This window comes from Cupressus sempervirens, chromosome 4 (assembly GCF_028749045.1).
Source record: "Cupressus sempervirens isolate cs-2001-9-10 chromosome 4, ASM2874904v1, whole genome shotgun sequence".
Classification (NCBI taxonomy): domain Eukaryota; kingdom Viridiplantae; phylum Streptophyta; class Pinopsida; order Cupressales; family Cupressaceae; genus Cupressus; species Cupressus sempervirens.
This window is the reverse complement of record NC_143121.1, coordinates 226,797,182-226,941,360: the sequence shown is the minus strand read 5'-3', so window position 1 is coordinate 226,941,360 and position 144,179 is coordinate 226,797,182. Positions and strand designations below refer to the sequence as shown.

The following is a 144,179-nucleotide window of genomic DNA, read 5'->3' as shown; positions in this document are numbered from 1 at the left end:
GTAAGTATCTTGATGCTGAATTAAAAACTCCTACTAAAACATTATCAGTTGAAGATATTTCCGAAAAGAAAAATCATAACATCATGATGATTGATGTTGCATGTACTTTTAGTTATGCTAAATCTGATGAAGTAAAAGACTACAAAACAGCTCACACAATGTGGACCAAACTAAAAGATATCTATGGAGGAGATGACAATGTAAGAAGAGCCAAAGAAGAAAGTCTCAAAGGACAATTTGATCAAATGAAAATGAGAGAAGATAAAAAACATTGCAAAATATGTGGAAAGAATCAAAGCAAGTGTGATTGCATTCAAAGCATCTTGAGGACACATTGATGACAAAATAATTGTAAGCAAGGTACTTAGAACTCTTCTTCTTATTTATGCAATTAGTGTATTAGATATTCAAGAAATGAGATGTGATCCAAATGAAAAAATAAATTTGGATGTTTTAGTTGAAAGGTTAACATCCTTTGATTTGGATAACTATGATAACTATATTCCTAGTTCCAAAAGTATTGAGTATGCATTTGAAGCCAAACTCTTAATTAGGGAAAAGAGCAAGAAATCAAAGACAAATCAATTAGGAACTGAAGAAGAAACTAAAGATAGTTCTAACAATGATCAGTAAAGTTGTTGAAGCCCTACTTGCAAACAAATATTCCAAAGGTAGAGGAAAGTACAAAGGTGAGATTCCTCTAATCTATTTCTCTTGTGAAGAAGTTGGTCGTATTGCTTCTAGGTGCCCAAATAGAGAAAACAAGGATGAAAAGTAAAGTAAAAGGTACAAAGGCAAGAAGAAATTCAAGAACTATAAGGACCACAAGGGTAAAGGTAAGAAATATTGTTTTATGGCTAAAGATTCTAATAATAGTGGAGATGAAATGGTATATATTGTTGTAAAAGATAAATCTAATGATGAAAGAGAAGAGATGACACTTATCTCTCATGTTAGAAAAAATGATACATGAACTATTGATAGTGGCTGCTCACATCATATTACTAGAGACAAAATAAAGTTTGAACACATGGAATATTATGATGGTGGTAGTGTAATATTTGGAAATAATGAACCTTGTTGCATAAAAGGAAAAGGATGTATTTCTTTGACCAATGAACTTGTATGTGAAAATGCTTATTGGGTTGAAGTACTAAAACATAATTTACTGAGTGTGGCACAGTTGAATAACATTGGATTCAAGGTATAATTTATGAATGGGAAGAACATATTACTAGATGGAAAAGGAAATCTAGATGGATCTAGCAAACAAACAAAAGGTAATCTATTCTATCTAGATCTTCGTGAAAGTTCATTTTTTATTTCTCAAGTAGAAGAAAGTTAGTTGTCGCACAAGAGATTATGTCATGTAAACTATGATAATTTGGTTAAGATAAGAAAACAAAAAAGATTAAGAGGTATTCCTAGTTTGAGGAAACTTAATGTGGGTCTATGCAAAAATTGCCAGATTGGTAAGATAGGAAAGACTAGTTTCAAAAGAAAAAACTATCATTCTAAAGAAGTCTTAGAGCTTGTGTGTATAGACTTATGTGGAGCTATTGCAATAAAAATTTATGGTGGAGAATTTTTTTTCATTCTTTTTGTTGATGATTATTCTAGAATGATGACTGTGATGTATTTGAGATAAAAATCAAAAGCTTTTCAAAAATTCAAGTGGTATCTAGCAAGAGTAGAAAAAGAAACTAGAAAGAAGTTGAAATGTTTGAGATTTGATAGAGTTGGTGAATTCATCTCCAATGAATTCTAAATTGAAAAAGGTATTAAAATACAATTATTAGCCCCTAGTACACGAACAAAATGAAATAACTGAAAGAAGAAACAGATCCATCATGGATTGTGCAAGAACATTGATGATAGAAAAGAATGTTGCAATCAAATACTAGAAGGAAGCTATCAAAACTATAGTTCATAGTTCATACCTTGAACATAGTATAGCTAAAGAAAGACTCAAACCAAACTCCGTATGAACTATGGTATGGCTAAAAACCTAATGTAAGTTACTTGAAAGTATTTGGTAGCAAATGTTATGTCTTCAAAGAATCTAGAAAAGGAAAATTTGATGTCAAAGGTGATGAATGCATATTTCTAGGAGACTCTTGTAGAAGTAAAGCATACAAATGTTTGAAATTATGTACTCATAAAATCATAGAAAGTGCACATGTGAGAATTGATGAGTTTGCAGAAAAGAGTGAAGAAGATAGCAGAAAAGAGCCTGAATATTACAAAAGATTCATTTACTATGAACCTAATACACTGCCAAATTTATCTAAGAGAAAGGAGGATTCACCTCCCAAGTCCCCAAAATCTCCAATAGCTACCGAGTTGTAGACAGTGCAACCTAAGTCACAGTCTGAAGGAGTCGAGACATAGTCAGAAGCTATTAAGCTACTTCAAGAGCAAATTGAGTCTGATGGACCTGAGTCATAGATAATGGGAGCCAAGATTGATATAGAAATTCATAATAAAATCAATGAAACTCATTCTAAATCCAAAGAACCCGTGTTAGCAAGATATGTCAGAAGGTATCATGCACTTGATTAGATCATTAGAGACAAGTCAGATGGAACAATGACAAGAAGAAAATTAAAAGGTACATGTTTTCTTGTTGAATTTGAACCTATACATGTTAAAGATTCTTTAGAAAATGAAATTTAGATTGAAGCAATGAATGAAGAAATAGAACAAATAAAGAAGAACAAAACTTGGACTCTTGTTCCTAGAACCAAGGATAAAAATGTAATTGGCACAAAGTGCATGCTCAAGAATAAGCTAAATGAAGATGGAAAAATTTATAGAAACAAAAAAAGATTAGTATGTAAAGGCTATTCTCAAGAAGAAGGTATTGATTATGGTGAAACTATTGCTCCTATTGCAAGATTAGAAGGTGTTAGGACTTTACTAGCATATGCAGCTCACAGAGATTTTAAAGTTTATCATATGGATGTAAAATCTACATTATTGAATGGTATTCTTCATGAGGAAGTCTACATTGAACAACTTGAAGGGTTTGCAAATCCTAGCAATAGAGACATAGTTTTCAAATTACACAAGGAATTATATAGTGTCAAGCAAGCTTCCAGAGCTTGGTATGAAGAACTTCATAACTATTTGGTATAGATTGGTTTTCAAAGAAAAAATGATAATAGTAGTCTACATATCAAAGAAGGACTAGGTAAGAAGATTATGTTGGTGGAAATATTTTTTGATGACACTTTATTCATAGGAAATGATGACTTGTACAAGGCTTTTTCAAAAGAAATGGGTAAAGAATTTGAAATATCTATGTTTAGAGAGATGAAATTCTTTGTTGGATTATAGATTCAATAGAAGAAAGATGGTATCTACATTACTCAATCTAAATATATCAAGGAGATACTAAAGAAATTTGGAATGGAAGACTCAAGACCAGTTGGAACCCCTATGTCTACTAGACACAAGATTTCTAAAAATGATGATTCCAAGGTAGTAGATCAAACCACATATAGATCAATGATTGGAAAATTGTAGTGTGTAGTACATACAAGGTCTGATATTGCATTAGCAACAGGTATGGTGGCAAGATTCTTAGCAAATCCCAAAGAAAATTACATGATAACAGTAAAAAGAATAATGAGATATTTGAAAGGTAGTAAAGAATATGGTTTATGGTATAAATTAGGAGGCAATTTGGACTTAAAAGTATTTACTAATGTTGATTGGGTAGAAAGTATTGATGTTAGAAAAAACACTAGTGGTGGAGCATTCTTTCTTGGTAAAAGAATAGTGTCTTGGACAAGAAAGAAACAAAATTGTATCTCTTAGTCCACAAAAAAACAAGAATATGTGGTAGCAGTAGTAAATTATTCTAATACTATTTGGTTCAAACAACTATTGATAGGTATGAAGATACAGATCAAGGATCTAATAGTCATATACTTTGATAACACAAGTACACTCAATATATCAAAGAATCTAGTAATGCATACAAAAAAAAAGCACATTTCTATAAAATATCATTTTTAAAGAAAATTGGTGCAAGATAAAGAAGTTAGATTGGAATATGTTAATAAAAAAGAATAAATTGTTGGCATATTCACCAAGCCATTACCTAAGGATGCATTTTTGTATCTAAGTGGTAAGATAGGGGTCATTCCCCTATTTGAAGCTCACTAAATGAAGTTTAGTGATGCATTAATTAGAGTATGTTAAAGATCAATCAGTTGGTGCAATATTGACAAGGGCATATTGAAAATGAATTAGTACATGAGGTACAATTATATTCAGTAAATATTGTCTTTGGCATATGATGTCAAAGAGGGAGAAGTTTACTGTCATATCTCATAGAATTTTTTTTGAAAAGAGGGAGAAGTTTTCTATCATAGAAAGAATTGTTAAAGAGGGAGAATGAACTTGGCAGAACTTCTAGCAAACAAAAAACTTTTGACAAATGGAAAAAATGAAGGCAGAAAGAGTTCACACTAATAGAGGGAGCTCTCATGGATGAGAATTAGAATGAAACTAAGGATATGTTCCTTACCTTATTCCAAAATTTCATTACATTATGACATGTTGTGTTTCTATCAATGTCAAGGAGGGAGATTATTGGAGCAATTGATTAATTTTGTATTATCTTTGAAGTTAGACAAAATGTCATATCATTTCTAGTCAGTGCATGTTGAGCTCACTTAAGCATTGAAGATAGTTTTCTATGTCTACCGAGCATTCTAGAGTTTGTCTAGTTTAGAAGACAATGTCTATTGAGTTCACTTGGGAGACAAAGGAAAGTTTGTAGAAGATGAGTGTTAATGGAGCTCACTTAATTAATGAAGGAAATGTTGGATGGAACCAGTGCTAACCAAGCTCACTTAGTTACCAAAGGAACTTAGCAAGTATGCAGTGTTAACCGAGTTCACTTGGTTAAAACAAGAAAATTATTTCTGAGTTAGTGTCTACCAAGTTTGGTTTGCTAATGAAGGATTTTCTTGTTTTTGTATATTGAGCTCAATTGAATTATTTATTGGTTCTAGCCGACTAAGAAGATGAGTATTAATTTTTCTAAGTTCTATTCAAGCTGACTTGACAATATGAAATATATAAGTATAAGGTCAAGTTGAGGCTTAGAGTGTGAGAATTGAAGTGTAAGGATATGGAAGATAATTGAAGATTTAATGATGCAAAGAGGAGAAAATTAGAAGGATAAGTAGAATATCCTTATCGAGCTAAAAAGTACATTTGATCAAGAAGGATCAAGTATACAAATTAGAATTGAGATCTATAATCAGCAATTTAGTTGCATCAGAAATCAGGTCATCTCATTGTTACTCTCTAACCATTGTAGTAGTGATCTAAATCTCTTAATAGAGTTGGCTTAATAGCTATTTGTAAATCCTCTAACAAGGTGATAGTTATATTAAATTATCTAGATACCTCTAACAAGACCACTCCTAATAGAGTGATTAAATCCTCTAATAGAGTCACACCTAATAGTGTGGTTTGTAATGTTTAATAGGGTTGGCTCCTAATAGGGCTCACTTCGGAAGAGTGAAAATTAGTAACTAGTTGCAATTGGTGGTTTTTTGCAAATTGGGTTTCCACATTAAATCTTGGTGTCAAATGCATGTTCATGCTATTTTTTTATGTGCTTGCAACTAAGTTAAAGTAATAAGTAATCTTAGATAACATCTTAAGATTTGCATGTTGAGTGTTTGCTGAGCAATTTTAGTGTTTACCAAGTTACAACATTTTTCTATTTGTTTTTTGAGCATTAGTAGAGTTTAGTTTTCAAAATTTATTTTTTACTGACATCTAAGGGATCTAAGATTTATTTTTGTGGTAATTAATTCACCTCTCCCCTCTCCGTTACTCCTCTTATATTTCCAAAAGATCTACCTTGTGAACGGTCTACCCTGTTAAAGGCTTACAAATATTGTAAGGTCTCACCTTGTTAAGGATTTCGACACCCTACTAAAAGTGTGCCTAGTTAAAGGACTTCAACTTACAATAAAGTAAGCACCCTGTTAAAGGATTTACAAAAGCTTGCTAGGACTACTCGATTAAGATATTATTACTGATTCACCTATTAGAATGTTTTAGCCTTGATCTTTCAGTTCGCACCTCTCTACTAGATATCATATCTACTTTTTCTGATGTATACTTGATCCTCCTTATTAGATGTATCAATTTTGTCATTTCTCTACTTTCCTTTGTTCTCTCTAACTATTTCTACAATTCAATTCTTTCACATGTCCTTAGTCACCATGAATACTCTGTTTGTGCATGCAAACCCATCTTTTCACTCATGAAATCTTTTAGTGTTTACCCTCTTTAAGAAGACTTAGGTGACCTAAGGTTAGGTAGGAATCAAAAACTATGATTAACCCATTTTTTTGCTTAATTCATCCCTTTATCTAATTGGTTGCATGTATTGCATAAAGATTCTCAATGTAGATCCATTCTTATCTTCTAGAATCATAAAACAATCCTTAAGTCAGCCCAAAAATGGTTTATATAGGAGTTTGTTCCATTACAAACAACTATGTCAAAAATTGTTTACTCAACACTTGAAACCTCTTATGCTTGGCATCCACTATGTCTTCAATGTTGTAAACTTGTCCTCTAAATGACTCAACATCCATTGCTCACTTGGAATCTATTAGCTTTCTCATCATTGGAGTGACTCAACACTTACTATCTTCTTGGCACATACTAGTACTTGACACATACTGACCTACTCAACACATACTATAGATTTTTCTTGATATGCATAATCTGACATCTTATGCTTGGTATACACTACTTTCTTGGCATGCACTAAGTAGTTTGAAGTAATGACTTAGGTGTATTATCACTCATATGTCAAAACCAAAATGAGATCAACAATCTTCCCCCTTAACATGAGTGGTAAAAACACTTTTTCATGCATATATAACCTTATCTTTTGAGCATAACTTAGATAATCTACATCCTTTACTTAGCTCGCATAAAAAATTTTAATATGTCAAAATTTTGCAAAAACTAATGACTTATCAGTTATAACTCAAACTTCATAACTCCCCCTAAGTTTATTATTCTTTGCTGTATCTAAATCTGATACTCATGTTGAGTAAATTTGTCGAATTGTTGTCTTCTTCTATTTTTTCATTGACTCCCCCTTTGCGTATTCTCTCTCTTTTTTTGGTTTCCATCCCCTCTTTTTCAATATTCCCCTTTTTTGACACTTATGTCATGGGTGGTACACTAATACTGTGTTTGTCCAAAAATATTTTATGGACCTCCATTATAATCTTGAGTGTTGTATCCGAATTATTGCAAGCTATCTCTAGAGATTGAAATTGAACATCTAGCTTGATAGCAAGGTCTACTAAGCCATCATTAGTGGAAAGATGATAATCTTTCTTCATCAATATTTCAGTGAAGGCTAGTTCCTTCTGCAACACCTCAAAGTGTGGGGTCAATGTCCTGGATTGAATACTTAACAAGGTAGCTTGAATATTTTTATCTTGTGAATGTAATGCAACTAGATGACCTTGAGTGGATAACACTCTTTGAAAATGAGCTTGGCTCTGACTAGGAGACAACTTAAGAATGTTACTCATTGTTTGTAGGTCTTCTTGCAACTAGTTAGTGGCCCTCTAAACTCCTTGTGTGGATAAATTCACATCACAATGTTTTTTGAACGAAGAAATATATTCTCTAACACCTTTAAATTCTTCATCTTTGTTGCGAAGTCAACCTATCATAGTTCAATGGCATTAGAAATCTTTTCATTGACCTTTGTTCAAAACATTTTCTCAAAACATTCTAGAAGTTTAGTATTTGTATCTAGGTTTGCATCACTGATCTTAATCAACTATATTCACCAGTTGCTCAAGAATAGGTTTTTCCTCATTAGGTGCTGGGAGGTCAAATGCATCAAGAAATATTTCTTTGATGTCATGTAGAACTTGTCTTTTCTTATGCTATCTTCTGAGTAACTCTTGGTGTTTCTTTCTTGTTAGAGCTTCCTATAATATGCTCATTTATTCTATGGTGATTGTTATAAGATCAAAATTTGGAAGTTCTTGAATGGTGAACCCACAATAATGGGTTACAATTTTTTGTCTAAATTAACATTGAACTATGAATTTTCAAGAAAACTTTCACTTTCAGATGCAAATTGTCATTTAACGGTTAGGAATTTGAAGATGAAGTAAATTAGAGTCTTTTAGGATTTTTTGTGTAGAATCAAAATATGTTTTTAAATTATTATTTTTAATTTATTTGATTGAATTATTTTTTCTCCCAAAAAATTTGTTATGTTATCAAAAACCTAATTTTTAAAAAGTGACATTCTTCTTGACACACATAACTTTTGTTCTACAATAGCTATCAATGCGATTCTTTGGAATTTAGTTTATTAACATTCATACCAAAACCATGGAGGTGATCTGATGTCTTTATCCTTGGTATTTCATATTTTATCAGAGTTTAAAGTTAACCTAACACAAATTTGGACATACATGGCTTTTGACACATGTAACTTATTACATGTTTACCAAATTTCAAATTTATTTATTTTTATTGAAAGAGGACCCAGATACAAAGACCGTAGCTATTTTTCATTTTTTTTTTTCTCTTAGTTACTATTTTTCCTTTAGTGTCCAATATATAGGTTTGTTTTTTATAAAAAACCTCTATTCAATTCACATGCAAAAATGTATATCTAAAAATTTCAAAATGTAGCAAATTCATAGTCATTAGAAAGTTCATTCAAAGTACTTCAATCATGAAAAAGGACATGAATTTAGTTCTCCATCTAAACTTGGTAATGGAGCCTAGAAGCCATGAAAACATAGCAAATCTTCTCCCACTTGGAAACTAGGAAACCTAACCCATGCAGTTAAATGGGTTGACTCTAGTTTCGATTGAAACTAGTGTTGACCTTTAGGGATTTTTTTTTTCAAATAAAAATTGTCATATAAATAATATTTTTTTTTCCAATTATAACATTCAAATCCAATCAAATAATTCACACTTCAATTAGGAGGGAGAAAATATTTTGCAACTTCTATGGTTTCAAATTTTGCAAAAATAATTTGCAACATGGGCAATAAAGGTAAAAGAGAAAGTAAATATTCACAAAGAAGAATTGATGAACAAGAAGAAGAATATTGTCAAAAAACTTTAGAAGGATATTATAGGAGGCAATGTATATACATGTCCAATATATTTTTTCAATGCATATTTCATTCATATAGTGTGCAATCGTATTGTAGACCTTTTGTATGTATATAGTTAGGATTAGGGTTTATCCAATTATGAATATGGTAAATATAAACTTAGGGTTACTATTAACTTAATATTAAGGGTTTATTAAATTATGAATATTTAGCATTAGGTTTTATTAAATTATGAGTATTTAGTCCTATTAGGGTTTATTACATTATGGTTTTTAAATTATGGTGTATTAAATTATGAATATATTTAGGACATTGTGAAATAGGACAACCTACTGAGGTTGGAGAAGGTTCATCCCAAGTTCAAACATGTATGTATGCACACATCTCTCACATGTATAATCTATTTCTAGATTTCTAACCATGTAGAGGCAAACTTTATATCTTTGATTTTTAATTTTAGAAACCAATCCCCAAGTACAAACTTGCTTGATTTTATTTGTTATATCATGCATGTATAATAGTAGATGATGAAAATGTTAGACATGAGGAAATTCAAGATGAAGCAATGAATATCGAAGAAGGACCATTTGAAGGTTAGATAAAATTGTATTTAATAGTTTATTTGTTATGTATATACACATATGTGGACACTAAAGAAATGTTTTATCTTAAGTCTTTATTTTAATTTTTCTTGTAGGCTGAGATCAAACAACAAATGAGAATGTTAATCTAGCTCAAAGTTTCAAGAGAAAAATTAATCATAGAAAAATAGATCATTTAATTGAAATGGATGTGGAAAAATTGAGAGAATATGCTAGTCAACCTACACATACTATGAACAAGAAATTGAATAAAAAGTCTAAATAAATAATTGCACAATTTGAGAATCTTAATATAGTGGAGAAAACTCAACTATTATCAATTTCACTTCTTAAAGATGAATTAAAAGAGCCATTGAAAGTATTGGGTGTAGATACAAGTGTAAAAAAGAGGAAGACTTCTAAACTACAAAAAGATATTGTCAAAAGTATTAAGAAAGGGTTACACTCCATTGGGAAAAAATCTAGATTTGATGATAAATCCATTGCACAAAGAGTGATACTAACATCTATTTTAAATAAGAAATTATGGGAAAAAAGACAAATCTCTTCACTATCATCTCATATTAGGTATAGTCGAAAGAAAATATTAAATTATCTAAAAAGGAGAAACAATTTGGATGATATCACATTAGAAGGAAACTAGGTGCTAATGTGTAGAGTTCCTTGATTTGATAGGATTGTGGAAATAATTAAAAACTTAGTCAATCAATTTTGGATTGATAATACTCATCCTTCACCAAATAGACGAGATATCATTGAGAAAAGGATTGGGCCTAAGGAGTATCTTAAACACACAAAACATTGGTTGGATGTGACACAACATGAATTGTATCTCTCATTCCGTAATTTAAATCTTGATATAGAGATTGGACAAATAATGTTTGAAAGATTGAAACCCTTATTTGTTAAGATAAATAGATCTTTTGAAACATGAGGTTGTTGATATCATGTTGAATTTGATTTTTACTATCAAGGGTTTAGAAAGATGATAGAAGAAAGTTGTGGTTCTAAAAAAAAAGTCATAAATGATCAAGCCAATTTATAACATCAATCTTATGTGACAAACCAAATGATCATGTAATAGGTGAAATAGATTTCATAAGAGCAACTTGTGAAAGATGTGGTAACTTGAACAAATTTCCTTTGAGAGATGAAGATATTGATATGATGAGGATAGTAAAATGTAAGAGATATAAGTACATAAAGTTAGAAACACAAGTTGGAAAAGAATCAACAAGGTTGGAATACGTTAAAGATGACATACCTATTGGAGAATTTATGTCAATTTTTGTAAATTTGATTCAATAATATATATATATATATCATGCTTCTTTTGCTAAGTGGCAACCATAACAATTTCAAAGACTAAGAGAACATTCCCACTTGGGAAAATTTTATCTGTTGTTAACTTTGCAAAGAATTACTCATTTCTCAAAAATAACTTCAATTGGAATACTACTATTGTAATGCCCTACTTGGAGATCCTTGGAGCAGGGATGAAATAAAAGCCAAGATATATATATGTATGTATGTATGTATGTATGATTATGAGTGCATATGACAACATCGTATATGGATCACAAAGATCGCAATGGAAGACTTAACCACCAAACCGATAACCAACAAACCTCTTGATGCGACTACCTAAATTGACACAACACTACAAGAATAGAAACCCAAAAATCAACAATAGTACAAGAAATATAAGATATAGCCAACCAAGGTAAATTAAGGAAACCCCATGGGTACTAGAAATACCAAAAATAGATCCCTAAAAATAGATGGAGACACCTCCTATTTTTCGCTAAGGACCTACCTCTGACAAAATTTCATGCAAATTTCATGCAACATGCCATGCGAAGGAATACCTTTCCACATGAAGATGTGCACAATGGCACGAGGAATTTTTTGGCCATATGACCAAAACACCCAAACCTAGTGTAGCATTTTGCATGAGAAAGTGTCAAGCCACACGAAGAAACCCAAAGCACCATGCAAGATCTTGCATCCTCCCATGAGATCTCAAGTCAGCATGCTACAACCAAAACTAGTAAAAAGATAGAAAAACTAAGCTACAAAGTTCCTCCACACTAGGAAGTACTAGATATACACTTCAAGGCATAAACACTCGAACACACTACTGACAAACGAAGACCATGCTTGTCCTTCTAGCAAGTATACACAATAGTGAAAGGAAAGTATAGAAGGAAACATCATAGAGTAGTGAAATAAGATCACAATAAATGAAAATAACATCACAATGAATAGTACAACCAAATTAAGTATGTAGTTCCTCCCAACCATAATAGCATCATAAGATCATTGTGGGCCCTAGCCATCCGAGCTACTGAGAAATCATTAGTACTATCATAATAGGGACATCACTACTAAAACATGTTACAACATAAGCATAAGGAAATCTAACATGCTAGAAGTAAAGCATAAGATAATCCTACAAAGAAGATAACGTCATCTATCATATGGTAATCATCATAATAAGGAAATAAAATAGTAACTAACATCACCTAAACATGATATACAAGCATTCCAATGAAAGCATAAATTAAAAGAAAGCATACTCTAGAACCCGAAGTGCCAAGTGAAAACATCTAGCAATGGTCGTACTAGGACAATAGATTGTCTCTGTACACTGGTCCCTAGCAGTGGTGAAGGTAGTTATGCCTGCCAACCATGTGGAACTAACAAGCCCACTCCCACCATGTTGATGGAGATAATGATCCAACCATAAACACACATAAAACACAACATCCATGGCTAACACTCATGCTAGACAGTATGATGATTGAAACCAAGACAATAGACAATGCAAAACTATAGGTCCTAGTCAAACACTCAATGGGCTACTAAGTAGGGGCTAACATCATGGAGAGTCACTTAGCATCAACAAGCCCAAGCTTGAATCATGTGTTTTCTTTAGTTATCACTTAATTAAAACTTCTTCATGCCAACCCTCAGGAAATACACACCAAGTTGCAGAGATAGAAGCCCCCTCCATATGCTACCCTACAATACCCATGCTAATCCAACGATGAGTGCCTATAGGCATGCAAATTCCCAATGCAACCCCAATGATCATAACTTCTAAAAGTACCATAGAATATAAGGCTTCACAAGTCACCTAACAAATGTACGTGTGCATACTTGTGTGCAGTGTGCCACTATCATGAAGATCATAACACAAGGACTCGATGAGAACATAAAGTAGAAAGTCACTCAACCAAAAATAGACTTAGGAGGATGGATGTGGCACACATCCCAATGCAATATAAAAATAAAAAATTGGTTTGATTGACATCCAAATGGATCGTCTAGGTCCACAATCAAGCTCATGCCAAGAAAACTTGAGAAAATCAGGTGACATGCAAAATGAGGTGAAAACTCCAAAAATTAGAAAAGTTTGAAATTAAAACCCATTTGGCCTTTGGGTGAAAAAACCCCAAAAATCCAATAATATTTGAGTTCAAACACTATATGCAAAAATAGCTAGCATAACAATGTGAAACATTGCAAACCCCTGTCCCAAAAATAGGTAAAATGCTCATACACGACCAATCGGGTAGAACCAGCAAATAGAAACATAGGGGAACACTAGTTCTCATCTTCCTAACAAATGACTACGAAAAATAGGAGCTAAAATGGAGTAGAAAAAATAAAATGAGAAGGCCCTACCTGACAACAAAAGGGGTAGAAATCAAAACCCACACAATAAAATAAATAATCCGCCGAAACTGCTGAAAGTGATGGTAAAGCAAGGTCTCCCCAAGCCAGATCTAACGAGACTGATCTCACAAAAGTCCCCTACTCATAGATCATAGAATGAACAAAATTATAATCCTTCAAGAAGAGGATTCCATAAAAAACTGTGCAAAATTTCTAATTTCCAAATCAAAAAGTGAAAATAGAATTCCCTTTTTCAATACTTATTCACTTTTCAAGTGAATAGCCGATTAGAGAACCCAGCCAGTTAGACTAGCTAGGCTTCAAATTGACCCAAATTAAAATAGGTTATTCTTTGTAATGGGAATTCACCTAAGGAAAAGCTACCAGAAATTAAATCTGAAAAGATTTAAAGCCCAAAAACTAAAAATCGTACAAAATCACTTAACACTTTCGTGTCAACACAAACTTCCAAATGCACAGACATACTCAGTAGTCTAATCACATGATGTAGATGAGTTAAAATTTATTAATCACTAAAATTTTTATTTTAAAATATTAAAATAAGGATACATCGACCATACAGGGTTGACATTGGTAAAATATGTATAGCTGAATCACTAACTCCATAGACAACTGCCAGGGATATAAATCTTGCACACTAAAACACATGATCAAGTATAATTGCATAATAATATCATAGCTGAAGTAATTAATGAATTAAATACCTAATTAATCCATTTACATCACTCATGTTCACATAAAGCATAAAGATACAAGAATGAAGTAAATAACCATAGCATAAAATTCATCACATAATAGAATCAGAACATGTCCAAATTCTAGATAATCAGATATCATCATAGATCTACTATCATCTCAAAATAGCATCAACATGCAAATATGATAAACTAAACAACATAGCAATAAGATATCCATGGTACTAAAATCCAAGTATAACATTTGACCCTCAAGTCATCTCAAGGTACAAATAATAAGAGTATCAAGTATCTCTCCAATCAAAATAGAAAAGGTACAGACTGCAAACACGAGAGGCACTACAACTATATAGAGTAGGTTACTATTATGGTTCAAGTGTTTTATCGACATGCACAAATTGATTTGGATGGTGTACAAATTATAGATCAAGCATGAGTCATTAACAAAGAGTATCACTTTTAGATTAGTGATGAAAAAGAACACAACACACATTTTGTGGAACATTGTTTTAAGACATTTTTTGATTATTTGAAAAATAAAGGCATAAAAATGAAAAATTATTTTGTATTTTCGAATGGATGTGCAACACAATTTAAATTAGGTAGACCATTTTATGCATTTTGTAGATATCATCAGTACGTTAATATACCACACATTTGGAGTTTTTTTTGAGAGTGGGCATGGAAAGGGTGAGCATGATAGTGTAAGAGCTTGCATCAAATGTTATTTAAGAAAGTATCAAATAGACTATAGAGATATCACATTAATAATGCTCATGATGTAGTTGAGTGGTGCAAAATACATTTTACGGTGCCAACAAATACATATAACATGTCATCACAAACAAAGTGAGTCATACTCTTCAGACTATTTTGTGAGGTATCAGGTATAAATTAATTTTCAAATATTATAATTGAATAAATTTTATATTTAATATGTTATTTCATAACTAAATTATGGTACACACATGTTTAAAACTCCTTTTTTATTTGTGTGTATAAACCTTACATTCAGGTGTCAATAGAACATCAATGCATGCATGCAAGAGGGTAGAGAAGACACAATCATTACATTCAATTATGAGTATATATAGTAATGTGTGGTCATTGTACACAAGAGAATACTCATGTTTTCTTCCTAATTGCATTGATGAAAACTATGATGGTTGCATTAATCAAGAATGTGGATATGTGGGTGAATGGACTTTGGTGCCACTAGATGTTATCAATATGAATGAGTTTAAGGACAAAAATTATGATGATATTCCATTGATTTCTAGTGATTATGACCATATTTAAGAATTGATTAGAGTTGGTATGTATTTCATAATTTTCATTAATTTATTATATATATATATATATATACACACACTTATGTACATGACACATGGAATTTATATACATATACTTTGTGTAGGCAATGTTTTGTAGTCATGGCAGAATCTAAAAACGTAGGTGTTAACTATTATTTATTACTTTGCACCATTCAAAGAGAGAATCTGACAAAGACTAAAATAAGTGATGGAATTATGTTTCCCACTAGTTAGTATATAGTTCAGTCATGTATGTGTATGTACATCTATATTTTTTTATGAATTCAAATTTATTGACTTATTTGATTGACCTGTATGTAGGTTCTATTGTTGTACAGGGAACATATTTGAAGCAAAATAAAGTACTTAAGAATAGGATTCATTTCACTAATTGTCAACCTAACAATAAGGTATATTAGTATAGTAACCGTGTTATTGCTATTGGCCTAACTCTTCATCTAGTCAAAGGACCTGAAATACATAAGTGGAGGCTCAATATTGATGATCACAAGAAAATATTAAATGTTATCCAGCAAGGAGCCGACCCACTTGATTTGAGATAGAAACAACTTGTTGAACTATTTTAAATCTAAAATTTGGTAGGACTATTTAAAATCTAAAATTTGGCTGAATTATTTGAAATATGAACTTTGGTTCAACAATTTGAAATTTGGTTGATCTTTAACTTGTGAAGTTTAAATTGTGATTCATAACTAATTATAGTTCAATTAGGAACTTGTATGCAACTAATTAGGACATGTGCCTTGAGGGAAATAAATTCAAACACTTGTCTTCAGGGGATCAAATTAGGACTTGTGTCTTAAGGAGGTGGAATTAGGACTTGCAACTAATTATATATATTACTTATACTCTTTCATTTAACTTGTGAAGTTTAAATTCGTAAATGATTATAGTTCAATTAGAAACTTGTATGAAACTAATTAGGACATGTTCCTCAAGGGGAAGAAATTCAAACACTTGTCTTAAGGGGATCAAATTAGGACTTGTGTCTTAAGGGGATGAAATTAGGACTTATAACTAATTATATATTACTTTTAGTCATTCATTTAACTGGTGAAGTTTTAATTGTGATTCATAACTAATCATAGTGCAATTAGGAATGTGTATGAAACTAATTAGGACATGTTCCTCAAGGGGAAGAAATTCAAAAACTTGCCTTAAGGGGATCAAATTAGGACTTGTGTCTTAAGGGGATGAAATTAGGACTTGTAACTAATTATATAGTACTTTTACTATTTCATTTAACTTGTGAAGTTTAAATTGTGATTTGTAACTAATTATAGTTCAATTAGGAACTTGTATGCAACTGATTAGGACATGTACCTCGAGGGTATGAAATTGGAACACTTGTCTTAAGGGGACCAAATTAGGACTTGAGTCTTAAGGGGATGAAATGGGACTTGTAACTAATTATATATTACTTTTACTCTTTCAATTAACTTGTGAAGTTTAAATTATGATTTGTAACTAATTATAGTTCAATTAGGAACTTGTATGTAACTAATTAGGACATGTGCCTCAAGGGGAAGAAATTCAAACACTCGTCTTAAGGCAATGAAATTAGGACTTGTAACTAATTATACATTACTTTTACTCTTTCATTTAATTTGTGAAGTTTAAATTTTGATTCATAACTAGTTATAGTTCAATTAGGAACTTGTATGCAACTAATTAGGGCATCTGCCTAGAGGGGAAGAAATTTGAACACTTGTCTTAAGGGGATCAAATTAGGACTTGTTTCTTAATAGGATGAAATTAAAACTTGCAGCTAATTATATATTACTTTTACTCTTTCATTTAACTTGTGAAGTTTAAATTGTGATTTGTTAATTAGGAATTGTGTAACTAATCAGGAATTATGTAAATTTAATTACCTAACATAATTATATTCTAACATAATCCAACATAATCTATCATAATCTAACATAATTTCCAAGATAATACAACATTATCCTTGACATAATCTAACATGTCAAAGAACATAATCTAACATAATTTCCAACATAACTAGACCATTATCCAACATAATATAACATTATCCAACATAATCTAACATGTAAAATAACATAGTAGATAACATAATGCAACATAATGTAACATTTAATCTAACATAATATTCAACATAATAGAACATTGTCCAACATAATCTAACATGTAAAAGCACGTAGTCTAACATAGTCCAACATAATGTAACATATAAGAACATAACTATATATGTATGTCAAGCATCAAACATGTAAAAAATAGATGAAAGTCTACATCAAATAACAAAAAACAAAAAAATGTATGATATGGATGAAAGTCTAGATCAAATAATCTCTTTGGATGAAAGTCTACTTCAAATAATCTATAATATTAAAAAAACTATGGATCATCAAGTGTAGGACTATTGTCATGATGTCTCCTCACAATGCAGTCTAAAGACTGACTATAAAGATGCTCACTAGGATGTGTTGACCCCTATATATATTAAAGAGAAAGTGAAATCAATGTACATAATTTCATATTTAATTAAATCTCTTTAAACTTTACAAATTGTATGCAATTTAAATATTACATTTAAAAATCACGTGTGTCTAATTCAAAAAAAATTAAAACTCACCTGTCCACAACTAACATCATCAAATGAGTTTTGATGACATTAGCATCAAAGATGGAGTAAAAAGAGGAATGTCCTCCTACAATACATACATACATGTGTGCAACAAATTATATTAAAACATGTACGTGCATAAATTATTAGTTGAACAAATGTTTAAAATTGAAATTTCAACATGAATGTAAAAAAATAATAGAGTTACCTATGTAGATGCTGGCATCTAATAATACTTAGACTACCTAGCATTGATCGTGTCCACCAATATATCTACATTTTTTTGGGCCTCATCTAAATCCATCGCTACATCAATGCCAACATGACTGGTGGCTGGCAGACATCCTAATAATGACGATCCAAGTGGATTGACTAGATGAGATGGAATAGAAGTAGAATCATCACATGTCAAAAATTCCATCCATCCTATGGTCAACAAGCTAAAGTCAACATCATCAAGGCCCACATCTAAACTCTAACCATGTCCTGCACCGGCTTAAGATTTTGTACTACTGTGTATATGTCCTTCTGCAACAAAAGAGTGGTCAATAAGTGGATCATGGTGTTTACTACCACCATGACCACTACTTAATTGATGAGGGGAATGTGGCTGAGGATGTGTCCCAATACCACCATGGACACAATATTAAACATTTGATATGGGTATGTCAAGATGCTTTGATACGAATCTATATGTATATAATAGATCCTCAACAAGACTACTTATAGTATCTCATGGCAATACTCCAGTGAGACCCTCTAATCTTGTCAATGAAGGGATGCCTACTGCACTGTACAAGTCTCCTAAAGATGAAGCACCAAGCGATGATCTAGAATGCTGACGTGACATCAAATACTGGCTAACCTCATCACTAGAAATAGATCTAACAACTACAAAAATTTCTCCAACTCCCTCAAACACCCCCCACAACTGCATGCTACACATGGCCTCATAAGTTGATAGACCTAATATAGGGGAAATAATAGGTGCCCTATCTCTGACAATCAACCTATGTGTTAGTGGTGGATGACTCGACTACTTATCAGCTAGTCTACCATGCCCCTATCCTAAATGTGATGGTAAATCAATTTAGTTCACCACCTTGCATAAACAAACCTCAACATAAAGGTGTCATGCAAAATAGATTTGATTTTGGTCATTATTTCGATAATGACCATGAGCAACAAGGAAGTGTGGGTATATAAGTAAAGCTATTTGTGGATCTATACACTTAAGGGGAGAATAACCCTTCACATACTTTAGTGGAAGATAATGAGGGAGAAATTCCCTCTTTAGTGTCTATTTGGACCCTAAGCCTTGTATGTACTGCAGTGAGAGCCCTAAAGAGACCTCTCGTCTCTTACTATCAAGGAAAATCTATATAGAAATATGGAGCAACACCATGAATCTCATCACTAATATATGTGAGACTCTATAAGATGCTCTTATGTGTATTACTATACAAACTAGAGCATGTGCCACTAGCCAAGGATTAGGATTCATGAAGTCTGTGAATCTCTTGCTTAGTGTGATCATAGAGCATGGCCGAGTGGGATAGGCTATTGATATGTGGGAATAGCACACTACTGTGGGGGACAAGCTACTACTCAAGGGGGGATAGGAGGTTTCTGTTGCTTGGGGGGGATAGGAGGCTACTATTTCTCAGAGGGGATAGGAGGTTGCTCCTTGGGGGGGATTCATGAAGTCAATGTATGTCTAGTATGCCTGCATGTATATACTATGGAACCCTAAAATTAAAATTAAAATATGACATTTTTAATAAACTTGAAAGTTTTTAAGTACAATGATATTTAAGAAACTAATATAATACATATAAACATGAAATGAACATAACATTTGTATAGTTCTACATGTGTGAACATGTACATCCTAAATTAAAATATATGACATTTAATAAACTAGGATTTCGTAAACACATGAAATTAAATAATACGTGTGTTTAAAATTAAAACATTACCAAGTTAGGTTAAATTAATTTGATTAGGGTTGAAATTCTTGAGGTTAATGTTTTATCATGATTATGAAACTTATATTATGGTTCTAGGGTCAATTTTAGGGTTACTTGATAAATTTTCATTAAGTTAGGGTTGGGAAAATATTTAGGGCTAGGGTTAAAGTTTGAGTGTGTTCAGAATAGTGTCCTATATCAAGAGTAATCTATTATGGTTAGAGCTAGGGTTAGTGTTATAAAATTGTAAATTTACTAAATAAGTATAGATCATTACTATTTTTCTAGTCAGTGTGAGACTTATGTTAGTGTTATAGGTAGAATTATTATTAGGTTTAAACCTGATTTAGTGTTAAATGTTGAGTATGTTAATATAATTATCTTGTTACCTAGTTTAGTATTACCTCTAGGATTTTAAAAGGTAAATGTGTTATGGTTAAACACTATAGTTAATGGTTACATAGTTATATCATTAGAGTAATGAGATCAATGTTAGGGATTTAGCTAATATAATGTTTATGGATATTTAGGATTAAATGTTTAGGGTTAGCTGTACAAATCTAGATTAATTTTTTTAGTTAGAATTCATAAATTAGCCCATTTTTTAGAGTTAAGAAACCTATGAGGATCATGCTTTAAAATTTTATTTAGGGAAATAAGTAGGAAGTATAGCTAGAACTTTATCTAGTTAGTGTTAAGAACTTAGAGTTAATTTTAGGGTTATCCTTAAAGTTAAAATGTTACCCAGTTAGATTAAATTAATATGAATAGGGTTGAAATTCTTGAGGATAATGTTTTATCATGATTATAAATGGAACTTATATATTATGGAACCTAGGGTTAATTTTAGGGTTACCTGGTTTAGTATTAAGATTGAGATTAGGGGACTATTATTCTAAGGTTTAATCATGGTAAATTTTCATTAAGTTAGCCCGTTAGGAAAATATTTACTTGGTTAGGGTTAAAGGAGTGTATATTCAGAATAGTGTTCTATGTTGATGTAGAGTAAGCTATTATGGTTAGAGTTACCTAGGGTTAACTAGTGTTATAAAATTGTACATAGCTTATATAGTAAGATCATTAGTGTTTAATATTAGTGTGAGACTTACATTAGCATTACAAGTAGAATTATGATTCTAGGTAAATACCTAATTTAGTAACATTAAATTTTGAGTAAGTTAATATAATTAGCCCATTACCTTGTTTAGTATTAGCTAGGATTGAAAGGTAAATATGTTATGGTTCATTGTAGTTGTACATGGTTACATAGAGCTTATATATTGTTATAATCATGATTGAAATGTTACTTGGAAAGTTAATATAATGTTTAGGGGTCTTTAGGATCATTAATTGTTTAGGGTTAGTTTACAAATCTGTAGACTAAAGTTTTTAGTTAGGAATTTCATAAATTAGCCTAGCTTTTAGGGTTAAGAAGTGAGGATCATGTTGTAAAAATTTAAATTCAGAAAATGTATATTCATGGTTAGGTTTAGTGATAAATTTTTGGTTAAAATGATATAACTTTAGGTTTAAAGGTTTATGTTTCTAGGGTAACTTTGATTTTATGGTTACATGGTTAGAATCAACCTGTCTTGATTCTAGGGTAAATATATAACATAAACTTATAGTTAATATTAGGATTAAATTTACATGAGGGTTAGCATTGTATTAGATGGTATTTCTAGGGTTAGGATTGCATGATTATATTTATTTAAATTAGATTAGGTTAAATCTAGTCAAAGTTTAATTAGACTTTCAATAATAGGGTGAGGATGGCAAGGTGAAGTTTATATTAAGGTTCATGTGTGTGTGTGTGTGTGTGATAGATAACATGTTGGAACTAATGTTAAAGGGTTAATTCATTGAAATTAAATTATTGGAGGTAAGGTGAAGATTTAAATACACAAACACACACACATACATGTACATATATGAACTTAAATTTTAATATATTACATTGTTTGAATGTGTGTACATTAAAAATTTAAATGTATGTGTACATAACCACAACATGTTACATGTGTGTGTGTGTGTGTGTGTGTACATGATATGTATATATATCATTACATATATGCATACATATCATATATATGCACATATATATACATGATATATATATGAATATATACATGATATATATATGCATATATACATGACATATATGCATATATAAATTATATATATGTACATGATATATATATGTATGTATGTATGTATGTATGACATATATGCACATATACATGATATATATGTACATATATATAGAAAAATATATAAATTGAAGCAAAAAAAATATAAAATGTAACTAAAATCATACAAAAATAAACTAAAAATGTATAAAATAGGTTTAAAAAGGAGAAAATCATACCTTTTTCGAATGTTGGTAAATTTGGATGCCCTTTTTCTTCCTTGTGCTTTTGATCAAAAGTACTCACCATAGTAAAAAATGACATGTGGGGTTGGGTGCACCTATTTCAATATATTCTTATTTTTTAGTTCCAATCAAAACATGAGAGCTCGACCATGGGTTTAATAAACCATAGTTGGGCTTCTAAGTTCTAATCAAAACTACTTTAAAATTTTTTATTGGAAGTACATGACATTAAAAGTTTCTATCAAAACTTTTATTTTTGTTTGTTTTGATAGAAACTAATTAGCTTCTATCAAATTTTTTTTCTTTTGTTTCAATAGAGAATAAATAGTTTCTATCAAAACTTTTTTTTTAAGTTTCTATCAAAACTATGTTGTGAAATTTTTGTGGTTGAACAATTTTGGATGATTTTCTCCTTCCAAAAAAGTGTAACCTACTATTGTGGGTTCACCCTCAATCACCTCATCTAAGTTGACATCTCCATAAGATGTTCCTTCTCCAATCTTAGATGTATTAGGACTAGACCTTGTTGATTTTAATGGTGTAGCATCTATACTCAACATATGAAGAGTTTGACTAGAATAGGGGATGCAGAGATTGGTAGGGTAACCAATGTCTAAATTGCTATATGTTTGTCTAGTTTTGTAGTTGAAGCTGACTCTTTAGTACTATTAGCTTCCTCATCTTCTGTCAAAACTTCACCTTGTGCCTATAAGATAGGTATAGGACTAACTTCCTAACCTATATGGACTTGTGTCCCATCCTGCTCAACTGTCAAAACTACTTGCATTGAAGTATTCATCACTAATATGTTGACATTGATGTCATTGTGTTCCTCACTTGATATACTACAATGAGCATTGAAACATGTATGTTAGTAGTGACACCTTATAGCCCTTTGATACCTTTTGTCTTTGTAGATGTAGGGGAAAGCTAGATGTGTCAATTTTTTTCCCTTATTGATTCTTTGTCAATCTCAGTTGTGCATACTAATACAAGATTAGTGCATAAATTTTGTAGCTAAAGTAGAATATTGTAATATCTTTTTCAAGTATTCCTTTATCAAAGGATTGATTTTCTAAACTATGTTATCATAAAAATCCTTTAACTTTATTGTATCATGTTGACTTGTTTGGTCCATGTGAGGGGGACTGACATTTGGCATATGTACCATAGGTACATTTTGTTCATCATGTTTCTCAAATTTAGTTGTAGCCTCTTCATCTGCTACCTTCTCTATGCCTCCCTCGTGTCTATCCTTGATAGATACATCCTTAGTAGTCTCTACTACCTCTTGATCATCTTTTTCTTCACCAATCTCCTTAGGTGCTTGTTCAGTTGCATTTTTTGTTCTCAACCCATAGATGACTTTCCATATTTGGGTGCTTTTTTTGACAACCTCCTCAATATTATTCCATAAAATATTGAAACCTCTTTATTTTGGAGAAAATCTCCGATTATATTTATTTATGGCCTTAGTCATTTTTGACTTATCCAAATCAGGCATTGTTCTTGCTAGAGTGGTCTCCCTTATTTGTCTTTTAGTTGCTAAATTGTATTGCCACTTCTACTCAAGTCTATCATATAGACTTCTGGGTAATAAGTTGGAAATCTCAATAGGAGTGGTCTTAAATATGGTCATCCTCTCATATAAAGACTTGTCCACCTTATCCATGACTAACTTTCCAAGTTTATCAAACTCAACATGTGTGAACCCTGATAAATCTACATTATTCTTGATGTTGTCATAGAAGTTGTGTAAATCAAAAGAGGGATTGTGGCTTACCACTTGGAATTGACTATTGTCATCTGATTTTTCCCTCTCCTTGTCTGACTTTGCTAGAGCAACATAATTTCTCCTCTATCTCTTCTCGGGCTCATCCTCCTTTGTAGAAGAAATAGCAATTTTTCCTTTAGGCTTCTCAACTTCTTGTGTCTTCTTTGTAGTTACCCTTGTGCTAGACTTGGTAATAGGTATTGTTCGCTTCTATTGTGTATGTTTTACAACATTCTTTGGTTTACTCAGTACTGGCTCCTTAGCTTTCCTCTTCTTCTTTTTTGCTAGTTTGGGTGCTTCCTTGGCACCTTCATAATGTTCTACTTCTTCTTGGTCCTCTCCTTGACCTTGTCTAAGTGCAACTAGGGATTGGGCTAGTTGATCTTCTTCATGGTCCTCATCTTCTTCTTCTTCTTATTCTCCCTGTTCAACAAGTCATTCCTTTAGCTTCTTCACAATTTTTTTCTTTTCTGTTACCATAGAAGTTGACTTTAATTCTATTGTGATTCTTGACTCTGCTTCCTCATAATTTCCAAATAAGATTGTACTCTTGTCTATTTCTTTAGCTAGTAAAGTTGTGATGGCTACAAATGCCTCATCCACATTGATTTCATAAGGCAATGGCCTAAGCCATCTGACCCTTGGAACAATTTCTTGTACATATGTATGATCAACCTCAACTACAAAGAAAACATCATTATAATATTTCTTGACTAGTGATACTAGAATCCTCACTCTTTGTTTCATAGACTTCTTAAAGTGTTCAAAATAACTTGTCATTACTAACTCAAAGTTATCCCCAAGCTACTCTTTGAATTATCCAATATGAAATACAATAGACTTGTTTTTCTTCGAAGCAACTTTTCCAAATGAAGGAAATCTATTTTGCACATAAAAGAATATACAAACTACTAGTGAACCAAATTTGCATTGTGCACTCTTTGTCTTTCTTATGGCCTCAAAGTTTTCTAATAATTATTGGAGTTGCAACTTGGCAAGGTCATTAGTGTGCTCATTCTTCACCATCTTGTAGCCTAAATCCACTACCATACAAGACACACTCTTTAATTTTCTAGATTGAAAGAACTTGTGAGAAATTATTCTCATTGCAAATGCAACTAAGGGATCAACAATTTTGTCTATAGTCATCCCTCTTTTTTTCTATACTACCCTTGTATTCTTCTCTATTATCTCCTTACCATCACTCTATATGGTCTTGGGTCTGTCTAGGGTAGGATACCCTATTACTCGACGAATGATCCTTTTTGTGATCCTGATAGGGAGAATTTAAAACCATATAGATTGATCATTTATTCTACTAAGAAATATCTTAATTCATTCCATTTTGGGGCACGAGTTAACCCTTTTTTCTCTATGATTTTTTTTCCCTCCTTCAATACTCCATCTACACACAATTTTCTATATAAATCACTAATTTCCATGTCTCAAATACTTCCAACTTTACATATGTAATAAAATCTAACACATTGTATCATCAAAACTATGGTGGTATCATCAATAACGAATCAGAAGGATCTCCCTTATATGATATCTCAGGAATAGCTCGAATCGGTGGTTGCTTGATCTCATTACTTATTAATTTAACATTCAAAACTTCTTTTCCTTCCTTCCTAACATTTGTAGAAGAGCTAGACACCATTTTTAAACAACTAGTGTTTGGGATAATTTGGATACCGTAGCTTGGCACACAATAAATACCTTATATGAATCTAATGATTGGTGATGAGTAGCTACTAAATCTAATTCATAAATGCTTGAATCTTTTTGCTTAGTTTTCTTTATGCTCTTCATGATCTCTTTGATCTTTAAAGAATGAAAATGAGTCAAAAACCAATTATTTAACCCTTAAAACTTCGCAATAAATGCTTAGTTCTTACACAATTGTAAGCTTGATTACCATAGAGATTTCAAATAACTTGGCTTAAGCATAATTTCTACTATGCTCAGCAACCCTAGTGAGCTCAGACAATAATATCACCCTTAATATTTTGGCATCAACTGAAATTTCATTTTCACTCGGTAGGAATATGAGACTTTTCATGCCTGGAAACAAGATGAAAACTAAAAGTACTTACAGATTTCTTCCAGGTTATAACCAATACATTGCATCTTAATTCTTGCATATATAATCTTTCTAGAAATTATATTCTTGGAACTAATGTAAAATATATCATTGAGATATCAATCCCACATACCTTTTGATTGCCTAGTTGGTGGTGATGTGATCACTTGATCCATTGCATGAAGTTGCCTCATCTAAACTTGACGTTCTCCAATATTCCTTTGTCTTCCATGTTTTGTTCATGTGCACCTTGACTTTCTCAACAACAACCTTCTCTTTGCCTTTGTTCAATTCACCGCTAGGTTCCTTTGATCTTGTTGGACAGTTTATGTTGATGTGACCACTCTTGAAATAGCTAAAACATGTAGTTCGACTCAACCATCTACTATAATCACTTCTAAAATGTGTTCTAATGAAATTCTTAGGAACATGTCCATACTCTTGACAACAGTGACAAATATACCTTGTATTATAATCCCAATTGTAGGATTTTCCATTGTGTTGTACCTTTTTTTGCTTGTTAGATGTCCACTTGGCATTAGATCTACTTTCATATTCTTTATGTCCATACTATTAGAAATAATAGTCCACCAAGATAACTGAGAGGTGGAGAAAGGGGGGTGAATCAGTTATCCAATTAGAAAATTTATCAACCTTAATTTAAATTAACCATTCAATCAAAGTAAACAAGAACCATAACAAGATGTACATACACAATTACACCAGATTTGTTAACTAGGGAAATCCTTGATCATAGGAAAAACCCTGGTGGGAATGATGCCCACAAAGATCTACTGATATATATACTTCTTGTTAGAGGATGGACCTTGTTAGGAGTCTATAAAAACATTCAGTACATAAGATTCTATGTTAGGAGATTTTGAATCCCTCTTAGGAGTTGTAGAAGGTAGAAGGACCCACTATCCAAACACCTTTTGAAGAAAGACCATTGAACTTCACTATCCAACTAATCTCTCAACTATTCCTTGCTGAATAATTGTTTGTATTATGCTTTATCTACTTTCCTATGTCCTGTCAACTAGACCAATCATTGTTAGGCCTTGTATACTAGGTCACAAACCTTAGATCCAAATTTCAAACCTTAGATCTTCAAATAAAACCTCAATAATGAAGTCTTCTCCAACTTCGCTCTAATCTACTTATCCTTGCATATCAACTTATTTCTGTTCTATTCTAGTCTTCATTCTTCATGCAATTGTACATCCATAATAGAGGAAAATATGCTTCCCTTATACCAAATCCATAAAACAATTCTCTGAATCAGCTAATACACCTTCTCAATTAATTCTTATAGGACCTCATTAAGAACATGTTATACTTAGCGATAACATTGATTTATCACCTTGTATCTTGAATAAATTTCTATGCATGAAATATTATGATGAGTGAGTTTAACCAAATAATCTCCAACATGTCTTCTACATGCATTTAATCTTGCTTCTCAGAATAACAAATTTGCTGGGAAATATAACAAGTTTACCATAACATGCTTCTATAAACTCTATCTTAGAATAGTCTTCACCAAAACATACATAACTTCTTCCAGACTTAATATCTTTTGCTCCTAAAGTTAGCTGCATATAGTAAGCACTTATTAGTATCTCCCATTAGCCTTACTAGTGAAAATACTCAATGATCTATCCATGCCAACTTGATCTTTACTGTTGTTCTTCTGTCAAATACCACAGAAAACTACTATGTTGGCATCAATGACAAACATAGTCATGAATGTAACATATCATCATGATAATAATCTAATCATGATTCCATAATACTCCCTCATAGGAATATAATTAGCATTCATTCTTTCAACAATCTCCCCCTTTGGCATTGATGGCAACATAGATGAAAAACATCTAGTTCCAAGAATACCAACTATCAAATATTGTTATGCTTTCTTTTCAAATCCTCTTCATCAATCATTCTCCCTAATTGATATACCTCAACGTGCTTTGTAACTTTTCCATGTATCAAATTTTTTTTCATGTTGTAATCTCTCCCCTATTAACATCAATGTCAAAGGTTTCAACAACCATCTACCACTGCAACAATTGTCTCTGACCTACTCAAGTATCCAAAGACATTGTTCAAAACAACATCTATTAAGAGTCCTAGATGACTCTATCCATCATAGATACTCCCCTATATAGGAGGCATTAGCATATAGTCTAGACAAACAATAATGATCTTTATCACTGAACTGATGCACTCTTGCATCATCTATTCTGATGTAGGTAGGCACATAACCCCTAGCATATCTCACAAATACTCAAAAGTCTCTTTGGGAAGAGGCTTGGTGAAAATATCTACACTATGTTCTTTGGTGCTTACATACTCCAATATGATTTCCTTTTCTACAATTTTCTCTCTCAACATGTGATATTTGATAGAAATGTGCTTAGTCTTAGATTGCAACATTGGATTCTTAGACATATTCATTGTTCTTGTGTTATCACAATGTATGACAATAGGTTCACTAAATTCTATCCCTATATCCTTTATCATCTTCTTCATCCAAATAACTTGATTATAATTGTTTGTTGCTACAACATGTTTTTCCTCTGTTGTACTATGTGAGATATAGTCCGACTACTTGCTTAACAAAGAAATGAATCTTCCTCTAAGAAAGAATGTTCCACCACTAGTGCTCTTTCTATCATCCATACTACCTACCCAACCAACATCGATATAAGCATATAAAGTGAAATCATTAGATCTATCATAACACAATCCAAACTTTATTATTCACTTAAGATATCTAAATATCCTTTTAACTACTACATAATGTTCTTCTCTGGGATCAACTTGAAATCTTGCAAAAATTCCAACTACATTTTCTATATCTAGGCTTGTGTGAGTCAAATATTGCAATCCTCCAATCATAGATCTATATTTCTTTTTCTCAATAGTAGGTGTCTCATCTTTTGTAGATAATGTGTGTCTAATTACCATAGGTGTTCCAACTAGTTTACATGTTTCCAAGCCAAACCTTTTCAATAAATCTTTCAAATACTTAGTCTAAGAAATAAAGATTCCTTTTTTATCCTGCACAATTTGTAATCCTAGGAAGTATTTCATTTCTCATATCATACTCATTTCAAATTCCTTCTTCATTTCTTCTTCAAACTTTTCACTTTTATCATCATCACCTCCAAATATGATATCATCAACAAATATTACCAAAATCATCAATCCATCATCTATTTATTTCTAGTATAGATTATAGTCTATCGTACCTTTACTAAATCCATGTTTTTTCAAATGCTTGTCCAACCTTGCATACCAAGTTTTGCATGCTTGTTTTAAGCCATATAATGCTTTCTTCAATCTGCATACCATCACCTTGTCATATGTTAAAGGAAAAGCTTTAGGTTATTCTATGTATACCTCTTCTTCAAGTTCTCCATTTAGAAATGCTAACTTGACATCCATCTAATACACTTTGAATTTGTTATGTGCTGCATAGGCAAGAATAACCTTACTATTTCAATTCTTTCCACGAGATCATAGGTTTCATCATGGTCTATTCCTTCTTGTTGTGAGGAACCTTTACATATCAATCTTTCTTTTTTCTTTATAATTTCACCTTGTTCATTCATCTTGTTCTTGAATACCCATTTTGTTCCAATCACATTCTTGTCTGCTAGTTTAGGGACTAACTCCCATGTCTCATTCTCCACTATCTAATCTAATTCTTCTTTCATAGCTTGCTTCCAATAGTCATCTTTGCATGCCTCATCTGCATTCTTTGTTTTTACTTGAGATATTAGACATATTTATTCATTGATTATGCTTCTTTTCATTACACCTTTATCTCTATTTCCGATGATCTACTCTGGTGAATGATTCTATGTCATATTCTTGCCAAAAGTATGAGTTGTTATGTCAACTCTTATCTCAGTTCTAGGTTTTGAACTTTGTTCCTGCCTTTTCTCTCCTTCACTCTACAAATCATTGTTAGTCTCAAAGAATACTTCATCATTCCTTGGTTTAGTAACAATATTCTCATTGTCAGAATTGTAGTCAACTATTTTTTCTTGTATCCTAAATTTCTCATCAACTCTTACACTTGCACTTTCAACAATAGTCTTAGTTCTCATATTATAACATCCATAAGCTCTTCTTTTCAATGAATAACTAAGAAATATACCTTCATCACTTTTACCATCAAATTTACCAACATCATCATCTCTTTTGATATAACATTTTTTGCCAAAAAATTATAAACACTTAACTATAGGTGAGTGACCAAATCATAGTTCATAAGGGGTTTTGTTTGTGTCTTTCCCAACCTATACCTTTTTCATAGTGTAAATTATTGTATTCATAAATTCTCTCCAAAATATCTTGGATACATCATTTTCAACTAACATAGCTCTTGATGCTTTTATTTCTAACCTATTTCTTCTTTCTACAATGCCCTTTTATTTAGGGGTTCTAGGAGCTGATAAGCATCTTTTGATTCCATTAGCTTCACAAAAGATGTTAAACTCATTTGAAGTAAACTCTCCTCCTCTATTTGATCTTAAACATTTAATCTTTATACCTGATTCATTCTCAACTCTATTCTTGAATATCTTGAACCCATCAAATCCCTAAGATTTCTCTTTAAGAAATGCAACCCACATCATTCTAGAAAATTCATAAATAGTAATCATGAAATATCTTTCACCATAAAATCATTTAGTCTTTGTAGGATCTCTAAGATCAATGTGTACAATCTCTAACTTTGTTGTAGTAGTAAACTTCTTACTGGGAAAAGAAGCTCTTTTATGCTTTGCCAATACACACTCCTTGCAAATTGTGTTAGTAGGCTTTATAATCTTAGGAAAATGTGTAACTGCAAACATACTACTAGTTTTCACAATGTTTTCAAAGTTTACATGACAAAATCTCTTATTCCATGTTCAACTACCATCTACTTTTGCAACCAAACATGTCATTTCAGTGCGATTCAACTAAAATACATTACCTCTAGATCTGGTTCCTATTCCAATTACCTTTCCATCTTTGTCTTTGATCATACATGTCTTCTCTGTGAACTATAACTAATAACCTTTATCCACTAGTTTTCCAACACTCAAAAGATTGTGTTTCAAACCATCAACAAAATATACATCCTCAGTATTAGTCTTACCATCAAGAGTTATAGATCCAATACATTTAACAAGGCAAGTTGCATTGTTTCCAACTTTGACAATGCCTCCATCATAACTTTTGAAGTCAACAAACTTGTTCATATCACAAGTCATATGATGTGAACATCCAGTGTTAATTATCCAATTAGATTTCTTTTCAACCTATGGTACCAAAGCCATTTTCTTTGGACTTTCTTCTTTAATAGCCAGAAATCCTATTTCATCATCATTGGCACTTACTTCTTGTTCATTAGATTCTTCTTCTTCATTGGCATACAAAAAATCTCTATCTCTTCTAGGTTTGAACTTTCCTCATTACAAGTCCAACATTTAAATATTTTCTTACCATCTTTTTCTCTTCTTACAAGAAGGACTACTCCTTCTATCTTTTTTTCTTGATTAGATCTGCTACTACCTGCAAAATATACTCTAGTGTTTGTGTTTCTTAATATATTAGGTCAAATGTTTAGGGCACTAAAATTTGTCTCTATTCTAGATAATTCTTTGGACTATCTAAGCTCATTCTCAACTACATCAAATCTCCCAAGTAATGTTTTCTTGGTGAAATCTTTGGTACAAGAGATCAACAGCTGTATCATTTGAATTGCTTTCTTAAATTGTGGTATTAAACTCTTCAATATCTTCCATATCACCTCATCATCTTGCTTGGTTCCTCCTTCAGATATGATACCTGTAGTAATTTCTAATATTCTACCTACATATGTTCTTATAGATTCATCTTCCATCATTTTAGCATCTTGAAATGCACAAATCTAGCTTTGTAGCCTCAATTTATTAGAATGTTCATCACCTTCAAAACTATTTTTCTAAGATTTCAAAATCTCATGAGAAGTATTAAGTTTTTTTACCTAGTTGTACTCTATTTTAGGAAGTGCAGACAATAGTGCTTCTCTAGCTCTCATGTTGCACATGAAAAGTTCTCTCTCATCCTTGGTACAAGTTTCCAATGTGCTTTCAGCAATAATTGTCTTTTCTGACTTTGTCAAGATCCAATATCCTAGACCCATACACAACATACGTATCTTCATATTTTCCTTCCTATTGTCATAATTTGTTCCATCAAACTTCAGATTATCCTTTCTAAATATGTTCACCATGGAACTCTCAAAGTTGTTAAACTTTATCTTCAAGGAACTGATGCTTTGATACCAATTGTTAGAAATAATAGTCCACCAAGATAATTGAGAGAGGTGGGAGGAGGGGGTTGGGTGAATCAATTATCCAATTAAAAAATTTATCAACCTTAACCATTCAATCAAAGTAAACAACAACCATAACAAGATGCACCTAAACAATTACACCAAATTTGTTAACTAGGAAAACTCTTGATCAGAGGGAAAACCTCGGTGGGAATTATGCCCACAATGATTTACTGATATATATATATATATATATATATATTCCTTGTTAGAGGATGGACCTTTTTAGGAGTCTATAAGCACATTTAATACATAAGAATCCCTGTTAGGAAATTCCAACCCTGTTAGGAGTTGTAAAAGGTAGAAGGACCCACTGTCCAACCACCTTCTGGGGCAAGACTATTGAACTTCACTGTTCAACTAATCTCTCAACTATTCCTTATAGAATATTTTCTCATAATATGCTTTATCCTCTTTCCAATATCTTGTCAACCTAACTAATCACTATCAGACATTGTAGACTAGGTCATGAACATCGGATCCAAATGCCAAACCTTAGATCTTTAAATAAAAACCTCAGCAATTAAGTCTTTTCCAACTTCACTCTACTCTTCTTATCCTTGCATATCAACTTGTTTCTCTTCTATTTTTCTCTTCATGCCTCATGCAATTGTACATCCATAATAAAGGAAAATGTCCTTCTTTTATACCAGATCCATAAAAAAAGTTCCCTGCATCAACTAATACACTTTTAGACAATTCTCCTTCCTTAATAATTGTGTATCCCGAATCTAGTAGTATCTTTGTTAGATCTAGGAGATCTCATCAATGTCTCAAAGTATTTGATGGCTTCACTAGGTTTGTTGAAACTTCCAACAAATTATTTTTCTCTTCTTAGTTCATTCCCTAGTTTTCATTCTATAACCTTAGGATTTTGATCTCAATGTCCTTTCCATTCAATTCATGATTGGCAGTCATTACTTGATTCATTATTTCTAGTTGCACGTTAGCTATCCTTTGTACCTTTCATGTCTTCTCTTCTAGTCTATTGGTCAGTTTCCTTTTATCATCTTCAACCATGACTTTGTCTTCCTCAACTTTCTTTTTATGCTCGGTTACCTCACATAGCAATGTTGATTGGAATTCTTGTTCTATCTTAAGATTTTTGACCTCTTCAGTTAGGGCACCATTCTTTTCCATGAGATCTGCAATTGCTACATCAAACTCACTTGATTTTCTATCTGTAAACTATTTAGTAAAGTCTTCCTCTTGGTAATGTTTGCCATTTTCCTCAATAGCTATCTCTTTCCTTCTCTTTAATGAGTACTTCAACTCATCTCTTGGTTCATTGAGTTGGTATAGGGAAAGTTAGATTTCAATCTTCTGGTGCTCAATGACTTTTTCCAACTTGTAGACTTCCATCTTCAAGATCTTTCCTCAAAGATTTAAAGCTTTCCTTTCTAGAAAACTATGCTTTGATACCAATTGTTAGAAACAACAATAGGGAAAGTAAAATTTGAGGTGGGGGGGTGTGAATCAGTACTTCAAAGCTCTAACTATTAAAACATTCACCACACATCCATCTCACAATTTGCATGTAAACTGAAATGCCAAACTAAACATATTCATCCATAGCATGAAACAATTAACACATTTATACACAAGATATTTGGTTACCCAAAAAATGTTGAATGAGAAGGTAGAATTGGAGTGGGGATGACACCCAAAAATCTTCACTACTGTAGTTATAAAGTATAGCTAATTAAGGTTACAATAACTTTGATCATAAACTATGATCTACTTTGTGAAAGGTCTTCCCTGTTAAAGGCTTATAGAGACTCTTAGGTCTTACCTTGTTAAAGGATTTCAATACCCTACTAAAAGTGTTCGTAGTTAAAGGACTTCAACTTACAATAAAGTAAGCACCATGTTAAAGGATTTACAAAATCCCACTAGGACTATCTAGTTAAGAGATTTTTACTAATTCACCTATTAGAATGTTTTAGCCTTTATCATTTGGTTAGTAGCTCTCTAGTAGATATCAAATATACTATTTCTATGTATACTTGATCCTCCTAATTAGATGTATCACTTCTATCATTTCTCTGCTTCCCTCTATTCTCTCTAAGTAATTCTACAATTTGATCCTTTCACATCTCCTTTGTTGCCATGAATGTTCTGTATGTGCATTCAAACCTCTCCTTTCACTCATGAACTCTTTTAGGGTATTCCCTTATTAAGAAGAATTAGGTGACCTAAGGTTAGGTAGGAATCAATGACTATGATTCACCCATTTTTTTTCTTAATTCATCCCTTTATCTGATTGGTTGCATGTACTGCATAGGGATTCTTGATGTAGATTTGTTCTTGTTTTCTAGAATCATAAAACAATCATCAAGTTGGCCCAAAGATGGTTTACATAGGAGTTTGTGCCATTACAAAAAACTATGTCCCAAACTATTTTCTCAGCACTTGAAACCTTTGATGTTCAGCATCCATTACATCTTCAATGTTGTAACTCGTCCTCTAAATGTCTCAACGTCCATTGTTCACTCAACATCTATTAGCTTTCTCATCATTGGAGTGGCTTGGCACTAACTGTCTGCTCGACACATACTAGTGCTCAACACATACTTTATATTTTGCTTAGCATGTGTTATCTAACATCTTATGGTTGGCATACACTACTTTCTTAACATGCACTAAGTACTATTAAGTAATAACTTAAGTGTATTTTCACTCATATGTCAAAACAAAAATGAGATAAAAAATTTTCATCTATTTCTTTGAGTAATTAATATTTTTTCTTTATTTTACTTCTTCTCATTTGTTTGGTAGTTTCATTAGAGCCTCTTTTCTAAATTTATTCCAATCTTATCTTTTTTTCAAAGGAGATTCTTCATTCAGTTTTATGGCCAAAATTCTTCCATAGTCATCCACACTTTTCTTCTATCCTTATGATGTTTTTCTAGTGCATGTTTTTAGGAGAGGCTTCATTCCTGCTAGCCTTTTTTCTTTCTCTTTCCTTTTTTTAGAATTTGTCTACTTAATTAAACTAGGGGCATGTTAGCATAGTAAAAATATAAAACTTTATGCTTTTTAATCTTTCATACATGGAGTGTGACTTTTGCTTATGATTTTATTATTGATTTATGGCTAAAGCTACAATTTCTTAGTTGTTAGGCTAACTAATGAGTATTATTCATGATTTCCCCAATCCTACTCCTAGTAGAAAGTTATTATATTGTAAGTGTATTCATTTGTAATTAATAAGAAATTATTTGTTATTCATCTCATTCTAGTTATAAGTTTTTTCTTTCTCATCTACCTATATCAAAAGTTTGGAGGGTAGCTATAATCATACATGCTACGAGAGTATGCAATTATACTTGAGTCTTATGACATTGTAGTATTAGTTTAATTCTTGAAAACATCATCTTCTCTCTTTAAGTAAGAATATTCTTAGTTGATTTTCCTTAACTTAATTCATAAAAAGTTAATATATTCATATGATCTACATCTTCTCCATCTAATAAATCATTTAAATATAGTCACTAACACACTCACGAGCAAGACACAAAAATAATATAACTATCAACTATGATTGCATCCTTCCTTTTGAGTATAACTTTTATTAGTTCCATCCCCACTTGATTGACTCTTATAGAAGAGTACAAGCTATTAGGTAACTACATATTAATATATTGTCCATACTCATATTGAATGAACCTAATTTGAACATTGAATCTTTTTAGGTGATTTGATATAAATTTTTACTGCTTTTTTCCTTCTTTCATTTCTATCTCTTCATCTTAATTATATTATGTAGTAGTACTTTTTATTTCCTAGTAGACTTAAAATATAACAAATCTACATGCTTTAATAGCTTCTAAGAATCTCTCCTCCTCATTTGATAGGCATCTTTTACAAAATCTTGTGATAACAAAACTCAATATAAAATACAATAAGAATTAAAATTTATTCAAATAGGAAGAAGTATAAATCAAACAACCTATCAAAAGCTCAATTAATATAATTCAAAAGATATAACAACTTTGTATTCTTATGCAACCCAACTCAGAGTCGACTTATATTCTTCTCCAACTTAGTAATTGTTCTATCCCAAAACTCTAAAAGGATACTATTTAAATTAAATATATACAATATATATTTTTATATTCACCCATAATTATAATTGAGCAATGGCCCCATCTTGTGAAGGAAAACGAAGGGTTCTAGTGAGATTTTGAACAACTGACATAGTGTTGTACGGATTATCCAGTCTGCAAGAAAAGCTTCAATCCATCATAGAGTTGGAATACAATCCGATGAATGTGGGCGTCTATTCGCAGTGGGATCGCCATGCTTTTACTATGTGTTACCTTTCACGGCTTTAGAGGAAGTACTCGATTTGGGTTGAATTTCTTTATTTTGGTTGAATTCCTTTGAATAGGTGGTATGATCTTTCCAAGTAAGTTAAATGAATTGGGACTGCATTCGAATTGACAACAGCAAGCCTGACCCGTCAGAAAAAGTTAGCAGTCTTTTCTGAGGGGCTCAACTACTACTCCACACAGAGAAAGATAGATTTTCATGTATTATTGTGTATAGGTTTTGAAAGCTTTCGTTTCTAACATCTTCTAACTTATATTTGAATAGGGTTTCTTATATCTCTTGTAGCCATCTTTTTCTTGATCAGCCATTTTTTTCAATTTTTTTTTAATGCAATAAAAGTAAATTCCAGTGTTTAGTATTCACCATTTAGCATGAATGTAATTCTTGTTAAACTCCTATTAAAAAAGGCTAACGACTGTATGATGATATCTATTAAATTTTTTTTGTAACATTGAAATAAAAATTATTTCAATCACAATTTCTATAATTTATATCATTATTTAACTGTCTAGTTTTTGAGTCAAATTTAAGATTTACCTGGGTAAATTTTTAGTTCTACATACTTAAATCCTGATAGCAATATCACAATTTAACCATTTGTGAAAATTATCTCGGACTTAATATTTTTTATATTTTTTATTTAATGAAAAATTGTTATCTTATGTCACTATTGAATGATATTTAAAAGAAATAATATAATTGATAACAAGTATCTAGGAAAAAGAACGCCAAAAGTTCTGGAATGTCGGTATTCTATTTTTGTTTAATCATTGAAGTTTTATTCCGTGCGTTGATGGTTTCATACAGTAATCGCTAAAAACTATTATTTATTTACTTATGCGTTCCATGTGCAAACTGTGAGAGTTTGGGTAAGAAGAAAACTTTAACAGAGCAGATTATGTTTTAGCCATTTGATCTATTTATTCATTGGTGTCATTGATACAGCTTTATGTTCATCCAGGTCTCTGAGTCGTCAAAGCTTCAATTTGTCATATTTTCTGGTAAGTTTTACGTCAAAGTAAACTATGGAATGCATACAACTTCTATCGCTTTATCAAAACTGCTTTTCAGCGGCTACAACTGTGTTTATTTTCTTATTTTCCATAATTTTTATGCAGAGTGAGCCTCTAGTTTTTATAACAATCTGCTTTCAGTGAATCTATGATCAAAGTAGTCTACTTGTTTATTTATTTTGCAGGTTTTATATAAAATTTTTAGTTGATTGATTATTTTATCTTTCATCCGAATCTTGCGTCAATGAGACTTGATCTCCTTCATACTTGTTTAAACTTAACTAGACCAAAAATCCATGAATATAACTATTTACATCAATAAAACAGATTCTTATATGGACATTGAAGTTTTTAGCAATTGAAGTTTTTAACAATAGCATGTCCTAAACTTCATAAACGATGAAAATTTCCCACACAGGCAAAAAGAAGGCAACTTATTTTCTATTGAAATTTATAGCGCCCAAAGAAAAATACAAATTCATATGGTGTTTTTGTGTTAGCACTGAATGAATCTCTTATTTTGTAATGCTGACTGTGTTTCCAACGGCTGCAGGGACAACAGCGGCGGGATTTCGATCAGAAGATCTCTTCAAAGACGAAAATCCTTGCTCTGTTTTGCGTTCTTCAGGTTAGTTTTTCTAAATCCTTCCGGATATAAACTGTTTGTATAGTTGTATGTAAACTGAACCGCAGTTTGTTTGTTTTAGTTTCAATCCAAATGAGAAGTTGGAGTCTGATTATAATGTATGATTCGTTTTCAAATATTATATCAAAACTTACATTTTAAAAATTATCAATGTCTGTATATAATTTAATAAGGTCTATTTTTCAGATCTTAAAAGAATTCAAATATGTGAAGGGGCAGTAATATATTAATAAAATATAACCATGTACAATTATCCATCTCATTTCATTTTGTAATTTCTTTGGATATTTTGTTTAAAAATGTGTTAATGTGACATCATATTTGATAGCTTGAGCATTAAACATTAATTATAAATGAGAACATACCAAAATACTGATTCTAGATAATTTTTTAAAATTTAAAACTTTCATAAAAGAATTTTAAAATTCTAAAGTGTTCAACAAATATATTCAACTTTAATTTTACATTTTATTACAATTGTTTGTCACTTTTTGAGATACCTTCTTTTTAATACTTAATTCTATCTTCTCCTCTATCACTATCTAAAATACAAGAAATAATCATGCTCCCCTATTAAATCATCCCCCTAATTATTATTTAAAATACAAAAGAAACAAAAAATATAACACTTTAGAGTTTGGGTTTACAAATACAAGTAAATATGTTGAATTTTGATATATATTCTGGCACAAAAATCTCATATTGTCATGTCCAAACTTGTGGATTAATGTAATAATCTATATATAATATTTATTAACAAGGAAAAATAGTCCTAATTCTTACAAGACAATGTTGCATTTAATTTTTTTTGTGTGTGGTCCTCAACTACTATTTATAGCCTTAATGGTGTCTACTATCACCCTTCTCTATAGAAGAAAATCGTGAGAAATGCTAAAAGGTAGAGTCATTGTGTGCTTCTATTAATGCAAGATCTATATAAAAGGGGGTATTCAAGTTGTCTTAAGATAATGCATTAGTGTATGTGATATTACAAATCATGGATCTAATCTATGAAAGTAAGTACAAGAGAAAAGAAGTGAGAACAAGTGTACCTCAAAATGAAATAGGAGGAATGATACTTTGAAGCCATATTTTACTTTCAATGGAATGTTGAAATTAGCTTCAACTTAAAATCTAAGAAATTGAGACCTATAATTTCAAGTTTTATAAATTTCACAAAAAAATGCAAAGAACAAGTCTGTTTTTTAGGGACAAGTTGAAACTTTGAGTCATTCCCAATAGTTTGGATTTGGTTGAATTTTTTCAAGGAAATGTGACAACACAATAACTCCTCAATTCTAGATCTACAATTCTACCACTTGTTCATAATATAGAAAATTGGGGATGAATGTAATGTCCACCTAGAATCTTAAAAAATAGTCATTAAACATAAGAAAATATTTTTTATACATTAAATAAAGCTTATAAACATTCATATATCATACATGCGAAGAGAAAGTTCAAGGCTTAACCAACTATCCAAAGTTTCTCAACTCTACCATTACTATAAAATGAGTCCGTTTCACATCTAGGTAATTAACATACAAGGTTCATTCACTTATTTATAATTTCTCTTGATACAATGTTTATTTTAATGCCCAAGTACATGTTACTAGATGATTTGATATTCAATTTTTTCTTTACATTAAAACACAAGATATCAAGACAACTTTTGTAACTATCTTGCGATTGGTCAATAGTCAATCTATTCCAAATTGGAAAGGTGTAACTCTAAATGTGTATCCAAATAAATAATTTGCAAACTTTGAACGTGTCCAAATTTTCTCACTATCCAAAATATGATAATCTTAAATCAGTATAATATGATAGAACCCCCTTCTAGGTACAATGAAATGAATAATATTGACAAGATAGTTCATAAACAATAGTATAATTAAATTTCTTCTAGGTGTAATGGAATTCTTTCATCATATGATACAAGGAATTTTGAGACATGGAAATAAGTAAGACTACAAAATGTAAATTTAATCTCGACATTGGGGAGTACTAGATATGCAAGAATCAAGGAGATAAGTGCTCAATCACACCTCAAATAGCACTAAAATAATTAATAATTTAAATTATCTAGCTAAGAATATATAGGACAAAATTAATACAAGATAGATATGTACCAAGAGTGCAAGTACAAAACCAAATTGAAGAGGATGAGAGAGAGAGAGAGAGAGAGGGGATGAAGGGGGCATAAATCAATAAGCTATTGAATCTAGAATATATACATCCTTGTTCTTCAATCACTAATGATGATTTAGGTAGGAACACCACTCAACGATGTGGAACTTAGCCCACCCTGATATTCTTATTGATACAGTAACCTAAATATAGTCACAAAGGACAAAGACATCTAAGGCTTACACACATGCCAAACAATATATGATATAAGTACATAATGATCATCAATACAAAGCAATACATCATGTCACTATCCTAAATACACTATGGGATAACCATGTAGGAATTCTAGTGGAGTGTTATTAATTGTCTTTTAGTATCCCAAATAGCATCAAGTTTTCATTAATGGTCCCTAATGTGGCTAGACATCACACCTTTCTTCCAACTCCCTTTGGATGGCAGTTGTTCAATATAATTTTTTAAAAAATTAACTTTGATTACCTATGTATTCAATTTTTCAAAAACTGATTAAACCTCTTGACATGACCTTGTCGACCAATTTTGTGCTATAGTAACCATGAGAAGAAACTCCACATATCTACCTTACTTACCTTTCTTATCATATGATAAGTTCTATTTACAATGCAAATCCCCAGACCAACCATGAAATGAATAATCACTTAAATGGCCTAAATCCAAGAGTGTCTTGCAAAAGTCTTCCATATGCATGTGTATCTTTTGTGGTTGGCCACAAAAAAATCCACCTAACAAAATGATAGGACTAAGACGAGGGTCATATTTGAAAATGCTAGAAAAAGAATCAAATATCAAAACTCACTCAACTAATCTTCTTGTTAGGATTGCAGATTTCCCAATGAATCCAAAATCCATAAAGTAAAAGAATAGGATGAATGGAAATACGAATGATATTCCATGCAAGATGAACTAAATATCCCTACTTAAATCTAGTTGGAATGCAAAATTAGGTACAAGGAAAATATCCAAAAACTAAACATCTCAAAATTTGAGGATATAACATGCCCACTTCTAAAATATATTAAGACTACTAGTAATCAAATAAATATCTCATTTAAGGTATACACAAAAATGTAAGACAACAACATTATGAAAACTTTATTTTGAAAATCATAAAACATATAAATAGCACATCCAACCAATCAAGCTATGGAAATGTATGAAAACATAGGTGAACACTAGTTATCAACCCCAAATCATTTATCAAAAAATGTTTTAAAAAAAAAAAGTAAATCAAAAGAAATGCAAGATCACTACATCTCAACAAACACTAAAAATTGGAAAATGCGACACGAAAATATTGAGGTCTTTAAATGTGATGGAAACCTTTGCAATAAAGGAGAATGTCTATGAATCCCACAAGTCTAACCTCATGATGATCTAAGAATCCAATCTCCCACAATCCAAAAATTAATTATTTCTCCCAAAGGGTTCTACAAAAAAATCACCAATTGATATAATAACAAACTGAGAAGTGGGAATTAAAACTCACTTTTGCATCCTATAAACACTCCTATTAAGGTGACTTATAGATTAGACTATTAAATCACATAATAGAATAATTGGCCCATTGAACAAATTATATAAGATAGTTTTAGGTAGTTTAAATTCAACTCTGACAAATTACGGGTAAAATATAATAAACAGAACAAAAAAATGAAGATCTCCGAAAAGAAAAGTACTTAGGATTTATATAAACATTTATTGTGACAATTAGGAAACACTGGATACTTAGATATGTTTATTGGTCTAATTTTATAATGCATTATGAATCTAGATTTACTAATTACTGGACGGTTACTAATAAAAATAATACAAATATATTTCCCATATAGGGAAGACATTGTCTCAACATGAATTATTAAAGTCACCATGTCCTAATGTGACTACCACATATATAGGTACACATTGAGATCATGTAGTCAAGGTGAATATACCTAGTATCTACTACGTAAAAAACATATATAAAATGTGAAGTACAAATAGACAAATACTTATGTGAAGGAGAATGAGAGATAATGGAGATCTCACAAGTGAGTGGCTATGCCTTTGGTTCCACCTCATACTAACAGCAACAAGAAACATCACATTGAAGTGATGTAATACACAATAACAACATAATAATCATACAAAAAATTATTTAAATTAATTATTTTAATAATAATTATTAATAATCTAATAATATATGTACTAAAGGTAAAAGACATACTTCTATTACATAAAAGCACACTAGAAATGAATCTCATAATACTCATCTAATTAAATACAGACCATATTAGTCCAAGTCAAATTAAAATATAAACTAAATATCATCATAAATCATAATTTCACATCAATGGCATCATCATGAAAATATCCTCAAACTTAATAGCAAATTCATCTAACATTATTAGCTATGATATTAGTAATCAAAATAATTTACAATCATTCAAGCATTTGAATGTGCAAATAAACATTTAGTCATAAACAAAGTGTCTCCTAGGTCAAAATAACCATAGAACAAAATGAAAACACAAGAGGATCTATATCTCCCCTACTATTCAAGTAGACTAATTTATGAAATCCTACTAAAATATATGGGTACAAATATCTCAACCATGTGACATTCTCCCATGCAACTAATGTCTCATAGATTGGGTTTCATTAGACACTTGCCTACTTCATGTTGAGATCTTTGATGGTAAAAATTTGATGATAGTGAATATAAATGGAATCCAACTAAATTTTTATTTCCTCTATTTATCATGAATCCCAATAAGGTATATGGGTCACATTAGGAATATAGTGCATTAAAACAAAAGAATAAAAAAAAATCATGCATGCATGATAGGCCAGGTGGAAGCTCCAAATGATAAAAAAAGATGACTAATCCTCTCTAACATGTAAAAAGGATTATCAAAAGATGGTGATAACTTAGAGCCTTTACCATGATGGATGAGGATTTTCCACTGATGAACAAGCTATAAAATACTCATTCACTAGTAGAAAATACATAATAAACATGGCCAAATATCATGCACACATGATAGTCTTGGTGGAAACTCCAAATGATAAGAAATATGATAAATCATAATTAGTGAAAATATATTATATCAAAATAGAAACATGAAAAATATTATGCATGCATGATAGGATAGGTGAAAACTCTTAGTGGTAAGAAATCTGACTAATCTTCTCTAAAATCCAAAAAGGCTTACTAAAACACAATGATAACTTAGAGCATTTCCCATAATGGATGACACTTTACACTTATGAACTCTCAAAAATGCTTGGTCACTAATAGAAAGGTGAATATATATCATTTGGGAATCTATATAACTCTTTTTTTGATCATAGGAAGTAGCCAAATGCCCTCTAATTTGAACAACCTGCTTATCCATAGCCTAAAGCATCTCAGGACCCAACACTACTTGATCCTCCAATCAATATAAACTCAAAGTGGCATGACAAGGTCTATCATACAAGGCCTAAAGTGGTGACATAGAAAGAGAAATGTGGTACCCATTATTATAGGAAAACTTATCTAAGTAAAAATAGTGCTCTCATTTCTCCTGTTGATCCATCATATACATCAGAACCATGTGCTCAAGAACCTGATTCATCTACTTAGTCTATTCATCTATCTCTCGTGATAAGAGGAGCTAAAAGTGTAGAAGTAAGAAGCTAGGTCTCAATTCTACGACAGTCTAGGGATTGAGATCACATTATTTTAAAAAAGAACACCCATTATTAAAAAATGAACACTTGTTTTAGGCTTGGGCGCCCTATCCAAAATTCAAAAACTGGGCACCCATTTAAAAAAAAAATCAGGTGCCTAATTTTTAAAGACTAAGAAATTTGAATTTTTTAAAAATAGGCACTCATTTTTTTAAATAAAAAATAGGCATTCATTTTTTAGAAATCAGGTACCCATTTTTCAAAAATCAGGTACCCATTTTTTACTTTTAAAAACTGGGTGCCCATTTTTAAAAAAAATATTTTTTTTGTCTTTTTTGAGATTTTAAATGTGTTTTAAATTTTGATTTGACTTTTTCAAAATGAGCACTCATTTTTTTAATTTCAAACAACAAGTGCTTGTTTCTTACAACATGGGGAAGGGTTTTTCTCTCCTACCTCAGATTTTGGTTTGGGATAGGCTTGGTGAGACCAAGCCTATGCCTTGACCTCTCAAGATTTTGGTAAGGAATTGACCTGACAAATTGATGCCTTGCCATAATTTTTAGAGGGTGTTCCCAATCAAAAAAAATTACAAAACACAAACCTATTAGAGTTCTCACTGTCCTGATTTCATAAATATAAACTTTATAGTGCTATGATTTTTTTTACTATTTTTGCATTATTTTTTAATCAAAGGCAGTACCTAAATGTAAAATAGTATGGTTTACTAAAACTTTAATAACTTTTTTTGTCACAAGAGTTTTTACCCTTGTCCAAATTTTTACCTAAGCACAACCTTGTGAATCATGGAAACAACCTGCAAGATGTGGGACTTGAACTCTAAGGTTGAGTCTTCTAAGAAGGTTGGCTTCCTTGGCTATCAGGATGCAACTAACTACTCTTGGAGAGGAAAAGGGAGAAGTAATGCATATAAAAAAAACTACCAAACTTAATTTAAAAGCTGATGCACCAAAATAGTATGCGGATCTAATTTGTTTCCAATGAATGCACTAATAGTTAATAGATTTCTCAAACTATACCATTATCTAGATCTTTTTAATCTCTATATCATGGTAAGATAAAGATAACTCCATTAGAGAAGGAATACAATAGATTCACTTAATCTAATCAGTCACCATGTATGACCATGATTATATGATATTTGATTGTCAAACATATTGAACAAGCGAGGCCGTAGGGGTATACACACACTTAGCTGACATAGATTGGATATAGTAGGGAAAATCTCTATTGAGAATAGGCCAAATTTTAGAAAAGCTCCAAGACATCAAAAAGAGAGGCTCTCTAAATTATTTTTAAAAAAAGAGCCACTATGAAAATAGAAAAACCAACTTTTATAGTTCAAGCATAACTCCTTATTGCTTCACAATTTTGCCCATGCATTTAAGATTGTTAAAGAACAATTGGATGAAATCTAGGTGATAGATTGTATCCGATACATTTTTATAGTCATGGAAATAATCAACCTTGACTAAAAGAACCTTGAGTCTGACATCAAATGATGCCCTTAATGCATAGCTCAGTAGATGGATAACCAAGTGATAAGTGTGTGCTCCTTTTGTATTTACTAGGCATGGGAAATGTTGAAATCAATTTGCAAATGATCAAGAAAATGATTCACCATTAAATAGTCATTTTCCTTTCTTTTTCTATTACCACAACAAGTTAGATGTATTGTTCATTCCATACTTTTCTTGCAATTCTATTGGACAAGGACCTTTTCTTTTCCATATTGGATGAGTGAAACATCTTTATCCTAGTCAACCCAAGGTTGTAGGATCCTATGATCATCAACCTATCTTATGGTCAGAGGAATGCTTAATAATCTCTATTATCTTACGATCATTAGCTTTTCATAACATTGGATCTCCCTTGAAGTTTCTTTACAATCCTACGATTGCCACGATTCTACAACAAATCCTTTATCTTCATACCTTCAAAAGAACTCTGCTGCTGCAACTACAATCTTATGAAAGCCACATATCACAAGATCGTAACCCTATTCATCCTATCTTGTGACTACATGCTTCTATTATGTTATGATAGCTACAGATCATAACATTGATGGTCTCAAAAATTGACACCACGATCTTACATTGGATCGTAAGATCATAGCATGGAATATAGTTGTACTATCATAGCTTTGAGCTTTCACCTTTTGTGATCTAGAGAAATGGGGCCCCATCAAACTGACCATGTTAGAGACCAAGAAACAAGAAACAAGAAATAAGATGACCATCTACCACCTCAGCTAGAAATAAGATGACCAAGAAACAAGAAAAAAAGCCCCACCTTGGATGTGCATCACATTGTTGCTTCCTTGTATTGCATAAAGGACTTGCATCTATAAAATATGGGAAAGTGAGAGTCATATATTACCTAAGATTTGATGGTGGGGCACGTTGCGGGGCTAGGGAAATAAATTTAGGAAATAAAGAAATAAAACAAGGTTTTATTTTATTATTTCATATTTCCTTTGGCATTATTTATTATTAAAGGTGGAACATGACTGTTGGGTGGGCTCAAGTATTTAAATTCTATTTTTTGGCGAGAGGGCATTTTTACCAATAATTCTGGTGACTCAGAGGGGATACAAGCTTGCTATGCATATACCCAGTGACCTTAAGCATCTATTAGGCTATAGAGCCATAAAAATCATGAAGATCCACCCAACAAAACCCTTTAATCACAGAAAACATGTCTAGGAACCTTAAAACTACCTCTTTGCAACTAAAACCAGGAACCAAAAGACTTTGCAAAAAAAAAACACATGTGCTCGTGCACTTCTTGGAAAGTGGGAACAAATGGGAAACAAGTTACTCCAACTATGTACAATAAAATATCATTCTATCTCAAAAATAGGGTTTGAGATATATCCCATGAACTAGAATGGGCAGAATTTCACCATCAAGCCTACTTGGAACTAACAACCACATAGGGACCACTCCATAATGTATCAAATTTTGAGTGCCTCCTTAGTTTTTCCCTATCTGTAACCCATTTGAGAACAAGATCCCCTTCCTTGAAAACCTTAGGTTTGTCTTTTTGTCAAAAGACCTTTTTATCTACTCCTGTTGTGTCTTCAGGGTTTACATAGCTTGCTACCTCTTTTCCTCTAATTCAATTAGTTCTGCCAATCTGATTGTTATGGGGTCAAATTCTTCTAGCTCCAATTGATGAGCTAACTAAAGAGAGGGGAACTCCAATGAGATGTGAAGCTTGGCTTCTTTTCTATATACTAGCATGAATGGAGAGTTCCCAATGGTCCTCTTAGTTATACTTCTATCAGCCCAAAGGGCTATCATTATCTTGACATGCCAACACCTTTGATTATCTTCAATTGTCCTCTTCATTATTTTGATGAGATTCTTGTTAGATAACTCATCCAATCAATTTCCCTAAGAATAGTAGTTTGAGGATTTTCTCAAGTAGATATTATGGTCAACTACCCATGCACAAATCTAAGCTCCTATAAAATATTTTACATTATTTGAAATAATAGTTGAAAGGACACCAAATTTGGTTATAATTCCATTAAGTAAATTAACCATAGAAGCCTTTGTTGCATACTTTAGAGCCACTTCTTCTATCCATAGATAGTGAAATAATCTATGGCTATTAGGATCCACTTATGACCAATACTAGAGGGTGGGTTTATTGGACAAATAAAATCCAAACCTCATTAAGTAAAAGGTTGATCAACCTAAATGAGATGAAAAGGAAAGGAAACCAATCTTTTCTTCCTAGAAAAGAAAGCACATTTCTCACATTTCAATGGACACCGTTAAGATTATGATGAAAATCTTTTAGCAACTTTTTGCCTTGATTAGTTTGGATGCATCTTAATAGGATTCCATAATATTTCTTGAATAATATTCCAACCAAAAAGATGTAGGGAATAGATTGTAACCTAAATTTTCTCCTTTTTCTTTTATTTAAATCTTGAGGGTACCTTACTTCTAGCAAGAAGACTGTCATGTCCTACAACCAATCAAAGAAATCCTCATTACTTACTAGTTGCTCACCTTGAATCAAAAGGATATCCTCCTTGGGTATCTCAAAAGATTAACTCTTATCAGCTTGGTGATCTTGGTATCAATATCATATTACATGACCTTAGTAATCCATCCAGCCTATTTTTCATTAATATCTTTGTTCAAGAGGAAGTCCTTCACAGTTGCATGTGGAACTAAAAGCTAGATTTTGTTATGAGATAAGAGATGCCTGAATTTTTTGAGAGCTCTTACAATAGCCAGGACCTGCTTCTGTATATAACTATATATATCTTCATAATCATCGAGTCATTCATTGAAAAAAGCAATGGGTTGTTCCAAGTTTTCTTCATTCAATTGTGTCAAAGTTGTTGATATGCTCGATTCTTCTCCAAAGGAGTAAAGGATGAAATCTTTTTCAAACTTAGGGTTAACAAGAGTGGGGGCTATGGCAATTGATTTCTTTATTTCTTCAAAAATAGCTTTCCCCTCCTTAGTCTAGGTGAAGGCTAAATTCTTTTTTAGGTTGTAAGGGCTTTGACCATAGTAGCAAGGTTTGGAATGAATCTTGTTACAAAATTAATCCCACTGAGGAAACTTTGCAACCCTTTCTTATGTGTAGGAAGTAGGTGAGCAAGAATTGCTTCTACCCCCTTTGGATCTATCCTCAATCCATCTCTTGATAGAATATGTCCTAGGAGCTTTCCCTTCTTAGTGGAAAACACATGCACATCTTGGGATTTAGGGAAACATCATATTCTCTACATTTAACAAATGCCTAGCTCAAATGATCAAAGTGATCTATTGTGTGTTCAGAGAAGATAGTTATATCATCAAGATATCTTAACACTAAATACTCCATTACACCTTTGAAATCCATCTCCATTGCCTTATGAAATGTAGCATCTACATTAGTTAGTCCAAATAGCATCTTATAATAGGCATAGGTACCCCATTTAGTGGTAAAGGTTGTCTACTATCAGTTAGATTCCTAAACAAGTACCTGATTATAGCCTTAAAAACCATCCAAGAAAGAAAATATTTTTGAACCACTAACCTTGGATAAGATTTGTTCCATAGAAGGAAGAGGGTGATGGTCTTTAAGAAAAGCCCTATTGAGGTCTCTAAAGTCTATAGATAGTCTTATTTCTCCATTTTTCTTCCTAAAGGAACAAGATTAGCTACCCATGAGGAATTCTTAATAGGAAAAATAATATTAGCCTCTATGAGTTTTGACAACTCTTTTTTCATTAATGACTCAATCCTAGGATTAACTGGCCTTTGTTTTTGTCTAACAGGCTTGGCATCTTGGTTCAAATCTATAGTATGCTAAAATAAGCTTGGGTCAAAACCCTTTAAGTCTTCATACATGCATGCAATGACATCATTAAATTCTTGACATAACTTAATGAAAACTTCTTGTTTAGCTTCAGTACATACCTTTTCCTAAATTGAGAGTCTTTCCATCAACAACAGTGATGGGTGTGTAGTCATCTTTACTTGAAGTCAGATTTGAACCCTTTCTTCTTACCTAATTTAGAATTGAAAATCCCCTCCAAGGTGATGACACCCTTAGGTAATTTTTTAGAGTTTAAATTAATGATTGGTTCCCCATATTGACTTTGGAGTTTGGATTGATTTTTTTACAGATAATTCTACTTCATTTTGCAAAATATTTACAATTTGTACATTAGAATCAAATAGTTTCCAATTTGTGCAATTGTCAAGAACAATAGGTCTTACAACAATCCTAATGTGTTATTCCTTCTCATTAGAAAAATGCTCTAGTATGTCATAGTGGGCACCAATGGCCACAAGCCTATTAGTATGTTTGTTCTTGTTCCTTGGAACACTCTGAATATTGAATGCTTGAAAATCTTCAAGTAGATCTCATACTCTGTGTTTCTATGATTTGAGGATATTGTTCTTCATGATGGACTATTTCTTAACTTGATTTACAATCAACTCACTATCCCCATACACCCTTAAGGGTTTAACAACTCTCTTTCATGCCAATTGTAGGCTTCATACTCTATTATGTTATTTATACAATTGAATTGGAGCCTATAAGAAAAATAATACTTTTCCAATTCAAGAGATATCAACATAATGCCAACCCCTAAACCATTTTTGTTTCTTAAACCATCAAAGAAAAACTCCCACAATCTATTTGTATCCTCTCTTTTTTTCATGAGATTAGGGATAGAAACACCTTCAAATATACAATAGGTCCCAAGACCTGTCTCTTATGCTTCTTGCATTGGATCAAGTTGATAAGCTATGGCCCACTCATCCAAAAGAAAATTAGGGACCTTTGATAATGAAATAGCATGCTCATGGAATGTCTACACTTCTTCCTCCTCTCTAATTGTACAATTTATGTTAATAGGGCTCAAAGTATAAGTCTCTATGTGGTTAAGGGATAAAGGCTCTGACCTTAGGGAATTTTTTGCCCAATATCTTTTCCTAAAGAACATATATGACCAATTTGCCACAATATTGTTAGGAATAAGGTGTCTCAACCTTGTATAATTCCTATTCTTATTATTTATTTTGTAAAATATATTTCTTGCAAATAATGTTGATGTGTCAACATATTGAATTGTGTGTAAGGAGATCATGACCAAAATGGTTATGATGAATTCCTATGACACGTAAGAGCTATGTTAGGAAGATTCAATGACAGGTGAAGACATGTGGCAACTAAGATATTTGAGTACTGTACACTCTACCCCAATAGTGGGGTTCAGGGTTCCTATTTTTTTGGGGTTCCTATTTTCTCAGAGAATGGTAAAACCCTAATACGGTTTACCTTTTGGGAGTAGCCCTAAAGTGAAGCACATGTTATAAGCATTTTTAGGGTTGCAAAGAGATGTGATGCAAAATAGGTGTATTGTTGGTACTGCGAGTAGCTACTAGAGTCTTCTGTTGTTGATGTTGAACTTGCATTGCAAGTGTATTGTAAACTCATGTTGAAGATAATACATTGTGCAAGTTCTGAAGGGGTGGGATTGTTTTACCGAAAGGTTTTTTCCCACCGAAAAATCCTTGTGTTATGTGTTCCTTTCTCTGTCTATTTTCTGTATGCATGGTTGGCTACAATATTTTTGTTTACATGATATTGAATCTGTAAGTGTAGAAGATTTTAATAGGATTTGCATCATACTTTCCTTATGAGATTAGTGTAGGAAGCTTTTTTTGCACCTGAGTTTCCTTACAAGTGGTATCAGAGCTTGATCAACTTTTGATCCTAGTTGTTGGGTAGGGTTTTTTGAGTTAATCTCAAGTTGAGTGGGAGTCTTGTGCAAAGCATCCTGAATCTTATTTGCAGATTGAGATGGTGAGTTCATCATATGGAAGAATGGAGGTGGAGAAATTTAATGGCACTAATTTTGAGTTGTGAAAACTCAAGATGGAAGACATGTTGGAAGATTGTGACCTATGGGAAGTGACTACAAGCGCTACAAGACCAGCAACTATAGCTCAAGTAGATTGGGATATCAAAGACTATAAAGCTAAGGGTCTCATAAGACTTTTTTTAACCGATGCAGTCCTTCTGAATGTTCTAGATGAGAAAATCGTATATAGTTTGTGGGAGAGACTTGGGGCCGTGTATCAGGCCAAATCTTTGGTGAACAAGTTGTTCCTAAGGAAGAAGTTGTATTCTCTATGAATGGAGGAAGGTGGATCCTTAATGGATCATTTAAATGCATTTAATCTGCTAGCTGCACAGTTGACATCAGCTGGTGTCAAGTTAGAGGAGGAGGATTGTTGCTACACACTTTTGTGTTCTTTACCGAATTTATGGGACCATCTTGTGATGGCTCTCAGAAGCACATTAGTCACTTTCAAAATGGATGATGTGGTGTCTTCACTGCTATCAGAGGAGATGCCGAGAAAGGCTTCTGTTTCAGAAAAAGAAGCCCTTGCTGTTCGTGGGAGATCTACAGAAAGAGGAAAGAAAAATGACAATAAGTCTGATAATACAAGTAGATCCAAATCCCGTGGGAAGTCAAAGACTTCCAATAAGTCCAAGGAAAAATGTTGGAACTGTGATAAGACTGGGCACTTCCGTAAAGACTGTAAAGAGCCTAAGAAGAAGAAGAAAGCCTCAGATTCTGGTTCTAAAAAATCTCAAGAAGATGGCGATGCATTCATCGTAGCTTTTGTAGCCCATGCATCTGATGATGTGTGGTTGGTTGACTCGGGTGCATCTTTTCACATGACCTCTCATCAAAACTGGTTCTCAAGATATGGAGAGTTTTATGGTGGAAAGGTGTACTTGGGTGATGATTCTCACCTAAAGATAGTTGGACACAGAAGGGTCACTATCAGATTTCCTAATGGACGAGTAAAGGGAATCAATGGAGTTATGCACATTCCAGGTTTGGCATGAAACCTATTATCTGTAAGTATGCTGAATGATGTAGGTGTGCAAGTTATTTTTTCTAAAGATGTATGTAAGATGATGAGAGGAGCTATGGTGCTTTCTAAGGGTGCTAGGAGAGGTACTTTGTTTCAGCTTGATGCACACATTTCTCAGTGTAATAGTTCTTCTATTTCAAAGAAGAGAGTAGCTATCACTTCATCCCCACCATCTGAACGAGCAGTAAAGAAGACTGTGGTTAGTGGTTTTGATGGTAGTGCAACAAGTGTACCTAAGGGTGAAAACACTTTGGAAGGAAATCTTCCTACAGAAAAGATAATGTTGTGGCATTTGAGATTTGGTCACATTGGTGAGAAGGGTCTTAGAACCCTGAAAAATAAAAATTTTGTTGAGGGGTTAAATGATTGCAATTTCAAGTTCGACTTTTGTGAACACTGCATATATGGTAAACAAAATCGTGTTCATTTTTACTCTAGTTCTCACAAATCTTTTGATGTTTTGGATCTTATTCATTCTGATGTATTTGGTCCTGTAAAAGTTCCTTCAATCTCCAAGTCTGTATTTTTTGTATCTTTCATAGATGATTACAGTAGAAGGACATGGATTTATTTCCTTAAAATTAAGACACAAGTCTTTAGTTGATTCAAGGAATTTAAAGCCCTTGTAGAGAATTAGACTAGTAAGAAGATTAAGTGTGTGAGAACTGACAATGGTGGTGAGTTTTGCTCAGCAGAGTTTGAACAATTCTATAAAGAACAAGGTATCGAGAGGCACAAGACAACTCCTTATACCCTAGAGCAAAATGGAGTTGCAGAGAGAATGAATAGGACACTGATGGAGAAGGCTAGGAGTATGCTTAGTGGAGCTGGTTTAGAACAAAGGTTTTGGGCTAAAGCTGTGGCCACTGCTTGTTATCTAGTTAACAGATCTCCTACATCAGCCCTTGTTGGTAAGACACCCATGGAGGTGTGGTCTAGTAAGAAGCATTCAATTAGACATCTTCATGTTTTTGGTTGTGAATCTTATGCACATGTTGCAAAGGAGAAAAGATCTAAGTTGGAAAAAAAAGTTGTTAAATGTATTTTCATCGAGTACAGTGCTGGTGTGAAAGGATACAAGCTTTGGGATCCTGTGACTAGTAAGGTGTTGTATAGAAAAAATCTTATTTTTAGAGAGCTAAAATCTTCTCCTATTGTGCTACAACCAGATGAAAAAGAAAAGAAAAAAGATGTTTTTCAGTTGCCTCCTACCCCTGAGAAGACTAAATAGAGAGACCATGTTGGGTCTAATGATGAGGAGAGCTCTTGTAGCTCTGATAGTTCAGAAGAAGAGGAAGAACAACCGCAACCTCAGCCCTTGAGAGATCCACAAGAGAAAGAAAACAACCAGAAAGGTTTGGTTATTCTCTATTAGATTCTAGTTGTTCTTTTGCTTTGATTACTAGCACTGATGAGCCTAGATCTATGAAAGAGGCTTTGGGCATGGAAGATGCAGGTTCCTGGATTGAGGCTATGGATGATGAGATGGCTTCATTAGAGAAAAAAAAAACATGGGATCTTGTACCTTTTCCCAAAGGGAGAAAATCTATTGGCTATAAATGGGTGTTCAAGAAGAAATTCTGTGCAGATGGCAGTGTTGAAAGGTACAAAGCTAGATTGGTTGCAAAGGGGTATTCACAGGTAGAGGGAATAGATTATGGTGAAATATTCTCTCCTGTTGCAAAGTTGACATCCATTAGATTTATGTTATCTCTTGCTACATCATATGATTTAGAGATAGAATAGATGGATGTGAAGACAACTTTCCTTCATGGTGATTTGGAGGAAGAGATTTATATGTCACAGCCTGAGCACTACATTGTTAAAGGTAAAGAATACTTAGTTTGCAGATTAAAGAAATCTCTATATGGTTTGAAGCAATCTCCTAGGATGTGGTACCTTAAGTTTGATGCTTTTGTGTTGTCAATTGGATTTGTAAGATCAAAATTAGATCATTGTATTTATTTCATAATTAAAAATGATCACCTTCTTATTGTTGCATTATATGTTGATGATATGTTGTTGTTTGGGAAGGGTAAGGGTATGATTTCTGATTTTAAATCTCAGTTGTCAGCACAGTTTGAAATGAAAGATCTTGGGGCAGCTAGGTACATCTTGGGTATGGAAATTAGTAGAGACAGGTCTAATACAAAACTTTGGTTGAGTCAGAGTAAGTATGTGAAGTCTGTGTTGGACAGGTTCAGCATGGCAGATTGTAGACCACTATGTGTTCCTATTCTTGTGGGAACAAAGTTATCTATAGATGATTGTCCAAAATCTCCTAGTGAAGTGTAGGACATGAGTAGAGTACCTTATGCTAGTGCAGTTGGTAGTCTTATGTATGTTATGGTCTGTACTAGACCAGACATTACCCAAGCAGTGGGAGGCCTGAGTCGATTTATAGCTAATCCTAGACGAATACATTGGGATGCAGTTAAGAAAGTATTCAGATATTTGAGGGGTACATCAGATTACTCCATATGTTATCATGGTAACTCTTTTGGATCTCGCTTTCAGTTTGTATTCATGGGTTTGTGGATTCAGATTGGGTAGGTGATATTGATCGCAGGAGATCAACCAGTTCTTATGTGTTCACTATGTTTGGTGGTGCCAACAGTTGGATGAGCAAGCGACAACTTGTGGTTGCTTTGTCCACTATAGAAGCTTAGTACATGGCTGCTACTCATGCTTGTAAGGAAGCCATTTGGCTTAAGAGATTGTGTTCTGATGTTGGTGTTGATGCAGAATAGATTACTATTTGGTGTGACAGTCAGAGTGCTATTTGCCTTGCAAAGAATCCAACTTTCCATGCCAGAATGAAGGACATTGATGTGCAGTATCACTTTGTGAGAGATATGGTGGAAGATGGAAAGGTAAATTTGGAAAAGGTAGATACTGTGAAGAATGTTGCAGATGCATTAACGAAACCAGTGGGCACTGAGAAGTTCAAATGGTGTTCAAAGTCTATGGGCCTTTCGGCCTATAGCGGCTAGTTCCTATTATGTTCCTGTTGCTCTTACAAGGTGTTCGACAAGTGGGAGAATGTTACGAATAAGGTGTCTCAACCTTGTATAATTCCTATTCTTATTATTTGTTTTGTAAAATGTATTTCTTGCAAATAATGTTGATGTGTCGACATCTTGAATTGTGTGTAAGGAGATCATGACTAAAACGGTTATGACGGATTCCTATGACACGTAAGAGCTATGTTAGGAAGATTCAATGATAGGTGAAGACATGTGGCAACTAAGATATTTGAGTACTATACACTCTACCCCAATAGTGGAAATTTTTTTTGGGTTCCTATTTTCTCAGAGAATGGTAAAACCCTAATACGGTTTACCTTTTGGGAGTAGCCCTAAAGTGAAGCGCATTTTATAAGCATTTTTAGGGTTGCAAAGAGATGCGATGCAAAATAGGTGTATTGTTGGTACTACGAGTAGCTACTGGAGTCTTCTGTTGTTGATGTTGAACTTGCATTGCAAGTGTATTGTAACCTCGTGTTGAAGATAATACATTGTGCAGGTTCTGAAGGGGTGGGGTTGTTTTACTGAAAGGTTTTTCCCCACCGGAAAATCCTTGTGTTATGTGTTCCTTTCTCTATCTATTTTCTGTATGCATGGTTGGTTGCAATATTGTTGTTTACATGATATTGAATCTGTAAGTGTAGAAGATTTTAATAGGATTTGCATCATACTTTTCTTATGAGATTAGTGTAGGAAGCTATTTTTGCACCTGAGTTTCCTTACAAATATGACCCCCTTATCTATGTGGTGAAGTCTCCAGAAAGATAGATAGGAAAATAAGGTTCTACTTCTACTATTGATATATCTTGGGTTATTTGCAGCCAAGACAAGCATGTAATTCCATCTTCATATTTTTTAGGACCCCTATAGTCTTGATAGAGTTATCATCCAACTAAAGGACATCCCTGATCATGGGCTAATACTTGATACCAATGAGATTAGCCACACTTTTGGGCATTACGAAACTACTAGCCCTTGAATCTATTATACAATTGTGGATTAGCTTATCTCCTATGATCAAAGAAACATAAAAAGGAGGAGGTCTAATTTTCTTTCTTTTTTCTCCTCCCTTTATTGGCTATACCAAGCTTGTTTCATTTTCCTCCCTAGGTAGCTAATCCTTGGCTTCTATGCTCTCTAACTCCTTCTACACCAATTCTTTCTACACTGGTATCGTGGAAACAACATCCCACATGGGGATATTTACATTAGTCCTTTTCATTTGATCTACCACATTAAAAGGAGTGTTGATTTCCTTGGTTGAAACTTTGGGGATTGTATGGGTAGGTGGCTGAGGTTGAGTAACTTGAGGTTCAATGAGGTCTTTGTTACTTGTGTTTTGCTTCTACTGAGGAGTAGCATTGGATTGGACATTCATTACTAGCACCCAAAGAAAAAAATTTGAAGTTGAAGCTTGATCGAGTGATAGAGGCACAACATCTTCAACAACTCTCCTTTTACTTATGGTATTATGAGCTATAGCATCACAACTAGCATTACAATGTTCCTCTAGTTGATGGTTCACAAAAGAAAATCATTTTGTTGATGTAAATAAGAAACATTAGTAGGATAACTAACACTATATGGTTTTCCTACTACAAACCCTTGGGTAGTTAATGCCAAATAAGATTCTACCTTTTGGCACATGCATTAGGCATAATAATAGTTGCAAGAAGAGTAAAAATCTTTCTCTTGAGCAAAATTGTTTTGGGGAACCAAGGTTCTATCCTAATTTATATTGGTGGTAGAAGCATGACCATTAGGTCTATTTTGATTATAGGGAACATAATTTGGATTTTGGTTTGGAGGCCTGCTATTTGTAGGGGCTTGATATTTTAGTTGAGGAACCTTATTTGCTTGATCTTTTTGTCTCTCCAAAGTCACCACTTTATTTCTCACCTTTTGAATCACAAAGAAACTATCCTCCAACTTATTATCTTGAATTTGCAACTTCTTTCCAATATCCTGCATCAATGCCTTCAACTCTCCTATCTCACTAGATTATGTGGAAGCTTGAGGGGATAGAGCAAGAGGTTATGATGTGGAGGATGTGGGAATAGGGGCCATTACTAGTTGGTGATTTGGGATATTAGGGAAGAAAGGCATAGGAGGCTTTGGAGATAACTTTCCTCCTTGTATCAATATGTTTTTTCCCCTTATTGCTATTTCATAAGGATCAGGTAAGGTATCTTCTCCCATCATTTAGATTGTAATGGAAATATCACTATTAAAAGCTCTAAGGTAATGCAAGAAGGCATTATGAGGGGTAGGTTTCACTAAAGTAGGTATTCTATCCCATGTCTTTTGAAATCTATAGTTGAAATTAGTCATACATTCATGGGGAGCTCTCTTTATAGTAGCTAGTTGTTCTAAAAGTGACAAATAGTCACTTTTGTCCTCAAAATGTTTGCATAGCCCTACTCCTAACCCATCCCAAACTATTATAGAATCGTGTGATAGACCCATATACCAGTGTAGGAATTTTCCTTTTAAAGATGAAGCTAGGATTCTAACAACCACATCATCTTCTGTAATACCATGGATATTGTAGACATTTGCAACCTCTTGAATGTGTTCTAAGGGAGAGATAGAAGTTTCACTAATAAATTTAGGTATATGTTTAAGTGTAGCTACTTGTATGTCATGTCTTTGAGCTAATAAAAGAGGACTTTCACCATTAAAAGTGGCAAAAGCATGAGATCTAGCCATATAAGCAAGTGGTTTATTAATATGAGATGATGCTTTCTAGGTTGAGATCTAACAATAGGAAGATTGAAAATTGATCTTCTAGGTGTATGGATCTCTTTTGCACTCCTAACTAGTGATAGAGAAAATCTAGTATTTTTTCTTCTAGGATTTGAAAATGAAAGCTCTTGAAGTTGAAATTTACCTCTAGAAGATGCCCTTGTTTTAGCTTTGGGCATGAATCACATCAACTTTAGTCTAGAACTAGATATGAAGGGTGTAGATTCATCACATGCTTTGTGGAAAAGGGCATTTTGAAGACTTGGAATACTAAAAGAAACACTATCTTCTTAGTATCAACTTTAAATTCTTCTCTTTTGACACCAATAGACATAAAATCTTCTAAATATTTTCCCACCAAGAATGCCATAAATTTTTGTCACAAAAGTTCGAACCCTTTTCCAAAGTTTTTACCTACAGAAAACTTTGTGAAACATGGAAACAACCTCCAAGCTATGGGACTTGAACTATGAGTTTGAGTCTCCAGAGAAGGTTGGATTCCTTTGCTATCAGGATGCACTTAACTACTCTTGGAGAGGAAAAGGGAGAAGAAATGCATGTAAACAAAACTACCTATCCTAATTTAGAAGGTGATGCACCAAAATAGTATGTGGATCTACTTATTTTCTAATGATTGCAGTAAAAACTAAATAGATTTCTCAAAATATACCATTATCTACATCTTTTTAATCTCTATATCATGGTAAGCCAAAGATAACTCAATCAAAGAAGGAATATAATAGATTCACTTAATCTAATCTGTCATTGAATATGAACATGATTATATGATATTTTCATTGTTAGACATATTCAACAAGTGAGGCCACAAGAGTATACATACACTTGGCTGATAGAGAATGGATACAATAGAGAAAATCTCTATTGAGCATAGGCCAAATTGCAGAAAAGGTCCAAAAATTTGGAAAGAGAGGGCTCTCCAAGTTTTTATTTTATTTTAAAGAACCTATAAGAAAACAAAAAAAACCTACTTTTATAGTTCAAGCATAACTCCCTATTGCTTCACAATTTTTTTCATGCATTTAAGATTGTCAAAGGATGATTGGATGAAATCTATGTGATAGATTGGATCTAATACACTTTTAGAGTCATGGAAATCATCAACCCTGACTGAAAGAACCCTAACTCTAACATGACACAACACCCTTGTTACACAACTAGGTAGATGGATAACCAAGTGATGAGTGTGTGCTCCTTTTGTATTTACTAGGCATGGGAAAAGTTGAAAGAAATCTGCAGATGATAAAAAAAATTGATCCTCCATTAAAGAGTCATTTTCCTTTCTTTTTCTATCAAAATACCAAGTTGGATGTACTAGTAGGTCAATCATATTCAATGTTCATTATGTACTTCTCCTATAATTCTATTGGACAAAGGCCTTTTCTTTTCTAGTATAGAATGAGTGAAACATCTGTTTGATACAATTGTTCAATTGTGTGTTATCTTTGATGTCACACAAATGTCATATCAATCATCAGATAGTGCTTATTGAACTCAGAAGGTTAGCAGGGCAATAGATAGTGCCTAATGAACTCAAAAGGTCAGCAAGGCAATAGATAGTGTCTACCGAGCTCAAACGTCAGCAAGGCAATAGATAGTATCTACCGAGCCCAAAAGGTTAGTAAAGATAGCTTGTAGTGTCTACTAAGCAGACAACTAATTATCGAGCCTTCAAGGTAATCAAAGAAATTCAATTCTTATCGAGCTCACTCAGTAATCGAAGAAAATACAACAAGAGCAATTCTTACCAAGCTCACTCGATAATCAAAGAAAATATGACAAGAGTAGTTCTTACCAAGCTCACTCAGTAATTGAAGAAAATATGATAGAAATAGTTCTTACTGAGTTAACTTGGTCATCAAAGGTAATTTAGTAAAAGCAGTTCTTAGTGAGTAAACTCGGCAGCCAAAAGATTTTAAGATTTTGTAAAGTTAACCAAGTCAAGAAGGTTAAATCTGGAAATTCTTGGAAGTAGTATTTACCAAGCAGGGTCGGCTAGTAAAGGACATTTATTTCTTTAAGAATAATATCTATAGCCAACCGATGAATGGTTTATTAGTAGATATAACATGTAAATGGGCCGACTTGACAACTTGAATGGTATAAGTAAGAAGTCAAGTTGCGAATTCAAAGTATGATGTGGAGATATGAGAAGTTAATGTGATATGAAGACTGATTATTGTGGAAGTGAAATTAAAGAATGATCAGAGATCATTAAGAACCAGCAGAGACATATTTGATGAAGGAGGATCTAATGATGCTGAACAGAGACCTGTATCTAGCAAATTCAATTGCATCTTGTTCAGGTCAATTCATTGTTTCTTTCTAACCATTGTAGTAGTGATTTAAAATCTCTTAATAGAGTTGGTTTAACAACCATTTTGTAAATCCTCTAACAAGGTGACAGTTCAGTTGAATTGTTCTAAAGACCTCTAGCAAGGCCACTCCTAACAGGGTGATTAAATCCTCTGACAAGGTCACACCTGACAGTGTGTATTGTAACCTTTAATAGGGTTGGCTCCTAACAAGGCTCACTTCAGAAGAGTGAAAATTGGTGACTAGTTACTTGGTGGTTTTTCCCATATTGGGTTTCCACGTTAAATTTTGTGTCTATTGTGTTCATTTTGTTTTTAGTTACATGCATGAATGCTTAAAGATAAGTGATAGCTTAATTTAATGAGTTATAGCATTTGTTTACCAAGTATTAGCAATAACTAGTTCATTAAGACATCTCTGGAATTTGTGGATGAATATTTATAAGTAATTGATTCACCCCCCCCCCCCCCCCCCCCTTAGTTACTTTCTCTTTAATTCCAACAATTGGTATCAGAGATTTTGGGTCTTACTGGAAAAGATTTCAAGGATCTAAGCTAAAGATCAGGATGTCTTATAAGAGAGAAATTCTAAGACTTAATAGGGACAACTTCTCAGCATGGCAAGGGTTGATGAGACTTTATCTAGCTTCTATTGGAGACATAGGACTAAAATACCTTGATGAAAAATATGCAGAACTAGCTGGTACACTAACTGTCAATGATATTGTTGAAAAGAAGATCCACAACATTATGATGATAGATATAGCATCTGCTCTAAGTTATTAAGAATTTGGTGACATCAAGGACTGCAAATCTGCCTTTGAAATGTTGGAAAAGCTAAAAGAAATCTATGGAGGAGATGATAATGTAAGAAGAGCCAAAGCAGAAAGTCTGAGAGGACAATTTGATCAAATGAGGACGAGAGAGGATGAAGACATTACAAAATATGTTGAAAGAGTCAAAGCATGTGTTAGTGCAATCAAAGCATCTAGAGGAGATATCAAGGAGGAGACAGTCATAATTAAAGTTCTTAGAACTCTACTTCCCATTTATGCAATCAAAGTCTCTGCAATTCAAGAAAGAAGATGTGAAGCAAATCATAAGATAAATCTAGAAGCCATAGTTGGAAGATTGACTACATTTGAGCTTCATAACTATGACAATTATGTTCTAGCTGCCAAAAACATCGAATCAGCATTTGAATCCAAGCTTTCACTCAAAGAAAAAGGGAAAAAGATGAAGGATCTACAATTAGAAAGTGATGGAGAATTAGAAAAAATTTTAGATAGTGATCTTGAAGTGGTTGAAGCTCTACTAGCAAGGAAATATTCTAGAGGCAAAGCAAAATACAAAGGTAAGGTTCCTTTAATCTATTTTTCTTGTGAAGAAATTGGACATATTGTTGCTAGGTGCCCAAATAAAAAAAATAAGGATGAAAAGAAAGGTAAAAAGTACAATGGAAAAAGAGACTTTAAATCATTGAAGGATAAAGGTAAGAAAATATGTTTTATAGTGAAAGATTCTAATGATTTTGATAATGAAGAAGAAGATGAAATTTTCTACATTGCTATAAAAGATAAGTTTGATAATGATGAGGAAATGGCACTCATTTCTCATATGAGCAAAAATGATACATGGATCATAGATAGTGGTTGTTCTCATCACATGACTAGTGATAAAACTAAGTTTGAATACTTTGAAGACTATGATGATGACAGTGTAAGACTTGGTAACAATGAACCTTGTTGTATAAGAGGAAAAGGAAGAATCTCTCTAACCAAGGAACTTGTGTGTGATAATGCATATTGGGTAGAAGGACTGAAAAAAAATTTGTTGAGTGTGGCACAAATACTCAATAATGGATTCAAGGTAGAATTCATGCATGGAAAAGAAAGATTGCTTGATGAAAAAGGAAAGTTGATTGGATCTGCCACTCAAACAAAAGGTAACTTATTTTATCTTGAACTTGGTGAATGTTCATGTTTCATTGCTCAAATTGAAGAAAGTTGGTTATGGAATAGGAGGTTGTGTCATGTAATCTTTGACAACTTAATAAAGATCAGTAAATTTAGAAAAGCAAGAGGTATTCCTGACATAAAGAAACCTGAGGTTGGTCTATGCAAGAATTGTCAAATTGGTAAAATGGGAAAGACTAGTTTTAAAAGCAAGAAGTATCAAACTGAAGAAGTTCTAGAAATTGTGCATACTAACTTTTGTGGACCTATTGGCATTGAATTTTGTACTGGTGAAAAAAATTTCATTCTATTTGTTGATGATTATTCAAGAATGATGACTGTCATGTACCTTAGAGAGAAATTAGAAGCATTTGAGAAGTTCAAATGGTATTTGGCTAGAGTAGAAAAGGAAATAGGCAAAAGACTGAAATGCTTAAGGTCTAATAGAGGTGGTGAATTCATTTCACATGAGTTCAATAACTGTTGCATTGAAAGAGGAATCAAAAGATAGGTTTCAGCACCTAGAACTCCTGAACAAAATGGAATAGCAGAAAGAAGGAACAGATCTATAATGGATTGTTCAAGAACCTTAATGATTGATGAAGACATTACTATCAAATACTAAAAGGAAGCTATCAGCACTGCAGTTCATACCTTGAACTGAGTACAGTTGAAAAAGGACTCATTCAAAACACCCTATGAGTTGTGGTATGGCTACAAATGCAATCTAAGTTATCTAAAAGTATTTGGAAGCAAATGTTACATTTTGAAAGAATCTAGAAAAGGTAAATTTGATGTAAAAGGCGATGAAGGAATATTTTTGGGATACTCTTGCAAAAGAAAAGCATATAGATGTTTGAACTTATCTACTCACAAAGTCATAGAAAGTGCACATGTGAAAGTTGATGAGTTTGTAGAAAGAACAGAAGAAGAAAGCAAGAAGGAACCTGAAGACTACAGAAGATTTTTTTACATTAAACCTGATACAATACCAAATATACCTATCAATCAAGAATCTTCAACTCCCAAGTCTTCATTAACTGAGTCACAAGAAGTTCAAATTGAGTCAGCATCTATCAAGCTGCAAGAACCCGAGTTGCAAATAGTAGCTATCAAGTTAGCTTCTATCGAGCACGAGCAACCAGAATCAAAACCAAAAGTTGAGATATAGAAGGATACCAATGCAAGTCATTCAAAAGGAAAGGAGCATGTGTTAGCCAAGTATGTCAGAAAGCATCATGCACCATATTAGATCATTGTTGATAAATCATAAGGAACAATTGCAAGAAGTAAGTTGAAAGGCACTTGTTTACTTGTTGATTTTGAACTTAGAAATGTCAAAGATGCACTAGACAATGAAAGTTGGATTGAAGCTATGAATGAAGAGATAGAACAGATAGAGAAAAACAAAACATGGACTCTTGTACCTAGACCCAAAGACAAGAATGTGATTGGAACAAAGTGGGTATTCAAAAACAAACTAAATGAAGATGGTAAGGTATCAAGGAACAAAGCTAGACTAGTGTGCAAAGGGTACTCTCAAGAAGAAGGTGTAGACTATGGAAAAACTTTTGCTCTAGTTGCAAGATTGGAAGGTGTCATAACCTTACTTGCATATACTACATTCAAAGGATACAAAGTTTATCAGATGGATGTCAAGTCAACATTTCTCAATGGCATATTGGAGGAAGAGGTTTACATTGAACAGCCTGAAGGTTTTGTTGATCCAAACAAGAAGGACATGGTCTGCAAATTGCATAAACCATTATATGGTCTAAAACAAGCCCCTAGAGCATGGTATGAAAGATTGCATAACTATCTTATTTAGATTGGTTTTCAAAGAACTAATGACAACATCAATTTGTACATAAAGGAAGGACTGGATAATAAGATTATTTTGGAAGAAATATTTGTAGATGATACTTTGTTCACAGGAAATGATGATCTGTGCAAAGAATTTTCTGAACAAGTGAACAACGAATTTGAAATGTCAATGTTTGGTGAGATCAAATTCTTTGTTGGTCTTCAAATTCAATAGAATAAGAATGGCATCTACATCACTCAATCTAACTACATCAAGGAGATATTGAAAAAGTTTGTAATGGAAGACTACAAACCAATTGGAACTCCTATGTGTACTGGATTAAAACCCACCAAGGATGATGAATCAAAGGAAGTGGATCAGACATTGTATAGATCTATGATTGGAAAGCTACAATATGTAGTGCACACAAGACAAGACATTTCCCTTGCAGTAGGAATCGTAGCAAGATTCTTAGCAAAACCAAAAGAAAGTCACATGATGGCAATCAAAAGGATCATGAGATACATAAAAGGAATTGAAGAATATGGATTATGGTATAAACTTGGAGGAAAATTGGATTTAAAGGTGTTTACTAATGCAGATTGGGTAGGAAATATTGATGACAGAATGGGCACAAGTGGAGGAGCTTTCTTTCTTAGAAAAAGGTTGGTTTCTTGGACAAGAAAAAAGTAGAATTGTACATCTCAATCCACAGTAGAAGCTGAATATGTTGTAGCAGCAGTAAATTGTTCAAACATTGTGTGGTTTAAACAATTATTGAAAGGTATGAAAAAAGAAATCATAGAACCAGTTGTTATGTTTTGTGATAACACCAGTGCAATTAATATCTCCAAGAATCTAGTGATGCATTCAAAAACCAAACATATTTCCATAAAGTATCACTTTGTTACAGAATTGGGTCAAGAAAAGGAAATAAGATTGGAATATGTACATACAAAGGAACAAATTGTTGACATATTCACAAAGCCTTTACCTAAGGATGCATTCTTGTATCTAAGAGGTAAGTTAGGGGTCATTTCCCTATCTAAAGCTCATTAAAATACAATTTTAGTGATGCATCAATAGGAACAGAATTGAAGATCTATCAATTGATGTAGCAAACCAATAAAGACATTGTATATGAATCAGTACATTAGGTACAATGCTATTTAGTTGTTTTGTCTTTGGTATGTGTTGTCAAAGAGGGAGAATATATTTTGTCATATCTTTCTAAAATTTGCAAATAATAAGAGTTTTTATAAGAGGGAGAGATTATATGTAAGAGGGAGTTTCCTCATTAAAAAGACTTGTTTTCAAATTTCATTTTGCTATGACATGTTGTGTTGCCATTAATGCCAGAAAGGGAGATTTTTGGATACAATTGTTCGATTGTGTTGTCTTTGATGTTGCACAAATGTCATATCAGTCATCAAATAGTGCCCACCGAACTCAAAAGGTTAGCAAGGCAATAGACAGTGCCTACCGAACTCAGAAGGTCAGCAAGGCAATAGATAGTGTCTACTGAGCTCAAAAGGTCAGCAAGGCAATAGATAGTGTCTACCAAGCCCAAAAGGTTAGTAAAGATAGCTTGTAGTGTCTACCGAGTAGATAGCTGATTATCGAGCCTTCAAGGTAATCAAAGAAATTTAGTTCTTACCAAGCTCACTCGGTAATTGAAGAAAATATGATAAGAGCAGTTCTTACCGAGCTCACTCGATAATCGAAGAAAATATGACAAGAGCAATTCTTACCGAGCTCACTCGATAATCGAAGAAAATATGATAGAAATAGTTCTTACCGAGTTAACTCAATCATCAAAGGTAATTTGTAAAAGCAGTTCTTACCAAGTAAACTCGGTAGCCAAAAGATTTTAAGATTTTGTAATGTTAACCAAGTCGAGAAGGTTAACTTTGGAAATTCCTGGAAGTAGTATTTATCGAGCAGGGTCGGCCAGTAAAGGACATTTATTTGTTTAAGAATAATATATGTAGCCGACTGATGAATCATTTATTGGTAAATATAACATGTAAATGGGCCAACTTGACAACTTGAATGGTATAAGTAAGAAGTCAAGTTGCGAATTCAAAGTATGATGTGGAGATATGAGAAGTTAATGTGATATGAAGACTTATTATTGTGGAAGTGAAATTGAAGAATGATCAGAGATCATTAAGAAGCAATGAAGCCATATTTGATGAAGGAGGATCTAATGATGCTGAACAGAGACCTGTATCGAGAAAATTCAGTTGCATCCTACTTAGGTCAATTCATTGTTTCTTTCTAGCCATTGTAGCAGTGATTTCAAATCTCTTAATAGAGTTGGTTTAACAGCCATTTTGTAAATCCTCTAACAAGGTGACAGTTCAGTTGAATTTTTCTAAAGAACTCTAGCGAGGCCACTCCTAACAGGGTGATTAAATCCTTTAACAAGGTCACACCTAATAGTGTGTATTGTAACCTTTAACAGGGTTGGGTCCTAACAGGGCTCACTTCAGAAGAGTGAAAATTGGTGACTAGTTACTTGGCGGTTTTTACCATATTGGGTTTCCACATTAAATCTAGTGTCTATTGTGTTCATTTTATTTTCAGTTACATGTATGAATGCTTAAAGATAAGTAATAGCTTAATTTAATGAGTTGCAACATTTGTTTACCAAGTATGAGTAGTAACTAGTTCATTAAGACATCTATGGGATTTGTAGATGAATTTTTATAAGTAACTGATTCACCCCCCCCTCTGTTACTTTATCTTTAATTCCAACAACATCTTTATCCTAGTCAACCCAAGGTTCTACAATCCTTGGATCATCAAATTATCTTATGGTCGAAGGCACTCTTAATAATCTCTATGATCTTACAATCGTCAAATTTTTGTAACATCGAGTCTCCCTTGATGTTTCTTTACAATCCTATGATTGCCATGATGCTACAACAAATCCTTTATCTTCATACTTTTCGAAGACCTTTGCAGTCACACCTATGATCTTACAACAACCACATATCATAAGATCACAACCCTTATCATCATGTCTTATGACTACACACTTCTATGATATTTCAATAACAGCATATTGTAACATTGGTAGCCTTGGAAATTGAGTCCATGATCTTATGCTAGATCATAAGATAATAGCATGAAAAATAGTTGTATTATCATAGCTCTAACCTTTCACCTTTTGTAATCTAAAGAAATGGGCACCCACCAAACTAACCATGTCAAAGACTTGGCTAATGAAATTCCAAGTATGCCCTAGCTTAGTTTGACTCACCACCTTGTCACATTACGGCCCACTCAATAAAACTTGGCCCACAAATCAACATGGCATAAAGTCACTTTCCTGCATCATACAATATTCTTACAAGAAATAGAATGAGAGAAAGAGGTGGACAATAAAAATCCACACGTATGCCAACACACATCTGCCACCTCAGGTAGAAATAGAATGGCCTACAAACTAAAAAAAAGGCCCCACCTTGGATGCATGTCACATTGTCACTTCCCTGTATCATATAAAGGACTTGCATCTTTGAAATGTAGGAAAGTTAGAGTCATAGATTACCTAAGATCTAACGGTGGGGCAATTTACATGGCCGAAGAAATAACTTTAGGAAATAAGGAAATACAACAAGGTTCTATTTTATTATTTTGTATTTCCTTTGGAATTATTTAATATTAAAGGTGGGGCATGATCGTTGGGTGGGCTCAAGAATTTTCCTTTCTTTTTCTGTCAAAATGCCAAGTTGGATGTACAAGTAGGTCAATCATATTCAATGTTCATTATGTACTTTTCCTATAATTCTATTGGAAAAAAGTCCTTTTCTTTTCTAGTATAGAATGAGTGAAACATCTTTATCCTACTCAACCCAAGGTTCTACAATCCTTTGATTATTAAATTATCTTATGGTTGAAGGCACCCTTAATAATCTCTATGATCTTACAATCATCAAATTTTTTTAACAGTTGGTCTCCCTTGATGTTTCTTTACAATCCTATGATCACCATAATGCTACAACAAATCCTTTATCTTCATACTTTTCGAAGACCTTTGCAGCTACACCTATGATCTTACAACAACCACATATCATAAGATCACAACCCTTATCATCCTATCATACGACTACACACTTCTATGATATTTTGATAACTGCATATTATAACATTGGTAGCCTTGGCAATTGAGTCCATGATCTTACACTAGATCATAAGATAATAGCACACAATATAGTTGTATTATCATAGCTTTGACCTTTCACCTTTTATAATCTGAAGAAATGGGCACCCGCCAAACTTACCATGTCAAAGACTTGGCTAATGAAATTTCAACTATGCACCAACTCAATTTGACTCATCACCTTGTCACATTGTGGCCCACTCAATAAAACGTGGCCCACAAATCCACATAGCATAAAGTCACTTTCCTACATCATACAATATTCTTACAAGAAATAGAATGCGACAAAGAGATGGGCAATAAAAATCCACATGTATTCCAACACACATTTTCCACCTCAGGTAGAAATAGGATGGCCTACAAACTAGAAACAAGGCCCCACCTTGGATGCATGTCACATTGTCACTTCCCTATATTGCATAAAGGACTTGCATCTTAAAAATGCAGGAAAGTTAGAGTCATAGATTACCTAAGATTTGATAGTGGGGCAAGTTGTGGGGCTGGAGAAATAACTTTAGGAAATAAGGAAATACAACAAGGTTCTATTTTATTACTTCATATTTCCTTTGGCATTATTTAATATTAAAGGTGGGGCATGATCATTGGGTTGGCTCAAGAATTTAAATTCAATTTTTTGGCAGGATGGCATTTTTGGTGAATAACTTTTTTTTTTTTTTTCTTAAATTAATCTATATGTCATCAATCTACACACAATTCTTTTGGAGTTTTAAAAAAAAAAACAAATTGAAAAAAGTGAAAATTTGATCGAATGATGGTGTTCGTACAAGAGAGGTTTTCAAATTTATCATTATAGCCAATTAAAAATTGATAATAAAATAATTATTCAATAAATAATTAAGGTAAAATATTACCATTAATCTTTGGTGTGTCAAGTACCTTCCTTTAGAAGGATTTACAAAAAATCATTTATTTGTGTCAAATTATGGTGTTCGTACACAAGTTTGGTATGGTCTTGAAATAGAAATTTTGAAAAAGTGGTTTTTAAAGATCCATACCAAAAAGAAAATCTCTCATATGGGTACACAAATAAATTACATATTCAAAAAGTAGATTCGAAAAACTACAATTTTTAATTTAGAAGTTTTTTTAATATTCAATCTCAAAATGCCTCAAATTTTGACATCAATTGACAAGAAATTTCAAAAATAGGAAAAACACTTTCAGTTTTTGCCCAAAAGTGATACCCAACTTCTTCCACTCACCGAAATTGCATTGTATACTCAAAGTATGCTTAGGAGATGTCCAAATTTCTAATGTAAACATTGGATCTCTATGTAAATTTATCTTACTGACATTTCCCATGCAATCAAATAATAAGTGTAAAGAACACAAGCTACTAAAGTGGTAGAATATGATACTATTGTGGGTGAAAAGTCATCTACCTTGGAAATTTTTTGAAATGTTAATACAATATCATGATGATGACATATTTAATCAGATGATCAAATCCATGGATATATTATCCCACTTTCACTTTATATAATGGAATTTGGAACCAAAATATTGTCATGACATTGATGTTTTTCCTTTACTATCTAGCACACAAGACGTATAGATATTTTTTTTTGAAATGCATGCCTTATACTGATACAAAAGTAAAACTAGCTAAGGTCAGTATCCATCTTATTTATGCTAGGATGTGCTTAATACAATGTATGACGTCCCTCTAAAAATTGATGAATAAAGTTCCCTTAATACTAGAACATAAATATGCTCCAACTACCAAAAAATTCCATTGGACATAAAGAATAACCTATAAAACACCTATCAAAAGTACATCTAGAATAAATCCCAACTCTTATCTCTTGATACAAAGTTTAACTAGGAAAAGCCTAAAACATATAGCTACACAAATCCATGCCCAAAGACAAGACTTAGATCTCATGTCTCCTTCTCAAGGCATCTGAGACAATGTTCTCTTTTCCCTTGATGTAATGAACATAAATATCATATTAAGAAAATAAATCCATTCAACAACATTATAATTTATCTAGGTTTGGATAAGTAGAGATATCTGAAAAGCAATAATGATCACTATGTAGCTCAAACATCTGACCCAAGAAAAAATGTCTCCAACACATTAGTACATGAATAACTATTGTTGACTCCAAATCATGATTGTGATAGTTTTGTTGATGTTCCTTGAGCTTCAAAGACTCATATGTAATTACATATTCCTCTTGCATGAGTACTTGTTCCACACCATCTAATGATGCACTCATGTACACCATAAACTCACTTGTAGGATCTAGTACAATGTTAGTTCAGTGATTTTTTAGAGTCACCTTGTTTTTTGGTTTTTTTGAATTTATTCAAAACCATTAGCTTTTGATGTCCTATAGGATAACTTTTCCTGAATCCTCTCTTCACAAATTCACTCTAAAGATGGTCTTACACCTTAGCCAATCTCTTTGCCAAGAATTTTTTTTATGTGTGATAGGTCTCCCTTTGAACCTATTGTACCATTGAAACCCTTTGAAATTATTAACCATTTTGAACCTTCTTAACCACTTCAAACCTAGTTCAAAATGGTTCAAAATAATTTGGTACCACCAAGGCATTTGTTTCAAGTGAAGTGAAGGGACCATAAGGTGTAGATGGTAGCAGTTTAATATACTAGACATGGTGAATACCAAGAAGGACTTGGACATGTCCTTCGATGACATAAGTAGAAAAGGGTGAGCTATTAATAGAAGGTGTAATCATGATAGGAAGTGGCCCATGTAAATCCATTAAATGGTAAGTATTCATGGGAAATAATGCAACTTAAAGTTTCTAAAATTAAGAAGAGAAAATATATGTGAAGGTAATAATGATTAGGTAAAGGATAGAAAGTGAAAGGACTTTCATTTATGGTACATGCCTCAAGCTTTCTTATCAAGAAGAGTTTCCATGAAATCAAATAATTCTAAATATAATCTTAACAAATCATTCATAAGGTTTGGCCTATATAAAAGGATTAGTTCTTAATAGTTGTACGCTCATTTTGGCTAGGGAACTAAGCATGGAAAAATCAAGCTAGGAAGTGCATAAGGTTAAAAAGGAATTTTCACCTTGAACTCAAGGTAATTATTTGACAAAACTTTACTCAATTTTTTAGTCATCAACAGTTTCCTTCTAGATTTTTGTCTAGAATTGTGCTTTTCTTACAAATTTAGAAAGCATAAAATCTTCTATGTATTTCTTTAAAAATAGTATTAGTATGCATTGCAGAAGTCCCTTACTCACCAATACAAATTTATAAGGTGTCAATATAGATGTTATTTTTGATAAAATACATTCCAATATAGAAGAGGAGGTCATGAGTGAAATCATTAATTATGGGTTATTGTTAGTCATAGAATTTCCTGGGGCAGTTTTAGGTCCTAAATTGTTTTAGGAGTGTGTTAATCATTATGATGTTAGGTCCTAGTGTATAAGGAATAATGATAGAAGTGTTATTATTTCAGTAACCAGAGACATGATAATGTTTGTCTTCAAATTTCCTAGTGAATCATTTAATGACTTCATCCTAACCAAATTTTATGCCAAGTTCAATGAATCCTTTGATAAAAACTATTCCTACATAGCCCATCATCAAAATGAGAAGTTCTATAACGGTGGCTCATAGCTTCCACAAATCCTAAATAAATATCATATGAAACCCCATATCCATGACTTGGTTGTTATGTTACATATTGTTATGGGTTCACCAAAGGCATTATCATTTGAAGAATAGATGTTTTATTTTATTGATATTATACTAAATGGAAAGAAATACATAGATTGAGCTCAAATCATATCCGGTTCAATGCAGGATCTATTGACTTTGACCCAAAAAATTAAAAAGAATTTCTTCATGCCTTCCTCCCTAATTTATTATCTAGCTTGAACCCAAGACCTTTCCTCCTGCCCCTTGAACCATGGGATAGTGACATCTGCATATATAATTATTGTCCTTCATTGCAAAGGAATAAAGTGTTGGCTAAATATGGGAAAGTTCATAATGTATTTCAAGGTAAGATGTATTTTGAACTAGGAAGCATGGGAGAACAAAGGGTCTAAGCCAACACCTTGCAAAGAATCCAAGTCTATGGTAGCCTTCTCACCAAATTCCTCAGGTTTGCCTATCTTAAGGTGGGTGGTTTTAATGAAGAACCTACTAGACTATCCAAGTTCACCTTGGATTGCTACATATTACTAGAGATTTTTCTTTAGGTTCTTGTTGTTACAAAAAAGTTCCTTCCTGAAGACAAATAATATAGTTTATTTCCTCTAGGCATTGGAAAACTCTTAAGAAAGACCCTAAAGGATTCCATTAATATAGGGACCAAACTTTGTGCATTTGATTTTAAGTCTTATCAAGCTAGGATGAGTCTTGATAAAAAAGAATATTTTAGGAAGGATTTGGAGGTTTTGGATCACTTTACACCATTACCCCACTAGGGGGAATGTATGACTAAGAGACAAATTTGAATGAAAGATCACTCTTGATTATTACTAACACAAATTTCTAATTTCCAATTAAAATTAAATAATAGAGGAGTTCAAGAAGAACATCCTAAAATTGTTGATGTTGAGTTTCTTAATTAGGGAGCAACTCCCTTTTCTTCCATTGAAAGTTTTGAATCAAAGAAGGATGATATGGTATAGAGAACTACTAATGTTATTTAATATACTAAATCCTAGCATCAAAAAAAATTAGAATACCTCAAGCACCATCTAGAGATGTAGTTCCATAAACTTCCTCTTGTCCCCATGCTAACATTATTTGGTCCACTAGCCCTATAGGTGAGAAAAAGTGTTTGAAGGCATCAACAATTGAACCCACCCAAAATCAACTAGTTGTGCAAAGGAGAATATCTAAGATTAGATTCAAGAAGCATAGTAAGATGTAAACATCCCAAGATAAATGTCAAATAGATCTTGTTGTATATAAAGAGAAATAAATAGGTTCAACATATAGTAAAGAACAACTTTAAACCACTTTGGATATTTTTTCTCAGGTTATTAATGCACTAAGCACACAAGTAAAAGATTCAGTGTCAATTGAACCTTTACAATATGTTCCTAATTGGTTGACGAATTTGGTATGTAAGAAGAGAAGCCTTATGTTAGTCTTTGTGCCTATGAAGGATATGGCTAAGAAGTATAATGATAAAACCCCAAAGTGCAAGGATATGAAGAATGTTTCCTGATTGGTCACTTGTGCTAAAAAAATGTGAGGTTAAAGATGAACTCTCCTTATACAAGCCTAAGGATACTTCTATGGGCCGAAGTGTTGGAGACATTTAGATTACAAGGGTCGGTCTAGGTGTGTTGAATAGGGAAACTAAGGAACATTGGCTAGAGGAATTTACTCAACATATTTTTGTCTAGTATCTAAAATATTTTAAATAAAAAGGGAGTTGAGGTAGGTAATCAATATGATTTCCCAATACATTTATTCTTTGGATAGATATGGTGTCCTACATTTGGTTTAAGCTCCCCTAAACATTGACCCTACATCATTAGATAGAAAGCAACTGTTGAACTTGATCTTATGAGGAAAAGTTATGGCCATAGCCATAGATAAATGGATTGATTGTGTAATTAAGAAAGGGAAAGAGTTCCTCCAAAAACATTCCACCATTTTCAATGATGCCAATGCTCTACTAAGGAAAGTTTAATTACAATTTCCTACCTAGGAAATTGAGGAAAGTAAATGGAAGACAATAATTATGAAGATCACCAATGGTAAAAAATATGGTATAGACAAATTCCTATCCAAGAACCCCATCAAGACATTTTATCTTAGCATGTTGTATGTAATGAAGAATAACATGAATTGGAGATGTTCAATATATAGGTCAGCCATCATGAAGGCATAGAACATTAAAATAGAGATGAAGCACATGTAGAAAAACTTCACCAAGGATATAGAAGTCATCTATCCAAGTGACATAGCTCAGTTTGATGAACAGAATCTTGACATTGAACCATTGGTCAAATGCTTTGAAGAGGATTTGAAAGCTACCAAAGATCTAGTCAATCTTACAGTTATAGATCTTACAAAGGTTTCCTAGATCAATGCCATGCTTCCCTTCTACATAGAACACCTTTGGGAAAAGATAGGTTATCGGGATGAAATAGGATAGGGAAGTATGGAAGATGCAACAACCAAGGATTAGGAATTCTAGTTATAATGTACTATAGGAATTCATAGGTGTGTATTATAGGTAGAAATTGGCACATTGAAGGACTAGACACAAGGAGTAGGCTAAAGATGAAAGAAACAATTTGCTTGCATGAAAGGAACTTTTTACTGTTCATTTATGTTATCTTGAACTCATAGGACATGTCTCTTTTTTAATGTTTATGTTATTATAACTACTATTGTTAAATGTTGAGGTGTTTGGGTTTTTAGGGAGACTCCCTCTTACATCAAAATCTATTTAAAGTAGACTACTGAGAATTTTTAAGGGTTAGAAGAGAAGTAAAGAAAAATGCATTCTGGGTTTTCCTCTTTGTTGGTAGATTACAAAGTGTTATCTCTTTTTTTAGTAACTATAAAACTAACTTGATACTTAATGATCAAGATATTTTAGTTGTTATTAAAATTTGGATAAACATAGATTGGATTAGTTTTTTAGAACTATGAAAGTCTATTTTTTTAGCATGAGTTTGAAGGACATGACTTTGTGAATGCATCCTTTAAAGTTCATGTACTATTATAATCTCTATGGATTATTTTTTGATTTATTTTTATATTTCCGTCATCTTCTAATGGAGTTCTAAATTATCAAGATCTTGAAGAACCTTGTTATCTTTGGGTTCAATATATTACATCTTTAGTTATTTTATAATCATAGTGGCTTATCTAAGAATGAGTTCCACAACCTATTTTTTTCTACTTAAAAACATATGTGTGAACTAAAATTTAGCAAAATTCATTGAATATCAAATGATGGAGTTGTAGCTCATATAATTCAAAGAGTGGTTGGCTATGGAAGCTATCAAACTATTGTGAGCTCATTTGGTCTTCTAATATAGAGTAATAGGGTTTATTGAAAAATATCAAGAAGGAGACAAATATATTCACTATTAATTTTTTGGCTATTCTACTAGAATATGTTGTGCTTCCACAATGCACACCCCATTTTAGTCAAAAATGGGGACCTCATACTTTATTTTTAGCTTTTTTGGGGCCCTAGTCCTAGGGTCTAAGTCATTTTAAGGTCTTACATAGACCCATAGTTCATGTTGTAGGTCCTGATGGAGAAACCCAAACACCGAGGAATCAAAATTCTAATGGAACAAGTCATTTTGTAATTTTTGAGCGCATGAGACACACCTCCCTAGCTGTACTGATGCACCAAAAATTGATGAAATTGATATTTCTACATTTTTAGGCACACCTGCATAGTTGGGCTAGAAGTCCCTCAGTCTATATAAAGGGGAGGTGTTTATTCCCTCCTTACCTTTCATTCGCCTTTGCTAAGTCTTTATAGTCGCAACACCCACACCATAATAGGTGCATCTTTTTCCCGATGCTCTCTTCTTATAACCTATGCAAACACACAAAAAAAGAAAAGTTTAAAAAAACCTCAAGTTAGGTGTGCATCAACACACCTACCCAGGTGTGCTAGTTCACACCCAATTTTTGATAACTTAAAAAAACTTAATGAATGAGTTAAAAAACCCTTTTTAGGTGTGCAGTGATGCATCTCATGAGGTGTGGTACTATGCACGTAAGAGCACAAATATAATGAACTTATCCTAAAAAATTAAATGCCCTATTAGGTGCACCTAATATGCTAATTTTGCATTTTTTTAGAGTTTTAAAATGGGATTAAGAGGATTTTTTCATGTTTTCAAAGCATCTAACCTTTAGGGTCTTATGCGAGTCAGTCTTAGGGTTTAATAAATTTTATTTTTTTAGATTAATGAACATTTCTTTGTGCTGATATAATGCCATCCTCTTCAGCTTCCTTAAGTGAGAAAATGGAACCAAAGCCTATGATCTTTAAGTTCCAAGGTATTCGAACAAAGTCAAGATTTTAAGGTGACAACTCAGAGATTAGAGATATTGATTTTGGGACATACGAATGTGGGAAATTTTTTGAAGATATGCAACAAATCCACTGAGAGTTCTACCATGGTCTCTACTTTGATTCGCTTGGGTTTAGTGAATGTAGCTTTGAAACTGGTGTCAGTACAATCTTTAGAGCTCATTATGACACTTGAAGAACACTTTGTCCTTGAAGAGAGGCTTGTGAAGAGCATAATAGGAGAGATCATCCTTGATCTCTGACTTGACAACATTACAAAATTATTTCATCTCCCACATGCAAATCAATTCATCAAGCTTACATATGAGCAAGCATAAAGGTAATACTAGGAACATATTTAGGAGGCCTCTGAGATCATTCAATCATCCTACCTTATTGAGAAGACACCTTTGGGAAAGAAGATTGAAAAAGTTGCCATGATTAGAGGATACATGAAAGAATACATTAGATACTCAATCATACTTTTGAGTACGGTTAGGGGTCTATCGACAACTAGACATTTGAACATCTTTATGGTGCATTTTATCGAGACCATCAAGATGAAAAGGATGCCACTTGATTGGGCCTCTACTTTGACTGAAAATTTGTGTGAACAATTAGAGGTGACAAAGAACAAAAGGAAATTTTACATGGCATCCTACTTGGTGTACTTTTTAGCTATAAGAGCATTAGACTATCTAGGGCTACATAAGAGAGGCAGCATGCAAGATCCTAATTTATGACCATATATTGTCTATCCTCAACTAGTAAAGAAATGACTCTCAAAGTAGAGCAAAGAATATGGAATTGTTAATGATGCCTTCATATTTTCCATAATCAAGTTCATAGAAGGAGATTATGTGAAGAGATTATCAGATGATGTAGTCACATAGATAATAGTACTTGGAGCATACTACATTAAATTCAAAACATTTACATATGTAAGGGTAGCTAGTACCATCATCAACCTAGAAAAGATCCCAAGGCATCCTTGTAATAGAGTTTTTCTCTTAGAGATTGCCTGACAACTCTTCTCCACATATGACAGAGTTAGAAAGTAGCATAAGACATGTTGGACATGACCTCTAACTATAGGACCTTTTGGGTGCATCAAAAGAAAGATATTTCATATTTTGAATGTGAATGGTACCATTATCCCTTAGAAGAGTACAATTCTCCAAGGTCATGTTTTGATAACATCGAAAGAGTACAATATCTAGTAGGCAAAGTAGTCACCCATGAAGAATCTATTGAAGACCATTGGATAAATGTGATAAATGACTATGATATTTGAATTAGAGATTATTGTACGATGACTTTGTACTTGGTGAAAAAGGCCTTAAAAATAAAGTTTCCATTGAAGATATTGTAACAAGACTTAGGGGAGTTTCTCAATCCTCTATTCAACATGGATAAAATTGCAGAATGACCTACCATGAATGTTGAGGTAGATAGAGAAGAGAATTCAAACATTAACCATAGGGTGAGGCACACCATTAAAATGACATAGAATTGGATCAAGAAACCATTTAAACTTGATCCAATGCTTGAAACAATAATCTTTCATGCACAAGCCCATCTAGCCAAAGGTAGAGGGAAGAAAGTCACCATCCCTACCTTTTCAGCTCAGTCTTGTATAACACCTAAAATAGTGTATCAACTTGACAAGCCGATTGGATACTATCATGCTCAAGAGAGAAGAGGAAAGGGCAAAAGAAAGAGGAATTCTCCTGAAAGAGTAGAACCTAAAGAAGGTGAAATCCTAATGCCTCCACAAGGAAAATCAAATATACAAGGACTGAAGAGTACTAAAGCCACACAAAACTAGGGTGATCCTCAAGTGCCACCAGTTGCACCAAGCCAAACAAAGGTAGAGGTTGAAGTTCAAGAGGTCTCCTGACCTTGTCAAATAGAATAGACATCCCCTTCTACACCTAAAAAGAGAAGAAAGATCAAGACTCTAGTCAAAAATAGGCAAAGGGTGATTAGGAAATTAGTTCCTATCCCATCCATCCCTGAACCTATTCTTGAAGAAGATGAAGAGGAGGATGATCAGGATGATTTACCTTTGAATAGGAGGACCTAGCTAGCTAGAGCCATAGAATAGGAAAGAAGAAGAAGTTCTACAGTTATGCCCCCATCAATCCCTAAAGAGCCTTTGCAAACTACCACATAAAAGAATGAAATGCAACAATGGATTGACATGCCATGCCTACTTTTTCCTACCAAAAATCTTACTTAAATTTAATTAATAAATAACAAGATTTAGATTCAATGTTGTTAGATCTATAATAGAAATTTTGATAACATGATTTTGAAGATTGGTGAATTGTTTCTAAATGAAATTATTTACAAATTTTATATCCAAAATAGTTTCTCATTTAACAAAACCTTGACTAACAATACCATAAATAACAATAGCTTTTACAAAAGATTTATAATTTCCCAAATAACAATACCATCATTTCTATAATTTTTATCACAAACTTCTTCTCTCATACACAAGTTTACATGTATTAACAAAGACTTTAAGATCTAATTTCCATTCATATTTATTTATGAGATTACAACAATAATCACCAAAACCATTCACACTATTTCTCATTTCCACCCTACCATAATGGCATCATGAGGCCTCTTGTGGCCTAGCCATACCCCTGGGCAAGGGAACTCATTTCACCCAAGAGATCATGGATACAATCCTAAGAGTTGTCTCTCTAAAACATTATGAAATAATCCCTCTAACATTATTTCATCTCAATCAATAAGAACTACTTTAGATGCATATAAATTACTTATATTTTCAAGAGCTCTCCCTATAGATAGATCTTCATCTTCAACCAAGAGCCATTCCTCCTCTTCCTCCATCTCCTTCTTCCTCTCCCTCTTTCTCCTATTCTCCCTCCCATCCCAAAAAAAATGGAATCTCCCTTCCATGTCTTCCTATCTTCTTCTTAAAACCTTAACTATCACTTTCTATCCCCATTATTTTAATGATGGCACAAGGCTCTATGACCTCCCTTGTCTCCCACTCAAATTTCACGTCCCTTAAAAAGGGGAGAAGGGATGGATTGTCTCTTCCAGTTTTCATTTTTGTCACTCTTGGGAAGTGTTACCTTTGAGGTGTCATAATGAAAGCTTTAACCATGATTTGATCTTCAACTAGCCCTGGCCAACCCTAGGTAGTATAAGTGGGTTAGGTTATTTTAACCCAAAATGCACTTTAGGGTCCATTTCAACCCCTCTAAAGTCAAAATTTAGTTTAAATTTGATTTTGCAATGATTTTGCATTGAGAAAAACTTTAACTGTTGTGCAAGAGTTGGCATAGATTTTTTTTAAGTCTTCATAATCATCCTGTGCACAATTTAATTTAAACATTAGTAACCCAAACATATATATATGTATGTATGTATGTATGTATACATGTATGTATGTATGTATATGACTGCAAACATTAATACATATCCCTAATTAAACTAGAGATCAACACATTAGATCAATATCATATTCCAACATCATTTTCCTATGAATCATTTGCTTATGAAAATCTTTTACAAATATGTATCATTCATTTTACTACAACTTCTTCTTTAAGCATAATTTTTTCAAGAATAGTAGCCACATTAATAATTCATAACATGTGTATCATAACAGATTACACCTTATACATACATTAATCAAATTCTTACATTTGAGTCTAAGTCTATAATGAGGTGGGGTACTACATACTCCCCCCCTTGTCCTTGACTTCCTCCTAGAAGTCACCAATGTTTATGACAACATTCCCATCTTTAGATTGTTATTCATAGCAATGATCTTTTATTTAAATTGATTGGCAATTTCTTACACATTTATAATTTCACCAAGAATAAGTACTTACTCTCACTAAGTGTAGGATTCAACTCATAACATCTCCTAGAATAAAATAACGAGTATCATTAATATTCAATGTGTTATCTACATTCTAATCATTTTTGTACTTTATTTATTTTGAATTATATGATACTTAATTGACTTCAACACACTAATTTCATAACAAGGAAATATTTATAGAAAATTACATAAAGACTCTTCTTAATCGTTGTTAGTGTTTTCTAGATCTGCTACAAATGTACTTGTACTACCATTGTATTTGGTATGTACTTTCCAAATGACATCCATCTCTCTAATATAGGATGAAGTATCGATAGACATGTCTCTTTAGAGGACATGTCTATTCATTAGAATGTAATTACTATAATGACAAATAAATATCTAATATATTTTATATATTAAATATATATATTATATCTCACTTATATATATCTGTATGTATGTATGTATGGATGTATGTATGTATGTATAAATATAAATATAATATATTTGGACTATAGTTTATCCAAGTAAAGCTGCCAAACATCGACACTCCCTCTTAGCTAAGGAGGATAAACAAGAATTTGAATAACATATTACATCAATGTAAAAAATGGTATCTAGAATGTCAACTCATTTGACTTCCTAGTTTATTGAATGCCAAATCATTTGGCATTTGAAAGTCAAATCATTTTACTTTCAATATCAACTCATTTGATATTAGAATGCCAACTCTTTTGGCATTCATGAATGTCAACTCATTTGACATATACTAGGTGCTTTTGAGTAATGGCTTCCTGAATGTCAAGCTACAAGATATTCACCAAATATTGTGAGTAATGGCCTCCTAAACATCAATTTTCATACCATTCATCATGTACTCAAAGTTTTTATAAGGTATGTGCACTCACATTCTCATAATGTGTACCATATAAACATCCACCATGCAAAGTATAATCTATCATGATCTGCATAGACATCATAAGATATCCATCATAATAGATTAAAGTATTGAAAGATCATCACCTTTCAATAACTTCTACAAATACAAGTGATAATCATTTGGAAGTCATCACTTCCTCATGATATACACAAGCAGACCCATATAGTTTAGAGGAATATTTAGGAATCACAATCCTCTTGACTACTAAAATTGATTATTGGAGAATCCATCTTCAACATGGTCTACTCCCTCTTAATCAATATGTCCAAGATCACCAAGGTTGTCCCTTTTGATCATATCCTCTATCTACTCCCCCTCTTCCAAGGTTATCTCTAATAAAATATCACTCCCTCTTTTTCCTGCAAGAACATTCTCATAGGAAAATATCAAGGCAAATAGCTCTTATAGTATGCATTGAAAATATAAACAAAATAGAGACTAATATAATACTCAATATAATATTTTTTTCAATAAAATGTAGATAATTATAAAATAATGTCATTCCCTTTTACTTATATTGAAAATAATCCTTATTATTCCTAATATTGTTAGATATCTAGTTTATATATAAACATTGAACATATAAATATATACATTCCATATGTATATATCTTAATATTTTTAACATAATATTATCACATATAAAATTTAATGCGATCAATTTATTAAAACTATATATATATATATATATATATATATATATATATATATATATATATATATATATATATATATATATATATATATATATATATATATATATATATATATATATATATATATATATATATATATATATATATATATATATATATATATATATATATATATATATATATATATATATATCCTTTTCATAAATAACTACTTTCAAATGATAATTTTTCTTACCTCCTTTATTCCCCTTGTGTCCGGTTGGCACAACATTTTTAATGTTTCAATAGTTTATCCTCTTATCACTACCTTAAAAACATTGGATCATTTATTGTCAAGCCTAATTAAACTATGTGCTCCTTATATTCCTTAACATTGATAGTTAATGAATAGTCTTTTCATACCCATCTAACCCTATGCTGCAATACTACTTCATGATTAGATGAACATGTAATAATTTAGTTGTCATGTCAAAGAATTCATTTCATACTTATTATTGGTTTCAATTGCTGATATAGTTTGGTAATTTTCTCTAACTTTCATAGCCTGTGATTAGCCTCAACTTCTGTGATGTAATTTTTTTTCTATTCTCTGCAATAGAATGTAAAACTACAACTTGAAGGCTTTGATATCAAAGGCAATAGTTATAACATCTGCAATAAAGTATATTTCCCAACACAAAGTGAATGTTGGAGTCATTCCACATACACGTTATACACTCACGTCTGGGCATTATCAGACTTTAGCATTTGTTGGTATTAAGTTATTATTTCCATTAGTGACAACACTTATCTGTATGAGTGTAGCTATCAAGCTCATCACTCAGTCTACAATGTATACCAAGCATTCCGTGGTTATCTAGTACATTCATCACTTAAGCAGTTTACATTGAGATTCATAGTTCACACAGAGCATTCTAGTGTTAACCGAGCTAAGTATAGCTACCAAGTTAATGTGCAATCCAGCAATGTCTACCAACTTTACAGTGTTCACCGAGCTTCGTAGTGTTGACCGAGTGATGGAAGCACAATGTTTACCAAGTGAAATCAAGGTAAATGAAGGATTCAATTTTTATCGAGTGATACTATATCCACCGAGTCTCCAATGGTTACCAAGTTCAAAACTACATCAGGTGATTAGTATGGATTGAGCCTTCACTTCTACTGAGTGCATGATGATGCTGAGTAATGGAGTGGATGTCGAGTGTCAGAAGGTCACTGAGTCATTTTAGTGAACCTGAGTTATTTACTATTTGGCCAACTCAGTAATATTTTGTTCACTTGTGTTTTAGCCGACCTTGCAATTGTAATTATTGGAATGGTATATATGTAATGTATTATATCAATTCCAAGTGATATGGAGTATGAATTGAATGTATCAAGAAAGACGTGTAATGATTTGAGAAGAATGAAAGCGAATCAGCAGAAGAGTAGAATATTCAGCAAGGTCTACAAGGAGTAGTAAAAGATTCATTAGTCACAAGAGGTGATCTATACTTCAAGGATCTAATCAAAAAATCTAGTTTGTAAGTAGATCCACTATTTCATCCTAATAGGTGAATCAATTTTGTAAATTCTTTAACAGGGTAGACTTAACAGTCTTTGCATAAATCTCCTAATAGAGTGCTTACTTCAGTGTATGTTTGTAAATCCTTTAACAAGGTGGACCTAGCAGTCCTTTGTGCTCCTAACAGGGCAGATCACCAAAAGTGGTCAATGTAAGCCTTAATAGGCCAACTTCATACTGCAGTAACAAAGTTTTGTGGGTATCATCTCCACCCCAGTTTCACTTTCTATTTGGAAGGTTTTTGGATTACCAAATCATTATGTACATGTGTTATGGATGTTTTATTTCTCATATATGTAGTAGATTAGATGAATGAATGGTGAATGGGTAAAGGGCTAAAATGTTTTAAAAGTTTTAAAGTTTACTGATTCATCCCTCCCCTCTTAGTAAACTATCTGATCTTGAATATTTCCAACAATTGGTATCAGAGCAGTGTGGTTCTTAGGATAAAGTTTGACAGCTTGAGCAAAGATCAAGGACAATGAAGATATTCAAACTTGAAAAAGCTATTGAAAAAGAAAAGCTAGATCTGGAAATGGCCATGGCTCAACTCAGAGAAGCTAAGGAGCATCTTTCCCAATCCCTGAAGAGAAGAAAGGAACTTGCAAGACAAATGAATGACCATCAGTATGCTGAAGAAAATATTGAATACCTTTTACCATCAAGCAGTTCAGATGAAGCCAATGAGGCAATGAAGGAACTTCTAGCAAAGAATGGCTCTATGTAGGAAGAAGTAAGAATGCTTAAAATAGAACAATAAATCCAATCAATCAGGCTATGTGAAGTTTTGGAATAGAGAAACAAGGCAACTGAAGACTTAGAGACAAGAAATAATCAATTTAATCAGCATGAAGATCTTGTGGATCAACTATCTAGTGCAAATGAAGAAATCATGAATCTAAGATCAAAAAATGAAAGCCTAAGGAATGACTTGATCACTGAAAGACAAATCAATGAAAGCTTAAAATGTGACTTAAGATCTGAAAGAAAAATCAATGAAAGTTTGGAAAATGACTTGATCACTGAAAAGAAAATCAATGAGAGAATGATGAAATCCCAAGTAGACATGACTCAATTAAATCAACAGAGTGAGCAGAATCTTCATAGACAAAAAGGTAAAGCTGGACTTGGTTATAAGGAAGAATGTGAAACCTCCAAACAATGTGTCCAAAGGAATCAAAGACCTACTTGCAAATAGTGTGGTAAGCTAGGTCACACAACAAAAAAGTGTTGGAGCAATGGAAAAGGCAAATTCAATGCTAAATTCTACAATTGTAGTCAGCATGGTCATAAAGCTAATGAATGCAAGGAGAAACCAAAATTTGAAGGCAATTGTCACAAGTGCAAGAAGTATGGTCACAAGGCATTCCAATGTAGATCCAAATCATTCAATCTAGCTGAACAACTTGTTAAAGAAATCTTTGGATGGGATTACAATACCTGGTGCATATGTCATTATTGTGGAGAATATGGACACATTGGCAAAAACTGCTCAAGGCATCACTTGAGGAAAAGAGACACAACAGTAAGATATTATACATGCACTGAACTCAGTCATATAGCTAAAAACTACATGAATATAGGAAGAGTTGAAGATGAAAAGAAAGCTAAAGCTGAAAATATTAAGAAGCAAATGAGGCAACAGTGGATTCCAAAATCTACCAAACAAGATAGTTCAAGTGATGGCAATGTCACTCAAGAAGTGGGTGACTCCATCATTTCCAATTAGATTCATAAGGGATCTGGAACTGTATCATTAAGCTATATCCAGAGTAGTTCCAAATTCAAGAAAGAAAAAGGATCAAATCAGAATTCTAGATACACAAAGATCAAAGAAAGCGTATCTTTCATTGAGTTGCATCTACCAAGGAAAGTCGGTTGAAGACCTTACCGAGCTAGGTCAGGAGTAACTAAAAGTTTTTTACCAAGTTGCAAGCTTCTACCAAGAAAATGAATGATAGCCTGTCAAACACTTTGTCATCTCATCTACCTTTGTACCAAGCATTTATGAAAAAAATTTTGTCAAAAGGGCATAATTCAATTTCATTCTTCACTGCGATTACAGGGCTAAGAAATTTCTAGTGATTTTTAAAGCAAAAAATCTGTTTAGAAATTTCTTACACTTACCAAGCTACAGTGGCATCCAGGAGTAGTAGCGGTACATAGGCAAAAAGAGGTTCAGAAATGCTAGTCAAAGGTGTGGAGTGGAAGGAACCAAATTTCAAGCTAGCTCAAGAAATTTCAAAATCACTCGACCCGAATGGAGCTCAATCATAGATTCCACCTAACGTACTTCTTATCAATGATATTCGTACTCATTTCAAATGTTCTGTTCAAGAAATTGGAAACATAGAGATGGATAATTCCCTAGGAGAAATGAGTGTAGATGGCTCTCTAAAACCTGAATACATTCATCTTGAAACCAAAGGCTTGACTCATATCTCGCATATGCTAAGAAATTTCCAAACCAAGTGGATTAGGTATATTTTGAGTTGGGTGCACAATGGGCAACTATGGCTAGAGCAGCCAGTGTTAATTACAAAGAAAATGATTTACAAAATCACGGGTCTGCCTATGCTTAGCAAAGCTAAAACCTCCAAAACCCTAGGTTGGGAGGAGTTATAGAAGCAAACCCTAGCCAAGTGGGATGGTAGAGGTTTAAAGGTTAGCACTATATCAGATGTCGAGCTAATATTTGGCATTCATGTCATTGCCCACAAAATCTATAGCTCTAGTCGACTGAACAGTGTACCTTGTGAGGCTATGGATTTGGCCTTTAAAATGGTAAAGAAAAACCTTGAATTTGATCTATCAGAATTATTGTTGAGACAATTGAATAAAAATATGGATAATATAAGGACTACAAAGAATAATCCTTGTAAATTCGGCTCTTTATTGATCTATTTATTTTTCTATGTTCAAAAAATCTTTCCATCAAAAGGAACAGTTGTATGGAAAAAAGACATTCCAATTTTGTATTAGATAAATGAGTTCATAGCAAAAATGGGAGAAATTTTTGATAGTATCATGGATAATTATTTTGAAGATTTCAAGAAAAGGATGAATAATAGGTTTCAAATTCCATCAAAATTGGTTGAAGACTACAAAGATGATGTATACTTTATGGTTGACTATGATAAGGTATACATTCAAGCAGTCAGACCCCAAGTTGCATGGGTGAAACCTCTTCCTTATGAGGTAAATATTGATGAAGCCAGGATTGAAGCACTGGTGAATGAGCCAGTAGACCCAAAGCAACAAATTTTTGGAACATATGATGAGGAAAAGGCCAGAATTAAGCTTGAAATCAAGCTACCGTAGGCCATAAGCAAAGGCAAGAGGAAGATAGCCAAATTGAAAACTACAATAGGTCCTCTTATGCTTATCAAGGGAAAAGGTGAGGATGAAGAAGATGATGAAGAAGAAGAAGGAGAAGAAGAAAAATAAGAACATGAATCTGAAGAGGAACAACCAAAGAAGAAAGGTAAGGTAATTATTACCAAACCTAAGAAAAAGCCTACTGTAGTATTCTCTAGAAGAACCAAAAAAGGCAAGTAGGAACCTATACTGGTCAGGCCTCCACCAACATTCGACGAAAGGCTTAAACAATTGGAAGAGGGAGTAGGCATCACAAATTTCAAGGCATTGAAATTTGAAACAAGAATTGATGCTGAGAAAATACAGATTGAGGAACTGGTACTCAATAAGATGGGTGAATGGAAATACTCCCCGGACCAGCTTGCCTCTCAAATCTCCAAAGAACTATTGGAGAGATTGCAACGGAGATGGGAGTTAGCCACCCAAATAGCTAAAGACATATATGAGCAATCTCTGAGGAATCATCTACTAAGTCTCACTGGAGTGGAAATAAAGGCTGCAATGAAGAAACATGAAGGTAATATGATGATTAGATTTCACACATGTTGGATTTTAATTAAAGACATTGAGCATGTTGTAAATGATGCAACAAACATGTGGAAGAACATCTATCATCTGCAAAAGTCTAGTGAAGATCCAATTGAGATCAAGGATGATGATAGCAGTGATGGTGATGATTTTGATAGCACTCCATCCATCATAGTTACTCCAGGAGAGCTGCATGCACTTATGGAAGAAAAAGAGGAAGAAGACAAGGAGGAAGAAGCACATGAGGAAGAAGAAGATCTAGTTAAAATTACAGTAGAAGTGATTGCATCCCTTCCTCACTCTCCACAAAGACTATTACATCCACTATGGAGACAAATTCTGCAAGTGAGATTGTGAGCACAATTGCCACATCAATTGCTCAATCTTCAACAACCACCTCCTAGCTCCAAGTATCTAAAATAGATGTGCCAAGCACTTCATCTACCAAGCTGACTGTTACTTCTTTAGCTACCAAGCCAGCCTCCTCAACTCCTTCATCAACAATAAGTGTACAAGTAACTTCCACAATTTTGATTTCAGGAATTTCTACAGTTTTGTTAGCATTATTTGCATCTACTTTAAATCCAAATAGTTCAGATACTACTATACCAAGTGTATCATCATTTTTGGGAAGTATTCCAATTTTGATCCAGTTAATACTCCTATTGGCATTCAATCCTCAAGTCCTATCCCATTTTTAATAGCTAGCCCTTCTATCTCCACTATTGTGTCTATTTCTAAGGTCAAACTAGTCATCACAGAAGTCAAACAAAAGCATCTATTAAAACTTTTGATCACTAGAAAGGAAATTGCAGAAGATATTGACTTAGACACAGAGATAGTGATTCCAAAGATTGACTATAAAAATGCTACCATTAAAGAGATGAGGTTAGCCTGTCAACTAATAGAGATGAAAGCTACACAGAAGCAATTAAGGTCTGAAAGGGATAAGGAATACAGAATAATTGAGAATGCCAATAACATAATTACAAATGCTATAGGTGTTGAAGTAGATTCTACTCAACACATTTTGATTCAATTAGAAGAGGCTATACAAAAATTTAATGAGGATTCTTCTAGATAAGAAAAACTTATTGAGAAAGCTGAAAAGAAATTTGATAATAAGGTGCTAGAGAATTTTGCTCAAAAGATAGCAATAAAGCAAGTTGAATTGTCAACATTTTTAGGAAATTTTGAAAATTCTTTTAATAATGCAGCATCACTTTTTGCTAAACTTTGTGATGTTTCTAGATTTACTAAAGAAATAAAGGATAAGTTAAATAAGATTGACATTGATATGAAATCAAGTGCCTCCAAGCTAAAGGTGGACTCCTCCTCCATAACCTCCCATCACACCAAGATTAGATATTTGGCAAATGTACAAGCATAACTATTGAGAGAAGAGGAAAGGATCCGGTCTACACTCATAGATATCCAACACATGATCCGTCCTATCATGGACAAAATGTAGAAACATCTTGCGCATTGCAAAACATTGGTCCAAGATTAGAACTTCTCAGTGGCTGATCACTTGATCTAATTATCAGCAGAAGTTCAAATTGCTCTCTCCACCTATCAAATTTTGAAGCAGACTTGGGATAGTACTTTTGCAACCATCCTTAAGGTACATCAAGAATTTCTATCTCACTTTGGTGTAGCCATATAAATTATATATATGTAGCCTTTGGAATTATTGTCAAAAAGGGGGAGAGATTCAAAGATTCAGCATAAGAAATAAGGAGAGGTCTCACAATAAGTGATAGGGGGAGTTAGCACACAATAAAGTTTGCATGTGTACATAAGTATATTTGTATATGTAGCAGTTCTACAAAGATCAATTTTGAAAAACCTAAATTCATCTAGTCAGGTTGTGTACATATGTTTTTACTTATAAGTGTTTTGTCACTAATGCCAAAGGGGGAGATTGTTGGCATTAAGTTATTATTTCCATTAGTGACAACACTTATCTATATTAGTATAGCTACCAAGCTCATCACTCAGTCTACAATGTATATCGAGCATTCAGTGGTTACCTTGTACATTCATCACTTAAGCTATTTACACCGAGCATTCGAGTGTTAACCAAGCTAAGTATAGCTACTAAATTAACGTGCAATCTAGCAGTGTCTATCAAGTTTATAGTGTTCACCGAGCTTTGCAGTGTTGACTGAGTGGTGGAAGCATAGTGTTTATTGAGTGATGGAAGTGCAATGTTTATCGAGTGATGGAAGCATAGTGTTTATCAAGTGAAAGCAACGTAAATGAAGGATTCAATTTTTACTGAGAGATACTATATCCATCGAGTCTCCAATGGTTACTGAGTTCAGAACTATGTTACGTAATTAGTATGGATCGAGTCTTCACTTCTACTAAGTGCATGATGATGCCGAGTAATGTAGTTGATGCCAAGTATCAGAAGGTTACTGAGTCAGTTCAGTGAACCTGAGTTATTTACTGTTTGGCTGACTCGGTAATATTTTGTTCACTTGTGTTTTAGCCGACCTTGCAATTGTAATGATTGGAATGGTATATATGTAATGTATTATATCATTTGCAAGTGATATGGAGTATGAATTGAATGTATCAAGAAAGACATGTAATGATTTGAGAAGAATGAAAGTGAATCAGCAGAAGAGTAGAATATTTAGCAAGGTCTACAAAGAGTAGTAAAAGATTCATCAGTCACAAGAGGTGATCTATACTTCAAGGATCTAATCAAAAAATCAAGTTTGTAAGTAGATCCATCATTTCATCCTAATAGGTGAATCAGTTTTGTAAATCCTTTAATAGGGTAGACTTAACAGTCTTTGTATAAATCTCCTAACGGAGTGCGTACTTTAGTGTATGTTTGTAAATCCTTTAACAAGGTGGACCTAGCCGTTCTTTGTGCTCCTAATAGGGTAGATCACCAGAAGTGGTCAATGTAAGCCTAATTAGACCAACTTCATACTGTAGTAATGAAGTTTTGTGGGTATCATCCCCATCCTAGTTTTACTTTCTATTTGGAAGGTTTCTACGTTACCAAATCATTCTGTACATGTGTTATGGATGTTTTATTTGTCATATATGCAGTAGATTATATGAATGGATGGTGAATGGTTAAAGTGCTAAAATATTTTAAAAGTTTTAAAGTTTACTGATTCACCCCTCCCCTCTCAGTAAACTATCTTATCTTGAATATTTCCAACAACATTATATATTTAGGAGAGGCATGTGTTGTTGCTCGCACACAAAACAACCTTCATAAATCAAATGAATGCTAATTTAGGTCTCATATGTATCTTCAACAAACAATTATATTAATGATAATATTGCCTCATTTTAATTGTATTTAGGAATATTTTTGAACCAATCTTTTTTTTTTATTAATTGCAATCTATATTTAAATATTTCATGTTCTAGATATCCAAATCAAGCTAACTCTTCAAATGCTAAACGCATGCAAATATGTTATCAAATTTATTTCAATTGAAAGAGATTTCACAATATTGTCCTTCTAAACTTCATAGGCAGGTAAGGAACCTACTCTAATACCATGTCAGTGTTTTCTAGATCTGCTACAAATGTAATAGTACTGCCATTGTATTTGGTATGTACTTTCTAAATGACAGCCATCTCTCTAATATAGGATGAAGTATGGATAGACATGTTTCTTCATAGGACATGTCTATTCATTAGAATGTAATTACTATAACAAAAAATAAATATCTACTATATTTTATATATTAAATATATATTATATATCACTTATATATATATATATATATAAGTGATATATATATATATATTGACTATAGTTTATCCATCTTAACCTACCAAACATCAACAATCATGTTATTTCATAAGTCATGTAATATTTTTAATGAAAAAATAAATATGATTACTTCTAAAGAAAAAAAATTATATTGAGATCAAATTAATGGTCTTTTCAAGTTCTTACTTGGACATGACCTTACATTCCCTTCCACTATTCTTTGGCTTCCTCCTGGAAGTTAACAATGTTTTGTGTATTTTTCCTTATCTATCAAATCCTTCTTATGTAAGTGATCTTTCCAACATTTATCAAGTTATAATTGTATGAGCATACATAAAACATGATATATTAAACAAAATTGAAACACTCATCATAGTTCATAATCTTTTCAATGTTACATACTAAATCCATGAAATAAAGAATGGTAGAAAATATTTATTTATATACTACACTAATAATTTCTTCTTGTAACCAAAAAATAACTCACATTATCCATATGTAAAAATTTTACTACAAATTTACTGAACCCAACAATATAAATGCACCAACACAAATACTTTCATTCATTGAGACTTCTACCACATAATTTTGACAACTAATTATTTCTTTATCTACAACAGTACTAGATATGCACCCTATATACTCATACACATGCCACATCACTGGGATAAACATATCACAAGGTTTAGGAAATGTCATAGAGGTAAAATGTTAATCTTATCTTGGTCTAAAGTCCACTATACCATATAACTATCTGAAATCCATAAACATAACCACAATCCATAATCCATAGTCCAAAATCAATAATCTATGATCTAAGCCTCACTTGGTGGTTCGATGGTAAATAGATCCATCACACAAAGAGGTTATCCATACAAAACCACATGTCATATCCCTTGTTTATGTAAGGTGGTTAGCCTCCAAGGAATATACACCACACATAGGAAGGTAGTGGATAATAGTAGCACAATAGCATCACATACCCCAATCCTCGAGGGTTTCCAGCATCTACTTCATCGTATACACTCATCAAGTTGATCTCCACCAATCTTGATTAGGAATCACATCAAAACACAAGACCAACATTCAAAAACACCAAAGAAACTAGTCTAGCCACATAAATTTTCCAATAAAAGAAGTTAAATTGTATATTTCAACAACAATAAAATAAGAAAATTTCAATGTATTGCAACAATAAGCTAAGTGTAAAATAAAGATCAAGGTTGTGGCCAAACTATCAAAGATAAAGTAAATAAACTTGTTGGTATACACAATAAAATAAATCATAAGGTGCACATTACATCAATGTGTGACTTTACCTAGCCACCTTACGAGGAAGGAGGGAACAATGTCTAGATAGTGTAGTAGCCCTTCATGTGGGCACTCTAGGTTCACTAACCACATGGCATGGGGTGTCCACCTCAGAAGCACCTTGCATCAAGTGGCACAAACTAAGCACATTGACTCACTCAACATGACCATATGCCAAGTGTTGAATCACACTCTGGTCATATGTCACATGGCATTGTTGCTCACGGAGAAGGCACGCGTTGAACACACTCTGCACAGCAATCTCATGTAAGCATCATTGTAGCCAGAGGTATACATGGAAAGGGTCCACCCATATGCACTCCCACATACACATGACCAAGCATCCATGGGTACCCCTCCACAAGAATGCAAGCATCTCCTATATGCTCTACATCAAGTGGGGAAGTGAAACATAGAAAAAAAAATAGTGCATTCACATAACTATGTACATGGTATCGTGTTCTCCAGCTCAGCTTCCTACCATCAGCAACACAAAATAATTACCAATTGCATCATGTCAGAACATGTGCAGGAATGGTATCTATCACAACATGAGAAATCCTCCCTCCACATGTTGAATCTCATAGGGAAATATACACAAATATGTCTGAGAAATCTCATTCTAAGTATTGGTATTCTATTTTAAACTATGGGAATTGGTAACAATATTATCCTTTCAGGTGGCACTTAGTAGGGTTAGGGTATGTGCAGGATCATGGTGTGCCAAAAAGTGGTGATCTAAAAAATATGTAGTTCTAAAATGCCTCAAACCATTTCAAAATCTATTCCAACTTTTTGGCAGCCCACCTTGATACTAAATGAAAATAATTAATATATTTATAAGGTCTACTATATCTTTTGATACCAACCCTATATGGTCAACTTTAAAAACATCCTTAAAATGTGTTTTTGGCCTATTTTTATGTGATTTTTACTTCAAACATGTAGCTGACGGCTTTTTTTTTTTTTCCAAAATTTGATGAAATGAAAATATTTTCTTAAGAATGTTCTTATCTTTTCATAAATGTAAGGTTTGTAAAATTATGAGTTTAGTAAGTAATTTTTACTTATTTTCTAATGGAGTTATGTATAAAGTGTTGACTATCACACTACTTGAAAAACAACTATAACTTTCAAATGGTAAACTATTTTTTAAATCCAAAAGATGCATCACATTCTATGTTTCTTCCACTATAAGGGAAAAAAAAAATGAAAAATTAAATTTTGTAGAGTTTTGAATTAGTTAAGGGGGTCAGACATGAGAGTTTTTTTATTCAAAAAAATACTAAAGTCAAAAATTAATTCATTATTATTTATTTAGAATAAAAATATCCAAAAAATATGTGTCACATTTAGGCACAATTCTACTACTTATATCTAGAATATTATTAAAAAATATTATCATTTGATTTTGATTAAGGTGGTCAAACATACGTTTACTTCTTATTTTTGTTCTGAAATTTTGTAATATTGGATTAAAATTCAAAATTTTGACCAATCAATTTTTATTTTTTGGATATGATTCATAGTAGTTTAGAAACTAGATTCAATTTCCTAGAGATTTTTCTCTCTCAACTTTTTAATATAAAGCTAATAATAAGTATAAAATTGTGCATCAAATTGACATAACTCTGATTTTCTAAATTTTTATTGCCACTTAAGAGCATAGTTTGGTTGACCATGATCCTACACATACCCATTACATACAAGAAAGCAACACATACAAGGTATGACTTCCATATACCTATGTACAATCATTTTCCAAGAACGTTTATTTTTAATTCCCCATGGCACGCATGACAATTACTAGTTTTACAGAACACTTTAACATAGATGGAAATACTTGTTAAATCACATGGATGACGAAATACAAGATGACATGATTCATAGGTTTACATGGATTACTAGCACCTATTAAACAAAAGGTATTATATAATTTATTGCTTCATGAACCCATAAGCTTGCGTCTACATAACGACATATAATACCAATAGTAATCACCATGCTCATCGAACCCTCCCTAGATGAGGATATCAAACATTATCTATAGTCATATAAGATATTCCCACACTACCAATCTTATCAACACAAGTACATATTATCCCATGAACATTGTTGCATGATTTCATTTCCCATTTTATCTCTACTCTATTCTTTATTTCAGCTACTAGTTTATTATTGAACAAAAATACCTCACATTGTCATACAAGTTATCCAACTGCATATAATTTTTCATCTCTTACAACATACATCTTAAATTTAAGCAAGGAGCATCCATTGAGAACTCCCATAGTCAAAATTTTCAATCAATAATATAAGATGCTACACATAAACATTCAATTTTTGAATACACACCTTAATAAGGAAAATAGAGAAAATTCACCAAACAACATGGTATATCACTAATTGAAAATTGACAGTGAAAATGATGTATAATTTATATCCCAATTCCTCTATATGTACTTATTATCCTCATACTAAGGCCTTACTAAAGGTTTAAAGTACATTTAGCCACCTAATTCCTATAAGAAGTTTCTTAATACATCTTCAAATTTTAAAAACTATGAATGACTAATAAAATGATGTCAGTTTTCTATAGTCTAGATCCTTTGGTCTAGTACCCTCTTATATCTATCAAAAACAAACATCATAAAGATTTATTTATCTTTTAAATGTGCAAACACTAATTTAATTATACTCCTTTAAATTATTTTTCATTGTAAAACATGAAAAGTTGAATTTTCTCTCATAGTTTAGACTTCCAACATTTCAATAGAGTTTTCATGTTATCCACTAATTTTGATAATCTTATACGTTAAACATGGAATCCTATATTTAGTAGTTGCTTGAATATACCAATATTATTTTTAAACTCCCCCTTTTGTTGCATAAGAGCATTCTTAAAACATTAATCCCAAGTTTTTATTTCAAAGAAAATAATTTAGTAAAATTCACTCTTAACTAATTATGTGGCATTCAATATCTTTAAAATTTAAACACCTAATTTAGTCACACCAGATACTTCAATTTGAACATCTACTATCTTCACTTTCAAATATTATATAGTATTTTATTTTTAATTAATTACAAAATTTTATTGAGTTTGAATTTACTTTCAAAAGTAAATGATAGACCAATAGATAAAATGATCTAAAAAAAAAATTTGCATTTGACGTAATATGAGCTTTATTTCTTTAAAACTAATATGAGATGTTATTAGGTATAAACTTATTGCCCCCTTTGTTTACTCTTTAAAATTCTAAATCTTTCATTGTTTCCTCTTTAATGTAAAAAATGGAGCAAATTGACCACTAATAGAATTATCAATCTACCATTCATTCAAATGTTCTATGCATTATCAATACAAAATCATATAAAGTTGTAAAAAAAATAAAGTGACAAAGTAACAACCATTATTATTTTAACAATATAATAGAATCAATGCTCAAAGAAATTAATTTGCCAATACTTATATATGTATGTAAATCTAACTTACACTTGAGTTACCATTTACGCAACTTCTTTGCAAGGTCCCTTTATACTATTTGCTTATTGGTAGCTCCCCTTCACTTTGTTTTACAACATAGCAATAATTTTTTATTTATTGATTTTGGACTAAGTTTAATTAGGTGAACTAATATTTTTATCCCCAATGCTATTTTTATTTTATTTTAAGACCCATGGAGGATTGAGAAATATGGGAGCATGAGTTAAAACGATTCAAGGATGAAGTGCCTAGATATATTTGAAAATATTTTTCTCTATTTTCTCTAGTGATATGATACTTTTTCTTTTAGTAATTTCTAGTGGGGCTAGCCACAAAGGCTTCCCAACTTGTGCTTATCTCTCACTTCTCAAGTGCTTTATGGTATTTCATGAGGAATAGTTTTATGATGACTTGTCAATGCCATCATTAACTATAAGATGGAAAATAAATGTACATGGTCATAATAGATAAGGTCATCATAACATCCAAGATACCATAGTATAATCTTCCTAAAATGCACTAATCAAAGTCTATAGAACATTGCTCTAAAGAATACATTTGCAATCAACTCTATTGTCCTACTAAAAGAATTAAATGAATTCTCATAAGAGAAAAACTAACTTGTTTAGAATTTCTAGTTATACATAATCTTTTAATCTAGACCCCTTTGTAAAATCACCCCTATAGTTAAGAAAGTCATGTAATAGTCTTCATATGCTTTTCTACCCATATTAGGATATCCAAAAGACTATGTAATCCATTACCATGATGCGGTTTTCATAAAGGTAGAAGACAATATCTCTTCCTTTGCTTAAATGCAATATAAAATTATATTAATATTTCCTCCAAATTATATCTATTGTCTTTAACATCCTTCTTGAATAGTAGGATTACTAATCACAATAACAATATTATAGATATTAGGTTGGATTTGATGGTAAATCTAATGTCCAACTAGAATGCCCTTGAGGGAAAAAATTTAACATTATTAATACCTCAATCATTTTGGAATAACTCATATCATACAGAACCACCCCTTTTTTAAAATTTTCTTTTTTTAGAATTATTATTATTATTATAAAATAAAAATTAACTTTTTTAGTTATTTCTTACATACTAAAATCAACTCATAATAACCCAAGTCATACAAAACCACTAAAAGTCAAAATTCCTTTTATACTTTTTTTTAAACTAAAAATTTACACACCCCAGCTTTGTAATGTTGAATCAACAACATGCACATACTCATTGATAAGATATAACTAACAGGAACAATATTGTTTCAGACATGGATACTCATCTCACAGTTTAATATCATGGTTAAAATATTAATTTTTACTTTATTAATAAATTAAAACATCAATAAAAGATAGTATAAAAGAAACAAGTGATGGGAGTAAGATTTAACTCTCAACCTCTTCACCTCCAAACATTTCTCCATTAAGAGTAAGACAGGTGAATCTATTAAAGGTAAAGATAAAGCCCTGAATTTGAAACCCTCAGCTTCTCAAAAACATGAGGATGAGGAGTCTGAGACCGAGAAATCGAAAAGCCGTGAGAATATTAACCCTGAGGATGAGGATGATACTGATGCCAAGGATTTAATCTCTAATTTGGATGGGTACCCAAAGACTGAAGGTAATAATGAAAAAGGGAAAGAGGAAGCCAATAGTGAAGGTAATTCTGAACAGAGTAAATCTGTTAATGAGGGTAACCAAGCTATATCTAGTGGGGGTGATAAAGCGGAAGATAACACTACAAGGAACCCTGTTGAGAGGAGTAAGGAGGACCATATGGCTAAGACTGCTTCTCCTATCAAGGGGATAGAGGAAGAAAAAAGGAAGGACTTTGCTCACATAGAGGACTCCACCAAGGCTCGAAAGGAGGATCAAATGAAAATGGAGGATAACAATGACAATGTTCGCTCCCCCCCACACAAGACTGCTGAAGATGAAAGCGTTTCAATGCAAAGGGATACCATGCTCACCTTCCTACATTCTGCAAAGGTTAAAGCTAACACCATGCTGAAAGTAGATTCCTGGATCTACAATGAAATGATGGGTTTGAAGAAAAAGGTGGAAATTCTACAACAAAACTAGGATACTATCAATGCCAAACTTAGCCAACTAGAAGGGCAGATGGGAGACATCCCTAACAAACTTAACAACTATGAGTAGAACCTCATAATGTTAATCAAGGAGAGTGGCACTAAGATGGAGCAGGTCACCTTGAGTATATGTGCGGCCGCTAAAAGCTTGGGCAAAAGGGCTAATGAAGAAATCACTTCGGCTGAGGGTTAGAGCAAAAGAACAAGGTAGAGCTTGAAGAAGAGTGCAATGAAAGTTGTTGCTACTTCAGTTACTGATACCATCCAAGAGACTGCAGCAATTGGTAAGGAAGCTATTAAAATGATCTTAGAGTTGCAATAGTGGCTCTGGGTCGAGTTCTCTAGTTTTGTTCCTGTCTGGTGCTGGTTACTGGTTGGGGTCTCTGGTCCTAGTTTTTGGTTTTTCTCATTTAGACTATTAGTGGTTCCAGGTCCTTATAAAACTTGGGTTAGTTTTTTTTTGGACTTTTCTAGTGGTTTTAGGTCCCTATAAAACCTAATTTTGATACTGTTCTACAGTTTATTGCAAGTTTCTTTTTCCTGTTGGGCTGTAATGCTTTATCTTTCTGCTTTTTGTTAAAGGGTTTCGGGGTCCCTTCAAAACATGCTTTTACCGTAATCTGAAAACATTTACTCCCACTCCCATTAACCAACTTACCCTATTTAACTTGATGTTTTCAATCACAACTCTTTGGTAAAGGGCCACATTCAAAATTGGGTCAAAGTCAAAAGAGATTTCCCTCCAAAATAATACCCATGGTTAGTTTTAGTTAACTCAAGTGGACAACCCTCATTCCTAACCCTAATTCAAAATTAGGTTTAGGGCTTATAATTTTTGTTTGTTTCTCCATTTCATGTGTGTTGTTCTAGATTTTGTTGCAGGTTGGAAGTGAAGCTTTGATGAAGGCTTCATGGTGTGTATATGCTTCATGCATATTTATAGATATGTTGGTTGTGTATATATGCATAAAACATATACGTCCATTAGGGTTGAAGATCTGAGTAGAGAGCCATGCTTATCCATTTTGTGGCCCATATTTTCATTTTGCAAGCTTAAAAATTTGTAGCTACAAATTTTGTTTGTATGCCCTCTACTACGGCTCCTGAGTAGATGTTTATTGCTGAACTTTATTCGAACTAATCATTCTCTATTTTTCCTTAATTTGGGCATGTGATTATGTAAAGAATCAATCTCTTTTTTTTTTTTCTTTTTTTTTCAAAAGGCTAGATTCATTAGTGTGGGCTGAGGTAGTTTGTACATATGTATAAAGGTGGAGCTTACTACAGATCACAACCATGCATTTGTTGCTATTGTTATTTTTTTCCCCAACACTTTCTTTTGATGGGTGGATGCATTTTTTTGGGGCCACAAGTCCCTCTCTTTTTATTGTATTTTTATTGATGCATAGGTTTACAAGCTTGGAGATTTTAAGTTCAAGGTTGATTCTTCTCCCCATTCTTCGCATTTATTGTCAGTTTCGAATGGAAGACCATTTCTTTATTTAGCATTGATTTAGATGATTATCTAAAGGTATTATAGCTTCAAATGAATTAGATCTACTTTTTATTTTATTTTTTTATTTCCTCTTAGTTAATGACAGCCATTATTTCAAAACCCTCTAGTCTAAGGAGAGGTGTCAAAAGCAATGGCAGAGAAGGTTTGTGCTTTCTCCTCCCTTCCATATTGTATGAAGAAGGAAAATGAGGCACTACTGATCATTGCCCTTTTTTTTCTATTTTCTTTTTCACCTCCCTTCCCAATCATAGTAGAGAGGGAGTGTGGAGTTGTTGGGTCACTGCCCATTCCTTCCTCCATTATCTGTCATAACAAAGAGGGAGTGCGGGTAGCAAGGTGGTTGCCCACCCCAATCTGCATGCACAAGTGAGAGGAGATTAGGATAGGGTTTTGGATTGCCCCCTGCTTCTTTAATTTTTTTGTAATTTTTTTTTTTCTTTTGGCTATGGCTAGAAAAAATGTTGGCCAAAATCTAAGGATAGATTTTGGGAATGGAACACTAGATACCCACCATTCCAAAAATGTGTCCTATTTTTATTATTATTTTAAACTAACTAAATCTATGTTTTCATTTTGAAGTTAACAGGTCTTTCATTTCTTTAGAACAACTTAGAACATTTGTAAGTTGACTTGTTCTCCAACCTTTGTACTAGAGCAGCAATATATGCTTATACTTTTTTTTTATCCTTTCATCCTTCCATAACACCTAGAAACGTTAAAACAAACTTAGGTATCTTACATATTATTTAAGAGAATGTGTTATTCATTTTCAGCAATATATATTGTCTCTTTTCTTTTACAATTTCATGAAGGTATATAATGTTATTAGGATTCGATAGAACTATCTTTGTACTAAAATCTTATTTATTATACAAATAAGAAATGTATTTTTTTTTATCAAGTTTCAAATCTTAGATTAAATTATAGGGAATCACTTATATTTTTCAAAACTACAAAAATAAGTAACATGAATATTTTTCAAAATTGGAAAAATTAAGTAGCTCAATTTTTATTTTTATTTTTTAAGAATCAAAAAATGAATAGATCTAACAACTTTAAATAACAACTCTATGCACTACTTATGTTAAGCTTTAAGTAAGTTTGTAAATCAGCTTTACTTTGACAAGCTTTTTACACCTTGTGACCTAACAATCTCTTTTATGTTTCAAAATTAAAGAAATCTATCCTTAGAATTTTACATATTAGGGAAAAATCTCTAATGTCTAGTAGACCAGATTTCCAATCTGCATGCCATTTCAAGAAAATCAACAAATTAGTTTCTCATAACTTGTAAATAAATGTAGTCATTACAAGTTACAGATTTACAAATATGGGTTTCCTTCCTTTTTATTTTTAAAACAAACCCAAAAATGTAATGAGCCTAGATCCTAGTGTTAGAAACCTGGCTCTGATACCAAATGTCATGCCCACTTTTTCCTACCAAAAAGCTTACTTAAATTTAATTAATAAATAACAAGATTTAGATTCAATGTTGTTAGATCTATAATAGATATTTTGATAACATGATTTTGAAGATTAGTGAATTGTTTCTGAATAAAAATATTTACAAAGTTTATATCCAAAAAAATTTGTCATTTAACAAAAGCTTAACTAACAATACCATAAATAACAATAGCTTTTAGAAAAGATTTACAATTTCCCAAATAATAATACCATAATTTCTATAATTTTTATCACAAACTTCTTCTCCCATACACAAGTTTAGATCTATTAACAAAGACTTTAAGATCTAATTTCCATTCATATTTATTTACAACATTGTAACAATAATCACCAAAACCATTCACACCATTTCTCATTTCCACCCTACCATAATGGCATCATGAGGCCTCTTGTTCCCTAGCCATATCCCCAAGCAAGAGAACTCATTCCAAGCAAGAGATCATGGATGCAATCCTAAGAGTTCTCTCTCTAAAAAATTATGAAATAATCCCTCTAACATTATTTCATCTCAATCAATAAGAGATCTATTAGTTCTCTCTCTAAAACATTATGAAATAATCCTTCTAACATTATTTCATCTCAATCAATAAGAACTACTTGAGATGCATATAAGTTACTTATATTTTCAAGAGCTCTCCCCTTAGATAGATCTTCATCTTCAACAAAGAGCCATTCCTCCTCTTCCTACATCTCCTTCTTCCTCTCCCTCTTTCTCCTATTCTCCCTCCCATCCCAAAAAAAAATGAATCTCCCTTCCATGTCTTTCTATCTTCTTCTTAAGACCCTATCACTTTCTATCCCCATTGTTTTAATGATGGAACAAGGATCTATGTCCCCCATTGTCTCCCACTCAAATGTCACATCCCTTAAAAGGGGAGAAGGCATGGATTGTGTCTCCCACTTTTCATTTTCGTCACTCTTGGGAAGTGGTATCTTTGAGGTGTCATAATGAGAGGTTTAACCATGATTTGACCTTCAACTAACACCCAACCCTAGGTAGTATAAGTGGGTTAGGTTATTTTAACCCAAAATGTACTTTAGGGTCCATTTTAACCCCTCTAAAGTCAAACTTTAGTTTACATCCGATTTTACAATGACTTTGGATCAAGACTAACTTGAACTATTGTACAAGAGTTGGCATAGATTCTTTGAAAGTCTTCACAATCATCCTTTGCACAATTCAATTTAAACATTAGTAACCCAAACATATATATAAATATATGACTGTAAACATTAATACATATCCCTAATTAAACCAAAGATCAACACATTAGATCAATATCATATTCCAACATCATTTTACTATGAATCATTTGCATATGAAAATCATTTACAAATATGTATCATTCATTTTACTATAACTATTTCTTTGAGTACAATATTTTCAAGAATAGTAGCCACATTAATAATTAATAACATGTGTATGATAACACCTTACATGTTATGCATACATTAATCAAGTTCTTACAATTGAATCTAAGTCTATAATGAGGTGAGGTATTACATGATGAGTAGGTTATTGAGGGAACTGATGTCTTTAAGATGTCATATTTTGATTTCATGCTTGTAGGAACTAAATTAGTTGAGGATAAGATTTGGGATACACCAACTAATTAACCTTAATAGGAAGATTGGACTCAGATGCCCCCAGAATGACAAGGACTTGAGATAGTTCCTACATCTACATCCCAATCACAAGTCACATTTTGTGTCAACAACCTCTCTACCACCAAACATAGAAGAAGAACAAGAGGAAGAACCCCAACAAGTATCCACCAATGAAGTGTCGGAAGAGGGACAAATAGGTAAGCAACCTCAACAAGCTTCCCAGGACACAGAGGTGAGAATTGTGAGCTCCACTGAAGTAGAGACTATAGAAGAAGAGCCATTATAGGGGGAGAAAACCCTGGAGAGGACTAATAAGGGAAAGGGGGTAGCTTAAATGACTCCTTAATCCTCAAAAAGTGAGACCTTGGTGGAGCAAATCCCAATATGGTTGTGGAAAGAAATGATAAGAAATAAGAAGCAATTATTGAATGCAAATGAGGAGGATATGACAGAGTTAATTGGGGTTCTTCAAAAATTCGGGTCTCCATCAAAGGATGCAAGAGCATTAGCTTTTATCAATAGTGGCTGGAACTAAGATTTGTTTGCATAGGTGACTATTCCTACTCCTAATATAGAAATAGAAGATTTGGATCCACAAGACTATCAAATCAGAGAGATTATTCTTGGAAAGCCTAGATTGGATACAACTAAGTTGATGGTCACAATGGGAATGAAAGAAGTATTCAAAAATTTAGAGCTGGAAGGGGTAGAACTGATAACAGTTTGAAGAAAAAATGAAATCCTAAAGGGATATTTAATTGAAGTTGTTGGTCCATTAGATCTTGAACCCCCTAAAGATACTTTAAGTGCAAAAATTGAAAGGAGAGATAGGGGAGTGATGAGATTGGATCCATTTTTGAGTGCTTGTCAGCAATGGCTAGAAAGTTTTGAAGAGAAGGCCGTACTCATTATTCAAGGAAATTTGAATCTACTACATGTCATGCAGGAGAATGTGGATAAAATGGTAGCAATTTTGAATCAATATTTTAGTCTTATGGATGAGGTACATACTTGGTAAAAGGATTTATGGGTGCTATAGGTGATAAAAGGCTAGAGGTATCAAATGCTTATGGACATATATATGGAAAAGGAGTTAGATTTGATAGATGATTGGATTGAGAAAATAGTAGATAGCAATAAAGTAATGGAATCATTACATGCGAAGATCCATTGGCTCAAGGACCAAGCCTGGGAGAAAATTTTGGAAGCTAAGAAGCACTATAGTGATGCATGTCTAGACATTTTTAAAGAGGATGCACAAGAAGAGTTGATACTTGTAGAGGTGGTCATTCAAAGATTCAGTAAGATTATTGATGAAGTTTCTAATGATGAAGATATTTTGTAGGCATTTAGGACAGAAGAATCTTTGCTAGAGCTAGATACTAAACTCAAGGATTTTCTTGAGTCCTGTCTAGAGGTAGATAATTACAGGTAGAAGGTCAAAAATAGATATAATGCCTTAGATTTACTATATGCAACAAAGGTCACTGAAATAATAGAGAAATTCAAGGAAAACCATCTAGACATAGCTCTAGTATGAAGGGGGACAAAACTTAGAATCCAAAAATTCATTTTTGACACTTAATAAAAGTTTGCAATTTTGGAGCCTTGAGGTGCACTAGTGTACTTACTACACTACTACACCAAGTGCACTAGTGCACTTTTTGTAACAATGTGTTGGAAGAATTTTGGAGAAGTCAGAGGGGCACTTATTCAAAGGTGCACCGATAGGTAACTACTAGTTCCAAAAATAGAGCTTTCCATGCATTGGAAACACATTTTGATAGTAGTTTAACTTTGAAAAATGCCAAGTAAAGATGGAGCTTCTATTTTTGGGAAGTGATATGAGACACTTCTACATCATTTGATATCTTTCTTCTTTTATTTTCTCATGATTTCTTTGTTTTAAGACATATAAAGGCTTGTGCATCCAATTAATGATATAAAAATGCATGGAGTCCTACTAAGCATGAATTTTATAGTTAGTTTATAAATAATTAGTTTGTTTTATTAAATTAGAAGCATATGATTACATGAAGATATCTCTCACTCTCAACACAAATTGAGGATATGATTTCTTATAAATATGGGATTGTAATATGTAATCAAAGCCACCGCTATTTTGCAATAATATATGCTTTTGGTGCTGGCATTTGGAGTGTAGTGATTCTTGCCTAACTATGAAATATTTTTGTGAATTTATGTTCATGGAATTGTGATTGAGCCAAAAGCTTATTGCATTATTTCTAGTTGTGTGATCTTTTAATTTTGGTGTTTGCTATGGGTTTGCAAATTCTACTGATGTATCTAGTTTGAGAAGAGACTACCATCCTTGTTCCTTCATAGCTTTTTGTCTCACATGAGTGCACTTTCAATGGCCACTTGATTTTATGAAAGGTGAAACATCATATGGTTACTAAATTCTCATACATGATTGCATCAGTAGAATTAAGGAAGCATTGCTCCTATTTTCATTGGTTACCTACCAATATTTTCAAAGGCTTAACTCATAGATGCAGTGTTTTCATAGCTTATGTCCATTAGAATTTACGTTTCATGTTATTTTCTTAAAATTCTTGTTACCCTATCTTAGTTATTTTCTATACCACACCCTTGTTAAATTAGGAATTCATATTAGTTGCATTACTAGATTGCATTCATTGGAAAACAAAAAATACAAAAATAGAGTTTTTTTGAGTATTTTATTTTCAAGTAGTGAAAAAATTTGACATCTTATCCAAAGTTATTAGAAATAGCAAAGGCCTCCTTGTGAACATTCACATTTAACTCCAACTAAGTGGATTCTAGTCAGTTGCAAGATCACCTAAAACCTTGGAGTTGATCCTTGGGTTAACTTTTCAAGAGAGGAGTTTGAAAGGATTCCTACCATTAAGCATCGTGCAAAATGATAGCTCAATGGACTACAAAATAATTGACAAACTAGATTGTTTGAAGAAAATCATTGTAATTTTTAACAATGGTTCTACCCCATGATGGCATCTTCCCCATTTTGCAACTGAATTTAGTGTTCCATGATATACAGTAAGATATGATTTCTAATTTGAATATAGTAGCTTGGAACCTCAGAACTACTAACTATAAATATCAGTAAATATTGGGGTTCCTCCAAAGAGAAGAAGAATGAGAAGAAATATTGAGAGGTATTCCTATTTTTCAAGAAAGAGAAGTTGAATTGAATTATGGTCATAAGGTGTGTTAAGTTAGTTGAACCTAAATATACTAGAGCCAAGAGATACAAACGAGTTACAACCAAAGATTTTGAAGCTATATGGAGTTTAAATTTTTCTCCTTATCATACCCAAAGAAGAAAAAGGAAAGTTAAGTCTATCAGTAGACTCTTCTCACAACCTTCTATCCCTTAGTCTTCATTCATAGTTCAAGCACTCACTTTACCTAGGACAGTTACACCTCTATGTATATATATCTGACCCTTGAACATTGTATTACCAAACATGACCCTAAATCCTTGGGGACAAGAAAGAGGCCCTCTAAACTTAGTGGCAAACCTAGGATCCCTCCTAAAAGGAGTTTGTGATGTTCTACCCATCTTTAGATGTGATGGTAAAGTTTTTACAATGGATCATTTAAGTGAATTTTATTTACCTTGTAGGATTCTAGACATCCCTACTGAAGATGTGATTTCCCAACTTTTTGTTTGAACTTTTGCTAATCGCATTGCTGAATGGTTTCATTATCTTTCTCAAGAATACACAACCTCTTGGGATGAAATAGTTCCTGCATTTGAAGGAATGTTCAAGATGCAAAAATATGAGTATATGATGTGGGAGCACTATGACCCTAGTGCATTATAACAAGTTTTGTAATATTGAAATGTTTTAGTCCTTTTTGGATTCATGAAACCATGTGAATAAATGGTGTTATTGTACTAAAATGTATTAAAAAATGCTTGAAATGTATTTAAAATCAAGAAAGATTGATTTTTATCAAGTAAATATAAGGTGGTTTCAATAACTACCTAGGATCTCTTTAAAAGAGAGAAATATGTGACCAAAAAGGGATATATAGATAAAGGATTGAAGAGAAACCAATAGTGACAAAAAAGAGGGAAGAAGAATGAGCCGCTAGAGAGCCATGCAAACTATGTAATTGCAATGTTTGTTAATGGAGTTTATGTTTTGTGTTATCATTTTCTGGTTAGTGATGTTTCATTCTTGTATTTCCTTGTTTTCATATGCTTATATGGCTATTGTGTTTGAAGTTTCTAGTAAAAAAAGAAAAGGTGATGGTTATCTTCAAAACTTATAATAGAGAATAGTACTATTTCAAAAAATAGATCCTCAGTGTGGGGAATATATCTTCCTAATGCACTATTGGATCTTCCTAAGATTTAAGTATGTTTTTGAGAAACTAATTGCACCCATCTTCACTGGAGCAATTGAGGATATTTGGTCTGGTTCAAAAGTTGTACCTCCCTGAGTATAGGTCTATCCAGAAGACAACAAGAAGGTATATTCTTGGCTATTTATTTTAAGAGTTTTCTTCAATGGATTTAGTGGATGGGAAAGTATATTTGATAAGAGGAATATCCCTAAATGTTCAAGGGGAATTCTTTAAGTGATCATCCTAAGTGTGGAGTCAAGAGATGCAGACTCACTATCTTTAGGGAGAGAAGCTCTTAGTTGATGTGGAGATGTGGGAATGGGCAGTTTTGGGGTCTTGTGAATTTGATTTGAAGTTTCTCCAGTTACATTTAATAGCCACGAATGAGGAATTAGAGAACATCAATGAGCCTATTTCATCATTATACCTTTCTTCTTCAGTTAGCTAAACTAAAGAATGAAATACAAGAACTGATGAGAGAATTTGTAGCCAAGTTTAATAAGATTTTATAAAAGATCCCTATAGCTTCTAGGACAAATGCCAAAAATAAAAATAAATTCTTTCTTAATGTAATGTCCCCTAATATAAGTTTTCATCTATGAAAAACCAAGGCTTGAGATTTGGAAGAAGATCAAAGTTTGGACCATGAAAGATAGTGAAAAAGCATGATTGTTGAAATGCCTATAAACTAGAGTTTCCTATTAAACTAAATATTTTACCGATATTTAAAATTTAAGATTTGATAGTTTATCATGAAGTAAGTGATGGATATGAAGTTGTAGAAGCATACTAGAGTATTCCAGTAGTTAGTTTTGCAATAAAGGAGATTTAGGAGATATTGGACAGTTGTGTTCGAAAAAGTAAAATAAAAAAAACTTGAGAAGAGTACCTAGTCAAATGGAAACAAAGGTCAAAAGAAGATTCCTCATGGCTAGCAAAGGAGCAGCTTAACCTTCTTGGTTTTTTTCTAAACAAATGAGACATAATAGGGACACTTCTCAAATTACTCCAAGTGTGTGATTTAGGAGCATTTGGGTGTAAGAGAAATATTGCATCACCCAAAAATATTTCCTTTATATTTCTTGAATAAGGGTTTTGTTGGTGTAAATTTGTTGTCTATGAAGGATTTTTAATTAGTAAGTTAGTCATATGATCTAAGAATGTCCTAATTTCAAAGGTGGATGTTCATCTTTGATATATCAGCCTACCAATTGAGGCTCAGTGCAATATCATTAGTATTTATGGATTTATTATAGATCTTTTGTGTTAAATTTTGGTACAAAAACTTCAGGCTCAGTGTTGAAGGCCCTAGAAGCCCCAAATGGGCTCTAAAATGGGGTTGATTGGAGCTTCTCTAAGATTATCCCTATAGAAGTGAAACTGAGGATTCTGGAATAACATTATAATAGAAAATTTGAGCAATGGTTTAAAATTTATGGCCTTCCAAAGTTGGTCCAACCAAAATTTCCAAAATAAATGTCAAAGGTGTCTTGGGGCAACTCTATATGTAATTTAAAGCTTAGTTAGTCTCAAGAGTTAGGGTTTGATGTCTAGAAACTTCTTGGGCAGTGTAAAATGCCTATTTAAAGAATGTCCATACATTATCTAAGAAAAATCTAGATGATAGTTCATAGCTTTATATTGTAAATTATTTTAAGAAAGACACTCATGTAGATTTCCATATTATCTTTTAAAATTCTATAATTTTGCATTTGTGGTGATAATAAGAAGCCCATATTTTGTTCTTGCAAATTATTGTTATTTATTTCTTTCTATTATGTATTTGTGGTATTAAGGGGAGAACCCTTCATCAAATATATCAATAAGTTTAATATCAAAATAATATGAAAAGATAAGAATTTCTTTATCATATATATTAAATAAAAAGTATGCATGTATCATAATATACAGCTTTCATTTCAGATTTTCATTTTCTTGATAGACCCTAGATACCTATTTTATAAACACCAATAAAAAAACTTTCTTATATAAATCATGGATGGAAAAAGTAGTAAAAGAGTCTTAAGGACACCGAACAATATAAAAATTTAGTTTATTAAATAATATAAATATAAATGAATATATTTTCCATTTATAGGAAACTATAGTATACGATATAGCATGAGTTATTTGTTTATAAATATATATTAATTTATATGAGGAATATTCATACATAAAACTCCTAATAAAATAATAATAAGTTTAAGTAATATACAATAAGATACACATTCTAAAGGCATATTAGCATTTAATATCTAAGAAGGGAGTAAATGATGCATTCATAAAGGGGCTACTATATATTCCAGACAATTTCTTATCCCCAAAATTATTGGACATAAAACTGCTAATCAACTTGTGGACTTCATCCTGAGAAATGGATCAAGGCTTGGATATATAAACTTTTAGAGAAATTATATTGAGGCTTCGTGGCTAAGAAATTTTTTACATCCAAAGCATCCTTATTAAACTAAATGTAATGATCATAGATAGTAAGATCCCTAATCTTTGTTAATTTGAACTAATCCTCATCAACAAACACTACTAATGGTATTAAAGAAATGATCCTAGAATTGAGTAGGTTAAATTCAAATTAATAAAATATTTTATTTAATAAATGGGAAGCTAGGAATGTGTTCATATTATGTCATACTTTTAGTATGTTTTGTTTCTTCTTGTTTAATGTGCATCCTTCATTTATTCATGTATTCTTATGTATGCCTCTCATATAGTTCATGTTAGGATACATTTATTTCATATTTTCTAATGAATTTCATTATGTAATTAATTAATTGGGGATTCCTCGAGTAAACTCAAAAAATGAATGTACCGATTAATATCAAAATTGCACAACTACATCAAGTGAAATATTATTGATTTGAAAATGAGAGAAACCTTAAGTTACAAACTCTTATTATAAAATAAAGAGGAAACATACAATTTCTTGAGGAAGAATATCTTGAACCCTCGGTATTTGGTCTTTGATTATTGTCATTGATGTCAATAATGCAATTATTGTTGAAAAGAGATTGTTTGAAGTGTGGAACCTATCATAGAATAATCATTATTTTGTCAATGATATCAAACCTACTACTTATTTTGTCAATGATGTCAAACCTGCTACTTACTAGTGGGACAACAATTTGCTCTGAATTTTATCATTTGATTGATTGATGAAGAGCATTTGAAAAGAAAGGATAACAATTAAACCTAGAGAAAAGGTTTAGTTATATGGTATATAAAATGAGCACTAAGACCAAGTAAGACAGGGATGATATGATGTATTCTTGATCTACTTAAGGATAAATTTAATGATTACTTAAGCTAAGAAAAGAAGAAGTGTTTTCATAAAACGTGTCTACTAAGCCTAGTCAAGAAAATAGTGCAAGCCAAGTGAAGTTATTGAGCATCAAGTAGAAATCAATTAAAGATGAGTAGAAAATTTATGTATATGTTGAGTGAAGAAATTTAGTATGAGCTGAGCACCAGTAAAATATTATAGGTGTCAAGCATCAGGAAAATAATAGTAATGGCCGAATAAGGAAGACTTAGTGGGTGTCGAGCAATCCAGTGTTGGTCGACCATTAGAATAATTTTATTATCGAGTGGACAATGTGGATGTTAGGTGATATTAAAATGAGTTAAATAAAATATTTGACAAATCTGAGCCACAAAAAGTTGATTTCTTGAATTATCTAAAGCATGCAAAAGATAATCTTGATGAGGTGGAGGCACAAAATTCAAGGTAAACCATTTTGAGGTGAATCTAAGAAAAATTATAAGAGAAGTTTCTAGAAAGGGATAAAATAGAAAAGTGGGTAGATTCATTGAATCTTACCTAACCCTAGAATGGACAATTGTGGATAAGCAGAAAAAGAACATAATTATCTTTATAAGAGAATACTAGTCCACAAGTAATGAGTGTTGTTGAGGAGTTGGTGGTGTTTCTTCAAGGGATGAAGCTACAATTGGCATACTAAGCAAGAAGGCTCAAGGAGTTGAAGGCTTGAAGGGTGAACAAGAAAATAGAGGTGAAGAGTATTAATTCCAAGTAGAATGGAGGACTGAACCAAAGATTTGTAATCTGCAAGTGATTTTTCTTTTATTATCAGATCAAGTTCTACTACTATCTAATAGTTGTATTAGTTTGGATAAATCCTTTGGATTAAGTTTGACCTAACAATCATTTGTAAATCCTTTAATTAGGTGACATTATAATGAAATGTTCTAAATTCCTCTAATAAGGCTCACTACTAAAAGCGTGATTGAAATCCTCTAACTAAGTCACATTTAATAGTGTGCATTGTAACCTTTAATGGAGTTGGCCTTTAAAAGAGCATCACTTCAAAAGAGTGAAAATTGGTAGCATGTTACTGGTGGTTTTTCCCAAATTGAGTTTCCATGTAAAATTCATTTGTCAAGTTATGTAAATGATTTTTTTTTTTTAAATTTCATGCTTACATTTGTGCAAAGTTATTTTGGCCTAGGACAGTGACTTTCTAAGTTAAGGTATTGGATGCTCAAATGCATGCATGCATGATATGGTTATATGGATATGAATCTATTAAGTACTAAAAAAATTTATTTGTACATTTGGACCTTGGATGACTGGTTCTCACACCCCCTACTCACTTATTTTAAATATCCCAAAACCTGGTATCAGAGAATTGGTGCTTATGAGGAAATAGTTTGAAGGTACTAAAAGCTAAAGATCAAGATGTATAGAAAGGAGGTTCCTAAACTGAACAAGGAAAACTTTTCTGCATGGAAAATTTTGATGAAGCTATATCTAGAAGGACTTGGAGATTATGCACAATCTACCATTACCATTGAGCATGTTGATCCAATTGGAACCCCTACTACTAATGATTCTAAAAAGAAGAAAGAACACAATTAGACAATGTTAGAGCTTGCATCTTCCCTGAGCTACTTAGAGATTGATGACATCAAAGGATATAGTTTTGCTAAGAAGATGTGGGATTCTATAGAGAAGATATATGGAAGAGTTAAAAATGGTCTAAGAGGCAAAGCTAAAAGTCTAAAAGGAAAGTTTGATGACATGAGAATGCAAGAAGATGAGACTATAGTTTAGTATTGTAGAAGAATAATAGATGTTGTGAATGATATCAGAGGAGAAAATGGTGTTATTGAAGATGAGACTATAATCAGTAAAGTATTGAGGACCCTATTGTCTATCTATTCTATTAGAGTCTTTGCCATACAAGAACCAAGGTGTGTTCCTAGTAGTGATCTAACTCTTGAAGGATTGATGGGTAGAATCACCACTTTTGAACTTTCTAATTTTGTGATATTACTATTAGGATTTAACTATGTAATTTTTGAGTCAAGCTCATTGAACCATGTTTCATGAGCACTGATTCAAAATGAATCCATCTCTCATAAGAATAAATGGTGCACTTAGCACTCATTGGATCTGGGTGATGCGCTCACAAGGGTGAAGCACCAGGACTTCCCAGAGGTCACCCATCCCAGTACTACTCCAGTCTGGGCATGCTTAACTATAGATTTTCCTCCCTGGCTAAACCCAAAACTTGTAACACCATTTGCAAAACCTTCACCAAATGTTGTGCCTTATGAAACATTCATTAGAAAGTTGCTTAAGCTCATCAATTGATAATTTCTATTGAATCTAGTTTCAAAGCACAACCGACACTAAAAGAACCTAAAGATAAGAAGAAGAAAAAGATCTAATATGTTTCTAGCAAAAGTGATACAAAATGAAGATGATGTAGAAGAGCTTGAAGCATTTATCTAGGACATTTAATAAAGGCAAAGGGAAATACAAAGGCAAGTTACCTATCATGTGTTTCAATTGCAATGAGGTTGGTCATATTGTTGTAAGGTGCCTAGGTAAAAAGAACAATAGAAGTGAAGAAAAATATAGAGGTAAAAGAGATTATAACAACAAAGACTATAAAGACAAAGTGAAGAAAGCCTACTACATTGTTGAAGAAGAATCAAATAATGGATTTGATTATCATGATGATAAAGTTCTGTATGTTGCTATGAAAGATGATTCTGATGAAGATGAGGCAACTAGATTGATATCTTATGTGAACACAAGTGATAGATGGATTATTGATAGTGGATACTCACATCACATGACTGGAGACAAAAGTAAGTTTAGTACCCCTAAGTATTACAATAGAAATAGTGTTAGATTTGGTAATGATACACATTGTCTTATAAAAGGAAAATGATCAACAAGATTGATAGAAAAGATCATGTGTGAGAATGCTTATTATGTAGAAGGACTTAATAAAAACATGTTGAGTGTGTCACAATTGAATAGTTAAGGTTGAAAAGTTGAATTTGATAACAAGAAAGAAAAAGATCTATGACATTGATGGAAAACTAATTGGAAATGAAGATCAAACTAGAGGTAATCTATTTTATCTTGACATGAATGATGCTACTTGTCTTGTTGTAAAATTTGATGATGTGTGGCTATGGAACAGGAGGTTATTTCATTTTTTCTTTGATAGCTTAGTTAGTATCAATAACATGAAAAGAGTCAGAGGTTTGCCAAAACTGAACAAAGATGATAATTTGATTTACGAACAATGTCAGTTAGTTAATATGACAAAATATAGTTTTAAAAGTAAGACTCATACCCCTAAAGAAATTCAAGATCTAGTTCATAATGATTTATGTGGCCCAATTGGTCTGCAAAGCTACAAAGGTGATAAGTACATTATCCTATTTACTAATGATTATTCTAGGATGATGACAATTATATTTTTGAAGCAAAAATATGATACTTTTCAAATGTTTAAGTGATACTTGGCAAGAGCTAAAAAAAGAGGCTAGTAAAAGCTTGAAATGTCGGATGTCTGTCATAGGTGGAGATTTTACATCAAATGAGTTTGAGATATTTTCTAATGATAGAGGAATTAAGAGACAAACTTTTGCACCTAGGACCCTTGAACAAAATGGGATTGTTGAAAGGAGGAATAGATCAATAATGGATTGTGCTAGAACACTAATGATGGAGAGAACTGTTGCTTTGAAGTACTGGAGAGAATTCGTAAGAATAACTATCTACACCTTGAACTGAGTACAAGTCAAGAAAGGTACAAATTCCATGGCTTTTGAACTATGGTATAGATACTCACCCAATATCAAATATTTTAAGATACTTGAAAGTAAGTGTTACATTCTTAAGGACAACATAAATGGTAAGTTTGATGCAAAAAGTGAAGAAGGTATATTCCTAGGATATTCCACAATAAGTAGAGTTTAGACGTGTTTAAATTATAACACTAACAAAGTTTTGCAAACTATAAATATAAAATTTGATGAATATACAAAGGAACATGAAGCTAAACCTAAGAAGGATCCCTAAGAGTACAAAACCTTCATGTACTACTATGAAAACATGAATGATGATGAAGCTAAGAACCATGTTGTGAATTAACAACAACAAGTATCAGTGATTGTTGAGTCACATACAATGGATGTCAAGTTGCATTCAGGAACTAAGTTGCATTTAGGAACTGAGCTACCTTTGGGAGTTGAGTTACAATTAGAAGCCAAGGTATGTTCTTATACTAAGATTAGTTTACATGAGAGGAATGGAAAGTTACCTAATAGAGAAGTGTATAGTGATTTTGAAATTGAACTAAATGAAAGATCTATTGTTGAAGAAAGAAAAATAGAACCAAGACTATCAAAGTATGTTAGAAGATATCACCCTGCTGAAAAAATCATTGGAGATAAAGAAGATAGACCAATGATAAGGAATAGGCTGAGAAATAAAACATGTTTGTTAAGCATGCATGAAACTAAGTCAGTAAAGGATGCATTAGAGAGTGAAGACTAGAATCAAGCCATGAAATAAGAAATTGATCAGATTGAGAAAAACAAAATATGGACATTAGTACTTAGACTAGAGAATACTAATTTTATTGGAACCAAGTGGGTGTTTAGAAATAAACTAGATAAGAATGGTGAAGTCACAAGGAATAAGGAAAGATTAGTTTGCAAAGGATATGCCCAACAAGAGAGAATTGACTAGGGAGAAACATTTTCCCTAGTTGCTAGATTGGAAAGAGTAAGAAATCTACTTGCTTACTTTCCATAAAAAGGATTCAAAGTTTATCAAATGGATGTGAAGTCAGAATTTATGAATGTTATACTAGAAGAGGTCTACATTGACAACCAAAGGGATTTATAGATCCTAAGAATAAGAACATGGTATGTAGAATAAAAAAGGATCTATATGGTTGAAAGAAAACTCCAAGAGCATGGTACAAAAAATTGCACAACTATCTTGTGAAGATTGGTTTTGAGAAGACTGATGACAACAAAATTTATACCTGAAGGTTGAAGGGGGTAAACGAATTTTACTAGCTGAAATATTTGTTGATGATATCATAAATTTGGAGACCAAATGCATTATGTAAGACATTTGCAAATGAAATTAAGAAAGAATTTGAGATGTATATGTTTGGTGAGATAAAGTTTCATCTTAGATTGCAAGTATATCTAATGAGGTATTGTATTTAAACTACTCAATCCAAGTATATAAAAGAAATCTTGAAAACTTTTGGTATGCAAGATTCAAAAACTCTTAGTACACCTATGGTGATAGGACATAAACTTTTCAAGACTGATGATTCTTCTGAAGTGAATCAAACATTGTACAAGTCTATGATTGGAAAATTGAAATATGTAGTCCACAATAGACTTGATATTGCATTAGTTGTTGGGATGTTTGCAAGATTCTCTGCAAATCTTGAGATTAATTTGATGGTTGTTAAAAGAATTATGAGATACCTAAAAGGAACTAAAGACTATGGTCTACACTACAAGAAAAATGATATGTTTGAATTGAGAGCCTATACAAATGTTTATTGGGATGGAATTATTGATGACATAAAAAGTACAAGTGGTGGAGCATTTTTCTTAGGAAAGAGATTAGTCTCATGGACTAGTAAGAAAAAGAATTGTATATCAAAATCTAGAGCTCAAGCTAAATATTTGGTTGTTGTAATGAATTGTACAAATGTGCTATGGATCAAACAACTACTCAAAGGAATGAAGGAATACATTATTGAATCTTTGGTATTTTATAATGATAATACAAGTGCTATAAACATATCTAAGAACCCTATGATGCATAGAAAGACAAAGTACGTTGCAATCAAGTATCATTCCTTGAGAGAGCTAGTTTAAGATAAAGAAGTGAGAATGGAATATGGAATACAAAAGAAAAGATAGCTAATATATTCACAAAGGCTTTACCTAAGGATGCACATGAATATCTTAGAGGTAAGCTAGGGGTCATACGCCTATCCAAGGCTACTTGAGAAGGAAGGGTAGTTCCCTACATCAACTAAGCTAAATGTTGTACTTAAAAGTTTGATGTAGTGGATCTTACTTTAGCAGCTACATTAAAAGATTTATAGTTGCATGTAAGGTGATAGAGGGAGAAACTAAATTAATTCTATCTACATGTATAGATGACAAGTTTTGGCCATTACTATCAAAGAGGCAGATAGTAGTAGAGAGAAATCAAAGAGGGAGATATAAGCAAAGAGGGAGATATGAGAGAAAGAGAAAGCATATAATAGAGTGTTGTACCTAAGAGATCAAATTAGAGAAGGAAAAAGAAAGAGGTAGACATATTGATAGAGGGACAAATTTCAACACAAGGTATTAATTTTCTTTTTGGTCTTGTTGTTGGTATTGGTTTACCATCAATGTCAAAGAGGGAGATTCTTCAAAAGAGATTGTTTGAAGTGTGGAACCTATCATAGAAAAATCATTATTTTGTCAATGATGTCAAGCTTGCTACTAGGTGGTGAGACAACTAATTTTTGGTATGAATTATATCATTTAATTGATTGATGAAGAGGATTTGAAAAGAAAGGACAACAAGAGAACCTAGAGAAAAGTTGAGTTATATGGTATATAAAAGGAGGACTAAGACCAAGTAAGACATGGATGCTATGATGTATTGTCGATCTACTTAAGGTTAAAGTTAATGATTACTTAAGCTAAGAAAAGAAGAAGTATTTTTGGAAAAAGTGTCTACTGAGCTTGGTTGAGCAAATAGTGCAAGCCAACCAAAGTTAGTGTAGGCCAAGTAGAAATTAGTTAAAGTTGAGCATAAAGTTATGTATGTGTTGAGAGAAGAAAGTTAGTATGAGTTGAGCACCAGTAAAAAATTATAGGTCCTGGGCATTAGGAAAACAATAGTAATGGTCAAGCAAGGAAGACTTAGTGGATGTCAAGCAACCTAGTCCTAGCCGAGCATTAGAAGATTGTTATTATCAAGTGAATAGTATGGATGTTGAATGATAGTAAAATGAGTTAAATTGAAGATTTGATGAATATGAGTTGAAAAAGATGATTTCTTGAATTATGTGAAGCATTTGGGAGATAAAATTGATGAGCTTGAGGCACAAAATTAAAGGTAAACCATTTTGAGGTGAATTAAAGGAAGATTGTAAGAGAATTTTCTAGAAAAGGAATAAAATAGAAAAATGGGTAGATTCATTTAATCTTATGTAACCCTACAATGGACAATTTTGGTTAAGTGGAAAAAGATCATAATTATCTTTATAAGAGGATACCAAGCCAGAAGTAATGAGTGATGTTGAGGAGATAAAAGTGTTGCTTCTTATGGTGGTTGAAGGGATGAATCTGTAATTAGCATACTAAGAAAGAAAGCTGAAGGACTTGAAGGCTTGAAGGGTGAACAAGAAAACATAGGTGAATATTATGAATGCCAAGTAGAATGGAGGATTGAACCAAAGATCTATAATCTACAAGTGAGTTGTGTTATGTTATCAGGAGAAGTCTTATTGCTATGTTCTAATCATTGCATCAGTCTAGATAAATTATTTGGATTAAGGTTTATCTAAAAGTCATTTGTAAATCATTTAACTGGGTAACATTCTAACGAAATGTTCTAAAGTCCTCTAACAAGGATCACTCCTAATAGGGTGATTGAAATCCTTTAACCATGTTACATTTAATAGTGTGCATTGTAACCTTTAATAGGGTTGGCCTTTAAAAGGATATCACTTCAAAATAGTGAAAATTGGTAGCATGTTATTGGTTTTTTTTTTTTTCTCAAATTGGGTTTCCATGTAAAATATTTGTATCAAATTCTGTGAATTATTTTGTGGTTTTTCATGCTTACATTTATGCAAAATTATTTTGATGTACGATAGTGACCTAGTAAGTTAAGGTTGTTGGACAAAATTGGTTAATTGTGTATTATCCTTGATATTACATAAAATTTCATATCATTACCAGTCAATGTATGCTAAGCTCACTCAAGCAATGAAGATAATTCCTATGTTTATCGAGCCTTTCAAAGTTTTCCTAGTCCAAAAGACAGTGTCTACCAAATTCACTCAATTGTCAAAGGAAAGTTTGTAGAAATTGAGTGTTAATAGAGCTCACTTGGTTAATGAAGAAAATGTTGGATAGAACTAGTGTTAACCAAGCTCTCTTGGTTACCAAAGGAACTTTGTGAATATGCAGTGTTAACCTAGTTCACTTGGTTAACACAAAAAAATTAATTATGAGTTAATGTCTACTAAACATGGTCAAATAACAAAGGATTTTCTTATTTTGTCATATTGAGTTCAATTGATTTAATGGTTGGTTCTAGCCAACTAAGAAGTTGAATATTAAGTATTCTAATTTGTATTCAAGCCAACCTAACAATGTGTAAGATATAAATATAAGGTCAAGTTGAGTAACTTAATGAGAGAAGCATAAGAGGAAGTGATTAGAAGATTTGATGATGCTTAGAGGAAGTAAATTAGAAGGATAAGCAAAATATCCTTGTTGAGCTACAAAGATACATTTGATCAGGAAGGATCAAGTATACAAGCTAGAATTGAGATCTATAGTTAGAAATTTAGTTGCATCAGAAATCAGGTCATCTCACTATTACTCTCTAACCATTCTAGCAGTGATCAAAATCTCTTAACCAAGTTGGCTTAATAGCTATTTGTAAATCCTCTAACAAGGTGGCATTTCTAATTGAATTATCTAAAGACCTCTAACAAGGCCACTCCTAATAGGGTGATTAAATTCTATAACAAGGTCACACCTAACAATGTGTTTTGTAACCTTTAATAGGGTTGGCTCCTAATAGGACTCACTTCAGAAGAGTCAAAATCATTACCTAGTGGTTTTTCCCAAATTGGGTTTCCATGTTAAATCTTGGTGTCAATTGTGTTCATGCCATTTATTTTATATGTGTGCAACTAAGTTAAGTAAGATAAGTAACAGATAATATCTTATAGATTTCATGCAAAGCAGTTGCTGAGTTATTTTAGTGTAAATCAAGTGCATGTATATTTGCCAAGTTATAACAAAATTCAATTTATACGGAGTATTGATTTTTAATGACATCTAATGGATATGGGATATGTTTTTGTAGTAACTGATTCACCCCTCCCCTCTTAGTTACTCCTCTTATATTTCTAACAATTGATATCAGAGATTTTGGTGCTTGTAGAAAAGGTTTCAAGGACATGCACTAAAGATCATGATGTCTTGTAGAGGGGAGATTCCAAAGTTGAACAAAGATAACTTCAATGCATGGCAAGAACTCATGAGGCTACACTTGGAAACCATTGGAGATACAAGGCTAAGAATCTTGACAACAAATACAACTCTCTTGCTAGAACTATGATTGTTGAAGATATTGGAGTTAAGAAGAGTCATAATGTCATGATCATTGATATTTCTTCATCTCTCAACTATGCTGGATTTGATGAAGTCAAATATTGTGCTACTGCTCATAAAATGTAGACCAAACTGAAGGATGTCTATGGAGGAGATGAAACTGTAAGGAGAGCCAAAGGTAAAAGTCTTAGAGGATAATTTGATTAGATGAAAATGAGAGAGGATGAAAATACTATAAAATATGTTGAAATAATCAAAGCTAGTGTCAATGCTATCAAAGCCTCTGGTGGAATAATTGATGATATAAAAATGGTAAGCAAGGTACTCAGAACCCTTCTTCCTATCTATGCAATCAGAGTGTCTTCTATTCAAGAGATAAGATGTAATCCAAATTATATGATAACTTTAGATACTCTAGTTGGAAGATTGACAACATTTGAACTAGACAACTATGCTAATTATACTCCTAGTTCTAGCAATCTTGAGTCTGTATTTGAAGATAACGTGTCACTCAAGAAGAAAGCTAAGAGGTCTAAAAGAAAACAATCTAAAAGTGAAGAGGAAGATAGTTTTGACAGTGATCTTGAAGCCATTGAAGCATTTCTTGTAAGAAGGTATCCCAAAGGAAAAGGAAAGTATAAAGGTAAGATTCTTCTAATCTATTTTACTTGTGAAGAAGTTGGACACATTGTTGCAAGGTACCCAAATAGGGAAGACAAAGATGAAAAGAAGCATAAAAAGTTCAAAGGCAACCAGTATTTTAAGAACTTCAAGGACTACAAGGACAAATGTAAGAAATCTTGTTTTATTTCTAAAGATTCAGATAGTAGTGAAGATGATGAAATGGTTTACATTGCTATAAAAGGTGAATATGATGATGGAGATAAAATGGAACTTATCTCTCATGTTAGCAAAAATGATACATGGATTATTGATAGTGACTTCTCACATAATATAAATGGTGATAAAACTAAATTTGAACGCATGGAACATTATGATGGTGGTGGTGTGAGATTTGGAAATGATGAACCTTGTTGCATAAAGGGAAATGGTTGTACTTCACTAACCAATGAACTTAGATGTGACAATTATTACTGGGTTGAAGGACTTTAGAATAATCTACTAAGTATGGAATAGTTGAATAATATTGGATTCAAGGTAAAATTCATGAATGGGAAGGCCAAACTAGTGGATGGAAAAGGAAATCCGATTGGGTCTAGAAAATAAATAAAAGGTAACCTATTCTACCTAGATCTCAATGAAAGTTTATATTTTATTGCTCAAGCAGAAGAAAGTTGGTTATGGCATAAAAGGTTGTGTCATGTTAACTTTGATAATCTTATCAATATAATAAAAAATAGAAGAGTAAGAGGTATTCCTAGTTTGAGGAAACCGGACATGGGTCTATTGAAAAATTGTCAAATTGGTAAAATGGGCAAGACAAGTTTCAAAAGTAAAGACTATCATTTAGAAGAAATCTTGGAGCTAGTACATACAGACTTATGTGGACCTGTTGGAATAGAGAGCTACAATGGAGATAAGTATTTTATTCTATTTGTTGATGATTATTTTAGAATGATGATTGTAGTGTACCTAAAAGAAAAATATAAAGCTTTTCAAAAGTTTAAGTGCTATCTGGCAAGAGTAAATAAAGTAACTGGAAAGAAGCTAAAGCCTCTGAGATTAGATAGAGGTGGTGAACTCATTTCCAATGACTTTAATGAATTCTATATTGAAAAAGGAATGAAAAGACAAGTGTCAACCCATGTTACACCTCAACAGAATGGTATAGCTGAAATAAGGAACATATCAATCATGGATTGTGTAAGAATCTTGATGATTTTTGCAATCAAATACTATAGTGGATACCCTAAATAGAGTATAGTTGAAGAAAGACTCAAATCAAACTTGTTATGAAATATGGTATGTCTACAAACCCAATGTAAGTTACTTGAAAGTATTTGGTAGCAAATGTTATATCTTGAAGGAATATAGGAAAGGTAAATTTCATGCCAAAGGTGATGAAAGAATATTCCTAGGATACTCCTATAGAAGTAAAGCATACAAATGTTTGAATCTAACTACTCATAAAATCATAGAAAGTGCAAATGCAAGAAATGATGAATTTGCAAAAAAGAGTGAAGAGGAAAGCAACAAAGAACCTGAGGATTATAGAAAGTTTATTTATTATGAGCCTAATATTGTACCAAATCTATTTAGAAATCAAGAGGCTTTACCTCCTAAGTCCCCAAAATCTACAAAAGCTACCGATTTGCATCCAGTGCAACCCAAGTCACAGTCTGAAGGACCCAAGTCATAGTTAAACACCATTGAGATATTGCTTGAGCAAATTGTATCAGAAGGACCGAAGTCATACACAATGGGACCCAAGCTTAACATAGAAGATCATGAAGAGGTTAATGGAACATGTTTAAAATCCAAAGTACCTATGTTAGCAAGATATGTCAGAAATCATCATGGACCTAATCAGATCATTGGAGACAAGTCAAAGTAGAATAATGATAAGAAACAAATTAAAAGGTACATGTCTGCTTGTTGAATTTGAACCTAGAAGTGTTAAAGATTCTTTGGATAATGAAAGTTGGATTGAAGCTATGAATGAAGAAATAATAGATTGAGAAGAATAAGACATGGAATCTTGTTCCTAGACCTAAGGATAAAAATGTAATTGACACAAAGTGGTGTTAGAATTCTTTAGAATAACTAAGAGAGGGCAGGGGGGGGTGTGAATCAGTTATCCAAGGTCCAAATGCCCTGATAATACCTTTTTTTAACTACTTTATATGAATCCATACACTTTTCATTCATCCAAACTTAAATCAACCATATTAGCAAGTTAAAGTAAATCAACATGCAGAGATAAAATATGCAAGATCAACACATGACACAGTTATTTACGTGGAAACCCAATTTGGGAAAAACCACCAGTAACATGCTACTTGATTCTCACTCTTCTAAAGTGATGCCCTATTAAAAGCTTGCCATGTTAAAGGCTTACAACACACTATTAAATGTGACCTTGTTAGAGGATTTCACCAAACTGTTAGGAATGGGCCTGGTCAAAGGACTTTGGAACATTCACTTGGAGTGTCACCCTGTTAAAGGGTTTACCTCATGGCTATTAAACCAACCTAAGTCCATAGGATTTAAACTATCTGTTACAATTGCTAGAGAGTAAAAATAATGGATTTTTGATTTGATACAACTTACAACATACTTTGTAGATTTTAGATCACTCTTCAGTTCAGTCCTATTGCTTGGCTTTAATCACTTCAGCTCTAACAGCTTGTCTTCCTCTCAAGCTTTGTCTCATTGAGTCTTCTTACACATCATGCCAATGCAATCATACTTGTGGTCATCTATCCAAACAGAGTTTCTATGCTTCCTTAGCACCTTATTTAGCAATTATGCTTTCATGCTTGACCACCTCTCTCTCTTTTCTTCATGACCTTATGACTCCTTAAATAGAAATTTGGTTTTCCTTTTTCACTCAATTCTCCCTCTCCAATTTTAGGGTTTCAAATGGATTAGGTAGGATACAATGTATCTACCCCATATCTTATTCTTATCTAGAAACTTTTTCTAGGCTCCAGTTGTAACCTCAAAAATGTTCTACATGGTGTTATGTGCCACCAGCTCATCATTCTTATCTTCCATTTAATTCACAAATTTTTAGATAACAACCTTGTCGGCTTAGATCTAGCGAATCTTTGATTTTTGAAACAATACAGCAACTTGACATTATTTGTTTACTGATGCTCAACATCTCTGTGTTACTCAAAACTATTGGTTTTTTGATGCTCGACATCTGTTTCCTAGATAGCTCAGCACCTAAACAAAATTATATCACTCAGCACCTGATAAATTCTATGTTACTCGGCACTTGATATCACTCGACACTTGATAAACTTTGTATCACTCGGCACTTGATATCACTCGACACTTGAAGTTGAACTTACTCAACTTTAGCTAGGAATCTATTCGGCACCTACTAGCTTGCTTGGCTCCCTCTCTCTAATGAACTTAGTTGGGCTTTACAAATGACTTAGCTAAAACCTTACATCTTTGATATGTTTCAGTGTGCCATTTCTTTGTGTCTTAGAGTATGTTATCAGTACACTATTTCATTAATGGCTTGACTAATCTCTGTACTTCATTACAACATCATAACTTCAACCTTTCTCTAGGTGTTCTAGTTACATCTTATAGATTGCCTCCTTCTTATCAATCCACCACTTGATAGTATTTGGATCAGTAAAGCAATTTTCATTCTTGGAAGTAGCAAGTTTGACATCAATGACAAAACAATGATTGAGAACATTCTTTACTAGTTCCATATGATCATTCCAACAATCTTCCTTATGATCTTTTCAATTATTTCCAACAATCTCCCTCTTTGGCATTGATGGAAAAACCAAACTAATCAATTGATCAACTTGGTTACCACCAAGATTGTATATGTTGTCTGCTACTTTTTTTGGCTATTGCATCCTTACTACTATTCATATATCTCCCTCTTTCATATATATCTCCCTTTTTCTTTGTATTGATTAGGTTTCTGCATATTTCTCCCTCTTTGACATAAATGCCAAAGATGTAGCATCTTTATCATGCAAAATATAAGCTTTGTCTTGTTGATTTCTTCTCCCTTTGTCACTATGCTTGTGACTGATTTGGATTTTCTACTCCTGCTATCATCCTCTGCGTCATTCTTCTGATATTTCAATGATGTATTGCTATTGATGCAGGGCAGCATCCTTGTTATTTTATACTACTTGAGTTAGGGGTATTACCTCCAACTTGCCTCTTAGATATTCATAAGTATCCTTGGGCAATGGTTTGGTGAAGATATTTGCAATTTGTTCATTTGTGCGAATGTATTCCAACTTCACTTGTTTGTCTTCTACCAATTCTCTGACATAGTGATACTTGATTGCAATGTGCTTGGTTTTTGCATGCATTACTAGATTTTTTGGATATGTTTATAGCACTTGTATTATCACAATACAATATCACAAGTTTTGTTACCTCTTCTTTCATTCCTTTCAATAGATGTGTGAGCCATACAATGTTTGTGCAATTGATTGCTACTACCACATATTCTGATTTTGCAGTGGACTGGGATGTGCATGTTTGTTTCTTGCTAGTCCAGGTAACTAGCCTTTTGCCTAAAAATAATGCACCTCCACTTGTGCTTTTTCTATCATCAATGTTGCCTCCCCAATCTACATCTGTATATACATTGAGCTCAAACTTTCTATTCTTTTTGTAGTATAGACCAAAGTTATCAATTCCTTTAAGATACATCATTATTCTTTTTACTGCTATGAGATGATTTTCTTTAGGATTAGCAGAGAATCTAGCCACTATTCCAACTGCTAATGCTATGTCTGGTCTGCTATGTACAACATATTGTAGTTTTCCAATCATGGATCTGTACATTGTTTGATTGACTTTAGCTAATTCATCATTTTTGGATAGCTTATTTCCTGTTGTCATTGGTGTGCTGACTAGTTTGGACTCCTCCAATCCAAATGTTTTGAATATTTCTTTGATATACTTTGATTGTGTCACAAATATACCATGTTTTAGTTGATGTACTTGCAATCCAACAAAAAATTTGATCTCACCAAACATAGACATCTCAAATTCATCTTTCATTTTGTTAGCAAAGCCTTTGCAAAGCACTTCTTTTCCTCCAAACACTATGTCATCCACAAAGATTTCAAATACAATAATAGCATTACCTTCTTCTGCTTTGATGTACATGTTGATGTTATCATCAGTTCTTTCAAATCCTATTTGCACTAGATACTTGTGAAGTCTCTCATACCATGCTCTGATTGCTTGTTTCAAACCATAGAGTGCTTTATGTAATTTACAAACCATATCCCTATTGTTCTCATCAACAAATCCCTCTGGTTGTTCAATATAGACTTCTTCTTCTAGTATACCATTTAAAAAAGCAGACTTTATATCCATCTGATAGACTTTAAAATCTTTATATGCAGCATATGCAAGTAAAGTTCTTACTCCTTCCAATCTAGAAATAGGGGCGAATGTTTCCCCATAGTCTAGTCCTTCTTCTTGAGCATAACCCTTGCATACTAGTCTAGCTTTGTTTCTAGTAATCTCACCATTCTCATCTATCTTGTTTCTGAATACCCACTTGGTGCCAATCGCATTCTTGTCAACTAGTCAGGGAACCAAACTCCAAGTTTGGTTCTTCTTTATTTGATCAATCTCTTCTTCCATAGCTTTATACCAATCATCATCTTGTGATGCACCATATACTATTCTTAGGTTCAAGTTTGCTGATCAGACATGATTTATGTCTTAGTCTATTCCTTGTCATTGGTCTTGCATCTTTGTCACCAATGATCCATTCAGTAGGGTGATGTCTTTTTACATATTTGGATAATATTGGTTCAATCCTTGTTTCCATGTTTGATCTTTCTAATTCAGGGTCACTATGTACTAAGTTGTCAGGTTGTTCTTCATCTATTTCATGTGTACTATCTTAGGAATCAAATTGTGCATTTCTTTCATTCTGCAACTCAGCTTCTGAATGCAACTCGGCATTCACTGGTTGTGACTCGGCTGAAACTGAAATTTGTTGTTGAGTTTTAATTTTATTGACATCATCCTCATCAACAGGCATTCCATCATAAGAATACACAAAGGTTCTGTACTCATCCATTTTCTTTGGTTCTTCAGCTTGGACTTCTTTCTTGACTTGTACTCGGTTCAGTGTATGAACAGCTACACTTACAGCTTCTCTCTAGTATTTTAGAGCAATGTTCTTTTCCATCATTAATGTTCTGGCAAAATCAATCACAGATCTATTTCTTCTTTCAGCAATTCCATTCTGTGGGGGAGTTCTAGGAGCTAATGTTTGTCTTTTGATTCCTTTGTCATTACAAAATATCTTGAATTCATTTGATGTGAATTCACCACCTCTATTTGATCTCAGGCATTTCAAGCTTTTTCCTATTTCCTTTTCAACTCTAGCCACATACCACTTAAACATTTGAAAAGCATCAAATTTTTATTTTAAGAACATAATAGTCATCATCCTGGAATAGTCATCAACAAACAACATTATGTATTTATCTCCTTTATAGATTTGTAATTCCATTGGACCACATAAGTCAATATGAACTAGCTCAAGTACTTCTTTAGATGTATAGTTTTTGCTTTTGAAACTTGACTTTGTCATCTTTCCTAGCTGACATTGTTTGCACATGATATTATTAGGCTTCTTCAATTTTGGTAAACCTCTGACTTTCTTCATTTTATTGATATTGACCAAATTGTCAAAGTTGACATGACATAGCCTTCTATGCCATAACCATTCATCATCAAATTTTGCAACAAAACAAGAAACATCATCCATATCAAGGTAAAATAGATTACTTCTTGTTTGATCTCCTTTTCCTATCCATTTACATCAGTATCATAGATTTTTGCTGTTTTGTTTCCAAATTCTACTTTACATCCTATATTGCCTAACTGTGAGACACTCAACAAATTGTAGTTTAATCCTTCAACATAGTATACATTATCACATGAAATTTTCTCTGTGAGCTTAATGGAACCTTTTCCTTTTATTTAACATGGAGCATCATTACCGAATCTAAGACTATTTCCATCATACTGAGTAAAGTTAACAAACTTACTTTTGTCTCCTATCATGTGATGTGAGCATCCACTGTCTATGATCCACCTATCATTTTTGTTCATACATGTTACCAATGTTGTAGTCTCTTCTTCATCATATTGGTCCTTCATGGCTACATAAACAACTTCATCATCATTATAATCAAAATTTACTTCAACAATATAACACTTCTTGCCTTTGTCTTTGTAATCTCTCTTTTCATCATCTCTTCTAAATTTGTATTTGTTGCCTTCTTTATAATCCTTTTTCTGTGTACATCTTGCAAAAATATGCCCTACTTCATTATAGTTGAAACAAATGATAGGCATCTTACCTTTGAATTTTCCTTTACCTCTGTGAAATCTTCTAGCTAGCAGTGTTTCCAATTTTTTCACATCTTCCTCATTAGTGCTACTGTCACTGGATACATATTTCATTTTTCTTCCTTTCTTTGATTTCATCTATTCATCATCTTTCAGTGATAGCTTGGCCTTGAAAGAAGATTCAACATTCTCAGGTCTGTAGTTGTCAAAGTTAGATAACTCAAATGCAGTGAGTCTACCCACTATACCTTGAAAACTTAGATTGTTTCCTAGTACACATCTTAGCTCTTGTATTGTTGATACTCTAATAGCATAGATAGGGAGAAAGGTTCTTAAGAACTTACTATTAACAATATCTTCATCCAATTGACCACTCAAACATCTTATTGCACTTACCACTTCTTTTATTCTTGCGCCATACTGAGCAGCATTCTCATTTTCCTCCATTTTCATATCATCAAACTTTCCTCTGAGGCTTTCTCTTTTTGCTCTTTGTACATTCTGATCTCCTCCATAGATGTCTGATAGGGCTTTCTATATTTTGAATGTAGTGTCACATCTTTTGATATCATCAAATTCAGCATAGTTGAGTGCAGAAGCAATCTTGTTTGTTTTTCATATCTTCTATAGTAAGAGTACCAGTTGGATCAACATGTTCAGTAACAATTGAATTTTGGGCATAATCTCCAATGGATCCAAGATGTAGCTTCATCAAACTTTTCCATGCAAAAAAGTTGTCTTTGTTGAGCTTGGGAACTTCTCTCTTAGGCATTTTGATCTTTTCTTTTTATAGTCCCTTTAAATCGAATCAACAGTTTGGCTCTGATGCCAATTGTTAGAAATCTTTAGAATAACTGAGAGGGGGGGGGGGGGGGTGGGGTTGGTGAATCAGTTATCCAAGGTCCAAATGCCCTGATAATACCTTTTTTTAACTACTTTTAATGAATCCATACACTTTTCATTCATCCAAACTTAAATCAACCATATTAGCAAGTTACAGTAAATCAACATGCAAAGATTAAACATGCAAGATCAACACATGACACAGTGATTTATGTGGAAACTCAATTTGGGAAAAACCACCAGTAACATGCTACTTGATTCTCACTCTTCTAAAGTGATGCCCTATTAAAAGCCTGCCCTATTAAAAGCTTAGAACACACTGTTAAATGTGACCTTGTTAGAGGATTTCACCAAACTGTTAGTAATGGGCCTGGTCAAAGGACTTTGGAACATTCACTTGGAATGTCACCCTGTTAAAGGATTTACCTCATGGCTATTAAACCAACCTAAGTCCATAGGATTTAAACTATATGTTACAATTGCTAGAGAGTAACAATAATGGCTTTTTGATGTGATACAACTTACAACATACTTTGCAAATTTTAGATCACTCTTCAGTTCAGTCCTATTGCTTGACTTTAATCACTTTAGCTCTGATAGCTTGTCTTCCTCTCAAGCTTCATCTCCTTGAGTCTTCTTACTCATCATGCCAATACAACCATCCTTGTGGTCGTCTATCCAAACAAAGTTTATGTGCTTCCTTAGCACCTTCTTCAGCAATTATGCTTTCATGCTTGACCACCTCTCTCTCTTTGCTTCATGACCTTATGACTCCTTAAATAGAAATCTAGTTTGCCTTTTCTACTCAATTCTCCCTCTCCAATTTTAGGGTTTCAAATCGATTAGGTAGGATACAATGTATCTACCCCATATCTTGTTCTTATTTAGAAACTTCGTCTAGGCTCTAGTTGTAACCTCAAAAATGTTCTTGGGGTTCTGTGCCACCAGCTCATCATTCTTATCTTCCATTTAATTCACAGATTTTGAGATAACAACCTTGTCGACTTAGATCTAGCGAATCTTCAATTTTTAAAATAATGTAGCAACTCAGCATTATTAGTTTACTGATGCTTGGCATCTCTATGTTACTCGACACTATTGGTTTTTTGATGCTTGGCATCTATTTCCTAGATAGCTCAGCACCTAAAAAAAATTGTATCACTTGGCACTTGATAAACTTTGTGTTACTTGGCACTTGATATCACTCAACACTTGATAAACTTTGTATCACTCGACACTTGATATCACTCGGCACTTGAAGTTGAACTTACTCGACTTTAGCTAGGAATCTATTCGGCACCTACTAGCTTGCTTGGCTCCCTCTCTCTAATGAACTTAGTTGGGCTTTACAAATGACTTAGCTAAAACCTTACATCTTTGATATGTTTCAATGTGCCCTTTCTCTATGTCTTAGAGTATGTCATCAGTACACTATTTCATCAATGGCTTGACTGATCCTTGTACTTCATTACAACATCATAACTTCAACCTTTCTCTAGGTGTTCTAGTTACATCTTATTGATTGCCTCCTTCTTATCAATCAACCACTTGATAGTATTTGGATCACTATGGCAATTGTCATTCTTGCAAGTAGCAAGTTTGACATCAATGACAAAATAATGATTGAGAATATTCTTTACCAGTTCCATATGATCATTCCAAAAATCTTCCTTATGATCTTTTCAATCGTTTCCAACAAGTGGGTATTCTAAAATAAGCTAAATGAAGATGGAGACATTTCAAGAAATAAAGCAAGGTTAGTTTCTAAAAGTTATTCTCAAGAAAAAGGTATTCATTATGATGAAACTTGTGCTCCTCTTGCAAAATTGGAGGGTGCTAGGAATTTACTAGCATATGCAACATATAGAGGATTTAAAGTGTATCAAATGGATGTAAAATCTGCATTCTTGATGAGGAAGTCTACATTGAGCAACCTGAAGGTTTTGTAGATCCTAGCAAAAGAGATATGGTTTTTCAATATCACAGAGCTTTGTATCATCTTGAGCAAGCTCCTAGATCTTGGTATGAAAGATTTCATAACTACTTGATAAAGATTGGTTTTAAAAGAAAAAATGATAACAACAATCTATATATCAAAGAAGGATCAAAAAAGAACATTGTGTTGGAAAAAATATTTGTAGATGACACTTTATTTATAGGAAATGATGACTTGTACAAGACATTTTTAGTAGAGATGAGTAAAGAATTTGGGATGTCCATGTTTGGAGAGATAAAATTCTTTGTTAGGTTATAGATCTAGTAGAAGAAAGATGGTATCTATATTACTGAATCCAAACATATCAAGGAGATACTAGTGAAGTTTTGGATGGAAGACTCAAAATTTATTGGAACAACTATGTCTACCAGACATAAGCTTTTCAAAAATATGATTCAAAAGAGGTAGATAAAACCACATACAGATCAATGATTGGTAAGTTGCAGTATGTAGTGCACACAAGGCCTGATATTGCATTAGTAGTTGGTATGGTGGCTCAACAAATCCTTAAGAAAATCACATGATGGAATTCAACAGAATCACGAGATATCTAAAATGTACTAAAAAATATGGTTTATGGTACAAAAAGGGTGGCAACTTGGATTTGAAGGCATTCACAAATGTTGATTAGGTAGGAAGTGTTGATGAAAAAAAGAGCACAAGTGGAGGAGAACTCTTTCTTGGTAAAAGACTAGTATCTTGGACAAGAAAGAAGTAGAATTGTATTTATAGTCTATAGTAGAGGCAGAATATGTGGCAGCAATAGTTAATTGTTCTAATACTATTTGGTTCAAGAAACTATTGGCATGCATGAAGATAGAGATCAAGGATCCAATGGTTATCTTTTGTGATAACACTAGTGCAATTAATATATCAAAGAATCCTATGATGCATACCAAAAACAAGCACATTTCTATAAAATAGATCATTTTCAAGAGAATTGGTACAAGATAAAAAGGTAAGATTGAAATATGTGAATCCAAAAGAGAAAATTGCATATATATTCACTAAGCCATTACCTAAGGATGCATTTTTGTATCTAAGAGGTAAATTAGGGATCATTCCCCTATATAAAGTACACTAAATGTAGTTTAGGGATGCATCAACCAAAGCATGAAGAAGATCAAATAGTTGATGTAGTATTGAAAATGGCACATTGAAAATGAATTAGTACATAAGGTACATTGATATTGACTAAATATTGTCTTTGGCATGAGATGTCAAAGAGGGAGAGTTTTTCTATCATATCAAAAGAATTTTTTTTTGGCAATGTCAAAGAGGAAGAACTTGGTCTGATATCAAAGAGGAAGAGAGGGATAAATGGAAGGTAGAGGGAGTTCACACTGATAGAGGGAGTTTAGTTCTCATCTATGAGAATTAGAATGAAACTAAGGATATATTCCTTACTTTATTCTTTCTCTAAAAGATTTATTGTATTATGACAAGTTGTGTTTCCATCAATGACAAAGAGGGAGATTGTTGGAAACAACTAGTTAATTGTGGATTATCTTTGATGTTACACAAAATGTCATATCATTGGAGATGAAGATAGTTTTCTATGTATGTTGAGCATTTTAGAGTTTTCCTAGTTCAGAAGACAGTGTCTACCCAATTCACATTGTCAAAGGAAAGTTTACAAAAGTTGAGTGTTAACCAAGCTCACTTAGTTAATGAACAAAATGTTGGATGGAACCATAATTAACCAAGCTCACTTTTTTACCAAAGGACTTTTTTTAATATGTGGTGTTAACTAAGTTCACTTGGTTAACACAAAAAAATTGCTTCTGAGTTAGTGCCTACCAAGAATGGTTAGCTAATGAAGGATTTTCTTGTTTTGACATATTGAGTTCAATTGATTCAATGGTTGGTTCTAGCAAACTTAGAAGTTGAATATTAAGTATTGTAATTTTTATTAAAAAAACTTTACAATGTGTAAGATATAAATATAAGGTCAAGTTGAGTAATTGAATGAGAGAAGCATTGAGAGAAGCATAAGTGGAAGTGATTAGAAGATTTGATGATTCTTAGAGGAAGTGAATTAGAAGGATAAATGAAATATCCTTGTTGAGCTGCAAAGATACATTCAATTAGGAAGCATCAAGTATACAAGCTAGAATTGAGATCTGTTATCAACAATTTAGTTGCATCAAAAATTAAGTCATCTCATTGTTACACTCTAAATATTGTAGCAATGATCAAAATCTCTTAATTGAGTTGGCTTAATAGCTATTCATAAATCTTCTAACAAGGTGTCATTTCTAATTAAATTTTCTAAAGACCTTTAACAAGGCCACTCCTAATAGGGTGATTAAATCCTCTAATAGGGTCACACCTACCAATGTGTTTTGTAACCCTTAACAAGGTTGACTCCTAACACGGCTCACTTCAAAAGAGTGAAAATCAGTACCTAGTTTGTATTTGAATAGGTTGTATCAAAGAAAGGTTCCCTGCATCAAGTTTAACAACTTTGGGTAGATTTTTGTTGAATGGAATACTTATCTTTTATGGCTCGAGATAGTTTTTCAAAGGTTCCTATTTTTGATGGATCTGATTATCCTTTTTGGGAAGTAATGATAGAAACATATTTTTTTATCTATTAATGTTGATATTTGGGCTTCATTTATTAATAGCTATAAAGTTCCTAATACTATAATTATAGATCTTGATGAAAAGAGTAAGTATGAAATTGATATGAAAGCTAAATTTGCTATATTTAACAATTTATTTAAAGATGTTTTTGTTAAGGTAATGCATTGCAGTTCTTCTAAAGAAGTATGGGACAAATTAAAAAACACATATCATGGTAATGATAGAGTTGAAGAATCCAAGATATAGCATTTGAAAGAAATATTTGAAGACCTTAAGATGGGTAATGATGAAAAGGTAGAAGACTATCTCCTTAAGATATATGAAACTGTAAATAGCATAAGAGGACTTGGTGATAAAATTGATGATATTGATGTTGTAAAGAAAGTTTTGAGATCTCTTCTTGATAAACTTGATTCTAAGATATGTTTTGTAGAAAAAACTAGAGATATTAACAAGTATAGAATGGAAGATATTCATGGAGCACTTGTAGCTTATGAAATGGAAAAGTTTTGCAAGCATGAATCCACAAGAAAAGAAGCAACATTCAAGCTAGAAAAGAAAGTGAGGCAAGTCTCTTTGAATTTAGAAGATCTTGATGTTCTTGAAGAGAATTTATCAAGGAAATTAAAGAAAGGAGTAGGTAAATACAAAGGTAAAATTCCTTTCAAATTTTTTAATTGTGGTAAAATAGGACACTTTGCATCTAAATGTCCTTATAATAGTCATGATGAAGTAGTTGACAAGAAAGAGAAATCATGTAAAAAGAAATTCTATAACCAAAAGAAGTCCTTTAAGAAGTAGTGAATATAGTAGTTTTGAAAGTGATGAAAATGAAGCTTTATTCATGGCTGGGTAAAAGTACAAAGCTATGTCACCTTTTAGGCTAACTTATTAAAACAACTAAATTTGAGCATTTCTATCGAAAAATATTTTTTTCTCAAACATATGATCTAGATAAATTAATTCTAGCTAAGTTATATATGGCCTTACACTTTTCCAATTGGAAATGTCTATTAAATGCATGTTTTATACTAGTTTGTATCCAATTACTAAAGAAATAAAATTATTTCACAAAACTAGCGTTTGAATAACTATTACTATTTTTTGTGATATTATTTTAGTAAAATATAAACACCATTTTATAGATCTCAAAGTCAAGAATATTTCCATATAGAGTTTAGAGTGTTTTAATTAGATATAATATATTGTAATTAAAAAATTCTATACTTATGTATTTGAACACTAGAAAAGATGTCAATTTTGAGAAAAAAAATAGTAAATCATATCAAAAAAATTTAAAAATTATATGTCATTCTAGAGGAGAGACTTCTCTTTCAGAATGCATAATTTTTCTTCTTGTTATAATAAATTTGTTTTGAAAAATGTGGTGGGAGATGAAAACTATCAATTTTAGGTGAGTTGAAATTTAAATCACTATAAAAGTGAAAATATAGGTCTAAAGTCAATTTTTATTTTTATTTTTTTCTAGCTATATGTGTTATCTATAACATAGTTTGAGTTCAAATGAAAATAAGTTTATTTCCATATAGTTTTGTGGTGGGACTAAACCCCTAATTTTCAGCATTTTTCAACAACTAAAAAATTGTCTATAAAAATTAGGAAAATACATCATTTCTTATTCCAAATAATTATTAAAAATTACAATATCAAACTTTAACCATTTCTACACATTTCATTAGTTTACTTCATTTTCAAATTCTAAATAATTCTACCAATTTTATGTCATTGAAGATGAACAGACATACTTTTGTTAGCCTTTTCCTTTACAAAAGGGTGACACAGGTTTGTGCTTTTACTTGGCTATAGAAACTACTTGTCAAGAATCAGATAGTGATGATGATGTTGAACTTGTTGAGCGTGATTGAGAATGTGAATTTCTTTATGCACTTAAAAATATAAAGGAATTAAAAAAAAAATTAAGTGTTCAAGAAAATCAATTATTAAAGGAATAAGAGAATTTTGAAAAAGAAATTAAGGAATTAAATCAAAAAGTTATAGAATTGAAATTACAAGTTGAGGAACAAAAGAGAATTATCTTTGTCAGTATGGAAGAGTTAAGTTCTAAAGATTAGGAATGTACAAGGTTAATGAATGAAGTAGTATCATATAAAAGAAAGTTAGAAAAATATGAGAACACTAATTTGGATGATATTTTAAGGAAGCAAAGAAGAACTAATGATCTAAGAGGAATTGGTTTTGAACTTGGACAATGTTCTAGTAATAAGAAAGATAAATCTTTATTTGAGATATTTAAATCTGAAAGTAAGGATACAAATCAGAATACAAACACTTCAAATATAGGTAAAAATTCAGATTTTAATTAGATTTATAATGATAAAAATTAGGTTATATCAAGCACTTCATTCATGGGTAAAAGATACACAAATATGTTCAATTCTTTCTTTGACAAGTATTGCTTCACATGCCATCAATGTAGACATAGAATAAGTAATTGTAAATACATATTGAGGAGGTATTCGAAGTTTCCTTTTGTTTATCCCTTTCCTAAAATGAATGGTATGAGATGTTACAAATACAATCTCTTTGGTCATATTATGAGTAATTTCAAAACTAAGTCATTTCAGAATGATCAATCTTATGCTAGTCTACAAGTTGATAAAGAATTTGATACTAAAGTGACTAAGATATGGAGGCCTAAGATTAATAAGTCTATATTTGTTCAAATGGATCTATGTTGTGAAGAAAACAACTTTTGGATAATTGATAGTGGTTGTTCTAGATATGTGATAGGAGATAAAACAAAGTTTAACAAATTGATTAACTACAAAGGTGGTAATGTTAGTTTTGGTGATGATTCTTCAAGGCAAAATAAAGGTTTGGGTTCTTTGATTCTTAGTGACAAAGTGTCCATTCATGATGTGTATTATGTTGATGGATTAAAGTAGAATCTTCTAAGTGTTAGTAAAATTTGTGATCATGGATATGAAGTTGTTTTTGATGATCATGGTTGTCAAATAAAATTAAAATTTGGACAATTGGTTTCATCAGGTAAAAGATCTAAAGGGAATGTATACAATTTAAAAGATATGAAAAATTCTAACAATCATGAAGATGTTTATCTTATGGGATAGGTGAATGAAAGTGGATTATGGCACAAAAGGCTCGGGAACTTGATCTTTGACAACTTGTTAAAAGTTAGTAAGCATCAGAAATTAAGAGGCATGCCATGTATAAGTAAGCCAAATAATGTTATTTTTGAAGGGTACCAACATGGTAAACAAGAAAAGGCATCTTTTCGTTCAAAATAATATTTTGGTTCTAAACCACTGCAATTAGTACATACTAATTCATGTGGTCTTACAAGGACAATATCATTAAATGGTGAAAATTATTTCATGTTTTTGATAGATGATTACACAAGAATGACATGGGCAACCTTCTTAAAGCATAAATCAAAGACATTTAATAAGTTTAAGATTTTTAGGAAAATGGATGAAAATGAGTTAGACATGAAGATTAAATTCTTACGATTAGATAAAGTTGGCAAGTTCACTTTTGATAATTTTTTTGGTTATTGTGAAAATTATGGCATCAAAAGACAATATGCAGTATCTAGAACACCTCAAAAAAATGGAGTTGTTGAGAGAAAGAACTGAACAATGAAAGAAATGGCAAGGACTATGTTAGATGAATCTAAATTTTTAAACTGGTATTAAAAAGAAGCAATTCACATAGTAGTATATATTTAAAATAGTGCACAACTAAGGGTAAAAAACTAAGTACATGCCTTATGAGTTATGGTATGGACATCCTACTTCTGTTCAAGATTTTAGAATTTTTGGAAGTAGTTGTTTCATTAAGAATTATAATGATTTAATAGGAAGTTGTGATTCAAGATGTGATGAAGGAATATTTTTAGGATATTATTCTCAAAGTAAAGCTTACAAATATTTTAAGAAAAGGTTGAATAAACTTGTTGAAAGTGTACATGTGAAAGTGGATGAAGTTTTGCAAGATATAAAGGAAATAAGAGTGGATAATGCTTTCCTACAAGATAGTGATAATGACTTGAAAGAAGTAGATAATATAGTTAATGAAGGTGAAGAAGAGATAAAAGATCAAATAGAAACACCAGAACCCATAGATACAAATGCTATAAGTATGATCCATGTGTGTATTGGAAATAAGTTATTGAATGACATGTTTTTCCTTATTTTTCTTTATGTATATACATTCTAGTTATTATTGTCTCTTCAATGAAGCTACTTTAGAAACTGAAACAAAAGTTTGCAATGAAGGACTTGGGGGTAGTAAGAGAGATACTTTTTATGATCATTATCCAAGATAGGAAGAGGTAATTGATCAATTTATCTGAAGAACATGATATTCTCAAGGTTTTGGAAATGTCTAGCATATCAAATTCCAAAACAATCATCACTCCTCTTACCAATGTATCTTAAGACAGAAGACCGAAAAAATAAAATGAAATGCAATTCATATTCTTCATCTCTAGAAAGCCTTATGTATGTTATGATTTGCACGTGTCTAGATATTTCCAATGCAATGGGAATAGTTAGTAGATTTATTGGTAGTCTTGGTAAACAACATTAAAATAAAGTCAAAATGCATCTTAAGGTATCTTAAAGGAACTTATGATTTTGTGTTGTGTTTTATTAGAAATAATGTATCATTAAAATGACTAATCCTCATATGGCTACAAACATTAAAAAATAAAATAAAAGATCTACTACTAATTAGTAGTTACACATTCTTCAACAAAAGTTGAAAACATTTCTCTCACCTAAAGCCAAAAGAGATAAATTGGTTGCAATACTTATTTGGTGATTTTGATTATCTTCTACAAGGTTCCATTTTATTTTCTGATAGTAAGAGTGCTATTCACATTGCAAATAATAGTATTTTTTATAGTCAACTAAACACATTGAAATGTGTTTCCATTTCATTCAAAGTGCACTTGAGAAGGAAAACATCAAGTAGGGAAGATCAACACCAAAGAGAACCAGCTGATGGACGTACAAAAGTTGTTCCATGGGAGCAAAAGTTGTTCCATGGGAGAAGTTTGTTTTATGATGAGCTTTTCCAGGTGTTATAAGGAAATAATAGTAGGAGAAAAGTAGTGGAATCTCTTTGAAATCACACTGTTGTTGGACTTCAAGTGTTGGTTGGGTTTGTGAAGCCCAACAACCATTCTTATGCCTAAGCGTGTCTCTTCAATTCCATGATACTCATTTTAAATATTAGTGATTGAAAATGTTTGTGTTAAATGGTTTGTTGAACGAAGCTATTTAAGTGTGTAAACAAATTCAATAATGACTTTACCGTCTTATATATGGATGCAGCCAAATTGGTGAACCAATAGAAGCCTCTGTATCATATTGTGTGTGTTCGCCTTTTTACATTTCAAGTATCTTCACACTTATCACTACGTCGAATTCATATGGACGCCAAAAAAAGAATTGTTGTAAGTTCTATAAATCTAATACTAATATTTTTAATTTATATCGTAGACTAATGGAGGGTAAGAAAGTCCTTGGATTCCATTTCGAAGATTGTGCCATCTACTAAATGCGCCACATATGTGTTTCCAAAAGGGAATGAAAAATATCTGATATGAGGAACACGTTATAATTGTGTTGCATGACAATTTGACATAGGAAAGTAATTCTTATTCATCAAAAGTATTCCTACTGTCCCAAATTACAACATATGTTAATTCATATATCTGATCCTATACACATATGACATCATTATATGCATATATAAAATGTAGCAGTTCCATACACAAGAAAATCTGTTTCATACATCGTTTCAAATAAACTCTTGTTTGTCTTTGCGAGGATATAATTATATTAGATGTGTGCTTTTGTTTCTCTCTCTAACAAATGATTGTTCAGTTCGATGCAGATGGATGATCAAAATTATTGTGGGAAAGAGAAAAAGTCAAACGCCATGGCATCACCTACATCATGGGTTGATCAGGTAAAGAGGGAATATGATACCCAAGACAGACCGCGGTCACAGACTGCCCGTGTTTGCATTTATAGGGTTCCTGAATCCATAAAGAACTTTAAGCGGGAAGCATATGATCCTTTGGTTGTATCTTTAGGACCTTACCATCACAAAAAGGGCATAATACTATCTCCAATAGATCAACTCAAAGTGGAAACAGTTCATAAATTGTTGGGAAGGGCTCAGAAAAATGTGATAACCTTGATAGAAGAGATCAGTAAGCTAGATGATAAAACCAGGGAGTACTACGAAGAGAAAATTGCCTGCGATGTAGAAACATTATCATGGATGTTAGCAATGGATGCATGCTTCATTGTTGAATTCTTGAGGTCCAGGATTCAAAGTGATGAGTACGTGAGCCTAATATTTGGAGATTATAAGCAACACAATACGGTGTACCGGAATATAGAATATGATTTTATGAAGCTGGAAAATCAGATTCCCTTCTTTATTTTGGAAACTGCGCTCCTGGCGGTTTATGAAACGGAGAAAATTGCAAAAGATCAATTAATTAAACTGCTGAATGCATCCCGTCTGTTTCAAGGCTATCCATTCTCTTTCTCAGCAGTATCTGACAAAAATCATGAATCAAATCTTGAGGAGCATATAAAGAATAAACCACGCCATCTTCTAGATCTGCACAGAATGGTGATTACACATCTTTTGACATCTTCAAATCAGCAATCACCTTCTCATGCTCTTAAAATCAATAAAAACTATAGACGTTTGGGATGTAGAAAGAATGCAGCAAGGGCTCTTTCTTCCCAACTATCAGTTTCTCTTGATAATGCCAAGTTTACTCCCCGTGCTGAATTATTAGTGAAGACTGGTATCAAATTTGAACAAGGCAAGCTGTGTTATGAAAAGAGAAGGTTTGGGAGAAGTAAGATTTGCCTCTACCAAATAAATGTGGACGACAGCACAGAAGTATTACTGCGGAACTTAATGGCTTATGAAGAGTGCCGAAGATGCTCGTGGTCTAAGGAAGAGACTGTCATTTCGCAGTATGTTATTATGTTGCAGAATTTAATCGATTCAGAAAAAGATGTTTCTGTGCTGAGAAAAGCTGAAGTCATTTATAGCGATATCTGCAGTGACAAATATGTAGGTCGCATTTTCAATGATATTGCCAGAGAAATCACATTTGATTCAAGTGTGGTGTTGGATGATCTGAGGAAACACGCAAGGAAACATTGTCACAGTCGATATAATGTATGGATGAACCAGATGAGTGAAGAGTATTTCTCCAAGCCATGGTCTCTTCTCTCCTTTCTTGGGGCGATACTTATTTTGGGATTGACCATTATACAAGCTGCGAACTCATTTAAGTAGGTGATGTTTGTAATTTGATGTTGGGTGATACTCTTGAATTCTTATAAATTTGTTGTTTGGACACGCTTAAGCAATCATCATCTTAAAATGTTGTTTTAAAATAGTTTAAACATACTTGTTTTAATTATGATTTGGTTTTAACTTATAGTAATATTATTTGTAAACCATTATTGTACTTGCCTTACGCAAATACTATTGAAGGTTCTCCATATTTTTTTTTTCCGCTAGATATTTTGTTGTTATGTTGATTTAACAAGTGCCACATAGTGGCATGTACTTGCCTAAAGTTCTAATAGTTGAAAGTTAAAAATATAATAGTTAGAAAGCAATAATTGTGCTGATAATATTTAATAGTATTTAATCTAATTAACATTTCATATTAATGTAATGTTATTATTATAATATAAATTATTCTATATGTTTTATTGTCAGTTATAATAGTATTGTTAGTTATAATAGTAAGAATATTAATAGAGCAGTAAGACTCAAAATACCAAGTGAAATAAATTGATGATTTTATAAATTAAAAATCAAACATAAACATTAAAATTAAAATTAAAATTAAAAATTAAAAATTGAAATAGGAAGAATTTTAATTATTATTGAATTAATGCTAGAAAAGAATTGGTAGCTCTAAGGTAGAAAAATCAAATATGAAATTTATCATATGTTATTATATTGGTTTTAAACTTTAATAAATATTTCATTCGAAAGTTTTGGCTTGAAAGTAGAAATACTTGCATTTGATTGGTTGAAGTAGAAAAGAATAAGCACTAGTTATAGATAACTAGCGGATAATCTTAAACTATTACAACTTTCGGTAATTACAAGTCACTACGTGGCACTTGTTAGTACTTGTAGTAGGTTAAGTGATATTTTTTAAATTTTATGATTAATTTTTTTAGATTATAAAAGTTAAACTAATACATTGTATAGCATAGATGAAAAAAAATTGAACTTTATTGGGTGAATTCATTTAGTTCTTATATTGGCAAGATTTGATGATTGTAAAACTAATAATTTTTAACAATTTTTTTCTTAAGCTAAATGTAGTAATGTTTAATATATTTTCTATTTAGATTTTTATAATTAAGAAATATTATTATTATAAATAAATTATTATTTTCATATTATAATTTATTTATTTATAATATAATAGTATCATATTATGCAATATAGCATATATATCAATAATTATATTTATAAAAAAATAAAAAAAAATAGTATCATTATAGAAAAGTATAACTATATAACATTTTTATTAATTATAAGATTTTATATACTATAATAAATTGATTAAATAAGGTAGTGTTACCCAAGACTGGGTGCTTTGCGTGGTTGGCAATCAAGCATAGGATTCTAACAAGTGATCAATTGATTAGGTTAAGTATTGCTCCTCCTTTTAAATGTGTTTTATGTGAAGAAGAATATGAGATAGTTGACCATCTTGTTGTAACTTGCCATTTTCCATATTAGTGCTGGACATTTATTTTAAACAAATTAAACTATTCCACTCCATTACAAAATACCATTTTGGACATCTTTTACGCTTGGTCAGTTCTTTACCTTAATGCCCTATTTGTAGGAATGTGGAAATGTGCTCCTACATTAGTAATATGGGAAATTTGGTGGGAAAGAAATAAGAGGATTTTTAGAAAAGAAGCATCATCTCTAGATAGAGTGTTCCAAACCATTGAAAAATCAATTTCAGAAGTTACCAATGCAAGTGTTAGTAGATGTAAATTTAATCCAATTATTCCTTCTTGGGATGGAGGTATCATTCGAGAATGGAAATCAATATTTATTCCATTAGGATCTATCATATATACAAGATTACAAACAAAGATATATAGATCTATAGTTAAATGGCAACCTCCTATGGCTGGATTTGTCAAGCTCAATTTTCATGGGGCATCTAGAGGTAATCCAAGCCTTTCAAGCTTAGGAGCATGCATTAAAGACTGTACTAGTAAAATATTGGCAATTACTATGACAACCCTAGCTTCAGGAACTTATAATTTGCCTGAGGCTTAGTCATTGCTTTTAGGATTAATTCTTGCTAAAAAAGGAAATTTTCATCATGTAAACATAGAAGGTGATTCCCAAGTTATAATCCCAGCTTGTATCAAGAGACAATCATCTTCTTGGAAACTTAAGTACGTTCTTTAGAAAATTTGGAATATTATGGATCAGTTTCATGAGGTTACATTATCACACACATATAGAGAGGAAAATAGAGTTGCCGACTATCTATCCAATTTAGGTTGTAATGGGATCTCTATTTTTTTAGTGCAGCCTTTTGCATTCATTAAGTAGTATAATGATTTGCAAGAATTGGTCTCTAATGAGATTGTGGAATGTCAAGGGTAGTTGATTACTCCTCTTATTTGTAATGGTGGTTTGTGTTGAGCCCTAGTATCATTGTTGAGCTTCAACACCTATTGTGATCTAATATGTGCCAAGTTTTAATATTTGCGAAACTAGGTAGGATGATGTATTTACCAAGTAAGTTCAGGCATAGTTCTTACCAAGTAAGTTTAGGCATAGTTCTTACTGAGTAAGTTTGGGCATAGTGCTTACCAAGTAAGTTCAGGCATAATGCTTATCGAGTGAGCTTGGACTTAGTGTTTCCCAAGTTGTAGTAATTGAATCAGTGGCAACCGAGTGTATACTAGGTATTTTGTAGTGTTGTGTTGACTGAGGTTTTGTTAGGTACTTGCTGAATAAGATAGAGTGATACCTCTACTATTTTAAATTGGGCATAATGTTTATTGAGTGATCTTGAGCTTATTGGTGTTTGAGTTATTTGGTCATATGTGACTTGGTGAGTAACTTGGGTCAATAATGATTAGACAACAAGTGGTGGTAAGATTGATCGAGTTCTTGTTGGACATCAGGAGAAACTGTGGTGATAGTGAGTGGCTGCTATGACTAAGGGGGAAATGTTGGCTGAGTGGCAGATTACTACCAAGTTTTATTCAATCTAGTAACTTATGTACGATTCATTACTCAGAATCGAACATTTATTATTAAATTCATTTTGGCATGTGTGATGTTATGGTAAGTCCTACTAATTCTTTTCCACATCATGCTTGTGGACATCACCTAAGTATGATTTCTTTTCAATTTGGCCATGTGGTTTTGCACATGGCAAGATCAATATGAAAACTCTTCATTTTGGGGGTGCCAATTTGTACTTCATCTATCAAAACTA

General features: G+C 32.6%; 1 protein-coding gene across 1 annotated transcript; it reads left to right on the top strand.

Annotated features, from left to right (window-relative positions):
- Positions 1-37,867: 37,867 nt before the first annotated feature.
- LOC149560819 (putative UPF0481 protein At3g02645) lies at positions 37,868-141,075 on the top strand. The gene is made up of 3 exons (XM_089823674.1): positions 37,868-38,000; positions 38,566-38,640; positions 139,519-141,075. Exon 3 carries the CDS (start codon positions 139,523-139,525, stop codon positions 140,963-140,965), a length of 1,443 nt encoding a protein of 480 aa, XP_089679800.1. The 5' UTR covers positions 37,868-38,000; positions 38,566-38,640; positions 139,519-139,522; the 3' UTR covers positions 140,966-141,075.
- The last annotated feature ends 3,104 nt before the right edge of the window (positions 141,076-144,179 follow it).

Coding starts and splice junctions, on each gene's coding strand:
- LOC149560819 (XM_089823674.1), top strand. CDS start 139,523: ATGCAGATGGATGATCAAAATTATTGTGGGAAAGAGAAAAAGTCAAAC.